Consider the following 144,179-nt stretch of genomic DNA (forward strand, 5'->3'; position numbering starts at 1 on the left):
CCAGAATCCTTAGTTTGGTTAGTGTCCGTGGTATCCATCAGATTTCTTCCGAAAACAGCATAATCATTGCAGATAAACGTGATAAGGCGTCAAGGAAAGACGCGGGTAGTTTTAAATCTTAAATTATACTTTGGAATATATTTTACACATCAAGTGGACACAAGAGGTTTCAAACAAAGAGTTTTAATTTTCAGCTTTTCAAGAACAGGTGGAACTATGGAAGAATACACATAATTTTATTTTCAGGTCTGAACACCAGATGAAAATATCGAGGAATTTTTGTCTTTCAAGATAAAAAGGTTTTTCATCCTGAAAGATCTTTCTTCCCACAAACAAACAAGGTGCCTCGTATGTGACACGGCGGCATGCGGGTAGCGGTTGGTGTTGGCACTCCTCACCCGCAGCATAACCACCCCCAGAATACACTTCCTCAAATTTACCCACAATGCAACGCAACATAATTAATGTTAAAAATATTCACAAAAATTCGTTTTAACAGCACAACCGATTCAATCAAAGGTGAAAACGCAGCGCATATTCATGTGGAAAACCATTAATAAAATTTTACTTGGACATCAGGGCCGGCACTACAGTTTTTCTCACCCCTCTGCAGAAGTTTATTTGGCAACCTTGAAGAATGTAATGAATACTACAATCTTGAATAAATAGAAATGAAAATACATTATTTCTCAGATTTTCAGCTTTAATACTGTATAGGTACAGTCTGCGTGGGCAGCACAGAAGTATCGTCACCGTCCTCCCCACACCGGGCGGAAAAGACCCGGGTTCGAATCCCGTCGATAAAGAGAAGAACTTTAACGGGCTTTTTCATTCCGTGCCTGAGTTAGTCGGTGTCCATGCGTACACAACAAGGTTTTTTCTTCAGAAACTGGGGTTTTTCGTCCATCAAAACAGGCAAATCGACCAAAGAACACGCAATAAACAGACATTAGATACGCAGCACGGCAGATGAATTTAATTATTTGGGTGGCCTAAATATGATAGTTTTTTTTTTTTGTGTGTTATAGGTACTGGCCTTGGGAACCGATTTTTCGTGGGGAAGTGTGAACCGATTTTGCCCTCATGATCCTTTAAATTTTGCTAGTGGATGGTGCCACACGATGTTTTCATAAAAGTAATTTTGGTGGTATTTGAACTGTGGTTTGCATACTTTATGGTTAAATGCCCTGACCATTGGGCTCGTGAGACATTTACTTACAAGGCTGAAAATGTGGTATCTATATATATAAAACGCAAATACATCAAATAACCCAGGTCAATCCAACGATGAATGTTGGCATGGCATTTATAGAAGACCCGGATTTAGATAAGAGACGATACAACACTTCCTAATTCATTTCAGAAATATACGTGGTCTCAATTTTAATCTCAACAATATCCATTTCCACTTGCAGTCTGACAAACCCCATGTACCTTTTCTGACAGAATCCCGATTATCGGTTGATTCAACTACTGCTCATCTCAGTTGCCCAAATTATTAGATTCCTTTCGCCTCAAAGGTGGTACTTGTTCATATGTCCGTTCCGATGTTCCCTGTCAAAGACTTGGTAATTTGGAATCTCTTATTTTCGATCTTCTCTGGCTTAAAATCTCTCTACCTCATTCTGTCAATCTATTGTCTCTACCGTTCTCCCAACTCCACTAATCAATTGGAGCTCATTGACTTCTTCTCTTTGCAACTTTACTTTCTCCAGTCCAACTTTCCTAACAGTGAGGTAATTTTCCTTGGTGATTTTAAAGTTTAACGATTTTAATCCAGCTGGCTTCTGTTTTCTAGTCACACTGACACAGCTGGTCGAGATGCTGAAGCTTTTGCAATTCCTGATGAGGTTGCACAGATTGTTCATTTACCTACAAGAATACCAGACAATCCTAACCATATAGCCAACACGCTTGATCTTTTTCTCACAAACAACCCTTATAAGTACACGGTCGAAGTGAGAGGTCCTTTAGGCACATCAGCTCACAACTTGGTGATTGTCACTTCTGCAATGGAGCCTTTATCTCATGAATATCCCCAACCTTATTTTGGTTGGCATTACAAGAATGCGAAATGGGATGACATGAAAGATTTCTTTTCTTCTTTTCCTTGGTCAGATTACTGTTTCAAAACTTCTGATGTCAACGTTTGCTCAGATCGTGTCCGCGAAATTATTCTTGCAGGAATGGAATCCTTTCTCCTACACTCCACTTTAAAATCTTGTCCTTTATCTAAACCTTGATTTTCCAATAAATGTGCTAAGGCTGTTCAAGAGAAGAACGTTGCATATTGTAATTGGCTTGTTTCTAATTCTTCAGTTTCATTTTTTGCCTACACCAAAGCTCGCAACAATTGTAAAGCAGTTATTAATCAGTCCAAACTTGAGTTTGATCAGGTTAAGAGTAGAAAACTTGCTTCTTGCCCTAATGGTAGCCGAGCATTGGTCGCTTGCCAAAGCTATTGGCCGCAACTTTTGCCCATCTCTACTCCCATCTCTGTTCAAACCAGAAGGTTCTGTTGTCACTTCAGCCAAGGATAAATCTGACCTGCTAGCATCCCATTTTGCTTCCAATTCATGTACTAATGATCTTGGTAGAACACCTCCCACCATTCCCAACACGCTCCGTTAAATGCCTCCTGTGGGCTTCGTGTCCAAAGGATGTCAGAAGGATTTTTACGAATTTTGAAACTAAGAAAGCTTCAGGTCCCGATGGTATTTCTCCACTTGTTCTCAAAACCTGTGCTCCTGAAATTACTCCTGTTCGTTGCCGCCTTTTTTCACTTTCTTATTCCAAAGGTGTTTTTCCTTCGGCTTGGAAATTTGTTCATACCCAGCCGGTTCCTAAAATGGGTGACAAATCCCTCCCATACAATTATCGTCCCATTGTAATTACTTCTACTCTTTCTAAAGTAATGGAAAAATTAATTAACCGCCAACTCTTATTAAACTACCCAGAAACCTTCCGTCTGATCTACGATCGCCAGTATGGATTCCGTCAGAGTCGATCCACTGGTGATATTGTGGCTTATGTTACCCATTTATGGACTACTTCAATGAAAATGTTCGGTGAAACACAAGCAGTTGCTCTTGATATCTTAAAGCCTTTCGCTCCTGGTTGGCATAAAGGTCTTCTAAACAAGCTTCCATCTTATGGTTTGCCAACTGTTTTTAGTAATTGGTTATCCAGTTTTCTCTCTGATCGCTCACTGAGGGTGATGGTAGATGGCTCTCTGGCTTCTAACTTCTCCACTAATGCCGGTGTCCCCCGAGGTTCAGTTCTTTCCCCCACTCTTTTCCTCGTGTATATTAATGACCTTCTTCCATTGACTGGAAATCCTATCCATAGTTTTGCCGATGATAGCACATTGCATTCCTCTTTCCATTTTGAGAAACCTTGTCCTGCTCAATCAGCTTCAACTTCTAGAAAATCTGTTACCAATTCCTTAAATGCTGATCTCCAGGTAATTCGCCAGTGAGGCAATGACAACTTAATTGATTTCAATCCTTCTAAAACTCAGACTTGTCTTACATCTCGCAAAGAGGATTCTTCTGCTCCTATGCTTATCTTTGGTTACACTCCGATTTCTAGGTAAGTTGAAATACCTCTTTTGGGGATTACCCTGACTTCTAATCTCTCTTGGCACAAGCACATTACAAATATTGCTTCCTCTGCATCAAAAAAACTTGGTTTTCTCTTTCACTCTCGGCGTTGCTTTTCTTCCAAACAGTTGCTCACTCTGTACAAATCGAAAATCCACCCTACCATGGAATATTGTTCCCACATCTGGGGTGGTGCCCCCAAAACCTCTCTCAGGCTTCTTGATTCCATTCAGAAGAGGGCAGTTAGGTTAATTAATGATTCATCTCTAACAGAGTCTCTCCACTCGCTTTCTCATAGACGTACTGTTTCTGCTGCATGCCTCTTCTACAGTTTCTTCCATGGGCACTGTTCTTCTGAATTGGCTTCTATAATTTCCGCTCTCTCTTTGAAAACAGTCCGAACACGTGCCGCCACCAGCCAACATCCATTTACTGTCCAACTTCAAACCCACAGAACCAAATTTTCATCTTCCTCGTTTATTCATTCAACTGCCGTTTTCTGGAGCAACCTTCCTTCATACGTATTTCCTGAAAATTACAATCTACAGAAGTTCAAGTCCAATGTCAACGAATATCTTCTTTCGTCTTCTCAACCTCCAACCCAAGCACGGTACTAAGTACTATAGGTTCTAATACCTCTCGTGTTTGGGGTTTTCATATAAAAAAAAAAAAGGCCATGGACCATAAGCATATTTAACATCTTTTATTATCTACACGCTAGGCCAACACTCCAACAGACAGTGGTTGAACTGACCACTGTGTCGATGGAGGAATGGATAAAATTCCGCTTTCTGTTATTAAAGAAAATGGTTTGGGAACTACAGTCGACAATCAGAGTGTGTAATTGTGGTCTGCCACATCGTGTCAATTCAAGGTCCTTTGAAATTTGGAAGTGTCGGTTGTACGTTTGGAAATATAGCATACTAAAATCTATTTGAATTATTTATTAATCATTAATTGAAATCAAGTTAATTGTTTACAGCTGAAGTTGTTGCTTTTCTTCAATTTCAGCTTTGAAAACAATTTGAAATTATTTTGGAGAGAGATTTTGAATACAAGGATGTGTACGGTTTTCAGACAATGAGTGGGAACGGTTGAGAGAGAGAGAGAGCGAGAGCATTTTTCCTTATTCATTATTGTTTTTCAAATGAATCATGAACATAATATCCCAGCGTAAACCTGTTTCTTCGATAATTTTTTAAAGAAGGTCTTCTTTCTCAAGGTCTCTCCAGACGTGCACACGTCAAGTAAATCTCAGTGAATTGTAAAAAACTCCCCCATAAATCTGACACGCAGTGTTCTTTCTGGAAAACAACACGGTTGAGGGAGATGTTTTGTTACTTTTACTAAGACCCCTAAATACTACATTCAGTAAAGTACAGTGATGGCCTACAGTTGGATTTTATGCGTTACGTGTCTTGGGTATAACGTTGTAGTTGGCAGTGATGGCCATGCCACCACAAACATTTCCATCAACTCTCCAGTAGGTTTAGAAACTCAAAATGGAACTTTCGAGGTTCCTTCAATTCCGAAGACTCCAGACAGGTACCTCGCTGCCCACATAATGACCGGGATCCTCCAACAACTGTCGGACAGTATAGGGGAAATGTTATTTCCTAAATTGATGAGGATTTTTCTAGAAGAAGAAATATCTTCGTCGTGTCTGCAGTCCATGATGAAATTCGGCACCTCATTGCGACAGATGAAGACGTGGGCTGTGCAAAGTAAGTCATTTTTTCAAGACGTTCTCAACTGCTGCATAAATTGTCCATTATCTTTAACCTGTTGAATGGATGTGTCCAGGGCTTTTTAGAATATCATTAAAATCGAACAAGTAGTAATCTGGGTTTTATTTATTTTTTTTTCATAAAGTTTTCTTATATACATGAAATTATCTTTTGGATGAGGTTCCAGCATTATTCAAGAAGGAAATATTTGGTGGCTGAGAATGTGTAAGACACAAAGTCTTACAAGTTAAATTTAAATATAATTTAAGAAAGAACGCTAGATAGTGATATTGTAAACCACAAAAGAAAACACTTAAAGTCACTAATATTGTTTAAGATAATGGGTCTGGCGCTAATGGAATTAATTTAAGAGAAGGTTAAATTTAATGTACAGGCAGATATACCTTGAAGAAAAACATTAGAAACAGATATACGATCAGTACCCACACCGGAAACAGCAAGCGAAGATAGCAAAACGGAACAGTGGGGGGTCAACTGATAGTATGGCAAGGGACGGTTTGGTCCAGAGATCACAATAGGGGTACCAGCGGGGGGCGTTCTTGTTTACTGCAAACAGAGCAGGTGTGGTCATTTTATAATAATGCGAGACGAATCAAGAAAATGGACGCAGATGTTTTCCGGATGGAGTCTGAGCTCCGAAATTCTGGTCTTTTCCAGAATATTCGAGAATTCTATAGAAACGGAAGTTCTCTCTACACCGAAAGGGGACGATGATGGTCAGATAGAAGTGATTGGTTGAGGAAAGGAGGGGCGTTACTAAATTTTGGGAAATAAAAGGAGAAGAGCGCGCGCAAACAAAAAAAGGGGGTGAAAATGTGATAAGATGTTTTAGATATGTGATGAAGTTTTTCGGAGATGAATTTTCGAGATGTGATAAAGTTTTTTTTGGAGATAATAAAGTTTTTCGGAAGATGATAAAGTTTTCTTCGAGAGTGATTTTTTGGAAAGATAGGCCCAGGAAACAGTCCCCGGAAGCGATCCACCAGTAGAACCAGTTATGGTGAGTTCACTAAATTCTGATAGTTTTAATGAAGTATAGATGAGTTACAGAAAGGGGAACTTTCTCGAGATGAAACATAGAAGTCCGAAAGCGTCCACCGAGAGATATATTTGAAAGGAGGACAGCGAGAAGAACACCGTACCGTCCTGTGGAAATAAAGCGATGGGAAGCGACCCCTACTGAATGATCCGGCACAGCAAAGAAGGATACGAGACCAGGATGATCGTCAAAGCGAAAGGTGTCCCTGGCAAAATTTAGAATTCCAGATGAACGTTCCCAAACCAATGGAGGACTCGATGCAGAGCAGAAAGTCACAGGCCACACGTTGTATTAGCGGTAAGATCCAAATCTCCAGAAGTAAGTGGTTAAACAACGAATTTACCTCTATGTAATTGCAAAGGACTGCAGGGAAGATAGATAAATATTAAATGAGATTTAGGGAAACATACAGTTAATTAAATGCATGTTGTATAGATAAGTAAGGAAATATCATAGAAATAGTTAATGAAGGATGGTTTACAGTTATGATTTATTTACTGATTAATCAATGGAGTAAAAGTAATAATTTTGGACGGGTTAGCCTATAGAGCAGGTACAGTTGTATGTTATTTATATAATGTTACTGAAGTAGAGAAGTTAGTCGCTATATGCTGAAGTTTACCTGAGGGAATGAAGAAATAAATAATCCCATGTACATTTCATTAACATGTAACCTTAAAGTGCTGGGGAGAGAATAGAATAGAATAGTTTGTAGAGTGGACATAATTCCAGAAGAAGAATTGTATCAACCATGAAGAAGAATGTAGGATTGTGCTAGATAGGTATGAAAAAGAAAGATATAAATAGATAAATAATAACTGTCAATTGTAATTAAGAAAGAGTTAAATTACACTGATTGTACAAGATGTTAGTGGGCCTATAGTAAGAAGAAGATGATGGAATGGGAGAGCCTAATGACCAGGAACGTGATCCATGCCATGTACCTATATATGAAGTGTTTAAATGTGTAATGATTTGTCTTATCTTTTATTTGTAAGTATGTATAATAAACTGATTGTATTTTACTTAATGCAAATAGTGTTTGGTCATTTCTGAACACACAGCAAAGCCCAAAGGAGGAGTGCCCTAATATAGAAACTCCCACAGAACCGGAATTCTTCTGTCAGATAACAAGTCAGATGCAAAGTGGGGATTTATAATAATATAAACAAAAAAATAGAAATTAATAAAAACATATAAAGAATAAGAAACACCACCCCCACAATTGGCGACCCAGCCAGGGACAAATAGAGATAGATTGTTTCATCATAACAAACACCACCCCCACAAATGTTTCCATTCTATAACCACACACCGTTCCTCTAAAAGGTAGTTGGTTAAATTAAAGTTATTGATCAGCCAGCCCTTGGTTACACAAAAATGTCTTGCTTTCTGGGCGATTGGGGAAATCGAGCAAAATCTGAAAATTGGGAAAGGTAAGTGTGGCCATCAAAGATAGTCTCTGGCACTGAATAACTTAAAAAACAAGCCACTGAATAAAGAAGGAAATTGGTTGAAGTATTTTTTGGCTTAAACGGCTTTCATATTTGGACTATATCTGAAAAAATCAAATCGGAAATTTTTGTTGTACCTGAAAACGGCAAGTTGCTGCTAGATTTTGTATTTTAAAAGTCCATTAACCGCTCACGTGGGAAGCACAATTGGTATAATCAACATCCTCTCCGCAACGAGTGGAAAAGACCTGAGTCCGAATCCCATCAATGACGCAAGGAATTTTTCTGGGTCTTTTTGAAAACGTGGGTAGTTAGTCAGTCTCAGGCGAGGGCAGCAGAGTTTTTCTCTCCACTATACTCGGGTTTTTTCTCCACCAAACAGCAAGTCGACCACAGAACACGCACAATTTACAGACATGTTACGCACGACGCAATATCGCATAAGTTGCAAATGCGCCTAAAACAACCATCTGATCAAGGAAGAAGGAAATTCTGGGACTGGCTTGAAAAATCCAATTTGGGAAATAAACGCGCGCCCAGGTTATGAGTCGTTCGTCAGTGGCATGCTGTAGAAGTTCCCGAATCTAAAGAAGTTGTCAATAGCGTCAAGTTTAACCAGTGTTTAAGAAATCCAGTTTGCGACCACTGATAGCCCCATATCTTTAATTTTTTTTCAGTATTTTTAGTATTTTTATTTATAACCTATCGGTAAATATAAAGAATAAATAAAAAAAAATATTTCGAAAACATTCTGACATGAGAGAACAAATTTTAAGTAAATTTCGAAATTTTTTTAAAAATTTTGTTGAGATTACTTATTAGTAGTAAAAAATCAGAAAACCTTCCTTTGAGAGTGAGAGAGAGAGAGAGAGAGAGAGAGAGAGAGAGAGAGAGAGAGAGAGAGAGAGAGAGAAACAATGAAGCTATAACCTTAGATGGCTTACTGTCCTTGTACGGGGACGTACCTTGACCGGGGAAGGAGAGTAATAGTGGGCCAGACAAGGGAGCTGACCCAGATCGCCAATAGGGCGTGAAGACTTGTGGCTGCGAAGTGGTCGTCTATCATCAGTGGCCTACCATCCAGGGCTAATGGAATTCTCTCAGGCTTTCTTGTCAGGTCCGTACAACGACTGTGCAAGTTCTTCTTCATCTTTTGCTGAGAGTCGCTCATGGGACTGAGTCCCGTCTGTGTGTCAGTCGAGAAGGATTTTCATCACGGTTGAAGGTCCAATCATGTCCATTTGTTTTCTGTGTCGTCTCATACTAACGACAGCTGCTTGGTCGTTAGTATTTATAGATTGGGCAACGCCCCAGCTGTGGGTTAAAAGAGTCAGATCTTTACGATCACTGTTATTGGGATGTGTTCTCGTCATAGTGGCAGTCTTTACATGTTCATTTCTGTGCTTTGGTCCCAACCTGGGTATGTACAGTGATTTGCACCCTATGGGTTGGACTTGTCTTTGGTAGTCGTGGTTTCTCCGTCGGCCCTATGGCCTGTCCGGGAGTGAAAGTCGGGTTGTTTGGTTTCAGTCACAATGGGGAAATAGCGATTCGAGACTCCTGTTTTTGTTGTGCTGGTTATTCTGCAGGTCAGTGCGGCTTGGTGTGGTCGTACAAGCAGTGAGCTATGTTGGTTCTGGTTGCTCAGGGTTCGCTGAGCAACCATAACCAACCTTTGCCGTCTGGCGTAGAGGCTCTGGGCAAATTTAGAGAATTGCTTGTAATTTGCTTCATTCTCCAGTAGATAATGTTCCTGGTTTTTGGGGTTGAATTGCATCTGTGTGATCAGGTATCCACGTATATCTTCATAGTGCTCACATTCATGCATTATGTGGTCCCATGTCTCCAGAAAGCCACACGCGCACATGGGATTATCTGTGATGCCAAGGAGGTTCAGTTTGTTGCAAATCGCCACGTGTCCTGTGAGGAGGTAATAGTGTAGCGTCTGGGGTTGAACCATTGCGGATATTGTGGGTAGACCTGTTGGAGATTAGGTAGAAACTTTCGAGTTATTTCACCTTTGGTTGAGTCAGTCCAACGTTGCTGTCAGATTGTTTGTAGGTATGTTTCCAATCTTTTCTTCTCTGCCTGTCTGTTATTTATCGGATCTGTGGTAAGGTCTAGATAGGTTGTGGCTTTTCCACGCCTGAGTTGCTGCTCCATTCCTGTGAGGATTACTTCCAAGTCGAGAGGCAAGGTTCCCGTGATAACTTGCAGTGCATTTGTTGATACTGTATTGCATGCTCGGGTGATGGTTAGGAGGATCGGTCTGTGTATTATTTCCAATCGTCGACGATTAACCACTGCTGAGGCCTTTTTATACCAGGCGCCGGAGGCATATGTAATTGCTGGGATGATGGCTGCCTTGTAGAGGAGCGCGAGGGTGCTCCTCTTCAGCCCCCAGTCTCGGCGGGTGACCCTGGCAAGCATGGCTACGTAATTTTTGATCTTTGTTTGTATATAGGTGAGGTGGGGAGTAAACGATCGGTTTCTGTCTAGTATAATTCCAAGGTATTTAAGTTCAGTGACAAGCTTAACAGTTCTATCATTGATTCTAATTTGGGGCTGTCTGATTGGGGTCAGGAAGCCTTTTAGGAGTATGGATTTCGTCTTGGTTGACGAAATGGTAAGGTGATGTCCCTCCGCCATACTGGGATGGGGAGATTAAATCCTGTGAAGGGAACAAAGTGAAACTCTATGGGCCATTAGCCACTCTAATATTTTTCCAAAGTTAGCCAGTAGTGCAATAGGCCTGAAGGACCGTGGTTCAGTTGAAGGCTTCTTTAATTTCTTAGATCTCCAACGTTTCTGTTTCATTCCGATCGATTGCTAAACTATAAACTGAACCCTTTTAGAATCATTCCCGTCTGACCTACCTACACGCACGACGCTACTACCTTTCCTGCACACACTACCAAAGCCTTACTCTAAAGAAAAACTACTTTTCCCGGCACACAATTCCTTATACACTGGTGTGCAAAACTTAAGGACCAACACTATTTCTAAAGGTTACAACCACAAAATCTTTACTTCAGGAACTCTTTACTGATGAGAGTAGATTCAGTCTCAGCAGCGATTCTGGACATAGTAGTGGCATGTGACTGGAATTAGTAGTGGCATGTGATGCAAGAAAGCAAGTGTATGAGCTTATGCAGCATCAGCCAAAAAAAAAAAAAAAAAAAAAATCACATCACATCATTCCCTCCAAATGCTTGTCCAGTTCCTCCTTAAATTTATTTAACCTATCAACACCCACAACGACAGGTGGAAGTTTGTTCCAGCAATTAACCACCCGCTGGCTAAAGGCAAATTTCCGCACATCTATTCTACATCTGTCCTTTCTTAATTTGAACTTATGTCCCCGTAGGTTCGTAATCTGAACAAGTGGAAGAATCCCATCAGAATTCAGCATGCTCAACACATTCAAGGCCTTATACACCTCAATCAGATCACCGCGCAGGTGCCTAGTCTCCAGCCATTGCAATTTGCAGAACTTAAGCCTCTCTTGGTAAGAGGATCCCTTCATTCCCCTCACCAACCTTGTTGCCCTCCTCTGTAAACTCTCAAGCAAATTGACATCCTTCCTAAAATGAGGCCACCAGACCTGTACGCAGTACTCAAGGCGTGGCCTGACCATTGCCTTATACAGAGGGATAATCACTTCCTTCTCCCTCCTAGCAAAATTGCTACATATATCATTGACAAAACGCCATGACCTGCCCTGGTAGCCTGTCTGCATTGCTCAGAAAACTTCATATCTGACTGCACAATTACTCCCAGGTCTTTTTAATTTTCTACCACCTTAAGTGTAGTACCACACAGTTGGTACGTTTCTCTGGGGTTACTTCTACCCATATGTAGTACTTTGCATTTGTCAAGGTTAAACTTCAGTTGCCACTTCTTAGCTCATCTGCCCAAATTATCTAGATCCTGTTGCAGTAGCACACTGCCATTACTGTCATTAACAACCCTTCCAACCTTTGTATCATCTGCAAACTTCGACATTAAACCTGATAAACCTTCATCAATATCATTGATAAATATACAAAATAACAGAGAACCCAACACCGAACCCTGTGGGACTCCACTAATAACATTAGTCCACGAAGAGCAGCACCCATTGATTACCACCCTCTGTCTTCTCCAACTTAACCATCCTTTTATCCATTGTAGTAACTTACCCTTAATACCATTCTGCTCCAATTTGTACAATAGTCTTCCATGCGCAACAGTGTCAAAAGCTTACCTGAAATCCAAATATATGATATCAAAATTATTTTGCATCCAGTTCCTTTGTAACCACATCATAATATCTTACGAAATTTGTAAGACAAGACTTTCCCTTAACAAACCCATGCTGTGTCTGAATTATTGCTGCAGTCTTGTCTAGATGATCCTGCAATGCATCTTTAACCAGTGACTCCATTATTTTACCCGGAACAGAAGTTAAATTGACTGGTTTATAATTACTCGTGTCACCCTTCGATCTCTCTTTGTGAATTGGGGCTACATTTGCACATCTCCAGTCCGTGGGAACCTCACCTGAGTCCAGGGATGCTCTCATAATTATGGCTAACGGTTTGCTTAGTTGCTTTGCCGCCTCCTTTAATATAACTGGATAGATCCCACCACCCCAGGTGCCTTTCGTATATTTAACTTCAACAATTTCTTTAGGAAGGGGCCCCCATTTTCAGTGGGGCATAACAATGCCCCACCAGAGTGAAATTATGGAGAAGCCAGGAGGGGAGAAGAGAGAGAAAAAAGCTTTTGGAAAGTGAGAACACTGTTCGTATGAATTGGCCTACCCGTTTCCGACGATCTATATCCCATCGAACACACAAGGAACACTCTGGGGAGACGCTTAGCGGCACATTCACATCCACCAGAAAATGTTCATCAACTGAAGATAGCGCTGACAGAGGAATGGACGATGTTACCGCAAGAACTTATCAAGCAATATTGTTCAAAGTATGGACAGGCGGAGCAAAGCGTGCATTGAAATTAGGCGTGCCATATCTGCTACTAAGGACCACCTTTTCCTTTGTTCCATCTTTGGCAGTGATGCATCTGTATCATGGCAGCCAGTGCTATGTTGCCATTTTTGAATAAAGTCCCTCTGTACCGTTTTGTTTCAGTTGTTGTTTCCTTCATCATTTCTGTACCTCACGAGGTTCTTTTGCATGCTTTTCCCATATCCAGGCCACTCGTATAGGAAGCTACAGGCCTGACGTAGCCCAGTGGTCAGGCGCGAGATGCATAGCACGCGTTCCTTGAGTGCACCGGGGTTCAAGCCCGTGACTACTAAATACGATAAATATTTGTATTGACGATTTATTGTAAACTCTACTGACTTGGTTGTCGTGCCGGAGTATAAATAGAAAAAAGAAAGAAAGAAAACCTGACTGGTCCTTAAATTTTGCACACCAGTGTATGTCAACTTATGTTTTCATTTCTATTCTCTTATTTTTCTCTAATCCCCATCAATCCCATCGCCTTTGAGTTTCTAATGCTCTTTCTGCCCACTTCGCCGTATAATTCCTCTGGCTTGGCCATTTACAGGAAAACGGCTTTTTCGAGGAAATGTTCCTTGACCTTTTATGGGTCAAAGGTCTCCTTCCTCGCTTTCACGCACCTTCTTAAACCATTTATTACCCGTTCATATTCTATTCAAATTGTTGCGTATTCAAATAAATAATTGCTAAATTTAGCTAAACTATATTTAGGAATAATATCCAAAATTTTATAAGTATAATAATTATTATTTTTTTCATTACAGGTAAGCCAGAGCTTACAGACCATTGAGGCTAATTATGCGAGCATCACTGGACTCGGGAATGATTCTGTTGGACTGAAAAAGTGCCAATGTATCTCCAATATACGAGACTGGTTTTAAGGGTGAAGTGGGAAATTACTGACCGGTTAGTCTGACTTCAGTAGTAGGGAAAATCATACGAACTATGATCAACGGTGGAATTAAGGATCACTTAGATAGAAATGGAATTCTGAAGGGTACTCAGCATGGTTTTGTAAAGGGAAAATCATGTTTAACTAATCTGGTTAGCTATTTTGGCAAGTTCTTAGGGCTGGATTTCGAGAATAATTTCGACATTGTTTATTTGGATTTCAGCAAAGCATTTCACTCAGTCCCACATGAGCACTCACTTTATAAGCTGGATGAAATCACAGGGAAATCCTTAGATAGATAGCGTCAGGACAGGAGACAAAGGGTTGTGATAAATGGTTATTCTTCAGACTGGTTTGATGAAAGAAGTGGGGTTCCCCAAGGATCAGTATTAGGACCACTGTACTTTTTGATTTTCATAAATGACGCTAATGAAGGGATAGAGGGCGTGATGTTTGAATTTGCAAACGATGTAAAGATTGTTAGAGTAGTTAATGATTTCTGCCAAACAGAGATTTTTCAGAATGACCTAGATAGACTTCAGGGATGGTCAGAAAAATGGCAGCTATGCTTGAATCCAACAAAGTGTAAGGTATTACACCTGGTGAACAGTAACCCCAGAATAACTTATACACTTAGCAGAGTTTAACTAAAGCTGGTAGTGGAGGAAAGGGACTTGGGTATTACGATACCGTCAGATGTGAAGTTCTCCGAGCATTGTAGACAAGTTCCAAGGAGGGCCCATGGTGTCCTCGATTAACGATTTATCGAACAATCGCTAGTAGAGATAAGGATGTCATAATCCCATTATATAAGGCTATTGTTAGACCACACTTGGAATACTGTGTTCATGTATTTCAAGAAGAACAATGTCTTTCTTAAAGAAAGACATTGTTCTTGAAAAAATGTTGGAAAAAACATGTTGAGAAAGACATTCTTCTTGAAAAAAATGTTGAAAAAAAGTCACGAGTTAGGGTTGAATGTGAAAGTGTCTGCAATTCTGCCCAGACACGATAGGAGGGAGTATATGATGAGAGCATTGTCGATCAATTCGGCCTTGGAGAGATTGTGCAAGGCTCATGGGGTAGATTTTTTTCAGCCTTCTCTGTGCTTGTTTTCAGGAGACACTGCTACTACAGGGATGGGGACACTGCTTCTATTTCTTAAATAGAAAGATTTAAGCTATCGAAGCAGTGTTAGGTGGGTCGGAAAACTGCTAGCTTGGGGGGATTCACAGACTACAGTGTACACAGGAAGAGGCAAAAGCGATTCTTGCACTGCTTCTATTAGAATAAGCAGCAGCCCGGAAAGCAATGCAATGGAGATTCCCAGGACTGCTGTGCGTTATAGTGGGAGAAATAAATACATGGGCTGTGTTAGAGTAACCAAGAGTAGGAACAGGTGTATGTACACCAATGCTAGGAGTTTAGTAAATAAATTTGATGAGCTTGAAGTGCTAGTCAAGACATCAAAGGCAGATATTTTTGGGATATCAGAGACATGGTGTCACACGAATATAAGTAGTGCACAATTGGAATTTGGGGAGTACAATGTGTACAGATAGGATAGAGTGGAAGGGAGGAGTGGTTATGCTTTTAGTGAAGAAACACATAAAATCCAAGGAAGTGCATCCAGTTGACACAGGGGGGACAGTGCAATGTTGAGTCAGTTTGGTGTGATATAAGCACTGGGAAAGGGAAAATGAGAATAGGAGTGTGCTATAGGCCTAATGAATCTAATGAGTATAATGAGCAATTTTGCACAGAAATAGAGGGGGGCCAATAAACCAGAATGCCTTATAATGTGGGATTTTTACTTTCGAGATATCGACTGGAATTTGTGGTTTGGTCACTCACACACTAGCAAGGCTTTTGTGGATTTATTGGATGATTGTTTTCAACAGCAGCATGTTCGGGAGGCAACTAGAGGGAGTAATACTCTTGATCTGATTAACAGCAGTGATTATTAATGCATTAAGAATTTGCAGAAAAAGGAACCACTAGGTGGCAGTGATCACAGTGTGCTGAAGTGGGATTTACTTAAAGACGTAAGCACCATCAAGGCTAAAGGGAAGGGCTTTTGCTTTCGTCAAGGTGACTACAGGGGTTTCAGACAGTTATTAAATTCTGTGCAATGGGATCAACTGATGGTGTTACCAATGTTGAATTCTAAATTGGAGTTTCATTCCAACTAGGAAATACTGTTCAAGGTTTAGGCCTAAATGGATGTCGGATGAACTAATGAGGCTCGTGGCAGAGACGAAAAATGTATGGGATGCATATAAATTATCAGGTGACACAAGACGCCTGTGGCAGATATAAACTAGTTTGTAATCAAGTCACAAAGCAGGTTAGGCAGGTGAAGGCAGATTACGAGAAATCTTTGGCAAAGGATGCAAAGAAAAATAGCAAAGAGTTCTTGGCTTATGTAAACTCTAAAAGGAAAAGGTGAATCAGATTGGACCACTTGATCCTACTCAAGTAGCTGATAAACTCAGTGAGTATTTTGCATCTACATTCACACGAGGGGAGTGCCAGAAGTTTATGAAACCCTAACAGAGACCTAAGTGATTTTGTAATAACTGAGAGCAAAGTGGAGGAGAAACTGTTGAAATTAAACATAAAAAAGGCACCTGGGGTGGATGGGAACTATCCAGTTATATTAAAGGAGGCAGAAAATGAAGTAAACAAACCCTTAGCCATAATTATGAGAGCATCCTTGGACTTAGGGAGGTCCTCATGGACTGGAGGTGTGCAAATGTATCGCAAAGGGGGTTCAAAAGGTGACACAGGTAACTACAGACATGTTAGTTTAACTTGTTTTCCGTGGAAAATATTGGAATCTCTGGTTAAAGAAGCTTTGCAGGGTCATCTAGACAAGACTGCAGTAATAGTTAAGACACAGCATGGGTTTGTTAAAGGGCGGTCTTCTCTGACCAATTTGATTGGATACTATGATGTGGTCACAAAGGAACTCAATGCAAAAAATAATTTTGATATCATATACTGTACTTGGATTTCAGAAAAGCTTTTGATACTTTTGGACATGGAAGAAAGCTGCGATGGATAAAGGGATGGCTGAGTGTGAGACGACAGAGAGTGGTAATCAATGGACACTGCTCTTCGTGGACAAATGCTATTAGTGGAGTTCCCCCTGGTTCGGTGTTGGGTCCATTGTTGTTTTGTACATTTATCAGTGATATTGATGAAGGTATATCCGGTTTAATGTCCAAGTTTGCAGATGATACAAAGGTTGGCAGGGTTATTAATGACAGTAAAGACAGTATGCTAATTCAACTGGAACTAGATAATGGTCAAATTGGCTGAGAAGTGGCAACTGAAGTTTAAAATTGAGAAATGCAAAGTACTGCATATGGGTAGCAATAACCGAAGAGAAACGTACCAACTGGGTGGTACTACACTCAGGGAAGTGGAAAGTGAAAAAGACCTGGGGGTAATTGTTCAGTGAAAAATGAAGTTCGCTGAGCAGCGCAGACGGGCTGCCAGGACAGGTCATGGAGGCCTGTCAATGATATATAAGAATTTTTCTAGCAGGGATAGGGCGCTGATTATCCCGTTATACAAGGCAATGGTCAGGCCACACTTAGAATACTGTGTACAGGTCTGGAGGCCTCATTTTAGTAAGGATGTAGAGTTGCTAGAACGAGTACAAAGAAGGGCAACAAGATTGGTGAGGGGAACAAAGGGGTAGTCATATCAAGAAAGGCTTAATTTGCAAATTGCAGCCCCTGGAGAGTTGGCACCTACGAGGTGATCTGATTGAGGTGTATAAGGCCTTTAATGGGTTGTACAAGCTGTATGGTGATGGGCGTCTTCCTCTTGCTCAGATTAAGAACTTGAGTGGGCACAGATTGAAATTTAGGAAAACCAGTTGGAGAATTGATGTTCGGAAATTTGCCTTTAGCCAGCGGGTGGTTAGTTGCTGGAACAAACTTTCATCTGTCGTTGTGGAAGCTAATAGCCTAAATAAATTTAAGATTGAGTTGGACCGACGTTTGGAACGAATGGAGGGGTGAAATGGGAGGTTTTTTTTTTTTTTTTTTTGCTGATGCTGCATAAGCTTGCTTTAGCCTCTACTAATGCTAATGCCAAGGGAGGAGGGAAATGCATAGTTTCTCTTATTAATTTTTTTATTATTATTTTTTAAATTTTCTTCTTATTATTATTAATTTGTTTTTATTCTTATTGTTTTATTCTATGTATTTTTTGTTATTATTATATTATTTTATTTATTATTATTATATTTGGCTGGTGGAGCATAAGCCATAGGCTTCCTTGCACTATGTGGTCATTACTAATACTAAAATAGTAATATTAATTCTTGGAAGGAGAGGAGGTTCTCAGAGTTCTGGATGAGTTGCTCCAGTTGGTCAGTTGTAAAGCTAGAGATAGTTGCCTTTAGTTGTTCCCGTTGTTCTTCAAATAGATCACATTCGAGAAGGATGTGGAACCACTTTTCTTTGTTGCCACACTTGCAAAGATCTGTGTTGATCAATCCCGGTTGGTGAAGTTTTTCGTTAAGGGAACCGTGGTCGGTGACACTGAATGTAGTTTCCAGACTCAATGAAAACCATGAGATGGTGGTTTTAGATGTTGCAAAGGTTACGATCGGGAAGAATTGTTTAGTTACTGCTCCAGTGGTAGAGGCGTCCCATCTGGTCTGCCCCAGATTGATAAGTTCATTGTAACATCTAGTCTTTTCTCGCTTGAAGTCTGTATCGAGACTCAGCTCTGTCAAGTATGGAGGTCGGGATCCTTTTCTTCAGTCGAAAGCAAGGGTTTCGGAAGGTCACAGCCAAATACAGCGGGATTGTCCCCGGACGACTTGAATGGCCGCCGTGGACTCACTGAGGCAGGACCGATGGGTGGCAAGGGTCATACTTCTTTGTATTGATTGGAGTTTCTCTCGCCTTTTTTCATTAGCTACTCGTTGAAACCAGGCCCTGGTAGCATAAGTTACAATCGGCAAGAATACAGCTTCATAGCATAAGAGGAGTGTCCTGCGAGACAGTCCCCACTCACATCTGGAAATTCTAACTATGGATGCGGTGAATTTCTTGACTTTTGCACTCAAGTGCTGTTGGTTGGGAAGAAATGACAATTTCTGGTCTATAACTACTCCTAGGACTTTAGTTTGCACGACAAGTGGTAACTGAGTGCCATCGATCCTGACTCGAGGGGGCCTTCTGATATCAATCTTCTTTTTTAAAAATGATCATATTAGATTTTGCTGGATTAATATGGAATTCATGCAGTCCCGCCCATGAAGATAGATGGCTGAGGACACGATGAGCTTTCATCTCAATTACTGAGCGAGACCGACCTGAAACAGTGAGGATGAGGTCATCTGCGAAGGCTATTATTTTAGTGTTGTCAAATGCATTGTTGAGCCAGCTTTGTAGGACCATGTTTCAAATTAGGGGGCCCACACCCAAACTCTGGGGACATCCCCTGTGAACAGGCCTGGATACTTGTTGATGCTTGGATTTGACAATAATGGTGCGTTCAGTAAACAAATTTCTAACAAGCTTGTATAGATTGGTGGGGAAATCTGCTTGACGGAGGCATTGAAGGGCACTCTCCCACCACACGCTGTCGAAGGCGCCCTCAAAGTCGACGAACATGGCCAGCTCATATTTATAGTTGGAAGTCTTCAGATGAAGGACTAGGTCAGAAACGACCTAATCACTGGATCGACCCGGAGTGAAGCCATATTGTGAAGGAGATATCAAGTCTTTTAACATTATGAGATTTGTAACCCTGTAGGACATCAGTGTCTGAAGGATTTTCCCAAGGTTGGCCAGCAGCGCAATGAAACTGAAGGACCTGGGTTCAGTCAGCAGTTTGTTAGGCTGGCGATGAGACGAAGAAGGGCCATCTTCCAAGCCTTAGGGAACTGAGAGGAGGAGAGCGATTATTAAACAGAAGTAGCAGGTCAGGTTTTTAAATTAAAGAATCGTTGGATGAAGACATATTCAATACAGTCAATTCCAGGACAGTTTTTTATTATTAATATTTTTGAGCACTGTCTCTAATTCAACCATCTTAATGGGTCAGCATTGTCTGGTGGGTTGTATGCAACGTTCTGTCCCCTAATGGTCTTATGTTCTAGCAGGTCTTCTGAGGGGTTGTCATGGGGAAGAGTTTGTCCAGAATTGTATTAATTGAATCAGCCCGACCGGTGGTTTCAGAAGCATCCGTTTAGCTGTAGCGATCTTGTAGAGGACACCCGAGGGGTTAGAATTGGCCGATTCATTAACAAAAGAGATCGAAATTTCTTTATTTCACTTAGCTATTGCCATGGTGTACTGATTTTTTGTTCTTAAATTTTCTCTGTGGAGTCTTTCAACCTCTGGTGCCGGCCAGTCCTTGTGGGTTTGATATAATTTTCTAGCTCGGTGTACTTCTTTTCTAGTGCAAGACAACTCCGTTGTCCCCCAAGGGTAGGGGCTAGGGTGTCTTCGTTTTGCTGGTGGAACAGTAAGCGGCTTTCGTGAGAGAATTTTGGATTATTTCGATCATGTCTTCCGGGGTTGCTAACTCAAAGTAGGAGTGATCTGTTTTCGGGATGTAGCGCCTGATGCCTGATTACTTCGTCAAAGGCTTTCCAGTCGATTCTTTTAGTTGAGAATTGTACAAAATAAGTCGGTCTAGCACTTGGGGCAGCAGGAGGGGTGTTGAGAGGGGGAGAGGGGTTAAAGAGAATTAACCTATGGTCACTCAGTGTCCAGTCTGGAATTGTTGTCCAGTCACTGATCTGCATTCGTAGATTATTAGTTGAAGTCGTGATACCAATGTTGATTTGTAGTTGAGCTACAATATATGATTAGCTGATTAGGCTGGTTATGAAGTGCTAAGTTTCTGGTTAGTATCAGATGCTCGAGCAGCAGGCCGTGGCGATCAACAGCTGGGCAGTGCCAGAAAGTGGATTTAGAATTAACATCTGCTGTAATGATTGTAAATCATTAGAAAATCGAGTGCATACTACGAGTTGAGTGAGTCAGCAAAGTCTCTGGGGGGGGCAGTATAATGAGATTAGGTAAAGAGAAGAAGAAGAGGATCGGAGTTGGATACATGTGGCAAACTGTATGCAGAGACCGTGAATGACCAATATGGCCAGTTCATCGTTCAGCACCACAATACAGGTTTTTGGATCCACCTTGACAGGTTCTATCACTCTGCTATGTATTGAGTACCCCATAATTTTGTGGCCTTCGCCCGTGGGGATTCTGGAAGCATAAGGTTCTTGGTTGGAGATGATGTCAACAGATTAATCCTCGGCAGCCCTTCTAATCTCGTCTGCTACGGCTCGTGAATGCTGACAGTTGATCTGCATGATTTTCAGTTTATTGACTTCTGAGCAGGATTGGTGAGTGTTGGTTAGCGACTGGAGCAGGATTCAAGGTATTCTGGGGAGTTAACATGTGGGGATCAGCCATCAGCGGTCCTTGTTCTTACCAGTTAGCACACGTTGGTATTCAGGGCAAGCTACATCCCTGACTGAGTGGTTATGTTCTCTGCGTCGTCGCTTGCAATTGGTGTAGCTAGGAGGTTCATTCTTGTTTGGACCCTCACGTTTACGTGACCACTTCTTGCACAGTGTCCACAGGTGGGAGAGGTATGAGTACAGTGGATTGAGTTGTGTCCATTCCCCAAGCAGAGAAAGCATCTGGTAACCACTGTAAATGGTCAAAATTTGTGTGAGCTATACCCTATAAAAATTAAACCCTATGAAAACCTGACATTTATAAAAAGCCGGTTGAGAGTATTCCGCGAAGATTAAAGACGGTCATAAAAGAAAAGGTTCCAGCACAAAATATTAAATGACACAATAAAAGTTCTGTTTTGTCTAAAGGCAGGTGTCCGGATATAAATGGTAGGGCAGTGTATTTCTTTATGTAAAAAATTGAGAATTGGATTCATGCACAGTGGCCTCTATTTATCGCTGAAATATAAAACCTCCAATAAAAACAACAGCAAATGGGTTCGGGGGTCTAATATTTTGACGGGTAAATGTATTAACCTCCCTGACATATTAACAGGGAATGAAACAATTTCAATTAGTTGCATGTGAAAATTATATTGCTGAAAATGGTAATTTAAAATTAAATACAGCCCTGTTCCTGTTTCTTTGGGGTGTAGTGTAGGTATTGTGTATGGACGGCGGAATATAATATTATTGTCAGGTTTTAAAAAAATGTTTGCTCCCTATTTTCTGTAGTGTTCACACCATTTATTACCTATTTTAAGAATTTTAGCGGTTGACGCGAGGCACAATGCCCCAATGGGCTCAGAATCACCAACACTGGACACTGGAGGATTGGAAAAGCAAATTGGAAAATGTCTAATCTGCCATTTCCCGGTTCCAGCTGTTTCGAAATGATGCAGGGACTAGAATATGGCGAAAGTAGCACGGGTCCCTGAGCCATCCCACCAGGAGTCAACAATGCACGGCTTCCGGTGGAGCTGTAAGTGTGGACAGTGGTTTCGTAGTACACATTGGTGTTATTAATACAAATTGAGCAACATTTGGATGCTACAGGTTAGCTGGAAATTGTTCCCGAATGGGCACATCCCTTGATGTTTGCAATATTCGCGAATGGATACTTTCACTAGGATGATGCCTTTTCTCACAAGGTCAGTATTCGACCTACTTAACGCTTTGAACACCTGTTTCAGTCAATGTCACGATGGATCCAGGCTGTTTTGAGGGCCAAATTGGGTTCTACTCAACATGAGGACCTCTTAATAAAGTAACACTCATTGTATACATAGTTTTTATTACTGATACAGGATCATAACTTGGATTTCGCGATAAGTGGTATTCTTAATGATTGTTCATTGAGTATACATGTATGCCATAGTTTTTCAATGAATCACTAATGCGAAAATATAAGGTGTTTCTTTTACAGTGCTTGATTCTTCAGGAAAGATTCCAAGTGGAATACTCTCTGGAGACATCACCGAATTTGGATCGTATGACGAGTGTGTCAGCATCAGGGTTCCAAAGCGAAATGGAGAAGAAGACTTCCGTGGTCAATACTGTGCCGTGGTTATTAACTTCCCACTTCGGCCTTTTACCCCCAATATCAGTGTTGGCCCACTCATTGCCATCCACCCCAACGAACCGGTAAGTTCTCACAGCTGTATAGAAATTGGTTGAACGTACAAACATACAATTTATGGATTGAATGGATTGCACATGGGAAAATAAATTTACTCTTGGGTGGCCCTAATGTGACAGTTTTTTTTTTTCTTTTCTTTTAATCTTTGCAATGAATAAAAGATAATTTCAAAAGTATTTCAAATTATTTCCATTTTTTATTTAAAATAATTTCTGTTTATGGAGAAAACGGTCGAGGTATTATTGCATATTGATATAAACAATTAAAACGTCGGAGAAGAACCTCAGTGGAAGATGAAGAAATCCCAGGTCGTCCAGCGACTGCTATACGAGAGGAGTGTTGAAAAATTGAGGCATTTATCTTGGAAGGTCGTAGTATTAGCTTAAAAGGACTAGCTGCAGAGCTCCAAATTAGGGAAGGGTCTGTTGAGAAGATCATCCATCAAAAGTTGCATACGAGTAAAGTGTCTGCCAGATGGGTTCGGATTTCTCATCCTTACCAGAAGAAGGAAAGACACAATGTGCAGATGAGCTGTAGTCGATGTGCCAGGAAATTCAAGAGGAGTTATTTTCATGGCTATTCACCACGGATGAAAGTTGGATCCAAAAATGGAAGCATGCAGAGTAACCACCATTGAGAAAAGGCAAAGTGCAACCAAGGTGATGACAGTTTTTTGGGATCGCCATGATGTGTTGCTAACACGTTACCTTCAAAAGAGCTGTACTCTGATGGAAAAGTATTATTCCAACCTCCTCATAAAGCGACGTGCTTTGTTAAAGAAAAAGTGTTTAAAAAAATGTTGAAAAAGTGTAATGCACAGAGGTTGCTTCCACTTTCTTTCACAACCATTTCTGGGCGAATACAAACAAATCTTTTTTTTTTTTTTTTCAACTCCCTCACCTCGTAATTAAACATAAGTTACCCTACCAAATGGGCCTCCGTAGCCGAGTGGTCAGCAGCGGGAATCCAGTAGCACACGTTCTTTGAGCTAGGCCGTGGTTCAAGTCCCTGACTGAACGCTAAATTATCGCTAAATACGGTCGATCTGCTGACCAGCGTGGCAGATTATGGTCCATTTCCCTCAACATGAATTGTTGAGGAGGCTTCCATCTTGCAGTGGGTTGATAATGGCTGCAGTTTATCTTTCTTTTTTTTTTACCCTACCAAAATATTCCGACACACCACCCATTGCAGTGAATAATGCAGAAGAGATGTATGCAAAGCAGAACGCCGACCGGGCTAGCCAGGTGGGTAAAGTGCCTGCCTGGCAACCCAAAGGTGTAAAGTGCATTGTGTCAAACGGCACCAGGGGTTTCTCCCATCTCCACGTTGCTTTCATTGTTGGCGTACCAGTTCACTGGGAAGGCCAGAAATTTAAAAGCGTATGGATATTGTACAATTTTAAAGGGGACGATAGAGAGGCGATCCCAAGGCAGAACATTGGGGCATGCCCGTGCTCCACCAGGAGAAAAATAGGGGGTGGCGAGGAGAGGAGGGGACAAGAGCACTGTCGTCTGCAATCATGACGATCTCTAAGAGCAACTGGGGACTCTCCAACAAAACACTCTCTCTATTATGAAGCCGTTTTCATCCCAATTGTGACCTATGCAGCAGGAGTGTGGTTTCACCGGGTTCAACGAGTACACATGAAAATCAAGGTCAACTCCATTCAACATGCTATCTTCCTGGCCACGCACAGATTATGCCGAACAGTGTCTATAGCTACCATCCAGGTGATAGCTGGAACTCTGCCGCTTGATCTATTTGTAATCTTCAGAGGGCTTAACTTCAGAATTTAAAAGAAAATACCAACGAAGATACAGGGCCTAGAACAAAATCTCAATGCTGATCCCAAAGCAGAAAGAGCTCGCTGTTATAACGAACTCGTCAACATTTGGCAGTCTAGATGGAACACCTCACACACAGGCTCTGTTACCAGAAAATTCCTCCCTGATGTCACTTTCACAACCCTGAAAACGGTAAAGACCTGGCTTTCCCTCACCTTGGAATCCTCCTACTTGGTTACCGGACACGGGTCCCTCAATGAAAAGTTACATCTACTGGGTTTGCTACCAACAGATTTGCTACGGCAGGTCAGAGAATTGGAAACATCTTCTTTTCGAATGCAGGTTGTACGATGACTTGAGAAGGACCCTGCTGGAGGCTCTGCCAGGTATCTCAGAACAGCAACCAGAGCTTATACTCCAAACACCTGATAATCTAAAGGCATTCCAAGTCTTTGAGCGCAGGAAGCAGAGCTACATCGTTGTTACTGCACCTAACAATACCTCTTCAGTGACTTAAGGGTTCTTTATTCGCATGCTACAATTTTCTTCTCCTTTTTTTTTTTTCCACGTACTGCATGGAGTTCCCACTCTAGTGCAGCCAGTTTACTTATTTATTTATTTATTATATTTTTTCTTTTCTTTTCTTTATCTTTATTAAATTATTATTTTTCTTATTTATTTAATATGTTCTTCACGTGCTCTGTCCTGAGTTCCCACTCTAGCACAGCCAATTTATTTACTTATTTTATACCTATTTTTTTCCCATGCGCTCTGCCTTGAGTTCCAACTCTTGGTGCAGCCAATTTATTTCATTGTTTTTCTTATTATTTCTTTATTTTGTATTATTATTATTTTTTATCATTATTATTTAATATATTTTTTTGATTATTATTTAATATATATTATTTTTTTTGGCTCTTCTTTCTTTATCTCCTCCCTCTGGAATGGGCCCCCCCAGAGGAATCTGTCCTACCTTCTGGCAACACTAGGTGAGTCAGCGTCTCGCTTGAGACAGTACGTGTTTTGCTGGGACTGGCGCACCTTCCCGTGGTGTGGACGAGTAACCAGAATCATCTGTCCAAGTGACTGATGCTTCTGGGTAGCCAAGCGGCCAGAATAGAACAACAGAACACACAGAATACACACAAACGTACGTCACACACATATCTGGCCCATTTGTAGTGATACTGTTCTTCACAGAGACACGAGGCGGAGTTGAACAAACGTTCTAGGTGCCGCCCTTACCTATACACATGTCCACATGTCCATGTCGTCTCCCCCCCTTGGTTACTTCTACTGGCAATCGGGACCCATGGGGCCTTGTTTATCACCTTACGAGGAACAAATCGTATTCCCCTACTGTTTATTTGTCGGCCCACAAAGCGCACCGAAACTCACCTGGAAGGACACCATCAACACTATCTTGGACAATCTGCTTCCTTCTGATAGCCCAGAGGATGACTTGACTACTCATCAACAAATAAGACAACTCAATAACACCTACAGTACTACTTCTCAATCTCAGCCATTTACGCAGCTGGAGGTGGACACAGCTGTCCTAAAAATTAACAACTCTGGTTGTCCGGGCCTCGACCTTCATGAGGGCATCTTTATCAAACAATTCCACAAGCTACGTCCAACGGTTCTTCCGACTGTATTCAACAGATGTCTGAATGAAAGCACATTCCCTGTTATCTGGAAGACAGCTCTTCTTAAACTAATTCCTAAACCTTCAAACACCCAAAGTGGCAAGTCCTTCCGTCCTATTGCTCTGTTATCGCATTTGGCCAAAACACTTGAAAGGCTGATTGCTATAAGACTCACTTCACTGTTCACGAACACCTCTCTTGTATCAGACGATCAATATGGTTTCCGAACCGGACGAGGAACTGAAGAAGCAGTCGTTGAATTCCTTTCTGGAGTTAACTCTGCAAATTCTAAATACGTTCTTGCTATTTTTGTTGATTTTTCTGCGGCGTTTGATCTGTTATGGTGGTCTAGTTTGTTTGCTCGCTTACGTGCTGCCGATTGTCCTCTTCCTCTCTATAACCTTTTAAGAAGTTATTTTGAAAAGCGTACAGTTTCTGTTATTTCTGGATCTAACTCCGTCTTTTGATCACTAGGGGTTGCCCCCAGGGCTATGTTCTTGGACCACTCCTCTGGAACATCGTTCTTGATGAATGACTCCTTAAAACTATTCCTTCTACTTCCAAATTGGCTTATGCAGACGATCTCACCCTGCTGATTCAGGGCAATTCCCTGTGCCTCTCTTGAAAGTACTGCCAACTTAGTCATGTCAGATCTCTCTCAATGGTCCACCACAAATAAGTTATCTATATCCTCATCGAAAACTAAAATGATGCTGGTTAAGGATTCGCTTAATATTTCACGGCCACCTGTTGTAAAACTTCAAAACAAATCACTGTCCATGGTTTCTTCTCTAAAATTTCTTGGTCTGATCATTGATAGTAAACTTACGTTTACTAAACACTTGGAAGATCTCTTAGAGAAAGTCAAAAAATTTACCTTCTCACTTCTGCATCTCTCTAAACAATCTTGGGATCTTAATTCTCGTTCTCTACGGTTATATTTCAAAGCTGTGTTTCTACCAATTTGTTCCTATGGTGCGGCCGCCTGGTTCTGGCATGATAAGAAGGTTTCAATACAGACTAAACTTCACAGCATTCAACGTAAAATGCTTTCAGCAATGTGCAGGGCCTGTGGGACTGTGTCTACTCCTGCTTTGCAGGTCCTTAACGGCTATCTGCCCCTCGATCTCTTTCTTATGTACAGAGGCCTGTGCTTCTACATTAGGCACGCTGTCCCTGTCACCCTTCTTGGCATTACCATCGATGTCACTGTGGATCCCAAGGCAGAGAAAAGACGCTGTTGGAATATTTTGATGCAGAGCTGGCAAGATAGATGATTCGCTGCCTCTAAGGGTCTTGTTACTTTAAAGTTCATCCCTAACGTCACCTTTGCCACGTTAGAGTCCACTCAGAAATGGTTTCATCCTGGTCTGTACACTCTCTACTTACTCTCTGGTCATGGCTCCCTTAATGCCAAACTTGCAACTTTCAACCTTGCTGAATCACCTCTCTGTTCTTGTGGTGACCGAGAAGACTGGGAACATATTTTATACCACTGCCATCAATACCCAGATCTTCGACAGAACCTTCTTCTCTCCACCAGCATCACTGTCCCCGGGAATGAGCCGGACTTCCTGAACACCACAGAAAACTTCCAGTCCCTGCAAGAATTTGCTCGTCATGCTTTTGATCGCCTGCGTTGGTTCCCTGGGTTTGGGCTGCCCGATGGACAGGATTTTATTATCTAGTTTTTATTATTTTCTTACATTTATATATATTTTATTATTCTTATTATTTATTTTTTTAAAATTTATTATTTATTTATTTATTTTTTTCTTTTTTGCTCTGATATTAGGGCAGTAGGAGCTGGTAAAGCAGAGCGCTCGGACGGCGGTCGCGATACATGCGTAGTTGTGGCCCGCCTCCCCGTGGTATAGACGGACACTGGGCAGGCTTTCCAGGTGATCGCCTGCCTGAAAAATGATCAAACGGCCAGAGAAACAACTAAACAACAACACAACAACACATATACACTGCACGAACATAATATTACACACATTTCTGGCCTTTTACAGTGCTTTCTGTAATCACCACAGTGTACAAAGACGCAGTTGAACTCTCGCTCAGGTGCCGTCCTACATAAGATACTATACATGTCTACATGTCGTCTGCCCCCGGCAGGGAAGGGAATGAAAGTGTGTTGGGCTAGAACCCATCACAGGTCGCCAATAGGGCATGTGGCAGCAATTGCTGCTGTTCAGTTCGTTTGTGATGTTTGGGTTTCCAGTCCACTTGGTTGGCTTATGTTTCGTTATCTCAAAGGTTATTTCATTCAGTTTCAAGTCTGCTTATCTCAGTTCTAGATATGAGCCCGATTCGAACCCTGTGTGCAATCGGAGGGTTGAAGTTTGCACTCCGTCCAACATCATTTGGGGATATCCTCCTTTCACTCTTGTTCCAGTGGGTATGTTTTCTCATCAATTTGGGTTTTCTCCTGTTCCTTTCAGTTTTGGTCAGGTAAAGTAAATGTCCTGGTTTGTCGGTGGAAGGCAAGTTCAATTCTTCTTCAACTGTAGGCATTTTGCACATATCGGCTGAATGGTGTGTGGTCATCTTCTGTGTCCAGGAGATAATGTTCTTGGTTCTTTGTTGGTTGTGGCAGCAGAGCTGCGTCTTAGTCTAGTCGTGGGAAGTCAAAGGATGAAGTCCGCCTAGCATCCAAGTTATAAGGTGTTCATTATCTTGTTTTAATTAATCTGGTCTGTGAATAGCAAGTAGTGTTCTTCTTCTGGAGAACAAGTCTTCGTCGTGGGTTCGAATCCCGCCTCGGGCTTGGATCACAGTAAAATGCAAAAACTTTGGGAGATGTATTATGGCCACAGAAGCCAATGCGCCAACAACTAACAAAAAAAAAGCAAAGCGGGAATGGGTTTAGAAGTCTGCAAACAATGCAACGTGGAGGACTTCTACGATGTTTCAAAGAGGTTTAATTATCCGATGACATTTCAACAATTTGTGACCTTGTGCACACCTTTGGACCTCGCAAAGTTAATCAAAGCAGACGTGCTGGAAAGATCAAAGAATGAATAGGATAGAAGTGCGGGAAGAATGGCCAGGTGGGGGGAAAAAGAGCGAATATGAAATCCGACCACCCTCCTCTGTAAGCAGAAGAAAAACAGATTTCTAAAAACAAAAGGAAAGACAAGAGATTTTTCAGGAAAAAAAGTTTATGCTGCGCTGAAATTAAAGTTCTCTGACAACATAAACATTTCATTTTACCACAAGACGGTATCACAGTGCATATAAATATCATCCTTTCCCACATCGGGTTCAAGGTTTCGCAAAATTCTCTTGTCCCGTTCTCTTAGTTTTCGGGGTTTACCATGCCGTTTTTTGGCAGATTCAGTCCCATTTCTCTATGGAGGGGTGTCCGGATATTAATGGTAGGGCAGTTTATGTTTATTATGTTGTTTTATCCTTGTTTACTGTGTTGTGTTATCCTTCACGGCTTCAGCTGTTGTGTATGCCGTGTGCCTTAGATATACAATAAAGAGTTCTTCTTCTACTTTTCAACACCTTTTTGAAATTTGGTCTATCAGTTATAATAGAATGACTGCGTGGTGTTGCTATTGCTGTGCTTTTGTCAATTTTGTAAATTTTAGCAACACCTTATATTTTCTTCATTTTCTATTTGCAGGTGCTGGAATTGATGAAAGGTTTGACGAATTTGTTGTATGGGCGTAAATATCAAACGGGATTTTGTCTCCCTTCTGCCTGTTCACCGATGGATGTTCAGAAGATAGGAAACAGAGGTAAGCCATTTCTCTTTAATGAATCCAATCCTGAAGAATTGCTGACACGTACAGGTTTAGTTTACAGGAAACTAAAAGTCTGAGAGATAAGCAAGAATTTCATTTGGATGTTGCTATGGATTGAAAGTACCTTTGGAGAGAAATGGATCGTTTACCTTTCAGGCACTGGTTTTAACCTCGTTAAGCCAAATAGGAAAATCATCATTCCTCATATCCTCAATTGCCTTAATGTAACTTTTAAAAACACAATTGATTTATACAGTGAATTTATAGATTGACGTTGATATTCCTCTACTGTTATTCTTAAATAGAATTTTCATTTCTCAACAGCCATCAAGCTCGTCAATGAATCCTTGAGTGCATCGGTACCACACTGTCTCGTAGATGAACCAGTCAAAGTAGAAGTTGTACATATCGTCTTCCTGTAAGTGAAGCTCACTCTCTGATAACAGTTTCTGATATACATTATATTGCCAAAAGTATCTGGACCCCACTCGGATTTGGGACATAAGACCTACATCTACCACTCAACTATCGGAAAGAGGAAACGATAAAGAAATAAGCAGATCAATGAAATCGAAAAGATGATTGATTGACATTACACCGTAATGCGCCGTATATAATATGTCTCGGCGCTTCAGTAGCCAGGTGGCAAGGAGCAGCAGTGCGTAGCACACGCTTCTTGATTAGACCCGGGTTCGAGCCTGTAACCACCAAATACGGAGGATGCGGAAAGGTCAGGGAATGACCACCGAATATCCCCGAGTAATATGGCCTTAGTTGCTAATGCTCCTAAAAACCAAATAACTAACAACTAACAACATATAATATGTCTCTAAACTGCGTGGATTCTGTGATCGATATGCAGTTCCTGGAAGAAAAACCGGAGTTTCCGGGAGGAAAAACCATTTTCCCGGTCGGAAACCGATTAACCCTGCCACGTTGTGAAACACACCAAAAAAAAAAAAAGAAAAAAACTCAACGGAATCGAACTCTTCCACACAATGTCAGCAGGATTGCAATTCTTCCAACAGTGCTACACACGGGGTACAGAAGATGATTGAAAGTACTGACTTAAGTGAATTAGTTTGAAGACATGAGTGTGCAAAAGCAACATGAATCTATCCAAAGTAAGGAGAATAAGACTCCACTTAACATATGGATTTAAATGGTGTACTGGAGGAGAAACTGAGGGCCCAAAATACCAGCTCTGTGTTATCAATGTCTTGGAGGATGCCAACACCATCTTCCCAACACCGATTGTAAAATAAGCGAGTTCCAATCCCATCAATGACGATAATTTTCTGTTATCAACTATTGATTTGGATTCTACCGACAAGGGTATAAAGTATAATCAAGCTAGGCTAATTCGTTAATTGTATCAATGAAAAGTTATTTGAAAGTGCAGGTGCTCGGTTACTTTTGGCAATATAATGTACATATTATCCTCAAAAAGCATTTGGGCGCCATTCACATGGAACAAAGTAATTTCATTATAAAATAAGTAATAACGTTTAACGCCATTACTCTCGGATATAATCGCTTTGATAGGAATCGAAGTAAGGTCTTCCAATTTGAGTCCCAATTCAAATTTGTCCACACGTGCTCTCTTATGTTGGGATCATGACTCTGAGACAGCCAGGCTAACTGAGAACTTTCATATCCTCAAGTCCTGTAGTCTGAATTTTCTTGATGGAGCATGAAGGATTTAGCTGCACAGAATTAATAGATCACACGTACCACTGAGTTGTTCAAAATGTCAGTACACGATGTGGCATGGGGAATTTTTTCCACCATGATCAACGGTTCCAGGCCGAACCATAAAAGCCTCAAACAAAGAAGATGTCCGTTGTGAAAATTGCTGTTTGGACGATACAATGAAGTCAGAAGTATCTTCTAAGCATTCAACAAACCAAATTAATTTTAACGCTTGAAAGCAATGAAAGAAACCTAATCACTTGATATGATGTAATTCCCTTCTTCCAGACTCTACAAACGACAACTAAAGATTCTACTCTGTTCCAGAATTGGAAGATAGACATAAGATTTTATTGAGACATCTGTAGTGATGTTTGTTTGTAGTAAGGTTTTAGGAGCATTAGCGGCTAAGTTTCTCCGTGTATATTGTCTGTTTATTGCGTTTGTTCTGTCCGAATTTCCGTTTGCTAGACGAAAACCTCGAGTTTCCTGGCGAAAAAACCATTGATCATTTGGAAAACCCTTGATTGAGACCGACTAACTCAGCCACGTTATGAAAAATACCCATGGAAATTCCTGTAGTCATGGATGGGAGATCTTTTTCTCCTGGTGTATGGAGGACAGCAATTCTATCAACTGTGCTACTGACGAGGGCCTTTGTTGATGATGTAAATAACTTCTTCGGCAACCCGAAGAAGGGTTCTATCCCTGAACTTTCCGGATTGCTGGATCGTGGTTTACCTTTGGTTTTGCAACATCGGCTACTACACACCTTCGAAGCGTCAAACGGTCACTTAAGCGGATATACGAGTCTGATCTGAGTTCCGTGGTTCAAAGGTTATGATGGTCTGTGGTTAAAGACCAAACACAACACAATCTGGAAAAGAATTGCATCCTAATAGGTGTCAGCATGGTTCTTCCCTAACAAATCTGGTTAATTACTATAACGGTGTCCTCGTGAGCAGCACAGTTGTTTGGCTTGCCGTTCTGCGCACATCGGGTGGCAAAGATCTGAGTTCGAGGTCATTGATAACGGGAGGAATTTTTATGGGCCTTTTTTACAACGTGGCTGTGTTAGTTGGTCTGAGGCGAGGAAGTACGGAATGGTTTTTTTGTCCGCGGAAACTCTGGTTTTTCGACTGAAAAACCAGGCTGTTCGACTGGAGCAATCTAAAGCCAGAATTGGGAAAACGTGTGACCTTCTGGACTGAAACTCATCGTTGGTGCAAGATTAACATGAGCTGCAATTCAAGAAAGAAAAGAAAACTGGTTACTCCAAAGGGTCCATCTCTATGGTTTTTAATGACTGCAAAGCACGGGGTTCTTCCACAGTTCAAAGGGGTAATGTAGCAGAAAGACAATACCCCAAGAGCGAGGCAGTCGTACTTTAAGGATTGTATGGAAAACTAGAACATCCAGTGGGCATAAAATGACAGCTGAATTCAAATTGCCCAGAAATACCTAATTTAACCCGTCAGGGAATTGAAAAAATCGATATTGGTTGTCGAAGCCTATTCGGAAGTCAATTGTTTCAGAGAAAAACAAAAATCCGGATGCAGTGGTGCCAAGAATGTCATGATTAAACATTGGGAAAATAGAATCAAAATACACTTTGTTTTGCACTGAACGTAGGCGCAAAGTACGGCGAGAAACTCACTAGGTGATGGATTCCGCTTGTCTTGTTAAGACAATCCGACTATCACTAAGAGGTACCATGGTATGGAGAATATATATTGGCACATACCAGGTCCTTTGATATCAGTGGAAGATCGATTGATATTCAGGCAGTACCTGAATTTTGGATTAAATCTAATACACCCTGCAATGGTACACCTTTATCTACAAGATGATGACCACTTAAATGGATGACAGTGCAAGAGTGCATCGTGCAAGAATGGTTCGGAGAACTTCACATGGATTTTCACCATCTTCCCTGGCCCCCACATTGAATTGATCTCAACCCTATTGAAAATGTTTGGGATATACTGGAGAAAGGAACGAACTCCTGTTCCTTCAGCTTTTTCGCAACTTTGCAATATTTGCTAGAAGAATGGTTAAAATTAGACCTAAACGCACTAACACATTTAATAGAATCGATATCACGCCGCACACTTGATGTAATTAGAATAAAGAAGGCCCGATTCGATACTGAATAATGATAAGCGTTCTTTTTGGGCCAGTATGTGTATCAACAATAAAGATTAGTTCCAATTGGCAATTGCGAAACCAGATCATGAAACAGGAATTGTCTCTCCTAACCCTAGAAGGGAAAATCGACCGTCTTCATTCCAGAATACCAGATGTGATCAAAACAAATTCGGTGACTGAAATAAGATTTGGGAAATGATGAAGCTTAACCGCCATTAGGATGGGTCACCTTCGAAATAGTCTCATTGACACTGCATACAGCAATTCCAACGCTTCTGCAACTTCTGACAACAGTCCTGATAGGTTTCTTTTGCACCTATAATAGTCTCAGTTTCACATTTTTAATAATTTCATTAATGGTTGCACAGATAGCGGACCACAGTAATTGAGTGATTCGCGAGGAAATCTTAAATGGAAAGGGTCAAGTGTACATATAAGTCACAATGGTTTATATGTTCCCAAATAGATTACTGAATGATCTTACTATAGCCTAGTACTGTGGAACTTTTACACGCCTGTGTAGTGTATCGGTGGTGAAACCTGATGACCAATAATCGGACACTTTCAACCTTGGAAGTGGCGAGGGCTGTTTAGAAAGTAGTGAGAATATTGTTGCAATTAAAACAGCCATTTTTGTTGTAGAGTGGAAATGATCCTTGTGGAAATAATAAAGAAATATTCAGCATATAAATGTGGCATTTTTCAGTTTCAAAGAATCCTCCACTTGTAGATTTTTACTCCTCAAATGCAATATCTGAAGGCTTGGGTTTCCTCCTTTCCTGGACCACTTGTATTTGACAGGCAAATTTTGCTGTTTATTAGTTATTATTGAATTCTAAATCTAATGCATGCCTCGACTCATGGGCACCGGCATCATGGTGCAAGATTGTGGAAGTGCACCTTCGAATAATGTAGAATTATTAATATTTTCCTTAATTTATTGAAACATTAAAATAATACAAATTCTACACGAAACGTTGACTCGGCTGTACTCAACCAAACTAGAATTAACTAAGACATTGCATGTATTCGAAAAGTTGGTGGAAAAAAAATATCCTTCCCGCGCCCATGCCTCGACTTTTGATTGATTGATTGTTTTATCTGAATGAAATAATAATTTAATTCATAAATGGTAACTGATTATTCTATTTCGTAGATCAGTGGTGGGCATTCTCATTGTTTTGGCCTTGGTAGGAACTGTAATTGATCTATTCCAGAAAAAGAAGGTTTCAGATCAAAGTGAGTTTGTTTCTTTTATTTTGTATATTTGGATAAACACTGGTGGCCAGCCAGCTTTAATTATTTGACTTAACAAGTATTTGGGACATTAGATTAGAAATACTGAGATGGGAGGCCTCTTTCTAATATCATCGAATATGCCAAATGGCATCCACGAAGGGCCGTGGCTTCATTTCTGCATCGAACCTTTCAACGAATACAATTATTTACAAAATTTTAACAGCCGTAATGAAAAGTAGGGATCATCAACATCCATAATTGTGTCATAAACAATTTTAGTTATGTGGCACAGTGTCATAGTGTTTGGGGATAAAGCGCAAACGGTGGTCTCCCACAACAGCGCCATCGGTACTCTTGTGAGATATACAAAAGTGTTTAAATGCCAGAAGTGTTTGTGACATGGATATGAAAAGTATTGTGATGGGTTCTGTTGTTTCTTTGGATACTTTGCCGGAGGGTCCCTATTGGGGTTATACGTTGCCCGTCACCAATAGGAGACGAGACAGGCTGCTCATCATTCTCTGACTAGTCTCTGCGAGGGTCACTTGAACTTCCTAGATGGAGTCAAAAAAAAAAAAAGTGTAGCAAGAGTGAGAAAGTGGAAGGACGAGGAAAGAAGGCGTCCTCCAGATGAGGGCGGCAGGGGAGTAGCGAAGGGTTGGACCTCCTTGGGACAAGACACCCACCCAAGCCCTGAAAAAGTAAACGTTTGCAGGAGAGAGAACCCTGCAAAGAGGAGCGCCATTTGGCATCCCACGCCAGAAGGTGTCAGCGGAACCTGGCCCACTTTATGGTACACAGGTGCATGGTCGTCCTATAACTGAGGTGTCAGTAGCAGCTATACCGTTCTGTAGTGAACAGGTGCTTATTTATATTTTATGTCATTAGTACCATCCACATGTAAGTACCTAAAATTTCTGAGAGCTGGTTAGTCGCATTACACTTTTCACCCCCACAAAACATACTTTGCTTTCATCGGTATTTTTTACAGAATATATTTGGTTGCTCTTACTACTGAATCACCCAGTAAGACAATCTCCTGTGGAACTACAGAATTCTGCACTGAAAGATTCAACCCCGTGGTCAGAATTGGAAGAGCGTTTGCCATGATATCAAATATCTGGGTATCTATCGAGTCCCCAGTTCAATTTTATTGTAGGGCATCAATTAGAGGTTGAAATACACTCAATCTCGCCTGTACACAGAATTGTAATCTAAGATCGTTGCACAAACAACATCCACCACACAGAAAGCAATCGCCGTCCCTCAGGGAAAAATCTTCATACATGGTAACATGCTTGACATACAAAAATTAAACTCAACAGATTAAATTTAATTGCAGTAGTATTTCATTTTGTAGATACATTTAGTAGGATGGAAGGATAGAGTCCTTTTATTCTTTTGTCTTAATAAATTTACCTACAAAAAAGAGTCGTCCGCTGACCATGAATTTTTAGGTTGATTTGTTCCAAAAGCTTTTGTGAGGGCTTTTGGCAAGGTAAGAGGATGAGGTGATAGACCAAACTCGTCGGGCCCAAGAACGCCCTTCCACTCCTCAAATATCCAAATCCTGCACACAGCACCACCATAAATATGTCTGGCCACTGAATTATTAAGAAAACCTATTGCTACGAATTGCACTGATTACATTGCTGAACCTCCTTAGTGATGTGATTCTGCAACAGATTTAGGAGAGATTTGGTGTGAGAACTCTGCTGACCATTGCCAGGCTTCTTTATGTCAAAATTCGGGGTATTAATCACTTCGGGATCTAATTTCCAAGCTCCCTTTAAACATCTGAATCATGTTCTACACAATCGTCTCTGCAAAATTCAGAGCGCGGGATTTCATCAAACAGCAATTCCCACAATGCAAAGCCCAATTACTTTTGCTAAAGCCTTCCACATTTTAGCCCACTGAATATCTTAAATTTCTTGTGATCATCTTTTGATTGAATGCAATCAAACGTTTTGGTGTTCCCCATATCTTTTAAAACACGTTTATGAAGGCAACATCAGCCATATAATCCTGTTAATTGGAACTAAGTTTACACCGCTCTTTTTAAGGAATTATATTTCTTACAAATCCTTTTCTTCTTTCATTTTTAGGCACCTTTGGTCTAATTTTATCAACCTTCTCCGTCTTCAAAAATGTGGATAAATTAGTGAGTGAGCCCTCAGAAAAATATTGTTTTCTACATGGAATGAGGTTCATCAGCATATGCTGGATAATATATGCACACACCGGTGGATATTTAAGAGGGGATGGAACAAGTAAGTCATTCGGACTTAATTTGTATATATTATTTTTCTCCTGGTTATGGTTTTTATTCTGCTCATCACCATTGAGATTGGATTTTTCAAATTTTAATAAAATACTGATTCCCAATTAACAGCACAGATGGAACTGAGGTCCCAAGAAAGCTGCACGAGCTGCGCCATTATTGATATTTCAGTATTTGCGCAGTTGCTATATTACATCGAGTTATTAATGATTTCCAAAAACAGAATATTCTCAAAAATATTGGGCCAATCCATGAGTCAGGAGTGTCAGGATAGTTATCAGTTATTTCATATTACACGCTCATCACCAAAAACATTATGATTCTACTTAATGGCGTGTTGGGACATCTTTAGCCATGATAAAAGCTTGAACCCAGTGTGGCATCAACTCCAAGAGGCCATGAAAGATGTACTCAGGTATCGTGTTCCGGATGGACAGTAGGACATCCTGGATTATGAAAGAGATTGAAGAACTGGCGTGGAGTGGCTAATGCTGAGTTCCACTGCATCCCAAAAATGCTTCGTGGGGCTGATGTGGGGGAATGGCTGCGGGGAAAGCAGAGAGAATGCTTGAACATGATCCTCGAATGATTCGTGCACAATGCGGAACTGGTCGCCTTCAGTCTTCACTCTCGTGTGGCGAGAGTGAAGACTGGGCACACATTCTTTTTGAATGTGCAGTCTATGAAATCAAGTGACTCCAGTTAATATGTTAAATTGTCCCTCTTCTAAGGACACAGGAACAACAACTTTATTATAGATGAAAATACATATAAAGCAATTACAAAGTTTGCTCTACAAAGTTTGCTCAACAGGTATTTGAAATTAGACATAGCATGAAGAGACAGGTCCCCACAGCCTCCCCCGCAGCCAAGCAATAATCCACAGCCAAAGTGCTCATGACTGTCACCACGCCCAAATGACATTTTAATCTGATTGGGTAGTTATAACCACCATGAAAGGTACCCAGATTGGACATAACCGAATTGATGACTAGGCCACCCCCTCCAGGGTTACTGTGCGGCGAGTAAGGACCAGGGAGCCCCACACTCAGTCAGTGAGTAAATATAAAGGGGAGGGAGTTTTACAAGCAACCAGGGAAGCAACTCGGCTGAATAATATTAGTAAGCTTGTTGTAAGGGTCTGCAATGTAGAACGAAAGAAGGATGAGTGAATAAATGAAATAATTGAGTGAAAGTGCTGTGCAATGAGTGTCTGTAAGTTAAAACTGAAATTGTGGGGAAAGATAAAGAACGAAGACCCAGTTAAAAAGCAGAATTATGATAAAGATGGAATGGTAAATTTAGATTTCCATTGCACTGAAGGATGGCTGGTGGCAATCCGCAACTGCAAATTGTAGTAAAATGGGCAATAGATTCTTATCTGGATTTTGAATAGGGCTTTTAATAAGGAAGATTCAGTGGGTTTGGGGTTTCACGAAGAACGGCGTACAGAGGCAAGTCATAAATGAATATTCCTCAGAGTGGACTGGAGTGGAAATGGGAATGTTGCAAGGTCAGTGTCCGAAACTCTCTTGGAGTATACCTATTATCAGAATTTTTCAAATGTAAATCATTAATTTCATTGTTCCTATGCATAAGGGAAGAGAAACCTCACTTGGAACGTAATGTCCAGGTCTGCAAGCTGCATCTAAAGGAAGATAAAAGAACTCATCAGGGAATTATTTTAGCAGATTCGGAATAGGTACTTCCTGCCATCATCGTGCCATTCTAATAATAATGTCATTATTTAGTTACTATTTCATTAAGTAATTGGAATTTTTAAAACATTTCAGTCCTCATTTCATACGTAATGATAACTGAAAACACACCAGGAAATTTATTTATTTTCTTTGATAGAAAACTCAATGAACTTGATCAAATGGTTTAGTGACATCTCCAAGTACAGTCTGTTTAATGGATACGTCATCGTTGACACCTTCTTCTTTATTACGTAAGTAAAAGCTTTATTAAAACACTTTTTCTGTTTACCATCACTAATTTTCTGGTTCTTTAATATACGTATTTCTGATAGTTTCCCAACCACCTTTCAGAAAGATCTGTCGAAGGTTTCGAAATTTAATTTAAATTTAACCAACAGCAATCCGTGAAAGTACCTTTGTCCGTCTGTTCGTCTTCATGTAATAACTCAACTCCCGATGGATAAATTTTATATTAGCCTATTTTAGAGGGATAGATCGAGCCTTCCCAAATTGCTTGAATTTGGAACCAACAAAAATTCGGGCCGGTCCAAAACCAACCATGCAACTAAAGAAACAACACTGCAGTCCTGGAAGAGTAGCATGAATTGGTTGATTATATGTCTATTATTCAATATGATTGTCCGTCCTTGTAAGGTTGTTAAACTATGGAAGCAAATACATAGACTGTGTTATGATTATTAAGATAAAATATGTCAATGAATACGCAGTGAGTTACATTTCAAGCGCATTATGTAAGATTCTGCGGCAAGAAATCAGATTCTTCCACCAGCGCAAATCTTAGCTTACCAAGTGATTGATGAGTTGGCTGTAGGCGTCAGTGAGACGCCCAAGGGAATCTCACACACATTCGACTGGATTTAATGGTGGTAATCGAGCTGACCACGGCAGTCCTTGGATATCTTCAGTTTCAAGATATTCCTCCACCACGTGAATTCTATGTGCAGTGGCGTTCTCGTGCATGAAAAGAAAATCTGGGCAGATCGCACCACCAAAAAAGTCGCCCAGAGGGTTCTAGGATCTGTTTTCGTTACCTCTGCACAGTTACAGTACCCGTATCAAAAGCATGAAGATGAGTGCGGCTGTTGATCATTATTTCCCCCCACACGAGAACACCGCCACCATCGTAAGTTTACCTATGCGATACCATCCCTCTGATGTTGGAGGGATGGTATCGTATTCCTCGTTGTCTATTTCTAAAATCTATTTGTAGGTTTTCTAAAATCTATTTGTAGGTTAAAATGGGACTTATCAGAGAACAGAACTGAATTCCATTTGTTAGGGCTGCAGCCGCCTATTCATGGCACCACTTTCTATACGGTGGTTTGAGGTTAATTGGATACAAACCAACGGTTCCTTGCGTAGAGTCAAGTTGAATTGAACCTTATTAATACTCTGGTTGGAAATGTTTTCACCTGTGCCCGCAGCAACCTGAAGAGACAGTGTTGATGACAGGACATTGTAGGGCTCCTTGCTCTTGGAGCCAGATGGCGGCCTGTTCTGGTTGACTAAGTTTTATTCCCCATGTGAAGGCCATGTGGGATAAGACTAAGAAGCTGTAAGGGAAGTTGAGATGAATAACGAGAACTGACTGGGGGATCAAAGGTAGGAACTTAGATATTCTTTCTAAGCGCCTCTTTGTCCCAGTAATAATGTGTGCCTGAGGAGCCTTAGGCCAGGTAGTTGACAGCGGTGTGGTGAAACAACACTTGATGGCAGCTCAACGCTTTCCGTTGATTGGTGTGACTAGAGCTTGCCGAACGGTCTCCACAACAGCCCTGCAGATAGTTGCTGGTGCCTTGCCAGTTGACTTAGTGGTTCTCCAAAGACTTCTGAGTTACGAAACTAAGAATAACATTCCCTTGGAGGTGATGGATGTCTGTTTCTGCCCAGAGGCAGGCAGAGTATATGGTAGGCCTGACTTGAAGGTAGAGGGAAAACGAATAATGCAAGATGTTCATCGGTTCTGGCAGGAGCGTTGGACGGCGTCTATTAAGGGTAGAGTGGCGCAAGATATGATTCCTGACTATACTAATATTGAGCAGTTATGAAGGTGGCCAAAGCTGGGTGTATTTCAGGCAATGGTAGTTACAGGACACGGACTGAGGTTGCGGCTACATCAATGCGGACAGTGATCGCTGTCGCTGTGGGCAAATTGAAAATAGCCAGCATGTTATTTTTCAATGCCAACTGTATGACATACTAAGGCGAAGGCTTGTTAGCCGGTTAGGGGGTTTCCTCTCCCCATGAGATGCGAAGGCTTTTTGAGGATGAAGTGTTTTTTAGAATTTTTGAAGAATGTTAATATAATTCGTAGTGCTCGAGGTACTACTTGACTTGTGATTTTGTTCTTCCTGCTTGCTAGCAGAAGTTGATGTATTGTGTTGCAAAATTTCTTGTTGCTTTTAGTTTATATATTGAAAAATTTAACGTCTAAATTGAAGTTATGCTTTTAGAAATTGATTTTTGATTGTGGTTGAGATCAAAGCAATCAGACTTTTTTGTACTTGGAGTTGTTGAAAATTTAAATGGTGATTAGAAATAATAGTAGCGACCTGCCTCCACGGGGCTAGGGATGGTAAACTTCCCTGCTGCAGAGAACTTCCATTTGCAGCATGGAAGGCTAAAGAGGCCGATTGTATATAGGTAATTGCGTTATTGAACTTTTGCTGAGGGAACGCCCCAATGAGTGTAAATATGATGTCTCTTGAAACTGCTACCATAGTGTCGAAAGCACACTGGCACATTAAGCCAATGTGCCACCTTCGCCTGCCACTACTCATCTTGTAGCGGTCCAATGGGCCACCATTTCAAAGAATCATCTAAATGAAGACGACTTGACATTCTCAGTACTGGAGATGAGACTGTGCCACTGAGCAAGCCAAAAAAACGGGAGTAAAGTGATGTGGTCCAGCCCGTGTTTTTATGTGCATGAATCATTTGAAGTTTTGATTGCAGATCCATTTCTATTGGATACTCGGAATTAGCATGCCAGAATGCCTACACTGTTCACAATAAAATATTCAATAAAATTATTTTTTCTATTAATTTTGTCGAGCAGTGTATTTGAACAATTCCGTGTCCTACATTGTGGGAATTTCACTTAGGTAGTCCTTAACACCTTCCAACACGACAATGTCTATGTCACAAAACAAGACAAGGATTGTGAATGTGGCAGCATAATGCATCGGGTTCAAGCCAATTGAACAACTTTGGGTGGAATGAATTCCAGAATTCAGCAAGGCCAAGATGTGTTATTAGGACACACAAATGCTTTGAAGGACACGTGGAGTACAGCACCACCAGCTTTTAGTAGAAAGACTTCTACGATGCATTGTAACTCTTTGATATGAATACAGTTTAAACTTTCTATTAACATAATTTTTTTTTATTTCAGTGGATTCCTCACGGCAAGGAGCACCCTCCAGTATATGGCATTTAGGAATGGTCGACTAAACATTTTTATGTTTGTTACCAGGCGATATCTGAGGTAGGAACTTTTCTTCAATTATTCATCTCACATTTGAACAAAGTGGGACATCTGTGGGCGATCATTTACAATATATCGACACCAAAATTAGATTCATCACGTCAAATGGCATCCCATCTTCTCGCAACTTATTTCCTTCAGACACCAGTTTAGGAATTTTCTCAGAATACTCTCCAAATTCTCAAAATATTCTCAAAATTCTCAGTTTCAGACTGAATTCCATGACCCGAACAACATACACAGAATTATCGGGGAGTTTCCAATGCCCATGCAACTGATATTTACTTGTAAGGTTTTAGACTATAAATTGGGACATGTAAGGCACTCGCACACACAAGTTAGAAGTCATATAATGTGCAGTACTGTCTAAAAGATTGGAATCACGTTTAATTACGACTATCGCACATGACAACGCAAGCACAAGATAAGACCATAAACCTGATCTCGAAATGCAATTGATGACTGCATCTGAAATCGGATTGAGTTCAATTGGAACAGAGGAAATTTCCTGTCTTCATCCAACGTAAAACTTTTTCTAAAATCAGCAGTACTTCATGGTCGTGTACAGTCCAAAAACTCTCACCAAAACAGGAAAATTGAAATAATTGTTGGTTATTACTAAGAGCCATCGATATTTGAGGATTCCAAACGTGCTGTGGATGGATGAATCCAAATTCGAAAGATTTCGATTCAGACGTAGAGTTTACGTGAGATGATCAAAATCAAAACCAGAATGCTACATCTGTGTATGACAGTGACAAAATCTCTTGGAGGTTATTTTGATGAAAAATCAGTACTGTTGTTAATTAATCATTTCAATATTTGTTGTTATAATTTTTAATGCTACATAATTCTTCAAATACTTTGTAATGTGTATTAGTCATAGTATATTTCAAAAAAAATTAATAAAAACTATTGTCATACGCTCTGATTCCAAACTTTTAGGCGGCAGTGTATATGAAGATATAAAGACTAATCCATTAGCTGATCTGGATGCAGCTCTCGCTTGTCAACAGATAATAAGGTGGTGGTAGTTGATTCTCATCATTAGGCGCAGTACCAGCACTTTGTCCCCTGTTATCCGTTAAGGCAAAGAGCTGGGTATGTCTTTTCTCTGTTTATACCAAATACAAAATTTCATTAATTCATACACTATGTGCCTCCCACTTCTATAATTTCCAGGTTATTGAAGCAGGATTGCTAGGGACTCTGGAGTGGGCTGCCGAGAGTACTGGATGTTGGGCACTCATAGGTTTGACCTCTTCTGAACCTATGAAGGTAGGATCTCTTTCATCCTATACTATTGGCGTGTACGGGTACTGGGAAGCAGCCTTTCTGGTGATCTTGGTTTCCCAATAGCCAAGTGGCCAGAAACAATTAAAGGAAACTACGTACAAACTGCACAAACATAGCACTACTCCCATTTCTGGCCATTTTCAAGAGGTCACTGTTGAAAAAAAGCCGGGAATTAGAGTTGAATTTGAAAGTGTCTGCAATTCTGCCCAGACACGATAGGAGGGAGTATATGATGAGAGCGTTGTCGATCAATTGGGCCCTGGAAAGATTGTGTAAGGCTCAAGGGGTAGAATTTTTTTCAGCCCGGACTGTACTTGTTAACAGGAGAGACTGCTTCTACAGGGATGGGATACACTTGAATAGAAAGGGTGCAAGAATATTTGCTGATGCTATCGAGGCAGTGTTAGGTGGGTCGGAAAACTGCTAGTTTGGGGGGATACAAGGACTAATAGTTTAACAGTAACCGCAGGCAGAGGTGAAGGTGATTCTTGCACAACTTCTATTAGAATAAGAAGCGACCTGGAGCGAGGGGTGTTGGGGGTTTCAGGGACGGATGGCAGTCATCATAAAATAGGTGGGTATATGGGATGTGTTAGGGTAACTAAGAACAGGCATAGGAGCATGTATGCTTGCATGTATACCAATGCTAGAAGTATAGTAAATAAATTTGATGAATTTGAAGTGTTGGTCAAGACATCAAAGGCGGATATTGTTGGGATAGCAGAGACGTGGTGTCACAAAGATATAAGGAATGCAGAACTGGAATTTGGGGAGTACAATGTGTACAGAAAGGATAGAGAGGACAGAAAGGGAGGAGGTGTTATGCTGTTAATTAAGAAAAACATAAAATCAAAAGAAGTGCATCCAGTTGATATAGATGAACAGTGCACTGTTGAGTCAGTTTGGTGTGACATAAGCACTGCGAAAGCAAAAATAAGAGTAGGAGTGTATTATAGGGATAATGACTCGAATGAGTACAATGAACAATTGTGCAGAGAAATAGAGTGGGCTAGTACATCGGAATGTCTTATAATGGGGGATTTTAACTTCCCAGATATTGACTGGAACTTGTGGGTTGGGCACTCACACATTAGTCAGACTTTTGGGGATTTATGGGATGATTGTTTTCTGCAGCAGCATGTTCGAGAGGCACTCAGAGAAAGTAACACTCTTGATCTGGTTATCAGCAGTGATCATTCGTGTATTAAGAATTTGCAGATAAAGGAACCACTAGGTGCAGTGATCACAGTGTACTGATGTGAGATTTACTTAAAGATTTAATTACCATCAGGGGTAAAGGAAAGGGTTTTTGCTTCCTTAAAGGTAAGTACAGTGGTCTCAGACAGTTTTTAAATTCTATACAGTGGGATCAACTGACGATGTTACCAACAGCAAATTCTAAGTGGGAAGCATTCAAGGAATTAATCGTGGATGCTACTAAAAGTTCCATACCTATTAAGAAATATTGTTCAAGGTTTAGGCCTAAATGGTTATCTAATGAACTAATGAGACTCGTAACAGAGAAGAAAAATGCATGGGATGCATATAAATTATCAGGCGACGCAGACGCCTGTGGCAGATATAAGCTAGTCTGTAATCAGGTCACAAAGGAGGTTCTGCAGGCGAAGGCAGATTACGAGAAATCTTTGGCAAAAGATGCTAAGAAAAACAGCAAGGATTTCTTTACTTATATAAACTCTAAAAGGAAGGGGCTGAATATGACTGGTCCACTTGACATCGATGGTTTGACTGTTGATGATCCTGCTCAGATAGCGAACAAAGTGAATGAGTATTTTGCATCTACATTCACACGTGAGGAATTATTAAGGTTTGAAAATGGAAGAAGGTTATCAAATTGTAGCAGGGTGTTTAATGATTTTGTAATAACTGAGAGCAAAGTGGAAGAGAAATTGTTGAAGTTAAACAGGAAAGGCACCTGGGGTGGATGGGATCTATCCAGTTATATTAAAGGAGGCGGCAAAGCAACTAAGCAAACCCTTAGCCATAATTATGAGAGCATCCTTGGATTCAGGGGAGGTCCCCACGGACTGGAGATGTGCAAATGTATCCCCAATTCACAAAACGGGATCGAAGGGTGACACGACTAATTACAGACCAGTTAGTTTAAGTTCTGTTCCGGGTAAAATAATGGAGTCACTGGTTAAAGATGCGTTGCAGGATCATCTAGACAAGACTGCAGCAATAATTCAGACACAGCATGGGTTTGTTAAGGGGAAGTCTTGTCTGACAAATTTGATTGGATACTATGATGTGGTTACAAAGGAACTGAATGCAAAAAATAATTTTGATATCATATATTTGGATTTCAGGAAAGCTTTTGACACTGTTGCGCATGGAAGACTATTGTACAAATAGGAACAGAATGGTATTAAGGGTAAGTTGCTACAATGGATAAAAGGGTGGCTGAGTGGGAGAAGACAGAGGGTGGTAATCAATGGGTGCTGCTCTTCGTGGACTAATGTTATTAGTGAAGTCCCACAGGGTTCGGTGTTGGGTCCACTGTTGTTTTGTATATTTATCAATGATATTGATGAAGGTATATATTTGGATTTCAGGAAAGCTTTTGACACTGTTGCGCATGGAAGACTATTGTACAAATAGGAACAGAATGGTATTAAGGGTAAGTTGCTACAATGGATAAAAGGATGGTTAAGTGGGAGAAGACAGAGGGTGGTAATCAATGGGTGCTGCTCTTCGTGGACTAATGTTATTAGTGAAGTCCCACAGGGTTCGGTGTTGGGTCCACTGTTGTTTTGTATATTTATCAATGATATTGATGAAGGTATATCAGGCTTAATGTCGAAGTTTGCAGATGACACGAAGGTTGGCAGGGTTGTTAATGACAGTAATGGCAGTGTGCTACTGCAACAGTATCTGGATAATTTGGGCAGATGGGCTAAGAAGTGGCAACTGAAGTTTAACCTTGACAAATGCAAAGTACTGCATATGGGTAGAAGTAACCCCAGAGAAACGTACCAACTGTGTGGTACTACACTTAAGGTGGTAGAAAATGAAAAAGACCTGGGAGTAATTGTGCAGTCAGATATGAAGTTTTCTGAGCAATGCAGACAGGCTGCCAGGGCAGGTCATGGCGTTTTGTCAATGGTATATAGGAATTTTGCTAGCAGGGAAAAGGAGGTGATTATCCCTCTGTATAAGGCAATGGTCAGGCCACGCCTTGAGTACTGCGTACAGGTCTGGAGGCCTCATTTTAGGAAGGATGTAGATTTGCTTGAGCGTGTACAGAGAAGGGCAACAAGATTGGTGAGGGGAATGAAGGGATCCTCTTACCAAGAGAAGCTTAAGTTCTGCAAATTGCAGTGGCTGGAGACTAGGCACCTGCGCGGTGATCTGATTGAGGTGTATAAGGCCTTGAATGGGTTCAGCACCCTGAATTCTGATGGGATCCTTCCACTTGTTCGGATTACGAACCTAAGGGGGCATAAATTCAAATTAAGAAAGGGCAGATGTAGAATAGACGTGCGGAAATTTGCCTTTAGCCAGCGGGTGGTTAATTGCTGGAACAAACTTCCATCTGTCGTTGTGGAAGTTGATAGGTTGAATAAATTTAAGGAGGAACTGGACAGGCATTTGGAGGGAATGGTGTGATTTTTTTTTTTTTTTTTGTTGGCTGATTCTGCTTGGTTTCTTGCATCACGTGCCACTGCTACTACTACTACTACTACTGTCCTACCAATAGTATAGGATTAAAGAGATCCTATACTGTTGGTAGGATCTCTTTCATCCTATACTATTGGTAGGATAGTACGTGTATAGTGGTGCCCCGCATCCTCCTGGCGTGTACGGGTACTGGGAAGCAGCTTTTCTGGTGATCTTGGTTTCCCAATAGCCAAGTGGCCAGAAACAATTAAAGGAAACTACGTACAAACTGCACAAACATAGCAATACTCCCATTTCTGGCCATTTTATAAAGTTATGAACAAAGGCCATGTTGTTCCGTGTGTATAGACTCTAAATTGTGTTCTGTGTTCGATTTTCTATTTGCTGGACGAAGAACCCGAGTTTCCGGGAGTAAAAACCATCTACATTCGCGTGAGAACAACAAACGTAGCTATGTTCTGAAAAAGGCCCATAAAAAGTCCTCACGTAATCGAAGGAAATCGAACCCAGATCTGTTCCAGCCGGTGTGGCGACGACGGCGATTCTACAAACTGTGCCACCTACGAGGGCGCCTTAATATACACTACATATATAAGTATATACACGTACGTATAAATACTATACATGTGTACTAAAGAATACAGTAATTAATATATATGCGTAATTCACAAATTAATCTTACTACATTTACAATCAACACAAAATGTACAATAATTTTATTTTTTTATAGTGGAGTACATGTTCTAAATTAGATTATATTATATTGTATTAGTAGGATTTCATTAAACGTTGCTCTCTTGAGTAGCCCAGTTGTTAAAATCACCATCTTGTGGAAAAGACCTTGGGTTCGAACAACATGAGGAATTTTTATGCGTCTTTTTCACAATGTGGCTGAGTTGCTCGGTCTTGGGTAAGTGTAAAAATCTCGGACAATACCGGAAACTCGGGGTTTGCGTCCAGCAAACAGCAAACTGTTCCTCCCTTTATGTAAAGTAATTCTGGAGATTAGTTTCTCAAGGACCCTGTGACCTTAGGTTTTGCAGCAACTTCTATCACTAAAACCCAGGAATATAAACTTGCTAGGATTGAACGACTGTGTCATGCCCATCGATAATTGAGAAAACAAATATCCATAAAAACCAGTCTCCAAGTAATGTTCAATATTCGTATCATCTTCTACTGATATTACATTTTGAATTGAGAATTTTTAATGTATTTAAATAGATTTCTATCCATCAGGCTGACTCCATCGTTGATGTTCACAACTGGAATGATGTTCTTCATTCCGTGGGTGTCAAGTGGACCGTACTGGCATACCGTGGTAGACCAAGATTTGCAGGCCTGTTACAGGAACTGGTGGACGAACTTTCTCTTTTATAGCAACTGGCTCAAGATGTCCGATATGGTAAGTTGAAATTTCAAATTCTTTCTTTCTGTCAGTTGTCGTAAACGGAAATATCCAAAAAAAAGCAAATGTTCCTAAAAAGAATTTTTCAAGAAAATCAGTCAAAGTGCACCCCGTGGGACTCTACAGTATCAAGTCAGTTCGTTGCAACACAGTTCGGTGTCAGCAAAAGTTTGTTTTGGCCATCGGAGGTAGCGCAGTTGGTAGGATTACCGATCTCAACTAACTCAGCCACCTTTTTCACGAAATGACTGGGTTAGTCGGTCTCACGCGAAGGTAGCGTGGTTTTTTTCTCCCGAAACTCGGCTTTTTCGTGCAGCAAACAGAAAATCGACCAGAGAACACACTCAATTTACAGACAATATACACGAAGCAATATGGCCATTGTCGCTAATGCTTTGTCCAAAGTCATATCCTTGAGATGGACGACAAAAGTCTCCTTTTATTTTCATTTTTAACTTAGGAAAGAGAAAGAAGTCAGTGTGAGCCGAATCTACCGAATGAGTTGATCTCAGTAACGACGTCTTTCGAAATAAATGTTCGATTTTTTTGGTTGTGGTTGGTTGTTGTTGGCTTTTAGGGGCATCAACGACTAAGGTCATGTTGCTCCTTGAATATTGTCTGTAATTTGCGTATATTCTAAGGTAGATTTTCTGTTTGCTGGATGGAAAACCCGAGTTTCCGGGAGAAAAATCCATGCTACCCTCGCCTAAGACCGAATTACTCAGCCCAGTTTTGAGAAAGATCCATAAAAATTCTTCCCGTCATCTACGGGTTCCGAACGCATGTCTTTTTCACACTGTGTGGGGAGGACGACGATCCTACCAACTGTGGAACACATGAGGGCTAAATGTTTAACAAATTAAACAAATAGCAGATATTCTTTTCGTGAAAATCTTGTCTGCCCAATTGAAATCAATGCAACTAACATTGCACCACTTCTAAAGTTCTCTTCTGCAATGAATTCGACGCTTAAACCAGACCTCTTTGGATAAAAGTGCTATTTTTTGTTGCACAACAACCAACATTTATAATCTGTCTTAATTGTCCAAAGATTTCTTCCGGAAAGAAGAGTGGTTGACATCAACGTCTCTCCCAATTCATTACATTTAGCTCCGTCTGATTCTTTCCTAATAGAAATTAAAAATGAAGCGAAAACTATATTAGCATTAGTTGAGGCATATGATGCAAGAAAGCTAGCTGGTACAGCATCGGCCGAAAAAAAAAAAAAAAAAAAAAAACTTCCCATTTCACCCATCCATTCGCTCCAAATACATTAAAGTTCTGCTTTGAACTTAAGTTATCGACTTCAACTACTACCGATGGAAGTTTGTTCCAGCAACTGTCTTTCTTCAATTTGAATTTGTGTCCTCTCAAGCAATTAATTTAGGGAAGAGGAAGAATCCCGGAAGCATTGAGTTTGCTCGATCCTTTGAAACCTTACCACCCCACCTCAATCAGATCACTTCGCAGGTGCCTAGTCTCCAGACACTGTAATTTGCATAAATTCAGCCTTTCTTCGTAAGCGCAACCTTTTTTGTTCCACTAATCTTGTTGCTCTTTCTGTATTCGTTCCAGCAGCTTCATATCTGCCTGCACAATTACCCCAAGGTCCTTTTCATTCTCTACCACCCTGAGTTTAGTACCACACAGTTGGTACGTTTTTCTTGGGTGACTGCTACCCATATGCAGTACTTTATATTTATCAATACTAAACTTCAGTTGCCATCTCTCAGCCCATCTGCTCAACTTTTCTAGATCCTGTTGCAGTGGCCTGGTGTCATTAACAACCCTGCTAACCTTCGTATCGTCTGCAAACTTGGACATTAAGCTTGATATACCATCATCAATATCATTCATAAATACAGAAAACGACAATGGACCCAACACTGAGCCCTGAGGGACTCCAATAATAACATTAGTCCATATATCACACCATCCAAAGGAATGCCACTGTCTTTCTCAAGGATATAACTTTGAATTAATTTCAAGAATGTTTTCAACGATTGAAAGATAGGTATGACAAGTACAAAGGGTTCCAGGGGGAATATTACGAATGCTTTCCATTATAAATTGTTTTTTTTTTAACATTTGCTGTTTTTTGTTTTAAAACTTTTGCCCCATGTCTTTTCTAACGAAGAGAGAAACACGCTTGTGTCTTTGTTACGCATGTCGCTGGTATAATTCTATAAGAATCCAAGAAAAGAAACAAGAGACACACCATTTTAATGCATTAATTTTTCATTTCATTTTTTTATTTAGTGCATGGTTCACACCTGGTACCTAAGTGCAGATTTCCAACTGCACATTCTCGCCCTGCTGGTTCTGATCCCTCTCTACAGGTAAGATGCAGAAGTAGATATGAATCTTTTCGACTATGAATTAATTATAAGAAATAGATTAATTGATTGTAATTAATTCCTGTAACCATAAATAAACGCAATACTGTACCACAGTTTCCTAACTTTTTTCATAGTTTTATATTTAGGGCAATTCCAAAGTTAATTCTTATGTCTTTCCGTCTATACCTAACTTCTTAATGACGAAGTGCCATCAGAATTTGGGCATCATATACTTGGAGTTCAGAAAAGGTTTTGATACTGTTGCACATGGAAGACGTTGTACATTTGGAGCAATGTGGCATTAAGGGCAAGTTGAAGCTGTGGATGAAGGGATGGGAGAAGAGAGGGTCTGGACACTGTTCTTTGCGATTGATGTTATTAGTGGAGTCTCCCAGGGTTCAGGTTTGGGCCCATTGTCGTTTTATATATATGAGAATTTTTCGAACTCACGTCGATTGTTTTGGTTGTATTTTCTGTAAACTGGAGACATTCCATATTTCGTTTGTCTATTCTTCTGGATTAAACTTAACTTGGACGTAGTTTGAAAACAGTTGCTGTCCGAAGAGGATGTACTACATTTCAATAAAGGAATTCATCGGGCAATTTGAGTTTTAAAATACGATCCAAGATCCAACAGACCATTATCAGTCATTCCAGTAATGTTATTTCGATCGTTATGCGAGCTGTTGCTGCTGTAGGGTTTAGGCGCATCAGCAACTTAGACCATATAGAGCTGGATATGTCTGTAAATTGCGCGGTGTGATTTTCTGTTTTCTGGAAGAAAAACCCATGTTTCCATCACACGAGATCGACTAACTCAGCCAGTTTGCGATAAAGACCCATAAAAATTCCTTGCATGATTATATAATTACTGGGCTACCCTCGAAGGTTCGTTATACTAGAGAAACAGCATCACTAAAACAGAACAAAATCGTGAAAAATATCTGGTAGATGTGACAAAGTTGAAGGAAAAGGCGTTCATTGTGCAATCGCTCTCTCCAGCATATCCCACACATTCTGAATAGGATTCCTGTCAGATAAACGTCAGGACCAGAGTAAATGGGGGGGAGGTATCTGTGTCATGTTCTCCAAACCATTCTAGCACAATTCTAGGACAGTGTGCTGTTACATTGTCACCAATAACGTGGCCATCACCTTTAGAATAAGTGTGCCATTGCAGGGCGCAATAGATCTAATAGAAAATGTTATATGACCATCTACCCCTTGCAAAGGACTCAGTGTGTGCCAAAAAAAAAAAAAGAAAGCCAGTTCGGTTGTCTTAACAAAGCAAGCAAGGTACATCAGCTCGTGAGGTTCTCACCACACCCTCTGCCTATTATCGGTGCAAAACGAAGTGCATCGCAATTCGTCTGACCCCATGACTTTGATCCATTGTTCGACTGTCCAATAACATCCGTTGGACAGTGGAACAACGGATGAATGGAACAACGGAACAATGGAGGCGATGTCATGGAAACAAATGGCATCCGAATAGGGCAGACGATTGCTAATTCTCAATTTCTTCCATTTCCTGCGCATGGTATGGTTGAAACAGAACAGTTCTGCGCTGGGATGAATTCAGAAGTTATATGCTAGTAGTATTGGAGTATATGCGATCCATATGCGATCTGAACAATCGTAACTACCTGATCCCCTTTGGTTTAATGATAGATGCAGGCTTTGAATGTAGCGATTGTGAAGTCAAAAGAAGGACTTTGAATATTTTTGAAAGTCAATTACATGGCATTGCATTGTGGCCTTAATTAGAAAGATGCATTCTGGGATGAATATTTCCAGGCGATGTCGTTGCTTAGGGATGGCAGCTGCCATGTTCTTTGTAGATATTTTCCCGACGTTATGTGGGATAAAAAGCCGTGGGCCTTAGAATTTTTGTCCAAGGAATTAAAATGTTGACTGTGACCATTTTGCACAAAGCGATTTTTCTATGGCTCCAATTAGTTTTTCTTCAAGGCTTTAATTTTGTCGTTTTATTTGTTACTCCAAAAAGGTGTTACAACAAGAATAAAGTGTATATTTAAGCATCATCAAGTGTGCTTGCTTGCATAACCGAGTTAAAGTTACCAACGTTAAGTTTACGTTAGCCATTTAAGTTTATCTTCGTTGTTAACCGAATAATAAAATTGTATATTTAATCTCCAATAATTGTGCTTTCTTTAAAAGTAGGCTTAGTTTATTTTTGCCAATCACCTTGAACCAGTTAGGATTATTTTAGTTTTGCCAAAAAGCAATTTTCATATTCAAAAGTTCTAAATCTGAAATGTTCTTTTAAAAATGCATTTCTTTCTTACCCCTGCCACAGATCCATACTAGAGTCGCCTTGGAAGTACCTGTTTCGATGGTTAACCTCTGAAATTGTAAAGTTTCTTTCGTGCAACTACGCACGAGAAGAAGGATTTCATTCACCTTTGCCTTTAATCCAGTCCATTGGTTCATGGACAGTCGTATGTACGCTTTATAACTTTTCACTGGCTCATAATCAAAATGTGTTACTCCAAGAGTTTACAGCGTGCCCAGACGTCGATAGAACACCACTTTCTTTTTCCCAGCGTTGGACATGTTATAATTTGCACTTGTCGTTTTGGTTTGCAACCTTACGCTCAAGAAGTGAGAATGAAATCTATCGACAAGCCAACACCACAGCAATTGTGAAATCCGAGTTGGGGTTGTGCCTCGAGTGACAAAATGCGCACGCGACCATATCGAAATGGAGCTTTCTGATTGCCTGGCAGGTCACATCTGTAAGGGGCAGAGATGTAAAATTTTTCAATATTTTTAGTTTTTCTTGCCCTTTAACAAAAATAGAATTGTTGTTGGAAGTTTTACTCCATAACCATTCACGGATATCAGCCTGCGATCACCAGCCTGCCACGGAATTTTGTGAATCTGCTTCTCTAACCACTTATTCTGTTTTTGGGTTTTAAAAGGCAATCACCACCACGGAAAAACTTGTTGAATCACTGCAAAATGCGTACATGAATTGCCAGATAGGGCAATTTATTTTATCGTTAATTTCCCCTGTCCATTTAAGTTTTAAGACATTCACAAAACAAGCCCGTACATGCCAGCCTCCCAGTTAATGCTCACAGTACAGCTGACTCCTTTTCGGCTGAAAGGTCATGACAGAGTCCACGCTATGAAGTGCTCTGGATGTTTCTTGGTTGAGCGAATTGAACAACGCCATCACTCGTTTATAGCCAAAACTTATTACCACGATTTCTGTTTGGTCGAAAATATGGAACGGTTTCTGTATTGATGATGCTTAAATATACACTTTATTCTTGTTGTAACAAGAACTCATCCACGTTTTCAAATAACCTCATAAAAGTTCCACAGGCCATTGACAGGATTCGAACTCAAGCTTTTTTCGACCCAGTTAGAAAGTGGGGTTGCTGAAACGGATGCAGCTGTCAAGTCAGACAAGATAATAAACCGCCATCTTTTTGATATAACGATCTGCTCACTGCATTTATGTGAAAAATATATTTCGGGGGTCGCTTAATTTTGTAGAGCAGTGCATTTTTTTTTCAAATCATTTCTAAAAGTGAATAATAATAAGAAAAAATTACCTTTTAGGAAACCCTTGGTGGGAATCATGATTGGAGTTGTCCTCCCTTTGGGTGGAAGCGTGGCCAATGCAGCAATTTGTTACTTGAATAAATATCCACCGATCCCAACGTTTTCAATTCCTAGCAGTGAGTGAGTATGCTTTGTTTCATAATTCATGAATTATGTTTTAATACAGTATTTTAAAAATATGCACTAAATGTCATCATTAATGTTATTTATCTATTTTTAACTCTTCTGTTCCTAGAAAGTATACCATTAAATTTTCAAATCATCCATAGAACCTTACTTTATATTAGAAATTAATTTTTTTCAGCGTGTTGATCGAAATTATTCTTATTCTACAAGATTGTTGTTTTAGTTGAGTTTTAGGAGCATCGGCAACTAAAGCCACATTGCTCAGCGTGGTCTGTAAATTGATTATGTTCTGTGGTCGATTTTCTGTTTTTCTGGACGAAACTCCCGAGTTTCTGGGAGAAAAAATCATGCTACCCTCGCCTCGGAGAAACCAACTCGGCCACTTTATTACAAACGCCCATAAAAATTTCTCACGTCATCTTTCAACCTACTGAGATAAGCCATCCCTTATATCATTGTGCAATGGAAAGTCGTAGAGCACGTGTTTCCAATTTTTAATTCTACCACAAGAACAGAGTTCGGTTTGAGATAAACTAAATTTGCACAATTTCTCATTCAAAGAACCGTGTCCTGTTAACAAACATGAAGTATTGTAAGACATCAATCTTACAAATCAATCTTATCAATCTTAAGGTAAATTTTATTACGAATCATAATGTAGCAGTGGGGAGAAATTCGTTGTAACGTGGCAAAATAATGAACTCTTAACGATTATTGACCAAGCAGTTAATCCCAACTGGTTACTGTACTGAAGGTATGAAGGAACTGTGAACCGGCGAAGGACACAGAGTTCAGTCGGAGCGAAGGAAAAGATAGTGATAGAGGAGTCAAAACCAAGTCGGAATCCACCAAAGTTAGGATGTCAGACCTAGACACCCAAGAGACCAAGGAATGTCAAAGGCCATAGTCAAGAGGAAGCAACCCTAGTAATCAGGAAGAAAGAACCCTAGGTTCGTGTTAGAAGTGGGAGACTCTATGAAGAAGTGTGGGAACAAGAGAGAAAGGAGAAATAGAAATTGTAAAATTGAGTTTGATGGGGAAATAAGGGAAGAAACCCTCCTGATAACACAATTACAGATTATAAAGAGAAAATTAATAAAAATATAAGGTAAAAGAAAATACACCCCCACAGTGCGCAGATCCATAGAGAGCCCGGTTTTAATTTTCTTATTTAACACGAAGGTAACTTCAGGAAAAAATTCTTTAATCACAATACCCAGGGATATGATGTCCCAACGTCTTTGCCAGAGGTTTAATAGTTTGTTCCAACAACTAACTGTTTGAGTATTGATGGTGATATCCAAAAAATCAGTTGGAATCTGTCTCCTAATGCGACAGCAGAATCCTCTGTACTTTAGATGTAGGTCCAAGTGCAAAGTCCCAGCGATAACTTGTAACTCTGCTGTAACCAATTTCAGCGTAGGGGGGAAGTCATAGGGCAGCCATTAGAAAATAGTAAAGTTTCTAATTTCAGCAGTAACATGATTAAGATATGAGAAGAAATTTAATCCACAGTCCACAATCGCACCGAAATATTCCGTTTAGGTGGCAAAAGGCGAATATTGTTAATATTAACTTGAGGTGGGTAATGTTTTTTTTTTTTTTGGAGCCAAAAGGATCATTTTAGTCTTCGAAACACTGATGAATAATCTGTTGTCAAGAATCCAAACATAAAGATCTGCTAGAACAGCGTTAGTAGATATTTCATTAGCTGTAGGAGAGTGATTACTGATCAATATAGTTGTTGCCATCGGCATAGGCTATTAATTGGTGTTGTCAAAAGATCTGGAAATCCACTCCTTTGAGATGTGTAAGGAAAATTAGGACTTCATTGTGCAGCAAATAACATCTGAATTCAACCAACAGACCTCCTGTTCTTGTTGTAGGGTTTTAGGAACATCAGACTCTAAGACCATATTGCTTCATAGATATTTTCTGTAACCTGTGTGTGTTCTGAGATCGATTTTGTGTTTGCTGGACGAAAAACCCGTGTTTCCGGGAGAAAATAAAAACATGACTTCGCTTAAGAACGACTAATAGTTACGTTTTGAAAAAGACTCAATAAAGTTCTTCCCATCATTGACGGGATTCGAACTCAGTTGTTTTCTAACCGGTGTGGGCAGGATGGCGGTCCTACAAACTGCATTATCTACAAGGGCATGTTCAAAATTGCTTTTTGTTTTTGTGTTTGCTGGTCTCCTTTGCTAAATATAACCTCCTTCGCTCTCTAAACAACTAATTATCGTATCAAAAAGATTTACAAATCTTGCTACAGTTTCCTTCAGAAAGCCTTCTGACTTCTGTATGTAAAAGAAGCCTGACATACTGTTCTTCTTTATCAACACAAAATTTTCTGAAAAGGCGATTATGTTTGTATAAGGAAGCAACAGTGTTATGTTGCTCAAAATTCTGTTTTAAATTTTGAAAATATTTCATATGTTTACCAACTTTATCAGGATGTTTCCTTTTTAAGTGATCTAAAAGTCTTGATGGACACATGAGCTGTCTTGAGTCAAATGGGCTTTCAATAAAATCACAAGCTGAATATTCATCCAGATACTGTCGACACTTTTTATTTTCAGCAATTGAGATGATTGATGATGTGTTGAATAACTACAAAGACTAAAATAATAAAATATCAATTGTCTTTGTCACTCACAAAGGCACTGTGGATCAAAAATAAACAACTTACAAGAGGAAACAATAAATCAATACTAGTTGTCGTTTAGAAAGTAGAAGCAATAGACTGCAACATTTCCTCATCTCATCCATGTGTCATACGTCGACCAATTAAACAAAAGATTACATAAATATCCCACGGCAGCCACACTGCCGCCAAGGTCGAGGCTGTTCGAAAGGCGCAAACGCCAAGGATTGCGGAGACTGAAAGCACTTAGGCATTTAATGGCCAAGAAAAGTTAAGGTGGTTGATCTAAATCACGCCCACTATCTTCCTTTTACCAAATTTCTCGCTCATTCCTAGCTCCAGGGCTGAGGCTGATATGCACTAATTCAAAAGAACATGTATACAGCGCATTATGCCTGAAAGGTTTCGAGATCATGACACCGATATTCACCATGAACCTCCCAGTTCCCTACATTCACATGATCTCAATCCTCTTGGGAATAATCTGGAGAATGCTATTCGGCAAGAAGTCCTCTTCCTTCAAATCTGTCACAGCTGCGCGATATTTTCTAAAAGAATGGTTACAATTAAACCAAAACTCACTAAAAGAACTTCCATAATCCATGCGGCCCCGCACACTTGCGGGGTTCTCTGTGCGGATATTTTCTATGTTCCTGTTAAATGAATAGTTTAAAGGGTTCATCTCAACTTCTTGTCAAGTTTTTTGGTATCCAGCGACTCAATTTCTGGCGTACTTGTTCCTACAAAATGATCAGTTAAACAACTTTATTTTACATTTGAAAACTTAAATGCATATCTTGTCTTGTTCAGCCAAGCTCTTCATCTCATAATAGCCAGCGAAATGATATCCAGTACAAGGTCAGCTGACCAGTGTCTTAGAGATCACAACTCCCCCTTAGTCAAATCAACCTGCAGGCGGTCTGTTTACTTTTCCTTTTCTACAGAGGAGAACGACTACCCACTGGGGTACTTAAAAGAAAGGAAAGTAGTGCTATGCTAAAATTAACTGAATGACAAACTACGTCCTCTTCCTGTAAGAAGTGATTTTATTGCCTGGCAGTCGAACACTAGAAATAAGGAACTTTAGAAACCATATAGAAGTTTCAGTAATTATATATATATATATATATATAAACTTGCAGAAGCCTTGTGCCACTACGGAAGTGCTATTTAAACATCTATTCGTTGCCAAGTTCCACCTCTTTTTATAATTATGCCTGGTTGTGCAGCCAAACAAACTTGCGATTGCTGCGGAAAAAATATTAAACCTTTTCTGATTTGTAATGGACCCTGCAAAAGAATCCTGGGGAAGTGCTGTTCTGGAAGATCGATTCGAAATATTTCTGTCACGGCTCGATCTAGATACGTCTGCAGCCAGTGGAAAAGCAGCGTCCCAACTACTGGGAAAAACAACAGAGAGAGAGAGAGACACAGCATAACAAGAGACCTAATCTTTCTCACTCCTGCGGACTCATCTGTCGAGGAGTCACGATTAGGCGAAACCAATAACCCAGAAAGTGGCAGGAAGCAAGACATTGAGACTACAAGAAACAAGACGACCCTGTAGAGTTTCAAAATCAACCAAATACACCTCTTGACAGTCTTATGGCGCCGGATCCAACACCCCCCCCCCCTGATGAACCTATAATGGACTGGGTCAAAATTTTCCAAATGACTGACTCCAGTAATCACATAACTACAGCCCTGAGAGGAAAGATAATCACCATCTGGTCAAATATGGAATACTTATTGTTGAATACGCGCATCGAATGCAAGAAGGCTGTGGCCAAATTAGAGGCTTATATGGACGTACGAGGAAACTAAATGCAACAGCGCCCTCGTTCGTACGCAGATGCGCTGAGGACTGCTACCAAGTCGAGTAATGAGGCCTCTGGCCCGACAACCAAAAGAAAAACACCCTTAAAAACCTCAAGTTTAGTTAATTTGAAACCTATTGGCAACCAAGAAATTAAGACTAGCTAGGAAGTGAAGAATACAGTCATCAATAAACTGAAGGAGCACTTTAAAACTACAAGAACTAAATCGGTGAGGAAGACCTGAAACGTTGGGGTACTGCTGATCTAAACTGAAACATCAAAAGAAATAGAAGACATCATAAAGAATCCTGTAATCTCGACACTTGGCCTTACTGCAGAACAAACCGAAGAAAAAGGCCCCTCGGTAATCATATTTGATGTCAACAAGGACTGCACACCTATGCAATTCAAAGAGGAACTATGCTACTGTAACCTGCAAGCGTCTCAACCGTGACTCGCCCAGAAGAGCTTATTAAGCCAAACTTTCGTAAAGAGTCTAAGTCAGATAATAATGTCAACTGGGTGGTGGAGTTAACACTTCCAGCTTGGAATACAAAAAAAAATCAAGAGAGAATATATACACTGGGACAGCCATCATTTTAAAGAATACGTGGCAGTCTCAAAGCGTTTCAACTGCTGCAAGTTTGGCCACAGCACACACACACACACCTGCACTCACGTTGAGTCAACGTGTGGGCACTGTGCCCAGAAGGGACATCAGTATAAGGACTGTCCCAACAAAACCAGAGAGCCGGTCTGCCAAACTGTAAAAGCTCAAAACGTCCTCATAATCACTCAATAAAAGACAACAGTTGTTCAGTTTATCTAATCGCAAAGCGAGCACAACAAAGTAGAACCGATTATGGGCCTATGCCTTAAACAGATCAACACCCAACAGATCAAATTCATCCAACTTAATGCGCAGCGGGCCAAGGTAGTTCCAGACCAGCTAAAAGTAATTGGAAATGACGAAAATATCGACATCATGATCCTTCAAGAACCTTATACCCATGCCTGCAGGTGTGCGGTTACCCACTTGCATACAAAATGATCAAAGCTGATAATGAAACTCCCTGGGCAGCAATTATAGTCAGGAACCCAGAACTTACCACCACCACCAAAATATCAAGTCTCTGCACATCCTGGGCAGTGTGCCTGCATGTCATATGTCCCCTTGGAAGCTTTTATGTCGTTTCTTTTTTTAACAGACCTCGAGAGGATATTCTAACACAATAAACTATTTGGAAAATACAGCGGCCCTTTTTCCCAATGAGAAAATTATCATGGGGACGGGTGTGAACTGCCGTTCTCCTGCTTGGTTTGCGGGATCTGATGGCCATAGTGGCACCTGCAATGGGCATCGCTTGGAAGAGTTTATCTCCAATTTACAGCTTATCATATTAAATAGGCCACAAAAATTGCCAACGTTTTCATCTACTCTCTGGGAATCAAAATATTAATATCGATATCGATATCGATATTGATATTGATGCGATGTGGTCCAGGCCTCCTGGACCACATCGGAGCACCTTCCAAATGTCTAGAATCCAACAACAAAAATTGAATCCTAAACTCACACTGAAGATTTAAGATAGAACATGCTAACTGGGACATCTTCATAGCAGCTCTGGACATCTCTGTCATACAACTCCCAGCATGGGACTGTAACTTGCTGGATCCAGAAGTGCACCAGAGAACTGTTACCAGGGTCATTACAAACGCCTGTACCACAACCTTTGGAACGAAAAATCCGCTCCCCAGCGCTGTTCCTTGGTGGTCCCCAGAGCTGCAGCGCCTCCGCAGAGAGGTAGTAATAGTGGCATGTGATGCAAGAAAGCAAGTGTATGAGCTTAAGCAGCATCAGCTAAAAAAAAAAAAATTACAAAACAATCCCCTCTAAATGTTTCTCCAGTTCCTCCTTAAATTTATTTAACCTATCAACTTCCACAACGACAGATGGAAGTTTGTTCCAGCAATTAACTATCCGCTGGCTAAAGGCAAATTTCCACACATCTCTCCTTCCTCAATTTCAATTTATGCCCCCTTAGGTTCGTAATCTGAACAAGTGGAAGGAACCCATCAGAATTCAGCGTGCGCAATCCATTCAAAGTCTTATACACCTCAATTAGATCACCTCGCAGATGCCTAGTCTCCAGCTGCTGCAATTTGCAGAACTTAAGACTCTCCTGGTAAGAGGATCCCTTCATTCCCCTCACCAATCTTGTTGCCCTTCTCTGAACATGCTCAAGTAAATCTCCATCCTTCCTAAAATGAGGCCTCCAGACCTGTACGCAGTACTCAAGGAATGGCCTGACCATTGCCTTATACAGAGGGACAATCAACTCCTTTTCCCTGATAGCAAAATTCCTGTATATCATTGATAACACCCCATGACCTGCCCTGGCAGCCTGTCTGCATTGCTCAGAAAACTTCGTAACTGACTGCACAATTGCTCCCAGGTCTTTTTCATTTTCTACCACCTTAAGTGTAGTACGTTTCACAGTTGGTACGTTTCTCTGGGGTTACTTCTACCCATATGCAGTACTTTCATTTTTTCAAGGTTAAACTTCAGTCGCCACTTCTCAGCCCATCTGCCCAAATTCTCTAGATGCTGTTGCAGTAACACACTGCCATTACTGTCATTAACAACCCTGCCAACCTTTGTATCAGGTAAATAGTAAAAGAAAAGCTTTTCAAAAAGCAAGGAAATCATGCCCGTAGGCAAAGGTGGAGGTCTTGAAACAACAATATAGAATACCCAGGAACACCTATGCAGCTCTAATCCGCCAAAGGAAATCGCCCTCCTAACTGTTCTCTGTTGGCTTCGACTGGGAATGCCGACCCTTGGGGCGTGGTATATAAAATTACCACCAATAAACAGCCCAGGGGAGAGGTTGTGACAACCACTCTCACAACCACAAGCCACAATAACCACTACCTGGGAGCAGTCAACTAATAATAAACTCAATACCATTTTCCAGCCACCAATCTCTAACCTCACACCAATACAAGCCCAGCTGTGTGCCTCCAATGAGTGCTACACCACGCAGGAAACCGAAGAGCCCTTAACCCTGGAGGAACTTCATCGAGCAGTATTGAAACTCAAGGACAGAAAATGCCCAGGTGTTGACTTTCTGGAGCCCGAGATTGTCAAAAGGATAGCAGACTACAAGTCATACTTACTGCTGAACCTTTTCAACCACTGTTTAGGAAAAGGATCCTTTCCACTTGATTGGAACAGAGCTAATATTCGACTTCTTCTCAAGAATCCGAATAAACCGCCACAACAGCGAATATCATGCAAACCAATCGCCCTCCTAACTGTTCTCAGCAAACTCTTTGAGAGACTAATCTTCTTGGGAATTCACAAGTATTAGACCAACACAAATCGACAGGCCAACAACCTGTATAGATTCCGTCGGGGGGGGGGGGGGCTCGACAGTAGATGCAATAAATAACCTGATGACATCTTCTCAATCCACACCTGAAAAATACTTCCTTGTAATTGCAGTCGACTTCCTGGGACGTTCGACTCACTTTGGTAGCCGAGCGTCCTTGGCAGGCTCAGGCAATCACAGATTCTAAAAAATCTCTACTGCTGCATTAAAAGATATCTATGTGACAGATCTGTCACTGTCGAGACTCCCTACTCCAGAGTAATCAGAAAGATCCAGAGGGCTCTGTTCTAGGAGCAAGTTTCTGGAACAAGGTCCTGGATGAGTTTCTAAATCAAGATCTTGGCCATGTTAAGTCCCAAACTATGCAGATGATTTGATCCTTTCCGTGACTGCCAGTTCAAGGGCCAGGCTTGAAATTTCTGCTAACCAAGCACTCTGACTCCTCCAGGAGTGGGCTATCCAACACAACCTGACAATCTCGGCTGAAAAAAATCTCCAGCATCCTCCAGAAAGGGAAACTAAGTTCAACCATCAAGCACCGCACCCAGCTTAAGCACCTTGGTGTAATCCTGGACTCAAAACTGTTTTCTTTCACACATACAGTATATACAAAGAAGGTAAGAAATTACACAACACTGGTGGCAAGGGTCACCCGCTGGGACTGGGTTTTAAACCCTAGCCGTTTTACAAAGCAGTATTTATTCCAGCCATCTCATATGCTGCAGGGGTCTGGTATCACAGGGCAACTATTGTCACAAATCAGAAGAAATTAGCCACTATTCAAAGAGCAATACTACTTACCATCACCAGAGCCGGCTGCACGGTGAGCACTCCTGCTCTCCAAGTCCTTGCTGGAGTCCTCCCTCTGGACCTTGAAATAATTAGCTGTGGCATGTAGCATCATCTGTCCAAAGGGATCACTACTACCACCATTGGATTCACCACCGACCCAGCGTTCAATCACAAGAAAGAGAAAAGGTGCCTTCTCGCTCATATGCAGCAGGTCTGGCAGGACAGATGGATGCCATCCACTAAGGGAGCAATTACAAAGAAATTCATCCCTGATGTAACGTTTCCGTTTCCAAAAGCCCCAGGCTAGTTTTCTCCTGGCCTGCACATAACGAACCTCCTTACAGGCCATGGATCGATACAAGAAAAATTAACATCTCTGGGCATCACAGATGATCCACGCTGCCACTGTAGCACTGACGAATCTTGACATCATATAATGTACGACTGTCCTGACTATGAAGACTTGAGATCTATTCTGATCACAAAGATTATTAATTTGCCAAAGGACCAAGAATATATACCAATTCATACCCGTGACAATTATAAATACTTCACCACTTTTGCACAGGATGTCTTCAACAGATGAAGGACATTAAGGAACCTATTAAGCCACCAAGACTAATAACTTGAGAGAGATTCTGGGCACCCCTCTCCAGTAGCATCAACCGACAACCTCATCGAAGCTTAATTTAATTGAAATTCACTTCCTTCATCTAAGTTCCATCAGGCTGATATCTACAACTGAATCTGCAGGCAAGATCAATTGGGACTTGATCCCATGAAAGACTCCAAACCCAGTGGAAACACCAGCAGCTTCTTTGCCACAGACCACATTGGCAGTCAAACCAAGCACCCTCGCCTGATTTTCTTTTACTCTCCTCCCCTGCAGTGAGAGGAGACGAGTCCCAGTCTCCTCCCCCTGCCGCGCCCTTCTTCCACCTGGTGAGGCATGACCTGCCTCGCTGACTTTCTGGGATCGCCTTCTGTATCGTCCATATAGCTCTGTCTTTCCCCGAAGCCTTCAGTCTCTCCCCCTGCTCTGTCTAACTTGCAGTGTACACCCCACATAACTTATCAATTAATAACGTCCAAATTTAAACTGTGATTACATTGAAATCTTCGGAAACTAGGTGTCAGGGCCTTCCAGAGTACAAAAATTCTACTGGGTATCTGACCTGCCTCCCCGGGGCAAATTGTGGTAACGGTAGATCCCAACAGGGGCCCAACGACTAAATGGTCAGAAGAACAACGGTGCACAACGCTACACATCCGTCCACTCCCCACACACTTTCCAAATCTCTGGCCTTCACTGAGTTCTGTGCTTCACAGAGTATACAACGCGGACATGGGGGAAACCCCTAGTGTCGTCAGACAACTAACACACTTTGCACTTGATGATTATTGAAATTGGAACAACCTAGCCTACTGATTATGCTTATCAGGAAAACTGCAAATAAACACTGGATTCAGCAATGATTATTTGGGTGGCCGTATGGTGTTCCAATGATAGTTCGGCTCTACTTTAGAAATATCGAGGTTGCCCATCTTTCTATTGAACACATTTTTTTAAATATTGAAATATGCTTTTAGAAATATGTAATTCTTTGAAGATACCAACCATTGACAATTATGGGATATTCCATAAGAGGTTTTACATTTGGAGTTGCATAATTCGTTCAGCTGTGCTTTAAACTGGAGTAGATTACTCTTCAATAGAACTATGACTAACAGCAGGCTTTTTTGAGTCAAGAATATTTTCTTACGAGTTCCTTCATTGTTTTTTGCAGGTATTATGAACAAGTGCTTGAAGACATGCATCTTAAAACTTACCTTCCCATGGCTTCTTATTTTATGGGAACGCTACTGTCCTACTTCATCATGAAAATTAAGGATATCAGATTAAAATTGGCAAGTATTTTAAATATTTAAATTTCTCTTGCGAAAATAGATCTCAAAAATAACGAATAGCACACGGTGTAAAAACCAAGAGGAAAACACAATAGCTATACTCAATGTCCTTCCATCCAGGTTGGAAAAGGATAAGTTTGAATCCCATCAACCCGTACGGTTTTCATCCATCAAACAGGCAAACGTACCACAGAATGCATGCAACTTCTCAGACCTAATATACAATACGGTTTGACACAATCCTACGTATCTTGTCTTTTAACCAACCCATTACCAACAAAACAACTTACCAAATCCAGATTTTCTCAAGTTTATATAATACTTTCATGCGGAACCTATGAAAAGCTTTACTGATGTCAAAATAATTCTTGCATCGAATTGCATGTTGCATAATTAACCAGATGGATCAAGAAAGTCTCCTTCTTCATGAACCCATACTGTGAACAATTAAGGATACCATTCCGATCAATATGGTCCTATATCGTATACGTGACCACAGACTTCATTTCGTACTCACCAGTGAAGCCAAACTGTGCAAAGGTTTAAGTGCCCATCAGTTCTTTCGAACCTTCTTTATGGATATTAGAAGACAATCATTAGAGCTTCTCCAATCCATGGTATCGTCCAAGAATCTAATTATGATTTCACTAAAATGGACAAGAGGAAAACCAACCACAAAACACACGCAATTTACAGATTTATCAAAAAGAATACTAATATGGCCCGAGTCAAATGATCTTAAAAATCGTTCAACAACGAACAACTTCTGCAGAACTTTCAACGAGTTTTTTACTTCCACCAAGTCAGAGGCTGATTTCATTCTCTGTGTGTCTTCCATTTTAAAAAGTGTGACCAATCACAAGACCTTTATCACTTTAATTAAAACTTTATTGCTTAATACTCGTATTCAATGTATATACACTCAGGAACAAAAAAATTATGACCAAGCTTTGCCCTAAAGGAATACCGACCATAAACTGACAAATGTTCATGGACTGGAAATAAATGTGCTTATTTTGATTCAATATTTCGGACTTCACTTTCCTCACTCTTAGTCCAAATTTCTGTGGTTTTACTGTAATATAATGTATTAAAACCTCATTGAAATTCTTTATTTCTCCTACAGGTGTCTCGCATTCTGGGTTCCTGTCTTGCTGTAACATTCGCCTTTTGTGTGATATATGGGCCATACGAAGCAGTGAGAGGTAACTCTCCTCCTCCTCTAGTGAACGCACTTTACGCGAGTGTTCATCGAATAGCGTGGTGTGCAGGACTGGCTTGGCTGATGCTGCTTTGTTCTACCAATCAGGCAGGTATGTGGCTGCTGAAGAACCTTCCTATTTTCATTCCATAAATAATGTTACAAAATAAATCCATCTTTTATGCAAATACACTGCTCAACAACACAGTCACCTAATATTCTGTATGTAAGGTGTACTGTTGTCATCCGGCACCAGAGATTCCACCCATCTCCGCGTTGCTTTCTTTGTGGGTGTACCAGTTTGCATATGGATTATTCCATAGAGGTTGTCTGTCATCTCAGTCCCCAGGAACAGGGCCAGGACGCTCGGCCACCAAAGGGTGTCGAACGCCCCAGGGAAATCGACAGAGATAGCCAGGAAGTATTTGCTTTCTGTGTAAACTGCACGTGCAAGGAGATTCTTCAGGGCATCTACAGTCGACGTTCCAGGTCTAAAGCCATACTGGTTTGGGGACATTAGGTTTGCCTGTAGGCAGTGAGCCTGTATTCTGGTTAACAGGAGTCGTTCCAAGAGTTTACTGCAGACTGTTAGTAGGGCTATTGGTCTGTAGGAAGTTGGTTGGTCTGGTGGTTTTGTCGGGTTTTTAATTATGAGTTTAATATTTGCTTTTTCCAGTCCTTCGGATAAGTCCCAGTTTGTAGATAGGTTCATAAGTCCCAGTTTGTAGGTTCAGTAGCATACTGTGGGCAATCTCCACCACCATCCTGATGATTTCTGGCTCTAAGAGGTACGGACCCGGACATTTTTTACTTTTAAAAAGGTGCGCAGCCGCTTGTAATTCCTCTATTGTGAAATCCGGTTCCCTGTCTTCTGTTCGGCAGTCGTCATTCTCTGTGCACATCTTGATTTGTTGGGGTGTCTGTGGGTCTACATGAGGGTGGAAGGTGGCGTCCAAAATATTGTTAACAGATGCCTCCCAAGAATTGGTAGCATCTCCCTGTGGTGTTATGGTGGTTGAAATTACCTCTCCCCTGGGGAGTTTATTCGTGGTTACTTTGTAGACTACCCCCCCCCCCAGGGGTCAGTGTTGCCAATGGTTGCGACCAGATTTTCTCACGGGAGTTGTTTACTTCTGCGTATGAGCGAGGTGTACTGGTTTCTAGTCTCCTTGTAGATTTCCCGCAGTCCATTGACTTCAGGGGCAGGCCAGGAGCGTCTGGCTCTCTGGAATGCTTTTCGTTTGTACAGCACCCGAGGCAGGTTTTCTTCGTTTTATGGCAGCATTCGCTGCTTTAGTAATGATCGCTGTGACTGTTGTTTGGAGTTGGTCAGGGTCTTGGTTTGTTTGAATTGCAGCTTGCTGTGTATATTTTTCTGCTATTAGAGTGTCTCTGAATTGGATCCAGTTTGCAGTGTTCAGTGCATATCTGTGCAGCATTTCTTTCTCAGGATATTGTCTCTGATGATCTCTGTTTTGTTGAGTTGGAAGGTCAGGACCCTGTAGTCCGACGTTGTCCAGGCATCCTGAACCGTCCAGTCTGTTATATTGCCAGCAATGTTCCTAGTGGCTAGGGAGACATCGATGGTTGATTCCCATCGTAGGTTGCAGTTAGTCGGTAGTTGATTAGGTTGGTTTAGCACTGTTATCTTTGATGTTGCTAGGAATTCCTCCAGGCTCTGCCCATTCCTTGTCCCCTGCCTGTCTGGGGTATGGCTGTACCAAGCTGGTGACCTGCAGTTCAAGTCCGCTCCTATTATTAGTTTCTGGTCAGGGAGGATATTTGTTATATGTTCTAGGTACCTTGTAGCCATCGTTATGTCCTCTCCAGGGCGGCAATAAAGGGCTACGATGTAGAAGGCTCCCAGTGCTGAGATAAGATGTTCACAGACTGCCCAGGACGTGCAGAGGTGAGTAATCCTGGTAAATCTTATATCTGGGTTTCTGACCACAACAGCGGCCCAGGGGATTTCATTTTCAGGCTGTATGATCTTGTATTGTAGGGTGTGTCCCCTTACTTGTTTGGCGACTGCGTATGGTTCTTGGAGTATGCTGATATCTATATTTTCGTCTTCGGCTTTCATCCTCACCTGGTCGGCCACTGCCCTGATTTTATCAGCGTTTAGCTGGAAGAATTTGATTACTTTAGTGTTGAATTGTTTATGGTGTGGTGCCATAATCTGTTCTGGATTGGGTCAAGCTCTTGTATTTTTGGTATATGGGACACATGTTGTCTCTGAGGGAATGGGTGGCATCCTTTTTCTGACATCTGCAGTTAGCACAAACGGCGTCTATGCTCTTATTTGGACAGTCGGTGAAGTTGTGGCCCTTGCTAGCGTAGTGGCCACAGGTTTGCACAGCCTGGGAGCATGCGACGTGTGTCCGAACTTGGAGCAGTTGTAGCATTTGATGGTAGCCACATGTTCGCGGAATCGGTGGCCACCCCAATGTATATAAACTGTAGTCTGATTTATAAGTATTTGCCAAGCTACCGGACTCAGTTCTACAGACCAGTTGACTGTGCTCGAGGACTTGGTCTTGATGGTGTGCTTGGGTGTCTGATGATCATTTAGATTTTGAACTGGCAAATGTTTGGACAGATTTCTATCAAACAATTCTCTTGCGACCACTCGGGTTTGATATCCTTATCTAGGTCGTATATAAGGATGGAGAGGGCCCCCTTCTTTCTTGGGGGGGTTCAGCTCTGAGCCCCAGGCTTCCTATACAATATTCGGTATGTGTACCTCTGCCATGGTGCGTAAAAGGACATTAAAAATTCATTGACAACGCAGATTTGGAGGAAGGGCAGTTTGTTGACAGGATCGCCGTCCTTCCATACACCGGGTGTCAGAGACCTCAGCTCGAGTCCCCTCAATGATGGGTGGGATTTTTCTGGGCCTTTATCACAACGTGGCTAAGTTCTTCTTCTTCTTCTTCTTTGGTCCTTAGCTGGCAGCTGGGAGAGGCGGTTGGCCACGCAACCAGTATGCTGCTGTAGGTGCCGCAGGGTTTCGGACTTGCTCTGTGATGTTCTTCCATACCTTACGATCCATGGCTTCAGTCCTGGCCTGGTTAAGGTCGAGACGTCGGCTCTTCAAGTCATCTTCCACTTGCTTGGCCCACGTTTTCCTAGGCGCGGTCCGTTGGATGCTCCATTGGGTGGGTCGTTGTCTCCAAAGGAGTGTGGATGGTATTCTGTTCGTGCCCATTCTACATACGTGGCCAAACCATCTGAGCCTTCGCTTCTGGATTTGGTCGGCAATGGTTGGTTGCTGTTGGCATCTGGCGCGGATGGTATCATTAGTGATGCGGTCGCGAAGAGAGATGCCCAAGATCTGCCGCAGGCATCGCATTTGAATACCTCAAGTTTGTTCAAATCTAACTTGAGACAAATCCATGTTTCCGATCCGTAAAGAAGAATGGGCAGGATCAAAGTCCGGAAGAGTCGGATTTTAGTCTTTGTGGAAATGTTGGTCCTCTTCCACAGACACCATTTGAGCGAGGCGAACGCAGTGGCCGCCTGTCCAATTCTGCTGTGAATTTCCATGGTGGATGCAACTTTCTTCTCCTGGACCAGCGACCCAAGGTATTTAAAGTCCTGCACTTGCTCGATCTGGACGCCTTCGAGATAGATGGTGGCTTCTGTTGTCAGGGCCTTTGTCTTACCAGCATTGATCTTCAAACCGTATGGCCGGGAAATGCGGGCAATGTCGTAGAGGATGTCCGTGGCTTCAGCGTCGTTACCGGCAAGGATAGCACTATCATCAGCAAACATCAGGTCAGTCACATAGTGATCCTTGTCATATTGTATGCCCTGTCTGTTTCTGAATGCTTGCCTCATAATGGCGTTGACCACGATGTTGAAAAGCAACGGGGAGGCCACATCCCCTTGGCGGACTCCAGTTTGGATGGTAAATTCCTCAGATAAATCGTTCTGGATGCGCATCTGGCTGGTTAAACCGTTGTATGCAGTTTGGAGGAGTGTGATGACTTTTCGAGGTACATGTTCAACCTCTAGCAGTTTCCATAAGGCAGGCCGGTGGACACAGTCGAAAGCAGACTTAAAGTCAATGGAAACAATGACGGTTCGCTGTCCACACCGGATCCTCTCCTCCATCAGCTGACGAATGGCAAAGATTTGATCACAGCATCCTCGCCCGGGTCTAAATCCTGCCTGTTCTTCTCGACTGGTTTGCTCGCGATGTTTTTGCAGTCTTGACTGGATGATCTTCATAAAGACCTTTCCGATGATGGAAAGGAGGCTGATGCCACGGTAGTTCTTGCAGTCCCGGTTATCACCTTTCTTGTGGATCGGTACGATAATGGCTTTCCTCCATGTTAACGGAATTTGTTCAGTGCACCAGATGGTTTTGAGGAGTGAGTGTAGTCGGCGAAGCAGTACATCTCCCCCGGCTTTGATCGCTTCTGTGGTGACTTGGTCCACTCCTGGTGCCTTGCCATTCTTCAGGGATTGTATGGCTGCTTTCACTTCTTCTACTGTAGGCTCAACATCGACCATGGAGACCTCAGGGGGGTCGATCGAGAGTGCTGTTGCTGGCGGTCCCTGAGGTGGGTCGTGATTATACAAAGCTTTGAAGAATTCACTCCACCGTTGCAGGCGTTCGGATGGTGATCGCACGAAGGTCCCAACGTGGCTAAGTTAGTTGGTTTCAAGCAAGGTAGCATGGTTTTCCTCACGGAAACTCGATTTTTCATCCAGAAAACAGACAATTGACCACAGAACACACGCAATTTACAGAACGTATACACGGAGTAATATGGCCTTAGTTGGTGATGCTCCAGAAATCCTACTACAAGAAGCAGAACAAGATCTCAGATAGGAAATCAAATAGGATCTCAGATAGGATGTCACTTAGGTTATGACCAGCATTTGTGTTTGGGATTTGTGTGAGGATCACAAATACATATTTGTTGGTCTTATACAGAACAACACTAATTTAATTTTAAAAGTGAATAAAAGAGAAGTTTGATGTAATTTATTGTACTTTCTCTTTCTTTTTCCTGACAGGTGTGGTGACAAAGATGCTTTCGGGCTATATCATGGCTGTGCTGGGCCGACTTACATTTTTCGCCTATTTAGTGCATGCGCCTGTTATATGGGTGCGGTATGGCCTTCTTAGAGAAAAGTTTGTGCTCAGCCAATATAATCTGGTAGGTGGTAACAGTTATTATTTATACATTCATACTTGTTTATTTCGCAGTTTATTTTATACTTTAATACAGGCTATTGTAAAAGTGTAAGCTGTGTTTAGAGTCAAGCGGCACCAGGGGTTTCCCCCAACTCCCCTTGATTAGATTGTGGGTGTACCAGTTGACTGGAAATATCAGAGATTTAAAGGTGTATGGATATTGTACATGTGTAGTGTAATGTACCGCTGTTCTTCTGGTCCTTTAGCCGCTGGAATCCTGCCGAGGCCCAACGTTGCCCCACCTTCGCCCCGTGGAGGCAGATCAGGTACCCAGTAGTTAACAGTTCACTCTGGCAGGTCCTGCCACCTAATTTCCAGAGATTTCAATTGCTAGGACCTAAAAAAAAAGGTGATGTCCCTCAGCCCAGCCTCGAAGGGTGGTTAGTGTTTCGTTTGCGATGATTTCCATCTGAGTCCTAGAGTTAGCGGCCAGTACCAGGGCGAGATCATGAGCAAACGCCAGTGATTTGACGTTCCCTAGATCCTTGCAGAGGAACTCGTCAAATACACAGTTCCATAGGAGGGGCGCCCAGTACTGAGCCCTGGGGGCAGCTCCGATAGACCCGGCGCTCTACCCTACAGTAGAGATCATCTACTAAGATCCTTCTATTACTCAGGAAGCTCTACATACAGCCATGGAGATTCGTTGGTGATTGGGCTGCTCTGAGTCTTGCGAGGACGCTTGGCCACCATAGGGCATCGAACGCCACCACAAAATCAATCGAGATGAGGAGGAAATATTTTTGGTCACAACTCTCCGCTAATGAAGGATAGTTTCCAGAGTCGAGATTAGATCTTCTAGGTTTAAAGCCGAATTGGTTGTTTGCAGGTGTTTAAATTTGCTGTGGTGTGGTGTTCTACTTTCCTCTGTTTGAGCAGTTGTTCAAGTACTTTGCTTAGCACCGAGAGTAGGGCTATTGGTCGATATGATTCTGGTGTCTGTGGCTGTTTGGATGGGTTTTTAAGTATAAGTTTCACGCTGGCCACCTTCCATTCTGAGGGGACCAGCCAGAGCTGAGGTAGTGATTGTACTAGTCTAGGAGGAGGTCGGGGGTATTCGGTAACTTTCTTTACTATTTCCGGCTTCAGCATGTCCAGACCCGGAGTTATTTTGCTTTTGACTTTGCTTATGGCTGTTTGTAATTCATGGTGAGTGAAGAACTCTTCCATTCGGGTGGTTTGGTAAGCGTCGTTGGACAGACAAAGTAATTGTTGTTCGGGAGTATCATTTCCATTTAGTGGTTTGAAGGTGGTATTTAGAATGTTGTTTATTGAATCTTGCCAATTTTTTGTCATAGTGCCTTGCGGCGTGATTGTGGAGGATGTCACCTCCCCTCTGGCAATTTGTTCATGGTTATGCGATATACTATGCTCCATGGGCCCGAGTTGCCTACAATAGACACCAGGTGCTCCCAGGACAGCTTCTTGCTCCGCCTGATCATCGCGGTATATGTATTCCTGGCATCCCTGTACTGCTGCCTGAGGAACTCCACCTCAGGTAGGGGCCAGATCAGTCTAGCTCTCTGAAAGGCTCGTCTCTTTTGGTTAATTTCACGTCTCAGTACTTCAACTTCTCGTGACCACTATGGGACTGCTCTCGGCTGTGGGGAGGAAGTGCTGCAAACCAGGCGATCCTTGTCCTGATCGCCTGGTTTTCAGCACTTGTTATGGCATGTGTTATTGCATGTTGGTGGTGATCCGGGGTGCAGCTCAGTAGTTGGTCGGTTTGTAGGCGATTGATGATAGCCTCTTTGAATTGTTCCCAATTCGCTTTATCTACTGCATACTTGTTTCGTTTGAGACTCATCACTGGGCTCGGTGGAGTGACCTTTGCAAGTCAAATGTGATAGCTCAGTGGTCAGAAGTGGTCCAGTTCTCTAGACCCTTCCAGACTGTAATGTGACTGGCAAGAGATCTGGTAGCTATAGTGGCATCCAAGGTGGCTTTCCAAAGGGTTGAAATGAAGGTGGGTAGATTATTGGGACGGTTTAGGACAACAAAGCCAATGTTGGTCAAAAACTCTTCCATGTGTTGTCCATTTCTGGACCCTCTGCGTTTTGGGGTCTCGCTGTGCCACAGAGGTAAGCGGCAGTCCAAGTCAGCGGAGACAAGTATCCTGGCTCCATGCAGCTCGGATAGTCCATGTCGCAATTACTGCGTTGCAGGGAGAATATCAACGCCCGGACAACAGTACGAAGATATCGCATACAATTCTCCCAGTGACGATATTATGTGTGCACAGGATGCCCACTCAGAACACAGGGGGATGATCCTTGTCACTGTTATATTAGGTTTTCTCACCACTACAGCCGCCCGGGGGGTAAATCCATCCACCTGGACAATCATGTTATTGAGCGGGTATCCCCATAAAGCCCCGGCGCAGGTGTAGGTTTCTTATAGCAGTATGATGTCAAGATTTTTTTTCCCTCTGCCTATTGCCTAATCTGTCCCGCAACGGCAATGGCCCGTTGCGCGTTTAGCTGAAGAAATTTAATGCAGCATGTGTTGTATCTTTTATGAAGAGTCCCCATAGTGGATCTTTAGTTGTTGTGCGCCTTTTGTTTTTATGTAGACGGAGCATTTGCTGTCTCTGAGTGTGTGTGTGAGGGAGTTTCTGCCACTTACAATTACCACAAACTGACTGGATAGTTTGTTTTGTCGGGGCAGTTTGCGAAGTTGGGCCCCTTCTCAGCACAATGTCCACATGTTGCTTCTTGTTGGGTGCATGTGTGCGTGGTGTGCCTCAATCGGCAATACTGGAAACATTTCAGGACTGCGATATGCTCCTTGTACCAGTGGGGGCTCCAATTTATGTATATTCTTGTCTGTTTTGTGATCTCTTGCCAGGCCCTCTCTGGGCGGTTCAGTTGACAACCCAAGCGTGGGGATCCTGGAGTTTCTCATAATGAGATTTGCATCGTCCTTTGTTTCAGTTTCGACGATAACTCCTGTATTCCGCGTCTTTCTAATAGAGCTGATCTTGGCAGATCTGAAGTCTTCGGTCAGGGAGTCGATTACCGTTTTCTTTACATCTTCGCAAGTTTTGTGAGTTTCATTTGTGATGGGTTTAAGAACCACTAGATGTGGCTTTGGAAGTAGTGTCTTCCTAGGAGTAGGCTTGGAAGTGGTGTTTATAATTGTAGCTGTAGTTGTGGTTTTGTTCCTCAGCGCCTCTAAATCGGTCAGAACGGGCTGTGGCATTTCACTTGCCCCATCATCAAGGTATGCCTCTAACTTGGCAGTAACTCTCTCGTATTCTACGTGTGTCTTATATAGAATGGTCTCCAGCTTAGTCCACAGGGAGGCGATGTCAGCCCGGAGCCATGTGGTCACTCTGTTGTTCTGTTCTTTCAGGAGGTCTTTCAGTGCGCGCCTGAGGATGAGCATCTGGTCCGGCACAGGGTCCTCCGGAAGGGTTGGGTCCAAGGTGTACACCTCTTCGATTGTTTCAACCTGTTGATTTGTTCTCATTGTTTCTTGTCGGGGTCAGATTGGGACCTGATTTCCATACCTGTTTCATGGCCTGATTGCCTCTTATTACGCTTTTAAGAGAGCGGAGCTGGTGTCTGTTCGTCAGCGCCGTCTCTTGGGTCGTCTCTCAGTTTCCGGCGCTTTCCCAACATTTTCTTCCGTTTGGGTGAAATCTTCCGATGGCATAGTGGTTGAAGTCGGAAAAACGGGGTTTCCGAATTAGCGGGATTCTGTCTGTGGATCCGTGTAGGGGATAACAAAAGAAGAATTGTGAGATGTTACCCATGTCCGCGTGTTAATTAGGAGCTGCGCAGCACTCTGTTGAAAATTTGGGCTATTCCCCACGATCACGTGAGGTGGGGAGTAACAGCCAATTTCAAGTTCGTCGCAGAAGGATAATTCAATGCAATTTACAAAATTGGATCAATAAATATCCGAAATTATTAGCCTGAAAATTATTAGCACAGTTGGTAAAATTACCATCCTTGCTGCAGCAGATGAAAAAGACCTGAGTCCGAGTCCAATCGGTGAGGTCTGGAATTTTTATGGGCCTTTTTCACATCGTGGAGGAGTCAGTCGTTCTCAGGTAACGGTAGCGTGGTTGTTACTAGCAGAAACTAAGGTTTTTCATCCAGCAAACAGAAAATCGACCACAGAACATCTGCAATTTAAAGACAGTACCCACGGAGCAATATGGACTTAGTTGCTGATGCTCCTAAAACCCAATAAGAACGACATTTGAATATCGTTTGCGGATATCCTCTGCTCTGGTTAGAGAAATGAATGGGCATGTCGACATGTGTATTTGTAAAGGGCGGCACCTGGAACGTCTCTTGTACTCCCCTGGTGTCGCTTAGAAGGACAATATCAACTGTAAAAGGGGTAGAAATGTGAGTAGTGTAGGTTTGTATGAGAAATGAGCATGTTCTGTTGGGTTCTGGCCACATGGGCTACCAGGAAGCATCGGTCACCTGATGAGATGATTCTGTGTGCTCTTCTACATCGGTTCCCTGGAGAGATGATTCTGGGTACTCGTCTAGAATTGAGATTCTGACCTACCTGGTGCTGCCAGCAGTTCGGCCAGGTTTGTCTGGTGACACATTCCAGAGGGAAGAGAAAAAGAAGAAGAAAAAAAAAAACATAGTGCAGGTTGTGAGAAGAAAAAAAAAACACCCGTGGTGCAGGTTGTGGGGGAGACAAAAAAGCTTGTGATGCTGATAAACAAAAAAATTAAATGTGGCCATACCTGTTTGCAGGGGTCCAAAAGAAATATGGCAGATTGAGCAAATAAACAAATAAAACTAAGGTATTTATCCTTTCTTCACACGAGTGAAAACTAGGCTGGAATCGCTTGTCTGGTTTAGGTTGGCATTGGCACAAGGTCTTCCGCTGGGCAAAAATTGTCAGATGCAAAGGCCTGCAGAGAAGAAAGACTGTCCGGATTCGGGATTGGTTGATCCACTTGGTTTGGGGAGAAGTTGAGAATTGCTCTCTAAAGTTGATCTCTGAGATCCTCATAGAAGTCGCAGTCAAAAGAGAGATGGTGCCAGTTTTCCTCACACAAAAGCATTGGTTACTAGATAGAAGTCCCAGCTGGTGCAACTTTTCATTCAGGGTACCATAGTTAGTCTGAAGGACATCTGAAGGTTGAGAAAGAACCAAGATCTTGCAGTTCTGTTCATTGCAATCGCTACCTCGGGGAGGATTCGTTTGATTGCTGTGTCGTGTGGCGAAGCCTCTCACCTGGTTTCCCAAACGGAATATTCAGTTAATCAGATCAATCCCCTTTAAATGGAGTTGTGTTTGTCATTCATTTTTGAAATAACTGCACGATTGCACCACGCACCCGGTGGATTCCTACCCACTAACACTGGGTAGGAATACTGCTTTGTACATACTACTACTACGTGTAGTGACTGTTCGGAGTGGAAACATTTATTATGATAAGATACTTCTAAATATTTGCATATTTACAGTCAGGAAATATATACAGATGGAAATCAGCCTTTTCTTGGTATGCATTTAATTAAAATCTATTCTTAAAATGTTTTTAGTTAAAATCCAAACAAAAATATATTTCAGTCAAACCTAACATAAACTAACAAAATATTAACTCTCAATTTTACTCTTAAAGGAAAGGAAAGAAAAGAACTGCATTTCTTTCTTCTTGTAATTTGTAAACAGTATGTTATTGTAATTTCAAAAGTTCTGTAACGCCAATCAATTAATTAGGATGCTGATCGATTCCTGAAATCCATGACGTTTATATTATATTTCTGTTTCCTTTCAGATTTACGAATTCTTTGGTAATGCGGTCATCAGCTTCTTGGTAGCCTTTATTTGTCACGTGCTTGTAGAAGCCCCCTTTGCAAACCTTGAGAGGATGGCCTTCTTCGGAAGAAACCCAATAGAAAAAATAACAGAAGGGGAGATAAAAGCTGAAGAGAAGCCAGAAGAGGTTTTCTTCAGAAGAAACTCGATAGAAAACAAAGCAAAAGCCCAGGAAAAAGCGGTGGAGAAGCCACAAGAAATCGCATTTTACCAGTTGGGAATCTTAAAGACACACACAAAGGACATATAGCAGAATAATAAATATGAAAAGACCATAATGTGATATGACATTTATCGAATGGGTCTCTTATGCAACGCACATCACCACTGATAGCAACCAAGTGAGATGGTGTGTTATACACAGAATGGTAATTTTATCAAGTACGCCTACCATTTTCATTAAATGAAAAGCCCCTTTATTAAGAGCATCACGCGTTAGAACCACCATGCACCAACTCCGGAGATCCGCACACAGATAAAGAGATATATAGAGAGATCTGAAACCATCCTCGAAAACTCGTTGAAGGATCCACGTCAACTCATTGAAAAAGAATTCGTTGCACAACAATTTGGTGAATGACTGTTTGCTGTACGAGACAATTTGGTGTATGCGCGACTATTTATTAGACAGATGTACCTACTAACGTGGTCATTCGGTTTACTTATCCATAGTACTAGTCTACTACTGCTAACTTCTTTCAATGAAAACTATAGCGTGGGTTGCAAATGGAACTTCAGAAGATGTGCAATACTCAGCCAACATCCATTCATGATCTCTACTTTTGATGTCTAGAACAACCGCCCCTCTACTATCATGGATCCAATTGTCCATTTCAGCAAAATCTTATGCACCGATCTGTCATTCAACAAATCGTCTGATGAGCTGCACCATGGTGGATAAAATTCTAATCATTGATTCCTGAGTTGTATAATGAATATGGGCCTGGAACCAACTTGTGTGTGATGACATATATTATACTAGTCTGCTATGGATCACAATATAGATGTGTACGTAACATGGAACGGCCTTACTGAGTACAGTAATGTACATAAACGCCTGAAGGTTTTGCCATAGTCTAGTTTGGGACCGCCCTAACTTAAGAAATAAAAAATTATACACACTCCTCGCCTACTTTATTAGAAAGAAAACCATCCATTGTTGAAGGAGCTCTCTATTTCATGAAAATGGTACGTGTATCTAATAACAGGTCCCTTGGTGTATATGCAAACAAAACAACTTTACCAGCTTTCAATTAAAAGGAAACAAAAAATTTTTATATGGATCTCATTAATTGTTATTATCAATGCTCAATCTATCTTTTACACATAAGCTCTGTTTAATATATTTAGAAAGACTGCATTCCATTAATAGGATATAAAATTTAAATATTTGAGATGGGTATTTGAAATTGTTTATTTGCAATAATGCATGAGTTGGCTTTGAATTAGCAAATCCCCTTTTGAACACACGAAGGACAGCAATTATACAAATTGTGGTACCCACGAGGGCCAGCGCTATGCACGGAGACTTCAGCACAAACACTGGACCACGGACATCTGGATATCTGTCGTCTGGTGTAATGAATCTCGCTTTCAACTCTATCCTGTGATGGGTGTATCTGAATTTGGAGAAATAGCGCGAGGCCATGACACCTGGATACAGAGTTCGTGTTCTGCAGGCTGGAGGCAGTTATGATTTTAGGACTGTTTTCTTCGGCATGCCCTAGGAAATCTGATCACCATTAAACAACTGGATGGGAATGCCTGCCTTTGAAATGCGTCTACTAGTGGACTCATCCATGTTTGTATTGGTCGAATATTTTAGTGCTCCGCAAATCTTCTTTTAATTTGTGTTATTTTTTGTGCATTATGGGATATAGATTGGTGTCCTGGATTCCATTTGAGTTGGTGCGTTCGTTCATCCTTTTGTTATTGCCAACTTTTAAGGGACAGTAATGTTATTAACGATTTATAAAATTTTGCTTTGTCAGCTACCACTTTGTCTCTAAGTAACAGCACTACTCCCATACTAGTCTGGCTGTTGTTTATTGAGGAACTGATCTTTGTTTATTTTGCTTGGAATTATTAGTATTTGTTGACTCCGAAGATTAATCTTACCGCTGTCCTGTCTTATTATTTGCATATTACTAAGAAGAATTACGAGGTTTTCATTTCCAGGCATTCAGTCTGGGGTCACCGCGAGTTCTACGCCAGCTCCGTTTAATTAGGGCAACCCGGACTGCTTCTCAAGACGAAGGCAAAATGCTGCAAAACTCTAGCTGCCCTCAGAAATCCCATTACTTGCTGCTCTTGATGGTCAATGAAGCTTCAGAGCTCAAAATGAGCAATTACATTAAAGAATTGGTCACCAATACACTCAAGACATTATAAAAGTATCAAAGGAAGATCGCTGAGGGCTTTCAGAAACTGGGGTGACTTGAAAACAGCCACTCAAGATGACCTGTCTAGTATCTCCATTTGCAACTTCCTGGTTACTGCAAGTGTAATCATCACCTCACCCAGGAAATCGAATCTTTCGTTACTGATTTACGACACCTCCAAGGATCTGTCCAATGAGGACCTCCTTGAAAACCTTTTTCACAAGAAGCTGACAGCATTTGGTTTCACTTGGGAGAAAGTGAAACCCGAAACCACTCTTAGATTCCTGACTAAGGCCAAATCCAGTTCAAAATAACATCGTGTTGTTAGTGTTTCTCCGAACATTTACAAGTGTATCATCTAACAGAATGTTCCATGGCTGCAATGAAATTTTCTTCTGTCTGGGTTATTGGCACTCCTTCTAGAATTGATCCCACAGCCCTCTTCCTGCGGACATTGTGCTCGCAGTGGGCATGTCCACCTAAGTGTCCCCACTGAGGTGAAGAGCCTAGTTTCGTAAACTGCAAAAGGCATAGACGGGACATAACTATTCTTTCCGGGACATCTCCCTCCGAGAATACCAATGAGCATTTGTACCAGTAAGGTAAAAGGCCGATTAATACATAGTCAAACCAGCTCTAATATTTCAGACGAGTCCGTCGCCTAACTCCTTGGAGAATCATCTCCAAGGAGTTAGGCGCAACATGTTGAAACGAAATGTTGCGTCTCACATTTGCTGGAACATCGTCAAGTAACCCTGGTAGAACTTGTTCAAGAAAGATCCGATATTTAGCGGAGTTCATGCGGGATGGTAACAGGTATGGGCCGACTAAGCAGTCACCGACCATACCTGCCCACACATTTATTGCGAAGCGATGTTGTGCCGCATGGGGGAAACACCGTGTGGGCTCTCTGCTAATCCATACACTAGGTGCATGTCTGCCAGCTCACAGTTCTTATATCGATGCATGCTCTTCGTGCAGCGACTACTGCTTGAATGAGTAAACCATTTGTACCAATATTTGTGAGACACCCTGTAGAACTTTAAACCTACAAGCTACCCATTTACTGTGATAAGTGAAAAACCTAACTCACCAGTATATTTTCCTGTTTCATCGAGAATTTATTATATATTACTGGAAGTGGTATTACTTTTGATACAATAAAAGGATTGATAATGTGGGTGAGAAAGGACTTGCAATTGTTGAGATGAGCGGTTGTTGAGGGTGTTCGAGCGTTGAATTTTTTGAAAAGTCTTTGGGCCCGTACAAGACGAATCCTGGAAGATCAGAATGAACCATGAACTTGACAATCTTCTTCACAGTGCGGACATCGTCAGATTTTTGAAGAGCCAGAGATTTGCCTTGTTGGGATATGTTATGAGAATGGATGACAGCAGAACAACTGAGAGGATAATGGAATAGAAACCTGTCGATAGGACGGCAAGAGGAAGACCACGGAAATGATGGTTGGATGACGTAGAAGAAAGATATTCCTTGAAAATTTAGCACTACTAATATGTTTTGGCATCCTAATACCTCAAATACATTCGATTTAATGGTACTACAGATACATCCAAAGATGGAAGTTGCGTAGACAGTCGTTATTCAATTTAAAAAATAGTTATTAATTAAATGAAAATTGCTGAAGATTGCCTTTAAACCTAATACTGTAAAATGGGATGAACTGTAGAGACATCCTACACTCTCTTTACAGTTGGCTGGACAATTTAAGGATTATCTCAATTGGTTATTATTATTCTAAAGAACAAAAACTCTCAGAAAGATTTATAAAAGAATTTCATGAAAAGACTGTCTGGAGTCTAATATCTAAACATCAAGCTACCTCTGGAGAGTTTACTAAAGAATATGCAGATAAGTCAAACTGGGAATTCATTTCAGTTTCAAAGATTAACTCAAAGATTTATTTGGTGATTCAAAGAAAAATTAAACATGAAAAAATTATTAGTATTAGCAATGGCCGTGACCACCAAATACGGAGGATGCGGAAAGGTCAGGGAATGTCCACCGCATATCCCCGGAGCAATATAGCCTCAGTTGCTAATGCTCCTAAAAACCAAATAACAACAACAACAACAACAACATGGTGCAAGGAAGCCTACAACTTGTGCTGCACCACCCAAAAAATAAATAAATTTAAAAAAATAATAATAAATAATAAAATAATGAATAACAATATTAATAAAATAACAAAAAATAAATAACATAAAGCGATAAGAATAAAATAATAATAATTAGAAAAAAATTAAATAATAATAATTAATAAATAAGAGAAAAGGAAATGAACAATCTAAGCGTTTCCCTCCTCCCGTAGGTAATTATCCAGCTGATCTTTGTATTTTTCCAGACTGTCAGCCTCTATCACCCATGTAGGTAACTTATGGCAGTAATTTATAACTCCGAGGCTCAAATAAAACTTCCTACAATCAAGTCTAAACATCTGCCCCCTCCCCCGTATCTTGAAATTATGGCCCTTATTCTAGAATCATTTATAACCGTAAAATTTCGCCCTCATTCATTTTATTTTTGCCTCTCAGAACCTTAAACTGCTCGATCAAGTCTCCTCTAAGGTGTCTCTGCAACTCTGCAACCCACATATTCGATGTCTTTCCTCATGTGGACGCCTTTTTCCGATCTCACCAAGGCAGTTGCCCGTCTTTAGACCCTCCCAAGATGTGCAATGTCTTTCTTTAGGTGCAGTCTCCATACTTCAACACGGTATTCCAAGTGTGGTCTAACAATAGCCTTATACGTCATCAATAGGACACCATGGGCCTTCCTTGCACCCTGTCTACAATGCTCAGAGAACTTAAAGTCTGACCGTATCGTGATACCCAAATCCCTTTCCTCCACTACCGGCTTCAGTTCAACACTGTAAAGTGTATAAGTTATTTTGGGGTTACTGTTCCAATGTGCAATACCTTACACATTGTTGGATTAAAGCATAGCTGCCATTTTTCTGACCATCCCTGAAGTCTATCTGGAGAAGCTCTGCTTGGCGGTGATCATTGACTACTCCACCAATCTTTTCATCATTTGCAAATTTAGACATCACGCCCTCTACCCCTTCAACGATGTCATTTATAAAAATCAAAAACAACAATGATCCTAATACTGATCCTTGGGGAAACCCACCTCTTACATCAACCCAATCTGAGGCATAACCATTTATCACAAACCTCTGCCTCCTGCCCTGAAGCCATCCTTCTATCCATCTAAGGATTTTCCCAGTGATTCCAACCTGTTCCAGCTTATAAAGCAACCGCTCATGTGGGACTGAGTCAAATGCTTTGCTTAAATCCAAATAAACAGTCGAAATTATTCCCAAAGTCCAGCTCTTGAGTGACCCTGTCAAAATAGTTAGCCAGATTAGTTAAACGTGATTTTCCCTTTACAAAACCATGCTGAGTATTCTTCAGAATTCCATTTCTATCTAAATCATCCCGAATTCCAACTTTAATCATTATTCTTGATTTTGCCTACTACTAAAATTAGACTAACCGGCCGGTAATTTCCCACTTCACTCTTAGAACCGCCCTTATGTACTGGGGATACATTGGCACTTTTCCAATCCAATGGAATCACTCCCGAGTCCAGTGATGCTCGCATAATTAGCCTTAATGGTTCAATGCACTCACGTGCCGCCTCCCTTAACATTAAAGGGTATACGCCATCAATCCCAGGAGCCTTACTGGCTTGAAGGATCGAATGTTTTTTCATTAAATAATCTCGCGAAATTTCAATATCATTAATTACATTTTTTTCAACTTCACTCCCATAATTTTTCATTGACGTTAAGGATTTTTCTTCTGTAAATATTCTTTGTATGACATATTGTGATTGGTTTTCTGCAACAGTTCTCCTTCAACATTCTTTAAGTCTAATTTATTTCTATCCTTTTTCCACGCGTTAAACATTGAGTTAAATACTCGCTCACTCACTGCATTTGAGTGAGGCAAAACAAAAACAAAATTAATATATTTTTTTCTGTATTTCTGCAAAATTTTTATCCAAACATCTGTGGTATTTTTGAGGTCTTTTGTCTCGCCACAGTTCATCCTCCCGTTCAGATTTTGAAGAAGATTTAGATAATGCACGCGCTTTTCTTATAGCCGAGAAAACAAAAGAGTACGCAATGGACAAACGACATCAACTGGAAGAAAACAGAAAAGGGCGAATTCCATAATTTACTGCAGGACTTAGAAGAAGATGAAAATCGTTTCAAGATGTACTTACTGATGAATAAAGAAGAATTAACAAACAAAATTTTTTAATGAAATTTAATAACAACAAAAAACTACTCAACCCTAAAAACTGAACTTGTAAGAAATTGTTATGGGTTGTGCAAATTGAAATGATCGACTTGTTCGTCCTCTCAATTTGTAATTCTGTTGGTCTATTTTCCTCCTTTGGTCATTTTGAGCGTCCCTGTGACTGGACATTTGCTGTGAGTATGCCGAGTAGCTGGTCGAAGTGGAGGATGCTTCGGAATAGACACATTAGCAAGGTCCTTGATGTTGTTCTTGTTATTTGTTTTCGGATATTCTTACTAGTGCGCTCAAGACAGATTATTTCTCTCTAATTTAATTTTCTATTAGCATTTCCTCCATTTTCCTCTTGTCACGCGGTCCTGCCTAAGGACATTTCTGTTCGAACAGAAAAATCTGAGCTCCTCGCAATGTCATTCGGCCTTGAAGCCCGACATGTTATCTTGTGAATACAGCCAATGAGAACAGTGCTCTCAAAGAAATAAACTAATTGGTAAATATAGATCCCCCACATTCACGCTTGTCCTGTAGGAGTAGGTATATAGCGGTCATCATTCGGCGTTGTTTTTCATGGGCGACCACCACTGGTCCTTCGAACAGCTGTACCTGTAGGCCTTCAGAACGACAGCCGTACCTGTCGTTCTGAAGGCCGACCACGCACGTAAGACGATGCTATGGGCGATACCGAACTCTGCAGCCACACTCCTCGCACTTCGACCTTCCTCGACTTCCCAATTATTCGACCCCGGGTAAAGTCATCCAGATGTTTTCTACTGGCCATTTCGTTGTCTGTAGCACTGCATGAACCCAATTGAACGTCTGTAACAATCGTGCTCACCAACTATTCCGTACTTTGCACATAACTGCTGAACTGCTGCTTTTATCTGTTTATATGAGCCCTCTCATCACGATTCAAATTTTTGCATGCGCAACAACTTTCTACTGAACGGCCACAGTTAAGCAAATCGCCACAGGTTGTTTCGTTTGGTTTTGTGGTTGCAACCTTTAGAAATAGTGTTGGTCCTTAAGTTTTGTACAAGCCGACCGGGCTAGCCAGGTGGGTAAAGTGCCTGCCTGGCAACCCAAAGGTCGCGGGTTCGAATCCCGCCTCGGGCTTGGATCAGAATAAAATTCGAAACATTTTGGAGGTGCATTATGTTTACAGAAGCCAATGAGCTAACAAAAAAAATAAATAAATAAATAAATAATAAGTTTTGCACACCAGTGTATGTTCTGTTGCGGTAACAAACAAGAAATTTTGGGGTATGTGCAAGCGTTAATTTGACCAATATTATCAGACAAACATATCTATATAGTAGTAGTGGCATGTGATGCAAGAAAGCAAGTGTATGAGCTTATGCATTATCAGCCAAAAAAACAAATCACACCATTCCCTCCAAATGCCTGTCCAGTTCTTCCTTAAATTTATTCAACTTATCAACTTCCACAATGACAGATGGAAGTTTGTTTCAGCAATTAACCACCCGCTGGCTAAAGGCAAATTTCCACAAATCTATTCTACATCTGTCCTTTCTTACTTTGAATTTATGCCCCCTTAGGTTCGTAATCTGAACAAGTGGAAGGATCCCATCAGAATTCAGCGTCCTCAACCCATTCAAGGCCTTATATACCTCAATCAGATCACCGTGCAGGTGCCTGGTCTCCAGCCACTGCAATTTTTAGAACTTACGCGTCTCTTGGTAAGAGGATCCCTTCATTCCCCTCACCAATCTTGTTGCCCTTCTCTGTACACGCTCAAGCAAATCTACATCCTTCCTAAATGAGGCCTCCAGACCTGTACGCAGTACTCAAGGCGTGGCCTGACCATTGCCTTATACAGAGGGATAATCACCTCCTTTTTCCTGCTAGCGATATTCCTATATATCATTGACAAAACCCCATGACCTGGCCTGGCAGCCTGTCTGCATTGCTCAGAAAACTTCATATCTGACTGCACAATTACTCCCAGGTCTTTTTCATTTGATTGCTCAATTACTCCCAGGTCTCTTTCATTTTCTACCACCTTAACTGTAGTACCACACAGTTGGTACGTTCCTCTGGGGTTACTTCTACCCATATGCAGTACTTTGCATTTTTCTCTGGGGTTATTTCTACCCATATGCAGTTACTTTGCATTTGTCAAGGTTAAACTTTAGTTGCCACTTCTCAGCCCATCTGCCCAAATTGTCTAGATCCTGTTGCAGTAGCACACTGCCATTACTGTCATTAACAACCCTGCCAACCTTTGTATCATCTGCAAACTTCGACATTAAGCCTGATATACCTTCATCAATATCATTGATAAATATACAAAACAACAGTGGACCTAACACCGAACCCTGTGGGACACCACTAATAACATTAGTATCACGAAGAGCATATTACCCTTGTCCTCCCAAACTAGCAGTTTCCCTCAACCTTTTATGTATCCTCAATAATACCGGCAAAAACTCTTGCATCACCTTTAAGTGTATCCCGTGTCTACAAAACAGATTCCTTCTACCTACAAGTGCGGTGAAAACTGATACAAATTTCCACCCAAAAGCCTTGCAGAGTCCTTCAAATCTTGAGTTAATCCACAAAGCTTTCAACTTATAATCCTTCCTATCGTGCCTGGGCAAAATTGCAAACACATTGTGACCTAACTCGCGGCCTTTCTTCAGAATGGTATTTGCCTAACAAATCGTGAGATCGTGTAAGCTTAATGTCATTAGTCCCCACATGAATATGTTCTCTTCCCCCCCTTAAAATCTGACAATCTGTTGGCGACATCACTAATAGTTGCTCTTGGCAGACACCCAGGTTCTAGTCCTCCTATTCGTATTACAAAAAATATTTCCCGTTTCCCTGACAACGGAGTTTCCTAATAAAACAATGTCCTATCGAACCAGAATAGTTTCCAGCTGGTTATTCTGTTCTGGGACTCGAATTCGGAGTGCATTTTATTTATTGAAATTCGCATTAAAATCGGATAATTAGTTAAGGTGTTATAGCAGATTAAAATTAATGAGGATTCTATTTAATTATCCCTCAATAGTTGAATAATATTTCCTGCTTATTGTCACCTTCATTTACTTTTAATTAATGATAATATTTATCAGTCGTGGACTGATGAATAATTAGTGGAGTCCCCCAGGGATCGGCATTGGGCCCATCGTTTATTTATATATTTACGAATTAATTATTTATTAATACCATTAATTATAATTTGAAATTAAGTTAAGTTAAGAGCTGAAGTTGTTCCTCTTTAACGACTTTATCTGTCCAAAGTTGTCAAGAATTCACTCTTTTCAAGGATAAAATCTTGGAAGGCATTTCAATTATTTTGAAGATAATTTAAATACAAGGTTGTTTTCAGAGTATGAAGGGAAAAGAGAGAGAAAGATAATTTTTCCTGCTCAATATCACTTTTTTTTTTAATAATCATGTTCAGATTATTCCACAATAAACCTGTTTCTTCAATATTTTGTTCAAGAAGTTCTGGTTTTCTCAAGGTCCCTCCAGCCGTATACAATTTAATTAAGCGTGACGGGATTATTTAACAAATTCTCTATAAATCAAACACGTATTTCCGCAAACAACACGATTAAACGTAATGTCTTTTTACTTTTACTAAGACCCCCAAACACTTCATTCAGTCAAATACCGCGATGGCGTACAGTTGGATTTTATGCGTTCCGTGTCTTTGGTTTATTGCTGTAGTTCATAGTGATGACCATGCCACCACAAACATTTCTATCAACTCTCCAGTGGATTTACAAACACAAAATGCAACTTTCGAGGCTCCTCCAATTCCGAAGACCCCGGACAGGTACCTCGCCGCCCACATAATGATGGGGATCATCAAAGGACTATCGGACAGTATCGGGAAAATGTTACTTCCTAAACTGATGAGAATTTTTCTAGAAGAAGAAATATCTTCATCGTGTGTGCAATCCATGATGAAATTCAGCACCTCATTACGACAGATGAAGACGTGGGCTGTGCAAAGTAAGTCATTTTTTCAAGACGTTCTCAACTGCTGCGTAAATTGTCCATTATCTTTAACATGTTCAATGGATCTATCCAGAGCCTTTGAAATTTCATTAAAATCGAATAAGTATTTAAGCTGGCTTTTGTTTATTTGTTTCACAAGGTTCTCTTGTTCTTGTGTACTTGATATTATCCTTTGGATGTTCGGCCATTAGTTGAGAAGGAAACATTTGGTCCCTGAGAAGGTTTTCGGCCAGTTTCCATTCTATAACCACACACTGTTCCTTTAAAGAGTAGTTGGTTAAAATGTGTGGAGATTTTAAAGTTATTGGTCTCTGAGCCAGAAACTTGGCTACACAAAAATGCCTTGCTTTCTGTGCGATTGGGGAAGTCGAGCAAGATCTGAAAATTGGGAAAGGTAAGTGTGGACATGGAGGTGGTCTCTGGCGCTAAATAAAATTAAAGACAAGCCACTATAACGACCAAAACTAGGTACTGTTATCTTCTCTGCACATAAAGCTACGTTTAAAGTAACAGTTCATTAAAGCTCTGAGAAGGAACGAAATTACTTCAACTAGGTTGGACTGAAACGTCTTTCTTATTTCGATTACATTGAAAAAATCAAAGCAGATACTTTTGTTGAACCTCAAATCGGCAGGTTGCTACTAGATTTTGTATTTTAAAAATCCCTAAACTGCCCTCTTGGGCACCACAGTTGGTATAATCATCGTTCTCCCCACAGTGGATGGAAATGACCTGAGTCTGAAACCCATCAATGAAGCAAAGAATTTTTATGGGTCTTTTTGAAAATGTGGCTATTTAGGGCGAGGGCAGCATAGTTTTTTCTCCAGAAAACTCGGTGGTTTCCTCTACCAGACTCCAAATCGATAACAAAACACTCACAATTTACAGAGAAATACATGAGGTAATATTGCGCAAGTTGCCGATGCACTAAAACCCCCCAGATAAGAGCAGCAAAGCAACTTGCGCAAGTGTTGTGAAAGTGCTTTGGTTAGCGGGAGATCCCTAGGGGGACCCTTTTCCAATGCATCGCAGTCTAAAAAAATGTGCAAAATGCATCATGTCCTGCTCGAAAGTTCCGCAAACATCTTGATTTTGCACATTTTTTTAGACTGCGATGCGTTGGAGAATGGCCCCCTAGGGATCTCCTGCTAACCAAAGTACTTTCACTACACTCGCCCAAGTTGTAGTGAAAGTACTTTGGTTAGCACACTCAAAGACATCCATGGAGGATGTCTTTGAGTGTGCTAAGTGCAGAGAATGTGAAGAAATTAGGCGCCAACTCAGCGTTCTGTTGGGCGTCTATGAGAGCTTGAAGAGTCCAGTGGATGCCCTAGAAGGAATTGAAATGGGAGGCCCAACAAGTTCTCACCTGCCCAACTCAACGCCAGAGCAGAATCGTATGCACCAGGCAACACAGCGGCAAACTTCAGGGAAGAAGGCGCTGGTCCCACAGGAGATAGTTACTGTTAGTGAATCAATCGTCAGGGAAACGAGAAAGGTATTGTGCAAAAAGGATACGTGGAATAGAACCAAGGTAGTCTGGTCTACCATGGGCATAAATTTGATGACGTTATAGAGCAAATATCATCGTTTAAGGGCACAAAAGGTGATATCGTTGTAGACGTTGACACCAATGACATTAAGTTTAGGAGATCTGCGGATTTACTGAGCAAGTACAGGTCAATGCTGAAAACAATTCGCGAATTAGGGTTAAATTTTAAGGTGTCTGCACTCCTGCCCAGACAGGATAGGAAGGAGTATATGATGAGAGCCTTGTCAATCAACTCGGCCCTGGAGAGATTGTGCAGAGCTCATGAGGTAGAATTTTTCTCAGAGCGGTCTCTTGTTGTTAACAGGAGAAATTGCTTCTACAGGGATGGGATACACTTAAATAGAAAGGGTGCAGGAATATCTGCTAATGCTATCGAGAGAGTGTTCGTTGGGTCGGAAAACTGCTAGCTTTGGGGAGGATACAAGGACTAATAGATTAATAGTAGCCACTGGCAGAGGTGAAAGTGATTCTTGCACACTGATTCTATTGGAATGAGCAGCAGCCGCCCGGAAAGCCAGTTGCTGGGGATTTCAGGAACTGCTGGGGATCATGAAACAAGTAAATACATGGGCTGGGTTAGAATACCTAAAATAATGAACCAATGTATACTCCTCACTAGGACTTATGGAATTGAAACTTGGGCACTCACTAAAAAAATGTAAGAGAAGCTGAGAACTACACAGCGAAGAATGGACTGAATTATATTCTGAATCAGATTGTTAGATAAGAAGAGAAACACATGGATTAGGCAGCAAACTCAAGTAAAGGACATTCTTATCAAAACTAAAGAACTAAAATGGTCACATAGCTCGAAGACATGATGACAGATGGACTAAGAAAATAACAGAATGGTACCCAAGAGGAGCTAGAAGAAAACCTGGAAGACAACAACGGAGATTGACAGATGAAATTCATGAGTTTGTGGGTAGCAAATGGATGGCCATTGCACAAAAGAGAAGGAACTGGAAAGTTGCTGGAGAGGTCATCATCCTGCAGTGGATTCAAAATGGCTGATGATGAACTAAGATTTAAAACAGGTGCATATATACTTGCTTGTACACCAATGCTAGGAGTATAGTAAACAAATTTGATGAATTTGAAGTGCTGGTTAAGACATCCATGGCGGATATTGTTGGATATCAGAGACGTGGTGCCCCATCAGATATAAGAGATGCAGAATTGGAATTTGGGGAGTACCGAAACGATAGGAAGAAATGTGTACAGAAACGGAAGATAGGAAGAAATCTGTACCGAAATGTGTACAGAAACGATGAACGGGATAGGAAGGGAGGAAGGATTATGCTGCGATAGGTTGAGAAACACATAAAATCTAAGGCTGTGCATCCAGTTTACATAGGTGACATTCCAGTTTACAATGTTGCAGTCAGTTTGGTGTGACATAAGCAAAACAATGAACGATTATACAGAGAAATAGAGTGGATCAGTAAACCAGAATGTCTTGTAATGTGGGGATTTTAACTTTCCAGATATACACTGGGACTAGTGGGTTGGTCACTTGCACAATAGTAAAGCTTTTGTGGATTTACTGGATGATTGTTTTCTACAGCAGAATCTACGAGAGGCAACAAGAGGGAGTAACATTGTTGATCTGGTTATTAGCAGTGATTATTCATTCATTAAGAATTTAGAGGTAAAGGAACCACTAGGTGGCAGTGATCACAGTGTACTGATGTGAGATTTACTTAAAGATGTAACTACTATCAGGGGTAAAGGGAAGGGTTTTTGCTTTCGTAAAGGCAACTACAGTGGTCTCAGAGACTTTTTAGGTTCTATACAGTGGGACCAACTGATGATGTTACCAAAGCAAATTCTAAATGGGAAGCATTCAAGAAAGTAATCTTGGAAGCTTCTAGGCTTTTTGTTCCAACTAAGAAATACTGCTCTAAGTTCAGTCCCAAATGGATGTCAAATGAACTAATGAGACTCGTGGCAGAGAAGAAAATGCATGGGATGCATATAAATTGTCAGGCGACAAAGAAGCCTATGGCAGATACAAGCTACTCTGTAATGAAGTCAGAAAGGAGGTGACGGCAAGCGAAGGAAAATTATAAAAATCTTTGGCAAAGGATGTAAAGAAAAACAGCAAGGACTTCTTTACTTATTTTAACTTTAAAAGGAAGGGGATGAATCACATTGGTCCACTTGATATCAATGGTTTAGCTATAGATGATTATTCTCAGATAGCTGCCGAACTAAATGAGAATTTTCATCTACTTTCACAGATCAAGAGTTATTCAAGGAGGAGAGGTCGAGATGTTTATCAAACTCGAACAGGGAATTAAATGATTTTGTAATAACTGAGAGCAAAGTGGAGAAGAAATTGTTGAAATTAAACATAAGAAAGGCACCTGGGGTGGATGGGATCTATCCAGTTATGTTAAAGGAGGCAGAAAAGGAAGTAAGTAAACCCTTAGCACTAATTATGAGAACATACTTAGATTCGGGGGAAGTCCACGTGGACTGGAGATGTGCAAATGTATCCCCAATTCACAAAGGGGGTTCAAAAGGTGACACGAGTAATTACAGACCAGTTAGTTTAACTTCTGTTCGGGTAAAATAATGGAGTCACTGGTTAAAGATGCATTGCAGGATCATCCAGACAAGACTGCAGCAATAATTCAGACACATCATGGGTTTGTTAAGGGAAAGTCTTGTCTGACCAATTTGATTGGATACTATGACGTCATCACAAAGGAACTGGTTGCAAAAAATTATTTTGATATCGTATACTTGGATTTCACAAAAGCCTTTGGTACTGTTGCACATGGAAGACTACTGTATAAATTGGAGCGTTATGGCATTAAGGGCAAGTTGCTAGAAGGGATGAAACGGTGGTTGAGTTGGGAAAGACAGAGAGTGGTGATCAGTGGGTATTGCTCTACGGGGACCAATGTTATTAGTGGTGTCCTCAGGGTTCGCTGTTGGGTCCTTTGTTGTTTTGTATATTTATCTATGATAGTGATGAAGGTATATCAAGCTTAATACAAAGGTTGGCAGGGTTGTTAATAACAGTAATGACAGTATGCTGCTGCAATAGGATCTGCAAAAGTTGGGTAGATTGTCTGAGAAGTGGCAACTGAAGTTTAACATTGGCAAATGCAAAGTACTGCAATATGGGTAGCAATAACTCAAGATTAACGTACCAACTATGTGGTTGGTACGTTATACTCAGGGTAGTGGAGAATGAAAGAGAACTGGGGTAATTGTTCAGACAGATGTGAAGTCGTCTGAGCAGTGCAGAGAGCCTGCCAGAGTAGGTCATGGAATCTTGTCAATGATATGGAATTTTGGGAGCAGAGGGATAAGGAGGTGATTATTCCCTTGTATAAGCCAATGATCAGGCCACACCTTGAGTACTATATACAGGTCTGGGGCCTCATTTTAGGAGGATGTATAGTTGCTAGAACGAGTATAGTGAAGGGCAACAAGGGTTGGTGTTACAAAGAAAGCTTTAAATTCTGCAAGTTGCAGCATCTGAAGACTAGGCACCTACGTGGTGATCTGATTGAGGTGTGTGGATGGATTGAGCAGGCTCAATGCTGATGGGATTCTTCCTCTTGCTCAGATTACAAACTGAAAGGGCACAGTTTCAAATTGAGGAAAGACAGTTGTAGAATACATTCGTGAAAGTTTGCTTTTAGCCAGGGGGTGGGTAATTGCTGGAACAAACTTCCATCTGTCGTTAAAGAAATTCAAGGCAGAACTAGACAAACATTTGGAGTGTGACCGGATGGGTGCAATGGGAATTTTTTTTTTGTTTTTTTTTTTTGGTTGATGGTGTATAAGCTTGCTTTCTTGGATCATGTGTCTCTACTAATGCTAATCCCTGAACTAAACACAAGTTCAGAAATCTAAAAAAGTTGTTAAGCGTGGCTAGTTTGCGGTCATGTATAATTGACAGCATATTTTTGTTTTTAGTATTTTTATCAATATTTTTATATAAATAACCTATTGGTAAAAATAAACAATAAATAGAAAATTTTTTATTTGCAAAAAATTCTAATGTGATAGAACGAATTTTAATTAAATTTCGAAATTTCATTAAAACTATATTTCAGATTACTTATTAGTAACAATTGATAAACTATCCTTGGAGAGAGAGAAACACTGTGATTTTATAACCTTGGATGGTCTAATATCTTCATTATGTGACCTTGTTATAAGTTCTTTTTTTGAAGTATGTTTTTAGCCTTGATGCTTAAGCCTTGAAGGCCGACCTGCCCAGGGCTTGCGATTCTGATTTATTACCATCTGATTTTGACAGATATCGCCAAAAAGTTGAGGCCAACAGCTCTGGCAAGAGACCAGAATGTTCGACCGCCATTTGGACAAGAAGTAAGTTTTCTTGTAAGTTTTTAAGCTTAGCCTGTTCGAAATCTAGTTTGGACTGGTTAATAATTGCTTTACAATTTTTAAAAGCTTTGGTGTAGGCAGAAAATTAACCCGGACGTTTGGATACAAGCCAATTGCGACAAACAACGTTCTTCTCATGAATAGCCTTAGCACATTTATGGAAAACCAAGTCAGATAAAAAACGAGATTTTAGGGTGGAGTGTGGAATACGGGAATCCCTACAAGAATAATTTCGCTGACACGATCTAAGCAAACGTTTTCACCAGAAGATTTAAAACAGTAATATCACCAAAAGAAGAAGAGAAACAAAGTAGATCATCCCGTTTTTCATTCCTGTAATGTCAAACAGGAGGTTGAGAATGGCCAAGAGAGAGAGAGATAGGCTCCATTGGAGAAGAGACCAAAACTAAGTTGTGAGATGAGGTGCCGAGAGGACTACTTACCTCGAAGGTGTGCTTAGAAGGATTATTTGTGAGAAAGAGACCAAGCATGTTGGCTGCGTGATTAGGATTGTCTGGTATTCTTGTAGTTAAATTAATAATTTGTGTGATGTTATTAGTAATTGCAGAAGCCTCAGCAACAAGACCAGTTCGGTCGGTGTAACTAGAACACCGAATCCAGCTTTAGTTGTGAACATTAAAATCACCAAGGAAAATTTGCTCACTGTTAGGAAAGTTGGACTTGAGAAAATTAAGTTTTAAAATGAGAAAGTTCAAGAATTCCAAGTGATTATTGGAGTTGGAAGAATGATATAGGCAATAAATGAATTTGAAAGAACGTTGCAGAGAGATTTTTAAGCCAGAAAAGATCGAAAAGAGGAGATTCCAAATTATTAAATCTCTGAGATGGAATACCAGAACCAACATATATGGGCAAATACCATCTTTGAAGAGAAAGAAATCATACAGCGAAAAATTCGTTTAACTCAGTTGAGCAATAGTTGAATCTAGTGGATCAATTGGGACTTAGAAAATCAAGTCAAAGATTTGATTGCTTTATATTGTGTTTTTCCGGGAATTTAAAAATAAATACCGCCCATTTCGTATTTCTTTGGGGTGGAATTTATCGACGGGGGAAGATAATATGTATATATGTATGTATTTGTGTAGGGTGGCACCTGGAACGTTAGTTCTTCTCCACCTCGTTTCACTTTTAAGATAAAAGACTCTGCAGAAAGGCCATAAATGAACTGGCTGTTTGGCTATCCGAAATCAGCAGGTCGTAAACGCGCCTGCTGATTCCGGGAGAAGCACGTGAAGGTAGACCAGGGCTGCCAACCGGTGGCAGCAGAAGAGACGGACTCCAAGAACCGAACAAAGTTCGAGCCAATGACTCTAGCCAAATATAGTGAGAAAACAAAATCTTATACAACTATAGAATAATTAAATACTGTACACAAGATTAACCTCAGCAGCTTGAGGTAAACAGATGATACTTCGAGGTTTCAAAGTAAACAATCCAAGTGATCCCGTTAACTTTTAAAAATTAACATACATATAAAGAAAAAATTAAAGGTTATATACAAGCTCAAAGAAATTAATTAAGGATAATAATCCCTCAAAAAAATCCCTAGACCAGTACCATTCAACCAACAAAACTTTACACAAGCATTTTAGCCCAGAAGCAGGCACGAACCTTATAAAGAGCTTAGGTTAAATGTGACATCCGGTAAGTCCTGCAGTCATCAGTAGCAAAGTCACAGTCAGTCAATCTCCAATAACAAAGTCACAGTCACTTAACAGACAGCCGAACAATTTCAGGAGCTCAGGAATTTTCATCGTTAAACTGAGTTGTAGTTGCAGGACACTTGTAGAGTTGCAAAAACACACACAGCACGTCCAAAATTGTTAATCTTGTTGAGAAAATGGACGTTATTGCAGTGAAGATGATGAGTCTTGAGCTGAATTTGAAACATTCGCAGGTGCAGTCATTCAGAAAGGATTGCAAGCCTTTTACTGAAGGTTGCCATAGCAAAATCCTGAAGGGCGCGGTAACTGGTGGCATTTGATACAAAATTAGGTTCAAATCCTGATGAAAAGTTGGGAATTGCTTTTGCAGAATTATCGAAATTCATTGTATGAGGGACAAGAGTACTATTGCTGGTAATCAATACGTGCTGGTAATCTTTCACGAAGCCACAATGACAGAGTTCCGTAAGAGACAAACGAAATTTAAACAGTTTCTTATTTAATGATCCATGTCCTGATATCAAATAGGAGGTAAACAAGTTAAGACTAACTCAGACTGTAGATTTTGTATCCATAAGAGAGTCAACTTCAGGAAAAACCTTACGTGTTACACTGCCCAGTGTTGTGCCATCCCACCTACTCTGCCACAAATTGATCAACTCTTGCCAAATTCTTTGTCGTTCTTGAGTGTTAATAGAAATTACAAGGATCTGAGTGGAAATCTAACGTTTCAAGCGATAACATAAATCTCTGAAAATTATGTAGAGGTCGAGTGGTAACGTCCCAGCTAAAACCTGCAAAGCAGATGTTGAAACTGTTCGACAAATCTTCGAAATTCAAAGAAACATTGTACGCTGAATTGACATCAATTTTGACTGAAATTGCACAGACCGTACCCAATGGAACCAAGCGCCAGCAATATAGGCAACCATAGGGAGAAACACAGAGTTACAGTAAAGATTTTCTAGAAACTCTGACAAGAGCGCAGGTGAAATTTCCGATCTTAATTCGCAGATTGGATAAATATGGGACAAAATTTAACTTGCTGTCAATAGTTATTCCCAAAAGTTTAATTTCCGTTATTATATAATTCCGTTATTATATTTGTCTATCGTTTATTTTAACTCTTGGTGGTCGACGAACGTCCAATTTAGAGCCAAGGATAATAATTTTTATCTTGGTAGAACTAATTTTTAACTTATTTTCAACTGTCCATTGTTGAAGATCAGATAAAATCCCGAGGGGACCCACAGTTTCTTGTGGTTAATAAACGGATAATAATAATGATAATAATAATAATAAAACTTTCTCAGCGGATATTTCAATTGAAGACCTTGAATTGCCACTAACAAGGACTGTCATATCAATCGCATATGCCATGATCTTCACGTTGTCAAAGGTTCGGGTAATCCAACCTTGCAAAACAAAGTTCCAGAAAAGTGGTACCAAAATGGATCCCCGAGGACACCCTCGAAAGACCTGACGCGAAATTTGTCTGTACTTGGATCTGACAGTGATAAATCTGTTAGAAAAACAGCTCTTAATTAGAAGATAAAGTTGCTTGGAACATTCGGCATGACGTAAACGTTTGAGGGCACTTTCCCAACAAAGGGAATCAAAAGCACCCTCGAAGTCAATAAAGATAGCAATAGTATACTTGAAGCTGGAGTGTTCAACAGAAGAAATGAAGGCAACAAGGGCGTTGTTGCAGGACTTTCCAGGAGTGAATCCGTATTGATTAGGCGCAATTAGTCCCCGTTCCAATAACAAGTTGTTTAATCTCAGGGCAATTAAACGTTCTGATAGCTTACCAATGTTAACCAATAAGGCTATAGGCCGATAAGACCTCGGTCCTTCAGGGGGCTTGTCTGGTTTCCTAATCAGCTTGATAAGGGCAGCTCTCCACAGATCCGGGAAAGTTCCAGCATCTAAATATTTATTGAAAAATTGTAAAAGAATACTGGGCTTAAGCTTAAGCTCGAGGAACACCTGAGCTGATACTTGCAGATGTAAAAGACTCCGAGGAGGACAAACACTCCAGATCTGTTTTAGAGGCCGTTTCCAGAAAGATTCCTTTGTTCCTCACTAGCCTAAGAGAATTGATCTTAACATTTTTTAAATCCGATTTAAGAGCTTTGGTCACCAATATCTTAACGTCAACACTTGACTTACAATCACTGTTTTCAGGAGCTCTAAGAAGTTCCTCGACGAAAAACCCGGGTTTTCGGGAGAAAAACCATACTACCCTCCCCTCAGACGAACTAATTCAGCCACGTTGTGAAAAAGGCTCATGCAAAATCCTCAGGATTCGAACTGTGGTTTTTTCCAACTAGTCTGGAGGACGCTGAATGTACTGACTTTATAGAATTAAAGATACAGATCTGCAAAACGGATTTAAAAAGTTATTACGAGGGATAAGTTTGCAAGCTATATAAGTGACCTCGTGGGTAGCACATCTAATAGAATCGCCGTTCTTCCAACACCGGGTGGAAAAGTCCTGAGTTCGAGTCCCATCATTGACGGCAAGGATTTTTATGTGCCTTTTTCCAAACTTGGCTGTTGTAAAAAAGGTTTAAATCAGTCATATACCAACCGTGAAATGCTTTTTTGGCATTTCAGAAAGTACAACAAAACGAAAAGAAACAAGGTTCCAGTTGGCTGAGGATCACCAACACTGGTCGAAGGTTTTTTTTTTTTTTTTTTTTGATTGTGTGTGTCCTGATATGAAGGGTGGCTCCTAGACACAAGCCCATCTCCACCTTTTACTCCTGAGAAAGCTCAGAACGTCTGCAAGACAGGCCTGAAAAAAAGAGCATTATGTCAGGCCATTTCGCCACCAGGGATTAACTAACACTTGGATCCACCATTCTCTATGTGTGCTGTAATGCACAAATCCTGCACCTACCGGAAGTAGTGCTATACTGGTAGGTGCCAGCAATCCCGCCCCCAAGGCTGCCCAAACTTGGAGGCCAGCGAAAAAAAAAAAAAAAAAAAAAATATATATATATATTAATAAATAAAAATAAAAATAAAATAAAAAATAAAAATAAAATAAAAAATAAGAATAAAAATTTTCCAACTAAGAACAATGTACACTTGTTGAAAAAAAAGCAACATTATACGATTATTTACATGCAAATAGCAAATACATACACTTACATTAACTTAACACTTAGAAACATTAACATTAACATTATCTCCACTTTAGAGTCCATCCACAAATGCAAGCCTGAATTGGGTGTCCAGGAGCAGAAGATCATCTCGCTGTAGACAAGAAACATCCTATAAAGATGACATTACACGAAGTGTTCTGTCGTCAAATGTGCAGCACTTCCCTTAATTGGTATCCTGCAATAGATTTCTTAGCTCCTGTCTTCTTTTAAAAACTTTGGCCGAGAATTCCTGAAGCAAAGCAAAGATGTCCCACCTCTGAACCAAGAGAGGTAAATTATTCTCCGTGAGGTTTGGCAACCTATTTAGTAATTCCTGCCTGTCTGAAGTATACAGTCCGCATTCAAGGATGACATGTCTCCAAGATTCCACCTCACCGCACGAACAGTAGGGGTCAGGTTCTAATCCTCTTTCAAATAGTTTGGCCCTTAAGCCATGTCCAGTGATTAAGTAACTCGTGGTCATGGTGGGAGCAAACCAAGAAGACACCCTCCTATCCATTGCAAAGCTTAGGGCTGGAATGTAGCCTCTTGTAATGGTTCCATACTCACTCAAATCCCAACGTTGCTGCCAGCAATTCACAAGCTCGCCCCAAATTCTACGTTTTTCCTCCTTTATGTTGTTATTTGGATTAGAGGTAATATTCAATATTTGTAACGCCCTTCCCTTCTTTAAGTTATATACAATACCTCGGAAAATAATGTGTAAATCCAAGGGGATGGTACCTGCAATAACCTGTAAGGCATTTGTCGACACTGTCCTTAGAGCGCGTATAACTGTAAGCAACATTGTACGTTGCAGGGACAGAAGCTTGGCTTTAGTTGTAACCTTGGTAGCAGCCGCAAACCAAATACCAGCACCATAATCTACAATGGGAAGAAATATCGTCTTGTAGTACAATACCAGAGTTTTTTTGGATAAACCCCATTCCTTGCGGGAAATTCTAACAACTGCAGCTATGAATTTTTTGATTTTTTCATTGATTTTAGTGACATGTACATGAAACCTGAGACGATCATCTAAAGTTAAACCCAGATATTTGGTGTTCTGTACATATGGAATTTGAGTACCATATAGGGTTACCTTTGGCGGCCTTCCATATTCGAAGTGGTGTTTAAACACCATGAAATTGGTCTTGGTGACAGAAATCTTTAGTTTATTCAAACCCGCCCATGCCACTAAATTATTCAAAACTGACTGAATTTTTTGTTCGAGAATTTGGAAAAGCATCACTTGATCCGTTAATTCATGGTTCCAGCGATTTAAAAATAATGGAAGGACTCGAAAATGAAAAAAGTAGCACACGCCATTGAATTCATCCCACTATGTGTCAAAAATGCAGGGCTGGTGGTGGCACTGTAATTGTGTGCACAATGTTTTCGTAGTACATATTGGTCTTATTAATACCAATAAAGTAACATTTGGATGCCACAATTTATGTGGAAATTGTTCCCGATTGGGGGTATCCCTTCATGATTATAATGTGTCTATCTGCGAATGGGTACTTTCACTAGGATGATACCTATTCTCACCAAGTCGCAATTCAATCAACTGCGATACGCGTTGAACACATCTTTGAGCCGATGTCACGTTGGATCCAGGCTGTTTTAAGAGATAAACGGGGATCTGCTTAACATGGGAACTTCTTAATAAAGTAGCACCTCGTTGTATGCATAGTTTTTATTACTAATACTTGATAATAATTTGGATTTCACGATTAGTGGTATTCTTAATAATTGTTCTTATAGTATATACATAAGCCATAGTTTTTCAATGAATCTCTAATGCGAAAAGATAAGGTATACTTTGATTCTTTTACAGTGCTGGATGCTTCAGGAAAGATTCCAAGCGGATTACTGTATGGAGACATCACCGAATTTGGATCGTATGACCAGTGTATCGACATCATAGTTCCAAAGAGAAATGGTGAAGAAGACTTCCGTGGTCAATACTGTACCGTGCTTATTAACTTCCCTCTTCTGCCTTTCACCCCGAATATCAGCATTGGCGCACTCATTACCATTTACCCCAATGAACCGGTAAGATCTCACAGCTGTACAAGAATTGGTTGAACGTATAAACTTATGCAATTTATGGATATATTTCACATTCGCAGATGAATTTATTCTTGTATGGCCTTTATATGAATTTTTTTTTATATGAATTACAGGTATATCAATTTTATCTATCTGTGTTCACAGAAAGATGAAATTCAATCGTATGTTTGACAATTTAATTTTTTTCTTTGTGGCGCTGAATGAAGGGCAGTGTGTCACAATGGATAATGTGGAATACAGATGAGTGATTTGGCTTCTCTTTCTGCGAGAGAAAACACCCAAAACACCCATGAAGAAATGGTTGTTGTTAATAGAGAAGACTTCCCGGATTACAGTATTATTGTGTATTGATGTAAACAATTAAAATGTTAAAGAACCCTCAGTACAAGAGGAAGAAATCCTAGGAAGCCCAGCAACTTCTGTAAGAGACGTCTTGTGAAAATGGAAGCATTAATCCTGTAACATCGCCGTATTAGGGTAAAAGAATTAGCTGCAGAGCTCCAAATTAGGGGAGTCTATGGAGAACATCATCCATCAAGAGTAGCGTATGAGTAGTATCTATTAGACGGGGTCTGATCCCTCCCAGAAGGTGGAAAGAGCAGAATGTGCTCATGAAAAGTTGCCAATGTGCCAGAAAAAGTAGGAGGAGTTATCTTCACGGTTAGTCACCACGGATGAACTTGGATCCGTCACTATTATCTCTAAAATGAAAAAATATCAAAATAATGGAAGCATGCAGAGTCAACACCACTCAAAAAAAGCAAAGGTGTTGCCAAAATGATAGCTGTATCAGTATTTTTGGATCAGCATATTATTACTAAAAGATTACCTTCAAACGAGCTGTACGGTGATGGAAAAGTATTATTCCAACCGCTTCAAAAAGCGACTGGCTGCTATAAAAGAAAAAAGACAGGAAAAGCTTGTCAAAAGAAGGACGTTTGCTCCACGATAATGTCCTTTTGTGATCCTTGCATGTTGCAGTGAAGCATGCCAACGAATGTGGATTTGAAATATTTCCACATCCTATTTATTCCTTTGACCTTGAGAATTCTTCCTTTTTCGTGCCTTGAAGTCCTTTCTTCGTGCAAAACACTTTGGTGCTGATGATGAAGTGATTACCATTGCCGAGTAGTGGTCTGAAGGGCAGTTAGAGGACTTCTACAAAGCTGGCCTACGGAAGTGTATTGAGATTTGGCAAATATGTGCCATTTTGTGTGGTGACTGTTGAAAAAGTGTAATACATGGAGTTTGTTACAATCTTCTGTCACAACTGCTTCTGGGCGAATACAAATCTTTTTTTGAACTCCCCCCCGTTCTCCTGCTATTTAAACTCATGTTACCCTACCAAACTATCCCGACACACCACCCATTGTACTGACTGGGGCTTCAACAAGAGAACTTTGACACTCTCTTATAAGACAGTTTTCATCCCGGAAATCTCATATGCTTCGGCGGCCATGTGGAACGATAAGACAAGGCTAGTAGTAAATAGAAGAACGCTGGATTCTAATCAGCGATCCATCCTCCCCTCCATAATCCGCGCCTGCAGTACAGTGAGTACTCTACCCATACAAGTAATAGCAAGAACGCTCCCACTAGACCTAGAAATCCTTAGAACTGGAACCTTTCCAAAAGAAGTCCCATACCTTCCTGAATTTTACAACTGATCCCACTAATAATAGGAAAGCAGAAAAAGGACGCCTGCAGAACCACCTGCTGAAGGAGTAGCAAAACAGATGGGCCGGTACCACCAAAGGAGACATCACCCGCAAGTTTTTTCCACAGACAAATAGAGTATACCCGAAATCACCATCATGGTTCTTCCCAGGAATGTGGATACAACGTACTTAATAACAGGTCATGGCCCCCTTCAAGCAAAGCTCGCTGGCTTCAGACTCACAGAAAACCCACATTGCACTTGTGGAGAGATAGAAGACTGGAACCATCTTATGTTTGACTGTCCCATTTACGAAGATCTAAGATGTATTCTGAATACAAAAGTGAGATGTCTTCCAAGAGATCAAGAATTTCTCCTCCTTGAAACAGAAGAAGATTATAAAACGTTGTCACAATTCGCCAAGGACCTCTTCCGGAGAAGAAAGGTGCAAATTGCCAAACACTGAGGAAAAGCCATTCGACTATGCCAACCAAAAGACAAAACATATCACCAACCAGCATTTCTCTCCTTTAAACGGAAGAAGATTAAAACCGAAAACTTGATGACAGACTGCAAGCGCAACCTCGACAACCTGAAATGCAAGTACGAGACTTGTCCCGGGAATGACCCACAACCCTAGAAGTTGGCGTCTCTTTAGAAGAACTAGAACTTAAATAGAAGATCTACCATGGACTTGACCTCATTGTACTCTGCTGCCAACGCCACAGGAGATCCTATACCTGTGCTGTCTTGCACGGTACTTTCTTTCCACTTCCCTGGGGAGGGGAGGAGATGGTTTCACTCCTTTTCCTCCTAGTGGGACATGGGCATGCCCCACTGACCACAGGGATCACCTCCTCTATCGACCCCCTTACTTCCTGTTTCCTCTCTCCAGCTCTCCCTCCCTTACTCTTTTCACTTTCACAGCGTAACCTAAATTTAAATTTAAATTTAAAACTTTGACCTGGGGTCGCCTTCCCTATTGGCTCCATATTTCTGACTTTCCCCCTGTCTTCAGTCTCCCCCTACTCTGCCTAAACACCAGCGAACGCCCCACACAATGTCAAAATTTTAAAAAATCGTCAAAATTCCAACTGCATACGAAAACCCTTCAGCGACTAATTCCCAATCCTATTAAATTATTATTATTTATTTATTATTTTTTTTTAGGTCCTTGCCACTGAAATCTCAGGAAATTATGTGAAAGGACCTGCCAGAGTGAAAACTTAAAATTACTTGGTACCTGGTCTGCCTCCAGAAGGCATAGTGTGGACAACGTTGGGCCCCAGCAGGGGTCTAGCTGCTAAATGGCCAGAAGAACAACGATACACAACTTACACACAATATATATAATGAAATTACAGAAATAATACAGCTGCTAATGTATCTAAAACCCCACAACAACAACAACAACAACAACAACACAAAAAGCAGCATATTAAATTTAATGGATTGTTTCGGGAATGATTTGTTCCTCATCGGCAGGCATCCAAAGTGAGATATTTGGATAATTCGAGAAATGCCTAAAGTAATAAGAAATTAGCTGAAGCAGCTTATGGCCATTACGCCTCGTACTTGGAGGGGTTTCTAGTTTCCCGGCGAAAAATAGAGAGAAAAATAAAAAAGAAATAAATTCCCATTGAACGCACAGGGAGAAAAAAAAATCATGCTACCATCGTCTGAGATTGAGTAACTCTGTCTCGTTCTTGGACTTAAAAGATTCGATAATCCATTGCTAATGAAGTGTAATTTTTTAAACGACGAAATTGTTAGCTGGATCTGCAACCACATAGTTCATCGTAAGGTACCTTAAGAGGATCCGTGATTTTTACTCTCCAACAACATGAAAATCGGGGAATTCTTTTTGAACAAAAGCTCTCCATTCCACCACATATAGACCACGTGCAAATTAAGTTCTACTGACTTCGGTGGATGCTTAACCAACAATTATCACACGTCCATCACCAAGATGTTGGGTGCAGTTGCATTAAGATCTGTGTATATCCGATCATTTCCTATGGTACTGAAGTCTCGATTTCGACTGCTACGACGCATCTGAGTCGAATGTTCCGCGGGGGGGGGGATTCTGGCTGTTGAAGTGGGAAAAATAGAAATTTCGGCTTTTCCCTGCAACAAGGACCAACCAGATGCTGTAGCTCTTAACATCAGACATCTTCCTGCCATAATTCACGACAGAAGACTCGTCGTTGCTGTCAAAACGATGGTTGGCATTATTTTAGAACTAGACCTCTGGGCCAGCTGCAGATGGAAGATCCCTGTACCAAGCTTTAGGGACAACCTAGTCCCTCTGGCCACCTCTAATGAGTTCAAGATATCTCCATCGACTTCCTTTTCAGATCCACGTAAAAGGACATTAAAACCTGCTTCTGAGGATCTCTCCATCATTCCAGTATGTCAACCTTACTGCGTGTGCTCAAATTACTGTCAACCACTGTGAAAGGACTTCTCCCTAGAAAATAATATTACTTGGCGACAAGCTGAAGTATACATATTTTCATATGTAAATTTTTCATGGGTTTTGTGTATGTCGCGTGCCTTGTGTATATAACAAAGAATTCTTCTTCTCCTTCTACCTTTCAACACCTTTTTGTGATTAGAGCTATTAGTTCATAGTCCTAATACAATGGTTGGGTAGTGTAGTACTCTGTACTGTCGTCCACTTTGTAAATATTAGCAACATCCTGTATTTTTCTTTGTTTCCTGTTTGCAGGTGCTGGAATTGCTGAAACGTTCAACGAATACGTTGTATGGACGTAAACTTCGAACAGGATTATGTCTCCCTTCTGCCTGTTCACAGATCGATGTTCAAAAGATAGGAAACAGAGGTAAGTCTTAATCGTTAATATATCCAGTCCTGAAGAATTACTGACACGCACAAATTCAGTTTGCAGGTAGATTGAAATTCGAAGAGATACACAAGTATTTAATTTTAATTCTTCAGAAGGATTCAAAGTGTCTTTGAGGAGAAATGATTCGTTCACCTTTCGGACACTAGTTTCTAATCCCGTTAAGCCAACCAGCAGACCGTACGTTGCACCAAATTTACAAAATATGACTCCTTATATCCTCAATTGCCTCAATGTATATTTTAAAAACACAATTTATTTATAAAGTGAATTTATGTATTTATATTTATATCCTCTATGTTACTTTATTGTCAGTCTTAATAGGAATTTTAATTTCTGAACAGCCATCAAGCTTCTCAATGAATCCTTGAATGTATCGGTACCTCACTGCCTCGTAGATGAACCAGTCAAAGTAGAAATTGTACATATCATCTTCCTGTAAGTGAAACTCACTCTCTGTTAATAGTTTGTGATATCAATTATATTCTCAAAAGTGTCTGGACAACCCTCAGATTTCGGACATATGACCTATATCCGCCATCCACGTATCGGAGATTGGTGCCCTTCGTGCCAGAAATAAGCAGATCACCGAAATCCAAAAGATGATTGATTGATTGATTGATTATTGTAGGGTTTTAGGCTCATCAGATACTTAGGCATTAATGAGCCGTATATAATGTGTTTGTAAATTTCGTGTGTTCTGTGGTCAATTTGCTGTTGGAGCGAAAAACCCGAGTTTCTCGAAGAAAAAACCACTTCCTGGCTTGAGACCGATTAACCATAAAAACTTCCCTCCTCATTGAGGAGATTCAAACTCATCCAGACATTGTCGGGAGGATGCCGACTCCACCCAGAACCATACGCACGATGATCCAAAAAAATAACTGGAAGCACTAACCTTAGTGACTTGTTTGAAGACATGCGCGTGCAAATGGTTCACGAGTCTGTCCAAATTGCCGACCTTAACTCATTGAACACCTTTCGGTTAAAGTGAAATGACGCCTTTGAAGAAGGCAGTAAGCCAGCAATTAGCAACTGAATTTAAATGGAGTACTGGAAGAGGAACATTGGATCCAAAACACCGGCTTTCTGTTAACAATGTCTTCGCGGATACAGCCACCATCTTCACCACACTGGATATAAAATACACAAGTTCGAATCTTGACAATGACGAGAGGAATTTTTGTGTAATTTATGTCAGTACACGATGTGGCTTAGAGTATATTTTCATGGTAATCAAAGATTCCAGTCCGATGCATAAATGTAACGGGCCAAAAAAGCAGCTGTCCCTTCTGAAAGTTGCTATTCGGACGATACGCTCGTCAGAAGCATCTTCTAAGCATTCTACAAATCGAATAGGTTGTAACACTTGAAAGCAATGCAAGAAGCCTAATCCCTTGATAGGATCTCATTCACAGGTACCAGACTCTACAAATGATGGCTAATTGTACTTAAAGATTCTATTCTATTCCAGCATCGGAACATAAACGCCAGGTTTCGTTGAGCCATCTTTGGTGATGATGCAACCAACTTCTTCGAGAATCCGGAAATTCTATCGCTAAACCTTCCTGCTTATCGGATCAAGGTTTTACTGTGGTTTTTCAACCTGGGCTACTGTAAATCTTCGGAGCTTGCAATGGTTAGCTGTTTGTGTGTGTGCGTTTATCCACGCGCCCACACCCATCTCAATTTCGTGGATAATAAGAACACGTGAGTCTGTGTTTAAAGACCCAAAACAACACCATCTCGGAAGAACAGCATCCTAAATAGGTGTAAGCATGGTTTTGTGAGGGAAAATCTTCCATGACAAATTTCGTTAATTACTATAACGGTATTACAAAGCAGTTGAACGCAACAAACAATCCCTCGTGGGTAGCACAGTTGGTAGGATGGAAATGACCTGAGTTCGAGTCTTGTCAATGACGGGATGAATGTTTATGGGAATTTCACTACGTGGGTGAGTTAGCTGGTGTCAGGCGAGGGGTTTTTCGCCCGGAAACTCGGATTTTTCCAGAAAATCTACCTTAGAACACACGCAATTTACGGAAAATATACACAAAGAAACATGGTCTTAGTTCATTTGGATTTTAGTAAGGCTTTTGTTCCGGTTCCTCATAAGAAGTTATTATATAAATTAGAGCGGATCGAAATAACACGGGAGATCCATCGCTGGATTTGGGTGGATGAAGGATAGGAGATAGAGGATAGACATAATTGTTAATATATCCCAAAGAGAAGATGAACTCTTCAATATGTAAATCCCCCAAAGAATTAAGTAATTTCGCTAAAATTACGGAGTCATTCAAATGTGAAAAAACCCAAAGTTTCGTTATTGGCAAATGAATGCCAATAAATAGTCCCAAAGGTAGACTGCACCGGCTGTTCGATTGCAACCATCTGAAGCCAGAATGGGGAAAACGTGTGACCTTTTAGAATAAAACTCATCGTTGGTTCAGAACTGACATGAGTTGCGTTTCAAGAGAGAAAAGACATAACTGGTTTCTTAAAAGCAGCCATCTCAATGGTGTTTAATGTCTAGGAAGAGGTGTTATTCCAAATTTGAAAGGCATAAATGTGGAAGAAAAACTATACCTCAAAGCCACTTTCGAATAGGAAACAGAACGGAGGAAACCAGAAAAATCCGGTTGCAGGGATGCGGAGAATGTCGTGATAGGACAGTGGCAGAAAGTCTTGAGGTCTGAGAAATCACTATATACTTTGTTTTGCACTGAAAGACACACACTCCACGCACTGATGGGAAAACATTCCACACACTCCACGCACTGATGAGCAGACACTCCACACACTCTCTGCCTACCTGATGGTAGGCAGAAATTGGACATGCTTTGTTGGCACGAACTGGATCAGTTGATACCGGTGGGAAGTCGTATATCATCTAGGGTGTATCTGAATTCTATATGATTTACTGCACCCTGCAACGTTGCAGTTTTATGATGAAGACGATGACCACTTTATGGATAACAGTGCAACAGCGCATCATCAAGAATGGTTCGGATAATTTGACACCATCATTCCACCATCTTTCCTGGACCCCACTTTCACCTGATCTAAATCCTATTGAGAATGTGTGTGATATACTGGACAAAGCTGTTTGTGAACGAAGTCCTCTTCCTCAAACTTTGTTGTAGTTGCGCGATATTTTGTTGGAAGGATTGTTACAATTAACACTTGATAGAATCCATGCCGTGCTACTTGTTGTTATTCAAAAAAAGCTGCCCGCTTCTTACTGAATAAAGGTTCATATTTTTTTGGCCAGTGTATGTATCAATAACAAAGATTAATTCAAATTGACAATGACTCTGCTTCATTGATTTTACATGGAAAGTTACACTTCGATCATTTGGAAATTTCCAAAACTAGATCATGAAACAAGAATTGTCTCTCTTGACCCTAGAAGGGGAATTTCGACTATCTTCATTCCAGAATACTATGTACCATCAAAAAAATTCAGTGACTAAACTAAAATTTGGGAAACGATGAAGCTTAACGGCGATTATGATGGATCACCTACGAAGTAATCTCCTTAACACTGTGTACAGCAATTCCAACGCTTCTGCAACTTCAGAAAGGAGTCCTGATTGGCTTCTTTTGCAACTCTAATACTGTAGTTTCAGTTTCGCATTTTAAATAATTTCCTTAAACCTCGCAAAGATGGCCGACCACAGTAATTGAATGATTTGATTCGCAAGAAAATCTTAAATGGAGAGTGCCACGTGTACATGGGCAATACCATGAATGCTTTCCCCAGTTTGAAAACTTCATCCCTAGTTGAACATGCGGGCGAGAGAGCCATAATGAACAGTGTCCAGTGAATCAAAAAACACATTTTATTGATATTGATCCAAAAGAATTTGGACTCTATCGGTGTGAGAACTGGGCCTTTGTTTCCTGGTCATAACTGTGCACTCACATTCATTACCATTAATGATGGAAGAAAGGAAGCGTGGATTTGACGAAGATCCTGACACTGAAGAACTCCCTGCTCTCTGTGACCATCGTCGAGAATGCCAGGCATAAACTAAAATAAAATGCATCATATTCTCAAATCTTGTGATAGAATCGATTGATATGTTCCATTAAAAAAATTGACTACCTACTTCGCAAATGATGAAACGTCGATCAATCTGGTTCAGAGGACGAATGTGAACCATGAAATTATTGGTTTTTTAGACTGAAGCGTGGCCATATTGGAAGAATAAACTGCCCTCTTTTCAATTTGAGAACCACTGAAAATCCTTTGGAGGATACATGGAACTTTTCAAGGTATACAATTATTAGTGTAATAATCTGGAACGTTTATAGTCCAGTGTAGTGTGTGTGTGTGTGTCTTGATACCTGATTACCAATAACCAGATTATTATTGTGTTGAATCTTGAAAGTTACGAGGGCTGTTCCGAAAGTAGTTGGATATATGGCTCTTATTTAAAAAAAAAGCTAATATTTAAACTACAATTTCTGATGATTACATTACCTCAAAATAATCTCCGACTTTCTATAAACCTCGAAGCTATACACCCACTAGTTAAAATGCTTAAGCGTTCGAAGATCGTGGTATCTCAAAAGATTTTGGCCTCCATGCTGTGGCCTGAATTCAATTCGCCAGATTATTTCCATCTGGTCGTATCAAGAAACATGAAGCAAATGAGTATAGCATTCTTTGTTTCAAAGAATGGTCCACCTTGAGATCTTTAAGCCTCAAATGCAACATATGAAGGCTTGGGTTTCCTCCTTTTCTAGATCATTTGTATTTGCCCAAATGTTGCTGTTTATTAGTTATTACTCAATTTTTCAAACCATTGCATGCCTAGAATTTTGATAGATGGTTTAATCTGAATTAAACAATAATAGTAATTGATTATTCCATTTCGTAGATCTGTAGTGGGCATTCTCATTGTCTTGGCTATGGTAGGAACTGTGGTTGATCTACGTAAGAACAAGAAGGGTTCAGGAGATCAAGGTGAGTTTATTTCTTTCATATTGTTTATTTGGATAAAAAACTGATGGCCACCACCCATTTTTAATTGTTATACTTAAAGAAAAATAAAAGTCATTACATTAGATTATGAACACTGAGATGGCAGGCATCTGTCTAATATTATCGCGTGTGCCAAGTAGCATCCATTAAGCGTCATGGCTTCATTTCTGTATTGAACCTTTCAAGGAATCCAATTATTTGACATTCATTTACAAAATATTAGAGGATCGTCCTGCATAAAAAGTAGGATCACCAACATCCATAATTATTTATTACCCTATCATGGATATTGGTGATGATAATAAACTAGAAAGTCCTGGTCCTCCTTTGAAACTGGAGGTCTGGGCTTCGCAACAGTCAATGTAAAATTACACAAATTGAGGGTTCATATGATGTGAGATGTGCGCAGAAAAGCTCTATGAAAAGCTCTAGAAAAGCTCTAAGATGTACAACCTGAAGAGTGCCCAAATCAGTTCTCCAGTAAACGAGGAGGAACTCAGATCTGCGAAGCATTCTACATGGAGTATTCTACTGGAGTAGGACACTATCACAGAAGGCACTGATCTTGGATCCCACCCAAAAAATACAGCTGCGCTGCTGCCAGTAATGCGAAGGATGAATGAAGACTGGAAACAAGTCATCTGGTCCGAGCAGCTCTCGATTTACTCTTTTTATCATCGATGTAAGAGTGCACATCTGGAAGAAACCATATTAAGCAATGAAACTATTCAGTTGTGTACCAACAATAGAGGCTGTTGAAGGAGTTGTAACGGTGTGGAGCAAGCTTTCATTGTGCACCAATCGTTCTCTAATGCCACTGGAGTGCACTGTGAATGCAATATTGTTGAGATCAGAAACTCATAGCAGCCTTGGACAGCGGTATTTTTGAGATTGTGTTGGAACCATCCACAGAGCCAAAAATTTTGAAGAATAGTTTGAGGTACATGAGATACACTTCAAGTATCTTCACCACTGGATGTCATCCCATTGAGTGTCTGTTGAATGAACTAGAAAGACGTGTTCGTCAGCACCTTCCTCCTCCCATGTCACTCGAAGAATTTGATGGACAGTTTTGTTGTATGATTTGTCTAATACTTCTCGTGTCACTTTTCATCAAGTTTCTGAATCCATGTCAATTAATGTCGGTGTAGCGATCGTAACCACTATTAGCTGATGGCCCCAATAAAGTGGCCAAGCAGTGTACAACAACCATTCTGAAAGAGATGATAGGGTGTTTCACATGATCATTGAGTATGAGTTAAGTATTATTATTAACATTGCAATGGGTAAATTATACGAATATGCTGAATTTTTCAGTATCTGCCAAACAAAAGTTCAACTTTTCTACCATTCATACCTTACCCGTTGCTAAAATGTCCAACTTTACCAAACTCCCCGCTTTGACCACTGTGGCATGCAATTCATTCCAATCATCTACTGTACACTCGGCGCCTCCGTAGCCAGGTGGGAAGAAGCAGCAGTGTGTAACGCACGCTTCTTGATTAGACCGGGGTTCGATCCCGTCACCACCAAATACGGGGATGCGGAAAGATCAGGGAATGATCACCGCATATTCCCGGAGCAATATGGCCTTAGTTGCTAATGCTCCTAAAAACCAAATAACAAACAAACAAACAACAAACTGTACACTTCTAGAATGTAGACTTCATGAATCCAGCCTTTTTGTTTCTATCCAAAAGTTTGTTTTTGTGCTCCCTGGTTTATTGTCTGGTTCATACATTGCCTACTATCATTCTGGACAGAATTTGCAGATATAAGAAATTCTCCCTTCTTGCGATATTTTTCCATGATGATCTTGTATTTCTGGAACAAGTGATCGATTCGACAATTTTTTAAATAATTTGTACCTATATGTTTATGCTTTAAGACTTTTGGTATAAAAGCTGAGAGCTGGTTAGTCACATCAAATTTTATACCTAAGAGACATGCTATGGTTCTGGTCCTTATTTCAGAATGTATATGGTTTCCCTTACTGCTCAATCACCCAGTAAGATTATCTCCTGTGCAACCTGAGAATTCTGCACTGAAATCTCCAGTCCCGTGCTGGAAATTGGGGTGCGTTGCTATGATATCAAATAATTGGGTATCTGTCGATTCCCCCAGTTCGATTTTCCTCTAGGCATCAACTCAAGGTTCTCAGAAACTCGTCGCCTTACAATACGCAGAATTATAATCAAAGATAGTTGCATAACCAAAATCCACCACACATAAAGGAATCACTTTTAGCGAGGGTGAGGTGATACGCCATAGTCGTCAGGCCCTAGAATGCACTTCCGTTCCTCAAATGTCCAAATTCTGCACACAGCACCACTGTAAATGTGTCTGGCCACTGATTATTGATAAAACCTATTTCAACAAATTGCACTGATAAACCTCCTGAGTTATTCTTCTGCAGATTTAAGAGAGATCTGGTGTGGCAATACTTCTGGCCATTCCCTGTCTTCTTAAGTATCTGAATCATGATCCACACAGTAGTCTCTGTGAAGCTCAGAGCGTCCGAATTCCATCAAAAAGTAATTTCCACGATGTGACGCTCAATACGTTCTCACATTCGAACTCACTTTACTCTGCACCACTTGATCTTCTCTCAGACAATTTATACATATTCTGCACTCTAACGTTTTGCACATTCTTAGCTCATCAATATTTTACATTTCTTGTGAAGATCAACTTCTCTTTTTGCGCAATTATGATTCTTACACTAAATATTTTCTTTCTTTATTTTTAGGTAACTTTGGTCTAATTTTATCAACCTTCTCCATCTTCAAAAATGTGGATAAATTAGTGAGCGAGCCCACGGAAAAATACTGTTTCCTACACGGAATGAGGTTCATCAGCATATGCTCGATAATATATGTACACACAGGTGTACTTTTTAGAGTGGACAATACAAGTAAGTCATTTGGTCTTAAATTGTATGTGCAGTATTATTTTTGTCCCCTGGTTATGATTTTTATTCGGCTCATCACGATTAAGATTGGATTTTTCAAATTTTAATAAAATATTGATTTGCATTTAACCGCACAGATGGAACTGACGTCCCAAGAGAGTAGCAAGAACCATGACTTTATCCGTATTTCATTATTTGTACAGGTACATTGAGTTATTAAAGGCTCCCAGATAATAATGGGCCAATCCATGACTCAGGAGTGTCTGAATAGTTTCAGGAATTCCCGCGTTATAACCTCATGTGCCAAAACATCATGATCCCCTACCTAATGGCGTGTTGAGAAACCTTTCGCCGTGATAACCGCTTGAACCCTGTGTGGCATTCAGGACCAAGTGGACAGAAGGACATCCTGGATTACAGCAAGAGAGTTAAGCACTGGCGTGGACTGGAGAATGCTGAGTTCTGCTTCATGCACAAATGTTCCATGGTTTTAATATCTGGGGAATTTGGCAACCAGGAAAGCACACGAAATGCATGGGCATGATCCTCGAATTATTCCTGCAGAAAGCTGGATTTGTAACATGGGGTGTTGTATTGTTGATAGAGTCCAGAGCTATCTGGACTCTACCAACAAGTAGATCAGATCAGATCTCTTATCACTATACATGCTGCGCCGGAAGCTGACGTCTTCCATAGGTGCTGTGGGATGGGTACGATCGTGGGGACAGGGAGTGGTTATAATATTTTGGCTTATGAGTTTATTTTAAGTATTTTATCTCCTTGAGTGCATCAGGAGTTCGTGAGTTTTATTTCTAGTATTCCTCTCAATAACTGGTCATCCGCAGCCACAGAGTCATCACATGAAGTGGTTGTTGTTAAAACACCGAAGTAACTGATGCTCCAATTAGTGAAACTAGAAGGCTGAATCATGATAAAGATGGTATGGTGAATTTAGATTTCATTTGCACTGAAGGATGACTGGTGGCAAACGGCAACTGGAAATTGTTGTAAAATGGTAATAGACTGTTATCTGGATTTTCACAGGGATTTTAATAAGGAAGATTCAGTGGGTTTGGAGTTTGACGAAGGACAGCATACAGAAGGAAGTTATAACAAATATTCCTCAGAGTGGGCTGGACTGGAAGTGGGAACTTTCCTGGACAGTGTTAGAACTTCTCTTGGGAGTATACAGGGGGATACAGCAGGACATAATGTTTTATCTAAGAATAATCACAATTTTGCAAAGAATGAATTCATTATTGCTTTTCATAAGGCGATGAGAAACTCCACTTGAAACGTTGTATCAGGTCTGCGAGCCGCATCTACAGAAAGATAAAAGAACTTGTCAGGGAGGTATTTTAACAGATTCGGAATAAGCTCTTCTTTCCTTGCATCATTATGCCATTTTAATACTAATAATATTAATTAGTTACTATTTAATTAAGTAATTAGAATTTGTAAACATTTTCAATCCTGATTTGTTATGTAGTAAATTTTTTTTTTTCTTTGATAGAAAACTCATTGCTATTGAACAAATGGTTTAATGACATCTCCAAGTACAGTCTGTTTAATGGATACATTTTCGTAGACACCTTCTTCATTATCACGTAAGTAAAGGCTTTATTAAAACACTTTTGTGTTTACCATCGATCAATGTTTAATTTTCCAGTTCTTTAATATACATATTTCTGATAATGTCCTCACCACCTTTCAGAAAGATTTCTGGAGCACTTCCAATTTTATTGAAAATCTAACCAATAGCAATCCGTCAAATTATTATTTCTTTGTACGTCTATCCGTCCTGGTGGAATGACTCGACTCTCGGTGGATGAAATTTTATATTTTGCTATTCAAGAGAGAAATATCGAGCGCAAATGTCATTAAAATTGCAACCAACAAAACTCTGAGTGAGCCCAAAACCAACCATGTGCTCGGGTCTCCCAGAAACGACTCTACGTTCCTGGAAGAGTAGCATGGATTGGTTGATTATGTGCCTATTATTCATTATGACTGTCCATCCATATTGTAAGGTGGTGTTACGATATTGAAAATCTTGTAAAATTAACATTTTTCTTGTCGATTAATGCGAAAACATACTCTTATGTGGAGCTTGTCAATGATAAATACGAATTTTTCCATCAGGGTCTAAGAGGAAAGGGTGAACAGAAGAGCAACGAGATTAGTAAGGGTAAGAAAAGGGTTCCTACCAGGAAAGATTTCGGTTATGCAAATTGCAGTGTTCGGAAACCAGGCACCTCTACGAAAATCTCTTTCGGGTGTTTCAAGGGTTTGAATAAGGAGTATTAGCTCAACTGATGAAGTCCTTAGTCATTCTCAGACAATATGCAAAAGAGCATACATTTAATTGACGAAGGCTGGCACAAGGATAGATGTGCGGAAATTTGCATTCTTGTAGGGGTTAGCTGATTGTTAGAATCAGCTTCAATTTGGTGTTGTGGGAGTGGATAGTCTGAATAAATTTAAAGAAGGATTAAACATATTAGAGGGGATGGACATGTGATTTGGGAGGTATCTTCTTTTTTTGATTGATGATGTCTTCTTGCTTGCTTCCTTGAATGATTTTTGAATACTAATACTAAATACCAATCACAAAATTCTGAAGGGCAGAAGTAAACACACCTTGACATGGCTGAATACCTCATCTGCCATCAGACCTCAGATGATCATAGCTTTCAGTTGCAACAAGCCTTAACCAAATGAGGAGATGCTTCCATGACACGTAGAGAAATGCTTCCCATTCATTTTGAAGGAAGAGCTGTAGTCTCATACTCTTTGTTAACACAAATTTAATATGGTGCAAGGCATGCCAAACCTACTGTGAATCAATGGTTACACGATGGAGCGACAATCGTGTAACAGGTTAGCAGGATCCGATGGATGGGTTTTGAGCATGGAAATCACCTAGAGATTGCTTTGCCACCTAAGTGTGGGGGATTTTTCTATTATTATGGAAAATCTTACTGGTCATCAATGGAACCATGAAATGGTACCATAGATTTAAACACGAAAAAATTAACAAAAGACGTAGAAAACGTGAACTCGTGCAGCTTGCGATGAAGTGGAACGCAATTTGATAAGGTGGTGTACCATAGAATAATGAAGTGAGGACGCTGCAAGAAACTTCGAGGAGGTGTAATTCGGACAAGTACATGGGGCACTTATAGGGGTTATATAGGAATTACCAAAAAGGTCACATTACAGAAGTCGATACAAGATGGTCACATGACGTCCATGTGGCGAATAACCCCCTCCAATGGCTAAAGCGGTCTGACAATCTATGTTCCATTAAAAGCTGCTATTACGCTTCAGTGTCAAGAAATTCCTTTCTTCTACCAGCGTAGACCTTAGCTCACCAAGTGATCGAGGAGTTGGCTATCTGCGTGCAATGTGACGCCCAAGGGAGTGTCACACATATTTGATCGGATTTAATACTGGCGATCGTGCTGGACACAGCAGACATTGGATATTTTCAGTTTCAAGATATTCCTCCACTAATTGAACTACTGTACAGTGGCTTTATCGTTCATGAAAAGAAAAGCTGGGCCAAATGCACAACATAAAAATTGCACATAGGGTTCGATGATCTGCTCTTGGTGCCTCTGTGCAGTTAGGGTACCAAGAGCAGATCTCTGATGTTGGAAGGATAGTACCACATACCTCGTTGTCCCCAGATGAAATAATGTCTAGAATCTGTTTGTAGGATAACATCGGATTCATCAGAGAATAGAAATGTACCTTATTTGTCAAGGTTCCAAGTCGCATATTCATGGCACCGGTTTCGAGGATCTCTGTGGTGAGTTAGGGTTAATGGGATACAAACCACTCGCTTCCTTGCATAGAGTGCAAGAAAGTATTCTATTGAGCCTTCTTAACACAGATTCGAAATGTTTTCACCCGTGGCCGCTGCAACATCAAGAGACAGTTGATGACAGCACATCGTAGGGTTCCATCTTGCAGTTAGAGCCAGATAGTCGCCTGTTGTGGTTGACGTAGCTCTTAGGTGAATTTGGTCAGCTGTGCTTGTAATGGTTCCCGTCTCTTGTGCGACTTCGTAAAATGAAGGATCGATTTCTATTGGATAATCGCGAATTTGCAGGCCACAATGCCTATTACATCAAATATTCATCTTCGGTGACATTGTTCACAATAAAATATTCATGAAAACCATTTTGTGCTGTTAACTTTTTTCAGCAGTTTATTTGAACAATTGTGTGTCCAACATTGTGGCAATTATCTGCGTGGGTTGCACAGTGGTATCGTCCTGTCCTCCCCATCTGGTGGAAAAAGCCCGGGTACGACGTGAGGAAGTTTAATGTGCTAGTTTCACTCCTTGGCTGAGTTAGCCGGTCTCACGCTTTTATAGAAAGGTTTTTCTCCCGGAAAAACTGGCTTTTTTTTTTTTTTCGTCCAGCAAAGCAGGCAAATTGACAAGAGAACACAACAATTTACAGACAAAATACACATGGGTAGTCGATAGTTCCTTTCCAAGTGAACCTAATTTAATTGCTGAGTTTAGTTTTCCCTTAGGTGGCCTTCCATCTTCCAACACAACAATGTTCGATTTGTGTAATGCAGATGTTGAGAAGTTTTCTGATCAGTTGGTGATAAATGACGAATTCTGGGTGTATCAGTATAATGTGGAGACTTGTCAAACCACTTTTTCATACCTTCTCGTACATGTTTTTTCGTACCTATATGTGTTTCATAACTGTTTGTAGGGCAGTGTATGCGTGATATGAATGCAGTTTAAACTTTCTGTTAACATAATTTTTTTTTTATTTCAGTGGTTTTCTCACGACAAGGAGCACCCTCCAGTATATGACATCTAGGAATGGTCGACTAAACATTTTTATGTTTGTTGTCAGGCGTTATCTGAGGTAAGAACTTTTCTTGAATTATTCATGGCACATTTGAACAAAATGGGACATCTGTGGGCGATCATTTAAAGTAATTAAATTTCATGAACTGGTCTTCACGTCTCACTTGTGGGTTAAGGGGAAGGAAAGGAGTTGTGTCGAAACCGGATCCTCTGCTTGTACCTTCATAATAATGCGGATTGTTAATCCTCCCCCATGGCCTGAAACACTGGTGTGATAGAGATGAACACAGGTGCAAACCAATAAAGGAAAAGCTGTGTAAATAGGGTGCATGAAATTATATAATATACACTACCCCCTAAAAGTTTGGAATCACGTTCATTTTCTTAATTTTCAATTTTTTTTTATTAAAATAGGACCAACTTGTTTAGCGGTTTTTATGAAAATATAATCAAGAAATTTCTAGCATATTCGACAATCGGATCGATACCAGAAAGGTGTAAAAGATTCCTGAATGTGGTAGAACTGCTGAGTGTATAGAAAATCTCCGAAATTTGCAGAACGTTGTAGATTATTGTAGTGTTTTGCAATACTGTAATATAAATTGAGGGGTAAGGGTTGTAAATTCTAAAATCGAATACCCATCATTCGGAAAGAGTTTTTCGTGAAAAACATGTCAAGAAATAAGGAACTGAGTATTGGAAAAAAGAAGTGCTATTATAATTCTGCGTTAAGAAATTTATTCCATGAGAATTATCTAAAAAAACTAGGTGGTTCATTGAAAGCAGTGGAAAATACCATTGACGATTCAAGGGGACTGAAGGACAAACTACGATCAGATAGTTTGTCCGTTCCTCATTCACTCTAAAACTTTGTCTTCAACAGGCAGGACTTGATGTTGGTGTAGTGGCCCGAAAACCCTTATTAAAACTGGAAAATCGAAAGATATGGTTGGATTGTGCCAGGAGCCGTCAACATTAGATAATTAAAAGAGTGGAAAAACGCACTGTGGACGTATGAATTCAAATTTGAAGTTTCAAGCGTGTAGTTAATGTAAGACGATCAACTGAAGAAATATGGTGTCACATTTTTCAATGCGTACAATAAAGTACTGCGGTCGTTCCATCATGATTTCAGGTTGCTTCTGTTTCTCTAGAATGGGTAACATCGTCAGAATTGAAGGAATTCTAAGGGGGGGAAAAGCTATAAAACGAAGTACAGCTCTAAGTTGTGCAGGAACCTTTTAGAAACTAATCCATAAAATGGGATATCTATTGGAAATTACGATTTAGCCCAACCGCCTGTCTTAAACCCAATACAGATTTTATGGAATCACGGCCTCCGTAGCCAAGCGGCCAGGAGCGGGAGTGTAGTAGCACACGCTGTTTGAGTAGACCGGGGTTGCTGAAGCCCATGACTGATAAATATGGTCGATCTGCCAACCCGCACTGGAGCAGCGTGGCAGATTATGGTCAAATTCCCTCAGCATCAACTGTTGAGGAGGCTTTCATCCTGCAATGGGTTGATACTGGCTGCCCTCATCCTTCCAAAATTTATGGGGAACCTTGCAGATCGCTTGGAATAATAAACCGCTTGGATGAAAGAGATCCCGCCCTCATAGAGGGCGGGATCTCTTTATTATTGGTAGGACAGTTCGTCGATATTTGTGTTTGGCATTGTCCTGGCGTGCAGAGATACAGGGAAGCAGCCTCCCTGGTGATCGTGGCTTCCCAATAGCAAGGGGCCACAAACAACTAAAGACAACAACAACATAAAAACTGCGCAAACATTGCAGTACACTCATTTCTGGCCATTTTTGCAGAGTGGGGTCGGGTTTGGAACTCTTAAACCATCGATACCAGATAGGTTGGATCATCGATTTTCCTTCGGGTGTAAGAATACATTTAAGTTATTTTTTTAAATTCATTTGATTAATAGAAAGTGTCAGCATCGAAGGTTTCTAAAAGTAATTATTGAGGTAATTCCCCTCATCACTCGTTAATTGATTTAGAATGTAAAACACATTGAGCATTGGTGCTCTTATATTTAATAAAATATGTATAACGTATACGGTAATTAGTACATATACGTAATTTACAAATTAACTTAACCTTATTACATTTACAATCAACGCAAAATGTACAATAATTTTATTTTTTGTAGAGGAGCACATATTCTAAATTAGATTATACTATATTGTACTAGTAGGATTTCATTAATCGTTGATCTCTTTGGTAGCACAGTTGGTGTTATCACCATCCTCCCTACACCGCGTGGAAAAGTTTGAATCTCGTCAAAATACTTTGGTCAAGTATGGGCCCTCATCTGGAAAAAGACATCCAGCTTCTTGAAAGGGTTCAAAGACAGGCAACTCGAACGGTGAGATCGGCAGAAGGAGAAAGAAAGACTCCGATTATGTGGGCTACAGAGCTTGGCTATTAGGCATCTCAGAGGTATCTGATGAGGTTTACGAGTATAAGGCTCTGAGAGCGACTAGTAAGGAATTAAAGTGAAATTATCACTGTTCTTAACAATTTTCGGAGATGAGAAAAAACCCCTGTTGCCGTCAGAGTCAGACAACACTGTTCTGGACAATTCCAGAACTAGTGGTCATAAATTAAAATTACAGGGCTTCAGGGTTAGATGAGATTGGAGGAAGTTTCCTTTTAGCCAGCGAGTCGTTGATAGCTGGAACAGGCTGCCCTCGCAAGTAGTTGAGGCTGAGAGTTTGAATAAATTCAAAGGTCTACTGGATACGTACCAGTGTGAGGAGTAGATATAATTTGTGTGTTCTTAACCACTTAATTAAGTTGTTTTGTTTTCGTTTTTTTGCCTGTGCAGCAAAAGCCGGTGGCTTCCTTGCATTATGGCGAATACTATTACTAATACTAATGACCCATGGAATTTTTATGTCTTTTTCACAATGTGGCCGAGTTAGTCGGTCTCAGGCAAGTTGTTTTTTTTTTTTTAATTCGAGAAAGTTGGGTTGTTCATTCATGATGATGACAACGTGCCTAAAACCCTATAACGATAAACATTTTCTTTATTCTTTTGCTATGATACGAACTATCGATATAACCACAGTTTTCTGTTCCTCCATTAATCCTCCAGTGGACAGTAGTTGATCCAGGGTCCTGTAACCTTAGGCTCTGCAGCAACTTCTGTCACTGTGAACCAGTAATACCGCCTTGCCTGGATTGAACAACTGTGTCATGACAATCGGTAATTACGAAACAAAATCCATAAAAGAAGTCTTCCACGGATGTTTAATATTCGTATAATAAAAATTCTTGTAATTTTGAATTTATAATGTATTGAAATAGATTTCTACCCATCAGGCTGACTCCAGCATTGATGTTCACAACTGGAATGATGTTCTTCGTTCCGTGGGTGTCAAGCGGACCGTTTTGGCATAAAGTGGTAGACCAAGATTTGCAGGCCTGTTACAGGAACTGGTGGACGAACTTTCTGTATTATAGCAACTGGCTCAGGGTGGCCGATATCGTAAGTTAAAATTTCAAAAACACTCTTTCTGTCAGCTGTCGTAAACGGAGATACGCACTATGTGAAACGTAATGAGACAAGAATTCTAAAAAAACACAAATGTTCGTAAAAAAAGACATTTTCATGAAAATCAGTCAAAATAACCCCATGGGACTCTACAGTATCATGGCAGTTCTTTGCAAGACAGTTTGATGTATGCAACAATTTAGTGAATGTCATTTTGGTTCTTGTTGTGGTTGGGTTTTAAGAACATTAGTGACTAAGGCCATATTGCTCAGATATGACATCTGTAAATTGCTTGTGTTCTGTGGTCGTTTTTCTTTTTGGTGGAAGAAAAACCCAAGTATCCGGAAAAAAAAAAAACATGCTACTTTCACCTGAGACCAACTAACTCAGCCATGTTATGAGAAAAGGCCCATAAAAATTCACTCATCGACGGGACTCGAACTCAGGTCCTTTTCCACCCGGTGTGGTCCCCCACACCAGGTGGAAAAGGACGGTGATTCTACCAAATGTACTACCCACGTGGGTACCACCAGCTGTCTTTCACCGAAATGTCGCATACAGCGAATTGTCATCCATCAACCTGTACAACGAATTGTCTTGCAATGAATTGATGTGGACCTGGACTGTTGTTACAAATCTAATGTTAGTGTTTAAAGCATTATTGAAAGTTGTCTAAAGTTATCTTGGGATGGGTGAAAAAAGTGTCCCTTTATCTTCATTTTTAATTAGGAAAGAGAAAGAAGTTAGTGGGTTCCGAATCTACCAAATGAGTTGATCTCATTAATCACATTTAGCGAAACAAATGTTTAAAAAATTAACGCGGAATGTGCAGGTATATTGTAACCCAACAAAATCCACATATTCTTTTCGTGAAAATCTAGTCTGCTCTATTGAAATCTTTGCAACTACCATTGCATCACTTCTAAATTAGACTGTTGCAAAGAATTCGATTGTTAGTCGAATCTTATCCAGTCTTATCCTGCCTTAATTGTTCAAAGATTAGTTTCCGAAGGAGGAGTCATTGAGATCAACCCCTTCCCCAGTCATTAAGCTCCACCTGATTATCTCGTAATCGAAGATAAAAATCTGGCAAAAACGATATCAGATCATCCAAAAGCATGTCATTGTCCACAAGGAGATAACTCTGGATGAATTTTGAGAATATTTAAATGATTTAAAGATAAATATAACAAGTACATAGGGTCCCAGGAGGACTATTGTGAATGTTTTTCATGAAAAACTCTTTTTTTTTTCAGAATTTGTTGTATTTAGCTTTTAAAAACCAGTTATTTTAATTGCATGCCTAATGTAGGCAGAAACACGTTGTGTCTTTCTTATGCATTTCACTGATATCATTCAATAAGAATCCAAAGAAAAACAGATGCGTTAATTCTCCGTTTCGTTTTTCATTCTAGTGCATGATTCACACTTGGTACCTAAGTGCAGATTTCCAGCTCCACATTCTCGCCCTGGTGGTTCTGATCCCTCTCTACAGGTAAGATAAAGGAGTAGATAAGAATCTCCCCAACTGTGGAATAATAAATTACAAGAAGGATATGTATTAATTCATTTTTAATTAATTCTTCTGTTAAATCATGTAACCATAAACAAACTGATGTACCTCTAATGTTCCTAAAAGATTTTCACAGTTTCATATTCTGGGTAATGCGAAAGTTTATTCCTATGTCTTTTCGTTTATATGTTCTGCTGGATAAAATCCCTAACTTAACTTGGACGTGGTTTGAAAAAAAGCTGCTGTCCAGTCCGAAGACATTACAATAATGCATTCATCAAGCAATTCTAGTTTACAAATAAGATCCAAGATCCAAACAGGTCGTTATCAGTCAGTCCAGTAATGTATTTTGATCGAAATACTAGTTATTGTTTCTCTAGGGATTTAGGTGTATCAGCAGAAAAGACTACATTGCGCTGTACAGTACATAATGTATGTAAATTGCGTGTGTTTTGTAGTCGAGCTGTCATTTTCTGGACAAACATTCCTGCAGAAAAACCATCAACCCATGCATAACTCGAATATCAATCGAGCAGAATGCGGAATAGCATCTGAATTTTCAGTCTGCTCTATTGAATTCGGATGATATTTGATGATATAAGACGAAATTTGTCCTATTACAGTTGCCGAAGGTCTAGCATATCAGTGACTTCTATATCTACATGAAGTGGCCATATCCCTTGGTCTGTGTTGAATCCCGAAACTACAAGGTTATGGGGAATCAGTATATTATGATCCATAATTGCATGTGGTCTTCTGTTGGCTTTCTAGAGGAAAAACCGGAGTTTTGGGGAGAAACAACCATGCTACCTTTGCTGAAACAGACTAACTCATCCACGTTTTCAAATATGCTCGTAAAAGTAACACGCGCCATTAACAGAATTCCAACTGGAGCTTTTTGACCCGATCAGAAAGTGTGACCACATTAATTTGCACCAGTATCCCACATGAGCCAAATTTTGAATATAGCGATTTGCTCATTGTATTTATGAGGAAAATACAGTGAGTGATCACTGAATTATGACCATCACTATGAAAACTGAATACGACCGCTTGACCACGTGAGGTACGAGAGTGCGGAGTTAGTCGACTTATGTAACATAGATAAGGTGTCAGTGGTTCAGTAGGTAGTAAAATCCCTCCTTTTACCCATCCGAGCGTGATGGGTAAAAGGAGGGATTTATTGGACTTTGATAAAGAACATATTTTGGGTGCTCGACGAGCTGGTGCCTCGATTTCCCAAACGGGTGAACTGGTCAGGTGTTCAAGAGTCGCCGTTGTTAAAGTGTACCAGGACTGCGTCAAAATGGTCAAACAACGACCCGACGGCAAAACTGAAAAAAGTCAGCGAAAGGTTGATGATAGAGGTGAGCGTAGGGTCCGACGACTTGTACAGGCAGAACAGGCCCAGAACTGTTGAAGAGTTGACTATCCAATACAACATGGGCCAATCTGGAACAATATGTGGCATGATCAAGCGTCGCACGCTCGCACGTATGGGCTATGCCAGCAGACTACCCCCTACGGTATCCTCTCCTACCCAAGGCTCATCGGCGTAAAAGTCCAAAGAGCATGCAAGTTGGATGTTAGAAGACTGGAAGAAGGTCTTCAGGTCGGATGACTCACGTTATTTACTCTACACCGTGGATGGCATTGTACGGATTTGGCGTTAACAACATGAGGCTCTTCATTCATCATGCATGGCATCAAAAGGGCAGACCAGTGGAAGCGGTAGTATGGTGTGTGGCATGTTTCACTGGCAGGAACTTGGACACCTGTTGCATGTGGAACAACGTATCACTGGTCTCCGCTATCGTCAACTGCTTGCTGACTGTATACACCCCGTTATGCAACACTCTTTCCGAAATGGCGATGGTGTCTTCGAAGATGATAGTCCGCCGAGCTATCTGGTAGTTCTTGTGCAGGAATGGTTTGAGGAACACGGTTCTGACTTCCAGAATATTGATTGACCTGCGAACTCCCCAGATATCAATCCCATAGAGCACTTGTGAACACTATGGGAAGACATATCAGGCGTGTGGATACACTAATCACCTCCATACCTGCATTGCTGGCGCATTCCTCCCGAACGCTTCCAACATCTTGTTGAATCAATGCCACGACGCATAGCTGCTGTACTGAGGGCAAAAGGAGGACCTACGAAGTATTAGGTAGGTGGTCATAATTCAGTGATCACCCAGTGTATATTACACTGTTAATTTCGCTTAATTTTGTAAAGCAGTGTATTTTTTCAAATAATTTGTAAAAGTGAATAATAATAAGCAAAAATTACCTTTTAGGAAACCCTTGGTGGGAATTATAATTGCACTTCTCCTCAGTTTGGGTGGATGCGTAGCCACCGCAGTAATTTCTTACTTGAATAAATATCCACCGATCCCAATGGTTTCAATTCCTAGCACTGCGTGAGTATGCTTTGTTTCATAAATCATGAATTGTTTTCATACTAATTTATATTTAAAGAATGTGCACTGGATGTCATCATTAATGTTATATATATAGTTTAACGCTTCTATTCATAGAAAGTACACCATTAAATTTTCAAAGAATTTGTAGGACATTATATTAGAACTTTTTATTAATTTTATTAGAACTTTTCGATTGATGACATTAGAAATGTCATCAATCGAAGTTATTCTTATCATACAAGATTGTTGTTGTTGTTGGGTTTTAGGACCATCAGTGACTAAGACCATACTGCTCCGTGTATATTGTCTGTAATTTGCATGTGTTCTTTGGTCAATTTTCTGTTTTGCTGGAGGAAAAACCGAAGTTTCCAGGAGGAAAACAAGGCCACCCTCGCCTGAGACCGACTAACTTTGCCACGTCGTGAAAAAGGCCCATAAAAATTCCTCACGTCATCGAGGGGACTCGAACTGCGGAGTTTTAAACCTGGTGGAAAAGATCGGATAAGTAGCTTAAAAAAATTGATAGCTTAAATAGATTCAAGGCAGAACTTGACAAACATTTGGAGCGAGTGGATGGGTGGAAAAAGTTTTTTTTTTGTTTTTGGCTAATGATATCTAAGCTTGCTTTCTTGCATCATGTGCCTTTGCTAATGCTAATGGTGTGGGGAGGACGGCGAGTCTTCAACTAAGGCTTACAATACCGGGATCCCGGGATCTCGAATACCGGGATACTGGTCCTTTTTTTACGGTATTGACTGCACTCTTTGCTCTCTTCTTTATTGCACCTAATTGTCGTCAAAATTTATTGAGAAAAACGTTTGTTTTTGGAATACCGGTATTAAGATTTTGACCGGTATTGTAAGCCCAACTTCCAGCTCTAGCTTATAAATGGCCATGAGTGTGAGTGGCATTGTTTGTGTAAATTGTGTGTGTCGTGTACCGATGTTGTGCTGTCAACATTGCAAACTCGTTTAGGGAAGAAAGCCTAACCATCCCATGAATGTCCACATTGCATGATCCTCCTCTGGGGAAGAAAGCATAACCATCCCAAAAGACGCGAAACTCTACACCCAAAAGAGACAGGAAAAATTCTGGAGGCTCAAAGCTGTGGGTGCGGGGATTTTCTATTTTATTTCTTTTATTTATTTATTTATTTTCACACTGTTTCACCCTTGAACCTCAATATGGCAGTTTTTAAAATATTTAGAAATAAAAAACTCGATCCTCCCTTCCCCCTAGGTCCCACTATGGCATCTAACTGATCTTTTATTCAGAGGACTCTCAGGTAATGAGGATATTCTTATTTTCCCCTATCCAGGATATATTTTAATGATTTCCTCTTGTGCCCTCTCTTAGTCTCCTTCAACTCGGCGTTTCAAAATTAATTTTGCAGTTAGTCTTCATTAACACTAAACCCTTTTCATTTCATCACACATATATCGTGAAAGCTTTCTCCCCTATCGACCTTCAACATTTCTCTTTTGCTCTCCCTTTCCTTTTCTACTCTGCCTATCGAGACTCTCCAGCTCCTGTAGTTTTTCATAAGCGATCTTCTTTAGAATCGGCGTCGGATTGAATCCTTCAGTTTAATCCTTCACTATAATGATCATCATTATCGAATAAACTTTCCTCCGTCTGTATAGGAATCAGGAACCCTGTGGATAGCATCCTTGTCCTAATGAGACTCCATGCAATGTGTCGTTTCCCACTTCTCAAGTTCATTAGTCAAGTTCAATCGTTGGCTTGTATCCTCTTCACAGTCGGCACGACTTCTCCAAAACTTTCATCAGTACCTTTCCAAAGTTGTCTTCTACCTCCACAAACTTACATCCTAACTCCCCTCGATTTTCTTCCGACTCTCACATGTTATCTTCCAAATTTCCAAGAATTCACACTGTTGATTCAGTTCCTCAAAAAAGATTGTGATTTGTTTTCGCAAAGATAAAGTTTGACAAGCATTTGTCCTTGGGACAACCAGTGCACGTTTGAATAATATGGCACTGAATAATTCATCATCAAGCTAAAGTATGTTGCGAAATTGGCAATGTCGTGACGTATTTGCTCGAATGTAGTTTGCAATACCTACAACTTTATTTAAGGTGTCACTTAAAACAGTAGATTTGGCACAGACTCTGCTGACGAAGAATACAGTGAATAAAAATCAAAGTACCTGGATCTGGCAATTATTTCTGTAGTAACTCAACAAATCCTTCATGGTTTCCTCTCATGGAAGGTGTGCCATCTGTGCTTACACTTACTAAATTACATTAACACAGCTTCACTTGACGGCATTTTTCTTTGAAGATGGTGAAGATGTTAATTCCACGTGTCCTAGCACTAAGGGTACCCAAAGCCAGTAACTCCTCGTGACAATGAAAATCCGCAGTAATAACACTAATAAAAAATGACACCTGCGCTGAGTCAGTAATGTCAGTGGATTCATCAAAGGCGATCGAATAATAAATGTCTTCGCTTTGGCATATCGCATGAAGCTGTTCTGTTATATTACGGGCTAATTCATGTTGCCGATCAGTTATGGTCCTCTTTGAAAGAAGTTGTTGTTTGTACTTCTTAACTTTAGCTGAATCTAAGCATCCCAGAACTTCCACAATCCATTGTTTTATGATTTCCACATCGCTAAATGGCTTAACTCTTCTTTCAGATATATATGCTACTATATGTCGCTTCAGTGATGCCAGTCCCTTGTCCTGGTGCAATTTTGAATACTTGTTGCTGCTGCTACTTTCCATCTTTAATTTTCTTAAGTGCAGACTTTCGGAGTTCTCCTTCTAGTTTAGCATATTTGTAGTCCTTATGAGTCGCATAGTGCTGATATGCATTGTATTTCTTCACTGTTGCTAATATGGCATCGCTGAGCAAAGACATTTATCTTTCACTGCAATAACATATAATACTGAAATTCCCATTCTTCATTGAATACTCACTTTTCTTCTTTTAATGCTCTTTTCTTAATTCTTGACATAATCGGGTTACCAATAAAAATTAAACATGAAATACACAGATTGCTGAAGATTCAATTTTAAAGGAAACAAGCACTGGAAACTGAAGGCACTGGGGAGAAGGACCACAATGTCAACTGATACTGATAGCAGTGAGCGAGATGAGTCATCGCTGATAAGAAAGGCAACGTTGCCAAATGAAGTTCACTTTCAAGTGGTTATCGTGCACAGTGGCGGACAAAAAACAACTTCATCAACTGTGAATTTTTCAAATAATGTGTTGCGCTGCATTCTGGGTTGTAGAAATGTTCGGAATGCATTTGTTAGACGGGATATATCTCTGTAAATGGAATACAATAAAAAGGTTCCATCTGATACACCTAATTGCCATAAATATCTTCCCAAAGGGTGAAATGCGTAATTAATCGAAATATGAGAAATCATGACAACCAAACATACATTTTATTGAATTTACTTGTACAAACTGAAATGACAAGTTAACGTAATAGTATTATGTACTATAAATCAGCAAAATAAGTCCTCAATATTTTGTTGTTCCTCCTCGAGTTGCAATTACAGCCTTCAAACGATCTGGCATAGAGTTGTGGATATACAGTTGCCCAATTTCGTGGTACAACACCATTGCAATGCTCTCCTGCAGCTAAATCTTACTTGTTGGCTTCTTCTGAGCAATTTTAGATGACATTATATTCCAGCAGTTTTCAATATGGTTCAAATCTGCACTGTTGCCGGGCCAGTCCAACACTGTTGTAATATCTCAGTAATGGCAGCATTTCTGCCATTACTGAGGTATTACGTTTCTGCGCCTTAAGGGAGAAACACGAGGGGAAAGATTGTTGTAAGTATGTTTTAAGCTTTGTGAGACACTAAGACAAACTCATTATTAAATTTAAATATCATAAAACCTACCAATTTTGCTGTGTGGCAAGGTGCTGAGTCCTGTTGAAAAATGCAGTTTTGGACGTCTCTGTGGTGATCCCTAATAACGGGTTTCAGGTACTCCTCTAAGATAGCAGTGTAGGTTTCTGCACTCACCGTTCGTTAATAAACTTAATTCGCCCGCCCCACCCCTTTCCTTGTTATGCATCCCAAGACCATCTGACCGGCGGGGAACTTTACAGTTATGCAGTCAGGATGCTATGCTTCCGATTTTCGTCTTCTGACACATCGCTTCCATCCGAGCCATTCGGATTGAATTTGAATTCGTCAGAAAAGATGACGGTGTTCCATTGCTCTTTTGTCCATGAAACATGCGTATTAGCCCAAGCAAGTCGCTTCTTTTTCATCATTTATTGGGTCAACAAAGGCTTCTTCTTGGGCCGGCATACCACATTCCGAAAGCTGTCTTTGAATACTTCATGCATTTGTGTCAACACCATCTCAAAACCCAGCTTTAGATCAGGAGCACCAGTATGGCGATTACGAAGGCACAGCCATTTCAGATCTTATCACATCATTGGTTTCACGCTTTAATTTCAGCACCCGGGATACTGTTGACTGGTGCCGGCAGCCTATTTTATCAGCGATAGCCTGCGTAGAAATCCCTTCCTGGGACAGAGCAACAGATACAATTTTTTTCTTGTTGTCAACTAAACATATGGAGCCATGTTTACACCTCTGCAAAACAGAATACTAATGAGCGTGTATACCCTTCCAACGCCGTATTTACAGAAATGGTTGATGCAATACCTTGCAATTACTGTCTGATGCAATAGAAGCGTTAACTGACGCAATACCTTTGCTTTGCGAGAAACAAAATGACTGTCATCAAACAATATCTTATACGTTTCACTACATTTCTTACTTTTTTTTAAGATGATGCAGTTCTTTTCAGTGAATTAGAATAAATGCTTTATTTTCTATTTACTTTAATATAATTCATTATTATTTTCCTTGACTAGAAAAAGTAATGTTTACATTTTCTTTAACATATTACAGTTCTTTCTTAATTAAGAACCATCACAGTAACTCCAGAAGTTAATCTTCTGGCTACTTGGCCATTCGTTAATTGGCTTGTTAACCTTGAACCTTTCCTGTACCGACAGACTTGTTTCCTCTACAGCATTTTACAGCACTCCACTTCAAACGTAAATCTGACGGATTTTCTAGGTAAACAAGTTATTTGTTTAGTTGTTTACAAAAAAAAAATGTATTTGTTTACAAAAAACAATATCTGATATCTGACAAGGACAGAAAAGAAAAGCCAAGTGGAAATGAGCTCAAAACAACATGGAAAGACCATTAAATAATAATTCTTTATTCATAGAAATGCAGGGCACGATTCCCACTACAGGCAACCAGAGGAATCTTACAATTAACATTCAATACATAAAAAACTACGTGAGTACGCAGCAAATACACAAAGTATTTAGACAGTGCAATATACACAGCTGATATTGGACAAATAGATTTTACAGTTATTATATACAAGCTGCAGTGTATTGTGACAGTCTGGAAACTTCCACTGGGACTTCACTAGTTCTGCTGACAATTGCAGGAATGATGACTGCACTTCACTATGGATTTGCGCTTTTCTCTTCTGTAGGCAGAATCTCTGGACCACACATCGAAATCAATGTTTGCAGAGTTCAGCACGCCGATAATGCGTTCGGAAAGTGCTGCTTAAAGGTCAAGAGCTACTGCAGGTTAGAACAAAGCACTGGACGGCTTCTGAGGACTCTACCAGGGATTTTCCAGATATTAACGAAGTCGAGAGCAGCGGAGCACAGATTAAGCGCCATTGTGTATCTAAGATTTAAGCAGAGCTGTGATTTTGATGTTGTAGAGGGTAGGCGAGCACAATTGTTGGCCAACTTTAGGACCCAGAATTCCAGACCCCAGAGCGTCTTCAGACTGGATATAGGAGTAGCCCACCAAACTTCAATACCATAACTGATGACAGAACTAAAATAGAAGAGAAGAAATTTTCTGACTGTTTCCTCGTTGTGCGCTCTAGAGAGATCAAGTTTCAAACCCCAGAAAGCCCGTAATGCTGTTGAACGCAGGTGCTGGATTTGTTCCTTATACGTTAGGTTTTCGTCCATTACAACTCCTAAGAATTTTACGGAATGAGTGGCGACGAGAACATGCCCCGTAATGGAGGGCTGCAGAGAGGCTGCTGGATTGAGATCTCTTGTGCTCCAAGTGAGAAGATGATATATTTGGATTTTCCAGGGTTTATTTTAAACCCAAAATAGGGAGCGTATCACAGAAAGAGGAGAGATATTTGTTGACGATGACAGAATTCGATAATTCCTCTGCCTGATGTGGTTTTTTCCTCCCCTATTTTCCGGGGAAGGAGGGAGGGAGGGAGGGAGGCGAGTATTTGCTCTTCTCTCCTCCTTGCCTCCCCATATTTTCACTCTAGAGGGGCATGGGCATGCCCCACTTACAATGGAGGTCACCTTCCTATCCGACACTCCAGTCTTCACCCTCCCTCCCAACGCTTTCTGGTGAGGTGTTAGCCGGGCTTGAAAGGTAACAAACATTATCGTCGGCGCAAGCCATGAACGCAGGTATTTCATTCATTAGTGGAATAAATATCACTGAAAAAAGCAGTGCCGACAACGATCCACCTTGGGGTATACCGACTTCCACCTGTTTTGTGATGCAGTTATTCCCTTCCAGGAAGGTAAGGCACCTCTTGGCCAGCAAATGTCTGAGGAGCTTCGAGACATTACCCGTGAAACCGTAGTAGTTCTCCAGGAGGCACATAAGTTAACTTGCACTGAGTCAAAGGCCGCTTTCAGATCCAGAAAAACAGCATGCATAATATAGCCTTGCTCCCAGGCTTGAAGGGTTTTCAAATTCAGGGCCTGTATGCATGTTATCAGCGATCTCTGTGAGAGCGCGTAATGTGTATGCTGAGGTCTCTGGAAAAGGATTGGCAACCACTTTAAACAAGCACTTCTCCAGGCATTTCAGAAAAGGGGAGGAGATTGAAATAGGCCTATAATTAGCAGTAGAGGTCGGATTCTGCACCTTTGGAATTGGGATGACTCTATAATTTAGCCAAGCGTTTGGGATGACTCCCTGTTATAAAATTCTGTTAAACAACTTTGTCAGCTCATCACTGATTAAGTAGGAGGCAACTTTAAGGCAAAAGTGGGAATAGAGTCACTTCCCATTGATTTCTTATTAGGCAGGGCGTTGATGGCCTTGATTAGCTCCTCTTCGCCAATCGTCACGTTCGTGAAATTAGTTATGTCGTAGTGGACACTGTTCCAGGGGGAGTCCGCAGCTGCACTGTCTGTTTTGACGAACCTGGTTACATGATCGCACCATTCGGCCAGGTCTAACGATTCTGCTGACCGAATGTGATTGATCGACCAGGATCGCTGTCCACAAGCTATCCTCTTCTTCGTGAACGAGTTGATAGCTTGCTTCTTGGATTTCTGGAAACTGCATCTGGCTATTGAGTATTCTGAGTATGATCTTTCTGTGGGTGATCTCTTGAATTGGGCATGTAGCCATTGTTTTTCTTTAAACTGTTGCACAAGGATGCTGGATCACCACGGCTTCGTGTGTGGGCAGATTACGGAAACTCATGACATGGCCACCTTAGCAATGTAAGATAACCATTTCTGTAGCCAAAACGCAGCTTCCTCTATATTGATTTCACTGCCAGGGTTAGAGTCTAAAGAGGTCCATTGTTGTTTCAATTTTTAGATATTTTGGATCATATACAGCTTTCCTGATCTTTTCAATCGAGTTCGATTGGTTTGGTTGGTTATAGCATTTTTTCAGCAGGATGAGAGAAGCTTCAATTGGCCTGAGGTCGGAGGGAAATGCCGAATTAGAGCTGATTAGAGCTTCAACACTCCCATTGCTGGAAAAGATTCTTTGTGATGTGGCTTCTCCGCGAGAGGGAGGGGGACACAGATGCAATGGATGTTGAGAATCGACAGATCCGAAATTAACTGATCGAGGAGCTTTGATGCAGCTGGCAGAGGCAGGTTGAAGTCTCCGAGAATTATTACTTTCTGGTTGCACTTGATAGAGGTCAGGAGCCAAGCAGAAAAATTAGTAATGCATTGGTCTGCAACGGGTAGGGGTAAATAAACTGCACAAACTAGCAACTGTAGCCCATCGACTAGATAGCAGCCCAGTGCAGCCTCAAAATCGTTACCAGGGTATGCACAAGACTTGATCAGAGGGAACTGTTGCCTTTGGCAGATTAAGACTCCCCCTCTTTTCCTACCTTTCCTGTTCGCCAGAATAGACTGATAACCGATGTTGGTGGTTAAAAGCGATATGTCCATGTCATCACGAAGCCAGGTTTCAAAAAGAATAACAAAGTCGTAATTCGCACTTAGAAGAATGTCAATCAGGGCACTGAGCTTGTTTTTCAGGCTCCTGATGTTCTGCATGAAGCATTACACATGTTTCTCGTTGACCGGCTTGATCTGGATTAAGATTCTAGGCCTCCTTTCCCTGAGGATGGTGGCTGATTGGAGGCGGATTCCTCTTGTGCAGAATGTGGCATTAGGACCCGTCCTACTAGTAATGTGCAATTGTATCTTGCACATTTTGGTTATCAGACTTGACGAGATGATTGCAGGATTTAGTCAGCACCGATGGCTGCTCTTCTTTCATCAGGTTGAAAGGTACAGTCTAGTTTGCTGCCTAGCTATGCAGAGAGATGCACCCTGCCCACCTCTTGTCTCGAGATCGCATGTACCCCTGGTTGCGCATTATGGTCGCCGAAAGATGGCATCACCAGGAGACCTGCAGGCCAGATATCTGTGTTTAGATACCTTTCTATATTAGGATCTTTGATCTTGATCCAGAAAGAAAGAGGCATAACTTGGATGCCTGGTGGGAACCCTGATGGGTGTACGGGTATGTCTAGCTGCTTCAGAAGAGTTTCAATTTGTTTCACCGTTGTTTCCGGGGATAGTCGACTTATAAATATGTTGGATTGTTTTGACCTCCTTCCTCTACGTTGCACGATTTTAATGCCTAATGGGTTAGGGTTAGAGCCAATAACAGCTTCAGAATTCTGATTTGCTCGGTTTACAAAGATTTCTTTACAAAAACTGGCCTTACCTTCTTTAGGAGGCACATTACTTCGGCTTAGTGCTGATTTCTTCCTCCATGCTTTAGCGACTTCCGGGGCAGGGAATGAAGGTCAGGATCATTGCAGGCAACGGCTCTGTTGGGGGCCGCACGATGCGGGAGTCAGAAACCATTTGTTTCGAGTGTTGAACAATTTGCATAGTTAAGGAGTCTGTATCCTGAATGGGCTTACTGATGGGTTCCAGCAGCAAGGACACAGAATGGTACGTAGAATGTTGTAGGTCTTCCAGCCTATGTATTGACTCTCTTAGGGTTGTATTCTCTGTGCAGAGCTTTCTCAGAATATTTTCAAATAAGGTAAACTTCTCGCCCATTTTACTACAATTCTGACACATGAGTTCCTCATGCTGCTCTAGGACCTGATTAGTTTGCGCCTGAGCGTCTAGGTGTAGGAGAACTGTGGTGGAGTCGGACAAATAGTAATTTTGCATTATCCTTAACCTAATTAATATTAAAATAATTAATTACAATGAGCTATTTTGTCTAAACAGAGCCAATGGGACTATAGGTAAAGATTGTTAAAGTCCTCAAAATACTTTGAGGACAATAAAAATATACAATTTACATACCCAATTCATATGTACATACCCTCATGAGTAGCATTGGTCGAATCGCGGTCCTCCCCCACATCGGGTGAAAAAGAACTCAGTTCATATTTTTTGGCCAGTGCGTGCATAACAACATCCAGAAGCTAGGACTGGTAATCCCTGCTGATGGCAATAAAAAGATAGAAAACATAAACACAACATTAGCCATAACATTAACATAATCCCTGCTAATGGTTATTGAAATTGCAACATCCTAGCATATTCCTATCACGAAAACTGCAAATAAACACTGGATTCAGCAATGATTATTTGGGGGGCCGTCTGGTGTTCCAATGATAGTTCGGTTCTATTTTAAAAATATCGTCGTTGTCCACCTTTCTCTTGAACACATTTCTTGAAATATGCTTTTAGAAATATGTAATTGTTTGAAAATACCAATAATTGACAATTGTAGGATATTCCATAAGGTTCTTTGACTTACAGCAAACTTCTGAGTAAAGTACAATTTCTTAAGAGTTCCCTTTGTTGTTTTTTGCAGGTATTACGAAAAAGTGCTTGAAGACATGCATCTTAAAACTTACCTTCATCTGGCTCCTTATTATATGGGAACGTTACTGTCCTTGTTCATCATGAAAATTCATGATATAAGATTAAATTTGGTAAGCATTTTAAATATTTACATTTCTCATGTAAAAATAGATCCAAAAAATAACGAACAGTACATGATGTGAAAACCAAGAGGAAAACACAGTAGCTATACTCAATGTCCTTCCATCCAGGTTGGAAAAGGATGGTTTGAATCCAATATACAATCATTATATACAATACAGTTTAACACATCCATACGTATCCTGTCTTTTTACCAGCCCATTACCAACGAAACAACTGACCAAATCCAGATTTGCTCAAGTTTCTATACCACTTTCATGCGGAATCGTATCAAAAGCTTTACTGATGGCAAGTTAAGTAATGTCAAAGTCATTCTTGCATCGAATTGTATACTTCGTAATTTACCAGTTGATGAAGCAAGTGTCTTACTTCATGAACCCATATTGTGAACAATTAAGGATGCCATTCTTATCAATATGGTACCATATCGTATACTTGACCACAGACTTCGTGTCGTACTCACCAGCGAAACCAAACTGTGGAAAAGGTTTAAGTGCTCATGAGTTCTTTCGAACCTTCTTTGTGGACAGTAGAAGACAGTCATTAGAGCTTCTCCAATCCATGGTATCATCCAAGAATCTAATTATGATTTCACTAATATGGACAAGAGGCAAACAGACCCCAAAACATACGCAATTTATAGATTTACTATATATAGTGCTAATATGGCTCGAGTGGAATGATCCTAAAAATTGTTCAACGAACACACTTCTCCAGAACTTTCAACGAGTTTTTTACTTCCATCAAGTAAGAGGCCGATCTCATTCTCTATCTGTCTTCCATCTTAAAAATGTGACTAATCAGACGACTTTTATCACTTTAATTAAAATATATTGCTTAATCCTCGTATTCAATGTATATACACTCAGGAACAACTAATTCAATGTACATACACTCAGGAGCAAATGTTGATGGATTGGGAATAAATGTGCTCATTTCTAATCTAGCATTCAGACTTCTCTCTTCGCACTCTTACGCCAAATTACTGTGGTTTTACTGTAATATAACTTATTAAAATTCTTTATTTCTCCCACAGGTGTCTCGCATTTTGGGTTCCTGTCTTGCTGTGACATTCGCCTTTTGTGTGATATACGGGCCATACGAAGCAATGAGAGATAACCCTCCCCCTCCTCTAGTGAACGCACTTTACGCGAGTGTTCATCGAATAGCGTGGTGTGCAGGACTGGCTTGGCTGATGCTGCTTTGTTCTACCAATCAGGCAGGTATGTGGTTGCTGAAGAACCTTCCTATTTTCATTCCATAAATAATGTTACAAAATTGATGCATCTAGTATGCAAGTGCACTGCTCAACCTGACAGTCACCTAATATTTTGGACGTAAGGTGTAAGGTGTAATATTCTGTATGGGTTGCTCTGCCATGGTGCGTAAAAGGACGATAAAAATTCATTGACCACGCAGTTTGGAAGGAAAGGCCGTTTGTTGGCAGGATCACCGTCCTTCCACATCGGGTGGAAGAGACCTTAGTTTGAGTCTCGTCGATGATGGGATGGATTTTTATGGGCCTTTATCAGAACATGGCTAAGTTAGTTGGTTTCAAGCAAGGGTAGCATGGGTTTTCTCAAGGAAACTCGGTTTTCCTCCAGAAAACAGAAACTTGACCACAGAACACACGCAATTTACAGAACGTATACACGAAGCAATATGGCCTTAGTCGCTGATGTTCCTGAAATCCTACTACAAAAGGAAGAACAAGATGGCAGATAGGATGTCACTTAGGTTTTGAGCAGGATTTGTGTGAGCATAAAAAATACATATATCTTGGTCTCAATTTATTATACTTTCTCAATTTATTATATTATTATTTATTATACTTTCTCTTTCATTTTCCTGACAGGTGTGGTGACAAAGATGCTGTCCAGCTATATCATGGCTGTGCTGAGCCGACTTACATTTTTCGTCTATTTAGTGCATGCGCCTGTTATATGGGTGAGGTATGGCCTTCTTAGAGAAAAGTTTGTGCTCAGCCAATATAATCTGGTAGGTAGTAACAGTTATTATTTATGCAGTTGATAATTGTTTATTTTATACTTTAATACAGAATATTGTGTGCATAGTGTGCATAGAATTAGGGTCAGGCTCCCCCTGTGGTTTCCCACATCTGCGCCATATGTACACTGTGAAGAAATACAGAACTACTGTAAATGCCAGAAAAGTGTTCTGTCTTGAATACGTAATTTTGCGTTTGGTTCTGTTGGGTGTCCTGGCATTTGGCCGCAAGGCCCCTGATGGAACCCTAGTCTCTGCAGGGTCGCCTAAGCTTCCTGACAGAGACCAATGTAAAAAAAAAAAAGAGTTAGAGCGGGTGGGCTTTAGAGTCAAGAAAAGGGGGGAATGAAGAAGAAGGCATCCCCAGATACAATGGAATACATCCATCAGGCGAAAGTAAGGGATGGAAGTGGGACAAAAGTTGCCCTGCAAGAGAGCACAAGTGTGATCGCCATTTGGCATAATCTTCTTGCTCTTCTAATTCAGTTCCGGTCGTGATGTCATCCGGTGATCTGTGTCTAAGTCAGTAGGGATATAAATAGGAATGTAGCTGTGGTTGTCCTATACTGGATCTTCTTAGATTTGGTGGTGGTGTAGTCTCTGCAAAATATAGGTGGTTGTCTTCTCTTGGTGTTGACAATGATCGGAATAGTGACTACATCCATGGTAGGGTCTTCTGTCGTGCGAATAAGTCTTGTGCGTAGCGCGTAATGGCGACATAATCTTCATATATTTCGCACTCGTACATTAGGTGGTCCCAACATTCGAGGGAACCACAGAGGCATTGTGAGTTTTCGGTGATCCCGAGTGCAATGAGTTTCGTCTGATAGATCCATGGCCAGTTAACAAATAAGTGACGTATAGGCCATGGGAGAACCATGTGGGAGATTTTGGGTATACTGTTGCTCTTGTAGAAATGAATTTTCTGGTGACTTCTCCTTTTGTAGACTGTGTCCACCAAGACTGCTAGACCTGCTGCAAGTATGCAGTGAGGCGCTTCTTCTCGGCCTTGATGTTATTTGAGGGGTCGGTGGTAAAATCCAGACAGGAGATGGCTTTACCTTTGGAAAGCATGTTAAGCAAACCACATTTGATTATTTCTAGATCTAGAGGTAGCACGCCGGCCAAAACTTGCAAGCATTGTGTTCTGACTGTGCAACAGGCCCGGGTGATGGTGAGCAGGATGACACGCTGAATCGAGTCAAGCTTCCTCTTGTTAACTGCTGTGGTGGCCTTTGGAAACCAGATACCAGATGCATAAGTAATTATGGGGGTGAACATAGCCTTATAGAAGAAGGTGAGCGCGCGTCGCTTCAGTCCCCATTCCCCACGTGCGATTCTTGCCACTAGCGCAGTATATTTTCGAATCTTGGTATGTAGATATTTCAGGTGTGGTGTGAAAGATAGATTCCTATCCAAGATCACTCCAAGGTATCTCATCTCAGTTGTTAAACGGATAGTTCTCCCTTGGATTTTGATTTGCGGTGGCCTCGCTACGTTCAGAGAGCCTTTAAGCAGGATGGAGTTTGTCTTTACTGGTGAGTTTCCAGGTTGTGCCAGGTCCAGTTCTGTAAAGTTCCGAGTGCTCTATTTGCTGCGGCTTCCAGTTGGAATCTAGTATTAGCGGCAAGGGTAAGGACTAAGTCGTCTGCATATGCTTGAGATTGAACATTCTGCAGGTCTATGTTCAGGAACTCATCAAGTACGATGTTCCATAGTAGGGGTACCAGGACAGAGCCCTGGAGACATCCTCTGTAGATTTCGCTCGTAACTTTGCTATGTGGTGTCCTGACGCTTATGCTCCGCTGTGATAGATAATTTTTTATGCATTGGTACAGGTTGCTAGGGAGATTTGCTATACGGAGTCTGCCGATGACGCTTGGCCACCAGAGTGCGTCAAACGCCCTGGCAAAAATCCACTGAGATGGCTAAGAAATATTTAATTCATACTCTTTGCGCCTTCAATCATGTTCTCCAGTGCATCAACAATGGAACGACCCTTTCTGAATCCATATTGATTTGGGGACAGTAAGTTGGCATTTTTGTAATACGTTTCTATTCTTTGTCTTAGAAGATGCTCAAACAACTTGCTTATTACTGACAAGAGAGCGATGGGTGTATAGGAATCTTGTTGGTCATGGGGTTTGCTGGAATTTTTCAAAATTAGCCTGATGTTTGCCATTTTCCAGTTTGTTGGGAACCATACACGCTGGAGACAATGGTTAAATAGATTAAGGAGAAGCTCTGGATTGTACTCCGCCACCTTTTTTACAATTTCCAGTTCTAGCAAGTCTAGTCCCGGTGATTTTCTGTCTCTCAGTTTTGATGCTACGATACTGAGTTCTTCGGCTGTGAATGGAGGCTCCTGCTCTTGCGTGGTGTAACTTTTGTTGTCTTCACACAGTTGTATTTGCTGCGGAGTGGATGGAGCAGCTGGCTGTTTGAATATTACATCAAGTATGTTATTTATCGATGCATGCCAACTCGTGGTTATAGTTCCAAGAGGGGTCTTTGTGGATGGAATAACTTCACCTCTGGGAAGCTTGTTGGTAGTTACCTTGAAGACTACCACCCAGGGATCCGAGTTGCCAAAAGTAAAAACAATGTCTTCCCACGATTTTCGTTTGCGCTTCTTAGTAATGCGGTGTAGCTATTCCGGATTTCCCTGTACTGCTGCCTGAGGGATTCTACCTCAGCCTCTGGCCATGATCTGCGAGCGGGCTGGAAAGTGTTTCGTCTGTGATTTACTTAGCGTCTTAGGGCTTCTAGCTCAGGGTCCCACCAAGGGGCTGCACCCGGTTTGGGGTTCTTCCTTTTGATGGAGATGTTGCAGGCCAATGTGATCACTGTGACAGCACGTTGGTGTTCGTCTGGATTTAGTGCTTGGAAATCATTTTTTTGAAGCCTGTGAGAGGAGTTGGCCAGCACCTGCTTGAAGAGGTTCCAGTCTGCCTTGGCGAGGGCATATCTATGCATTATCTGTCATTATTGGTGAGCAAGCAATGGACTGTTTCAGCTGGAACGTAATGGCCCGATAATCGGATGCTATCCATGAGTTATGTACCGTCCAGTTCGAGAGATATTGTGCCAGTGATCTAGTTGCAAGGGTCACATCGATTGTGGCCTCCCAAAGAGTACTAGAAAAAGTTGCTGAGTTGTTTGGTTGATTTATTACGGTGAGGGTGGAATTTGCAAGGAATTCCTCAAGTCGCTGGCCATTCCCACGTCGGTCTACAGTCTCACTGTGCCACAGCTGGGAGCGGCAATTAACATCAGCGCCGATGACGATTTTTGCGTTGGGAAGTTCTGCAAGGACTGTCTGCATATATCTGATTGCAGGTAGGATGTCTTCCCCTGGCCTACAATACAGCGAGACTACATATAATTCTCCTAGAGGTGTAATAAGGTGAACACATGCATCCCAGGCTGAGCAAAAGTATATAATTCAATGCAATTTAGAAAATTGGATCAATAAATATCCGAAATTATTATCCTGAATATTATTAGCACAGTTGGTACAATCGCCATCCTTGCTCTACCAAGTGGAAAAGACCTGAGTCCGAGTCCAGTCGGCGCAGGTTGTGGAGAAGAAAAATAGCTAGTGGTGCCGATAAACAAAAAAATTAAATGAGGCATACCTGTTCGCGGGGATCCAAAAGAAATATGGCAGATTGAGCAAATAAACAAAAAAAAAACTAAGGTATTTAGAATTTCTTTATACGAGCGAAAACTAGGCTGTGGGATCCCTTGTCTGCTTTTGGTTGGCATTGGCATACAAGGTCTTCTGCTCGGCAAAAATTCCCAAATGCAAAGGCCTGCAGACAAGAAAGATTGTCCGGATTCTGGATTACTTGATCCATCTGGTTTGGAGAGAAGTTGGGAATTGCTCTCTAAAGTTGATCTCTGAGATCTTCATACAAGTCGCAATCAAAAGAAAGATGGTGCCAGTTTTCCTTAGCTACACAAAAGCATTGGTTTCTAGTTAGAAGTCCCAGTTGGTGCAGCTTTTCATTCAGAGTACCATAGTCAGTCAGAAGGATATCTCAAGGCTGAGAAAGAACCAGGATCTTGCAGTTTTGTTCATTGCAATCATTATCTCTGGGAGGAATCCTTTGATTGCCGTGTCGTGTGGCGAAGCATTCCACCTGTGTTGCCAAACGTTGCCCAGTTTATTGTAGCATAGTGTTTTTTCACGCTTAGTATCTGCAGTGAGGCGAACTCAATATCCAGAATACATGTTGGTGTTTTCCTTTTTTATTCTGAAGCAGTGCCAGCGGAAAACTGCATATAGATCAAGCGGGAAGGTTCCCACAATTACATGAGTAGCGGCAGTGGTGACAGTCCTGAATTTTGGTAGGTGACCTAGATGAATCCCTTTAAATGGAGTTGAGTTCGCCACTTATTTTTGAAATAACTGCACGATTGAACCACGCACCCGCCGCATAAGTAACAATGGGTAGGAATACTGCTAGGTAGTATAGTGATAGCGTTCTTCTGGACAAGCCCCAACACTTCAAGAGACTGTGAGAATGGAGGAAGAGAAACCTTTAACTTTCGTGCTGAATTGTTGGAGGTGTGGGAAGCAGCAGAGATTGTGGTCAATTATGACCTCTAAGACTTAGCTTTGCCTGCGTAGCTAAGGGCAGTTGAACACCCGAGATCTTGACTTGAGAAGGGTCTCCGCAGGTCAAATTTGTCCATGAAGATCATCATTTTGGATTTGGCTGGATTTATGTGGAATTTCTTTAACCTGGTTCAGATGGAGAGATTGGACAAAAATGCTGAGATACCTTCCCATATTTCGACAGCAGAGAGGGGCACCAGGGTGGACTGGAGACTGCCGCATTTCACCGGATCCCTCAAATGTTGGATAGGATTGATGTTGATGGAATTTGGCTGTGAGGTGAGCACAGAAAATACTTGAAAATCATCTTCGAACCATTCCTGCACAAAGCGAGCCATGTGACTCCGATTGTTTTGTTGAAAGAGTCCAGTGCCAGCTATACACATTGATAAGGTATCATAGATAAGGTGTCAGTGGTTCAATAGGTAGTTAAAATTCCGATGGATAAAAGGAAGGATTTATCGGACTTTGATAAAGGACAGATTGTGGGTGCTCGATGAGCTGGTGCCGCGATTTCCCAAACGGCTGAACTGGTGGAGTGTTCGAGAGCTGTCGTAATTAAAGCGTACCAGGACTGGCGTAAAAAGGGTGAAACAACGACCCGACGGCAAAACTGCAAAGGTCAGCGAAAGGTTGATGTTAGAGGTGAGCGCCGGGTCCAACGACTCGTACAGGCGAACAGGCGCAGCACTGTTGAAGAGTTGACTACCCAGCACAACATGGGTCAACGTGGAACAATATCTGGCATGACCATGCGTTGCACGCTCGCACGTATGGGCTATACCAGCAGACAACCCCTACGACATCCTCTCCTAACCAAGGTTCATCGGCGTAAAAGACTCGCCTGGTGCAACGAGCATACACGTTGGACGTTAGAAGACTGGAAAAAAGTGTGCTGGTCGGATGAGTCACGTAATTTACTTCACACTGTAGAAAGTGTGGAGTAAATTACGTGACTTACGTAAATTACGTGGAGAAAATTACTCCGTGGATGGTAGTGTAAAGATTTGGCATGAGGCTCTTGATCCATCATGCATGGTGTCAAAAGTGCAGGCTGGTGGAGGTGGTTGTATGGTGTGGGGCATGTTTCACTGGCAGGATCTTGTACCCCTAGTGCATGTGGAAAAACGTATCAGTGGTGTCCGCTATCGTCAACTGCTTGCTGACTGTGTACACCCCGCTGTGTTACACTTTTTCCCGAATGGGGATGGT

General features: G+C 40.8%; 2 protein-coding genes across 2 annotated transcripts in view; both read left to right on the plus strand.

The window, feature by feature from the left end:
- Nucleotides 1-4,986: 4,986 nt before the first annotated feature.
- On the plus strand, nt 4,987-66,979 carry LOC150084029 (nose resistant to fluoxetine protein 6-like). Its single transcript, XM_090375765.1, has 12 exons — nt 4,987-5,326; nt 22,678-22,895; nt 29,964-30,078; nt 30,409-30,502; nt 35,081-35,163; nt 39,305-39,398; nt 42,563-42,655; nt 48,833-48,998; nt 51,261-51,340; nt 54,935-55,057; nt 65,505-65,625; nt 66,752-66,979. The coding sequence occupies exons 1-12, from the start codon at nt 4,987-4,989 to the stop codon at nt 66,977-66,979; spliced, it is 1,755 nt and encodes a 584-aa protein (XP_090231891.1).
- A 21,154-nt stretch (nt 66,980-88,133) lies between these two features.
- The window catches only part of LOC150084030 (O-acyltransferase like protein-like), a 74,977-nt gene continuing 18,931 nt past the window's right edge, over nt 88,134-144,179 (plus strand). Inside the window, exons 1-14 of the mRNA XM_090375867.1 lie at nt 88,134-88,494; nt 101,107-101,324; nt 105,731-105,845; nt 106,211-106,304; nt 110,759-110,844; nt 113,612-113,776; nt 115,287-115,380; nt 118,579-118,671; nt 121,950-122,115; nt 123,537-123,616; nt 125,935-126,057; nt 136,206-136,326; nt 137,373-137,559; nt 138,192-138,334. Coding sequence (XP_090231993.1) covers nt 88,155-88,494; nt 101,107-101,324; nt 105,731-105,845; nt 106,211-106,304; nt 110,759-110,844; nt 113,612-113,776; nt 115,287-115,380; nt 118,579-118,671; nt 121,950-122,115; nt 123,537-123,616; nt 125,935-126,057; nt 136,206-136,326; nt 137,373-137,559; nt 138,192-138,334 — 2,025 coding nt within the window. The 5' untranslated portion in view covers nt 88,134-88,154. The remainder of the gene's footprint in view (nt 88,495-101,106; nt 101,325-105,730; nt 105,846-106,210; nt 106,305-110,758; nt 110,845-113,611; nt 113,777-115,286; nt 115,381-118,578; nt 118,672-121,949; nt 122,116-123,536; nt 123,617-125,934; nt 126,058-136,205; nt 136,327-137,372; nt 137,560-138,191; nt 138,335-144,179) is intronic.

This window comes from Mastigoproctus giganteus, chromosome 6 (assembly GCF_048544385.1).
Source record: "Mastigoproctus giganteus isolate SK-2022 chromosome 6, ASM4854438v1, whole genome shotgun sequence".
Classification (NCBI taxonomy): Eukaryota; Metazoa; Arthropoda; class Arachnida; order Uropygi; family Thelyphonidae; genus Mastigoproctus; species Mastigoproctus giganteus.

What these genes read in the sequence shown, in the direction of transcription:
- LOC150084029 (XM_090375765.1), top strand. Translation starts at nt 4,987, where the DNA reads ATGGCCTACAGTTGGATTTTATGCGTTACGTGTCTTGGGTATAACGTT. An exon ending in CCATCCACCCCAACGAACCG is followed by an intron (nt 22,896 to 29,963) that starts GTAAGTTCTCAC and finishes TTCTATTTGCAG; the next exon opens with GTGCTGGAATTGATGAAAGG. An exon ending in GTTGTACATATCGTCTTCCT is followed by an intron (nt 30,503 to 35,080) that starts GTAAGTGAAGCT and finishes TCTATTTCGTAG; the next exon opens with ATCAGTGGTGGGCATTCTCA.